At 38.2% G+C, this 121,896-nt stretch overlaps 1 protein-coding gene and 2 pseudogenes across 2 annotated transcripts; all 3 read right to left on the reverse strand.

Annotated features, from left to right (window-relative positions):
* Positions 1-31,726: 31,726 nt before the first annotated feature.
* CEP120 (centrosomal protein 120) lies at positions 31,727-96,516 on the reverse strand. Of its 2 annotated transcripts, none has more exons than XM_070412535.1 (21): positions 96,425-96,516; positions 96,094-96,171; positions 91,897-92,053; positions 88,364-88,478; positions 84,828-84,969; positions 78,087-78,235; positions 72,032-72,229; positions 70,132-70,359; positions 68,976-69,057; positions 67,231-67,408; positions 65,529-65,678; positions 64,430-64,612; positions 59,167-59,263; positions 58,908-59,060; positions 58,072-58,161; positions 57,857-57,949; positions 56,532-56,693; positions 53,764-53,886; positions 48,674-48,772; positions 37,362-37,507; positions 31,727-33,572 (listed from the first exon to the last, which is right to left on the reverse strand). In XM_070412535.1, exons 2-21 carry the CDS (start codon positions 96,140-96,142, stop codon positions 33,338-33,340), a joined length of 2,829 nt encoding a protein of 942 aa, XP_070268636.1. In that variant the 5' UTR covers positions 96,143-96,171; positions 96,425-96,516; the 3' UTR covers positions 31,727-33,337. The 2 variants fall into 2 exon arrangements, with proteins under 2 accessions (XP_070268636.1, XP_070268635.1); XM_070412534.1 differs by having other exon boundaries at positions 68,976-69,189.
* Positions 89,982-91,784, reverse strand: LOC139008158 (26S proteasome regulatory subunit 4-like; annotated as a pseudogene).
* A 9,246-nt stretch (positions 96,517-105,762) lies between the features above and the next one.
* LOC139009448 (small ribosomal subunit protein eS1-like) lies at positions 105,763-120,288 on the reverse strand (annotated as a pseudogene).
* Between the last annotated feature and the right edge of the window lie 1,608 nt (positions 120,289-121,896).

The raw sequence follows: 121,896 nt of genomic DNA on the forward strand, positions 1-121,896 counted from the left end.
ACCCAAGCATGTGCCCTGACCAGGAATGGAACTGTGACATCCTAGTTCATAGGTCAACACTCAACCACTGAGCAACACCAGCCAGCTAGAGAAGTATTTTTAATTATTTTTTATTTTTTTAAAAAAATTTCAATTATAATTGGCAAGCAATACTATTTGTTTCAGGAGTACAACATAGTGATTAGACATTTATGTAACTTATGAAGTGATCAACCCATTAAGTCTAGTACCATACATAGTTATAATATTACTGACTACATTCCTTATGCTGTACTTTATAGCCCCGTGAGTGCTTTAACTGGCAATTTATACATGGTAACTTCTCCCCTTTTCCACCCAGTTTCCCAACCTTCCCTCTCCCCCCAATCTGGCAACCATCAAAATGTTCTCTGTATTTATGAGTTTGTTTCTGTTTTATTTATTCATTTATTTTGTTTTTTTTTAGATTCCACATATAAGTGAGATCATAAGGCATTGGTCTTTTCTTTGAACTTATTTCACTTAGCATTAATACCTGCTACATCCATTCATGTCACAAATGGTAAGATTTTACTCTTTTTATGGCTGAGTAATATTCCATTGTATGTGTGTACCAGATTTTCTCTATCTAGTCATCTGTTGATGGTCACATTCATCTATTGATGACGTTGCTTCCATATCTTGGCTATCTATACTAGTATATATAAAAGCCAAGCAACCAGAATGACCGGTCACTATGACACGCACTGCGGCCGGCCAACCTCCCATGGCCCCTCCCCCTGGCTGGCCAGCCCCAATCGGTTGATCTCTCCTCCTAACCTCCACCTCCCCTACCTTCCCTCTGAGGATTGATAGTCTGATCAATGCTTCTCTGTCTCTAGATATGTTTTTGTTCATTAGTTTATGTTGTTCATTATGTTCCACAAATGAGTGAGACCATGTGATATTTATCTTTCTCTGACTGACTTATTTAGCTTAGCATAATGTTCTCCAGGTCCATCCATGCTGTTGCAAATGGTAGGAGTTCCTTCTTTTTTACAGCAGGGTAGTATTTCATTGTGTAGATGTACCACAGTTTTATAGCCACTCATCTGCTGATGGGCACTTAGGCTGTTTCCAAATCTTAGCTATTGTAAATTGTGCTTCTATGAACATAGGGGTGCATATATCCTTTCTGATTGGTGTTTCTAGTTTCTTGGAATATATTCCTAGAAGTGGGATTACTAGGTCAAATGGGAGTTCCCTTTCTAGTTTTTTGAGGAAACTCCATACTTTTCTCCACAGTGGCTGCACCAGTCTGCATTCCCACCAGCAGTGCACGAGGGTTCCTTTTTCTCTGCATCCTCTCCAGCACTTGTCGTTTGTTGATTTGTTGATGATAGCCATTCTGACAGGTGTGAGATGGTACCTCATTGTCGTTTTGATCTGCATCTCTCGAATGATTAGTGATTTTGAGCATGTTTTCATATCTCTTGGCCTTCCTTATGTTCTCTTTTGAAAAGTATTTAGGTCTGTTGCCCATTTCTCTTCAATAAATTATGTTGGGAAAATTGGACAGATACATGCAAAAAAATGAAACTAGACTACCAAATTCTACCATATACAAAAATGAACTCAAAATGGATAAAGGACTTAAATGTAAGATGGGAAACCATAAAAATCTTAGAGGAATCCACAGGCAGCAAAATCTCAGACATATGCCAAAGCAATATCTTCATCAATACAGTTCCTAGGGCAATGGAAACTAAAGAGAAAATAAAGAAATGGGACTACATCAAAATAAAAAGCTTCTGCACAGCAAAAGAAACCATCAACAAAACAACAAGAAAGCCCACTGCATGGGAGAGCATATTTGCCAATGTTATCTCCAATAAGGGTTTAATCTCCAACATTTACAGAGAACTCATACAACTTAACAAAAGGAAGGTAAACAACCCAATCAAAAAAATGGGCAAAGGACCTAAATAGAGGAATATTTTAAATGAAGAAAATGCCTTTTTATGGGAAGGAGCAAAGGGAGATCCAAGAAACTACTTGCTCCCCGCCCCCCCCCCCCCCCCCAAAGAAGTGTAACAGAGTCTTTATATTTCTGATTCCTGTTTGCAAAGCATTCTCATATTTGCTCTTTTGTTTAATTCTTACAACCTAAAGTGGGTTTCAAGACTTAATTTAACCAAGGCCAACGAAAGAAGGCAGTAAGTCTTCTTTCAGTTCCCATATCACCAAACTTCAGTGACTTAAGATCCCAGAGTAGGGAGAAACCACCCGTGAAGGACAGCAGGAAGCACGGGGCACACAGCAATGGGGCAGGTAAATCAGAAGTGACTGGTAACACTGGTGTCTGAAGGGCGATGCTTTATCTGGATGTAAAAATGAGGTACTGGTACCGTCAAAATCGGAACCAAGACACAGTTAGTATGAGAACCACCAGAACTCAAACATTGCTCATCATGCTGATGTTAGGACAGGGCCACACAGCTTCAGGAAGGTGTGAAGAACCAGCAAATAGGAGGTAAAAATCAAAGAAAGTCAGGTTCTTTTGAAGAAAACTATCAGTGCTCATTATCAAAAACATTCTGTGACAGACAATACGCTTCTAACTTTTTACCGTCACGCAGAAAGCAGGAAGGTTTTATTTTACACCGGCCTTGCAAACAGCTCTCTGCTTCCTAGGGAGGAAGAGGAATACCCTGGGACCTCAAACAACAAAACTGTAAATCATGGAGGCTTGGCTCTAGAATCCTAATGTGCTTCTCTTTCCGATTCCACATTTACATGTTTATCTTTCCCCTAATCCACTCTTAAAGTTATTTTGAAATCTTCCAAACATGTGTCATAATTGGGCTCAGGAAAAGCTAGTCAAGGATTAAAATGAGACAAAAAGACACCATCACCCTGGCTGGGTAGCTCAGTTGGTTGGAGCGTTGTCCTGATGTGCCAAGGCTGTGGGTTCAGTCCCAGTCAGGACACATACAAGAACCAAACAATGAATGCATAAATAAGTGGAACAACAACAATCTCCTCTCTCTCTCTCTCTCTCTCTCTCTCTCTCTCCCTCCCTCCCTTCCTCCCTCCCTCCCTCCCTCTCTCCCTCTCTCTCTCCCTCTCTCCCTCTCTCCCTCTCACCAATAAGAAATTTTTTTTAAAAACAACACTATTCAATAAAATAAAGCTGCAGATAATGTATGCAGGGGGATAGTCCATAGAAGGATAATTGAAAGTAGTCGGACATCTTTTCAATATCCAAATGGTGTAATTACATTTAGCTGTCTGGCATGCATCCCCAGTAGCTACTAATAAACAGGATGCCTATCGTGAATGCCTGCTGGCATTATGAGAGGACATAGGTGTGAACATTAGACCGGGAGCTCCCCTGCTGTGCTATGAACTCCTCCAGGCAGGGGCTCTGCTACAGTCACCTTTAAGCAAACTGTCGCACTCAGCATCCTGCGTTAGCACATAAAGAGGGCCACTTGTCTTGTTGTTTCCTCTCCCCTCTCTCTCTCCTTACCTTTTTTTTCGGTGTCATTATCCCGTCACTGTAAAAAATGTCTCTCTCCTGTTTTTTTCTTGGCTTCAACACATGCCTTACTGCCTGACAGTGAATCCACGGGCACCATTTAACCTTAGCAGTGGCAAGCAGACTGAGCCAAAGAGAAATATTTCTTCACTCTGAATCCTGATGCAGGTTGATGAGAAAGATTGTAAAATCATTTCCCCAGGAGGTCTTTGAAAACATAGAATGTCTGAAATGATTCAGGGGTAAAGATCTACCTCAAATATTCTTTTTAACATATACGTTTGTACACACACATGTTTTCTGTATTATAAAAGTTATCCATATTCATTGCAGAAAACTTTTACAATCTAGGGCAGTATCAAGAAGAAAATAATAATCACCATCCATAATCAGACCATCTAAAAGTAGCTACAGTTTGTGCTTTGGTGTATTTTCTTCTATTTTTTAATGTATCTATCCATATACGATCATTCTTTCATACAGCAAATCCTCATTAGGTTTCTACCAACATTCTATGGAGAAACAGATAATAAATAATCATCATAAAAGGGAAATTATGCAGCCCTGGTTGGTGTGGCTCAATTGGTTGGGCATTGTCCCATCCGAAAGGTCGCTGGTTCCATTCCCAGTCAGGGCTCATGCTCCGGTTGTGGGCTCCATCCCTGGTAGGAGACATGCAGAAAACAGCCGATTGATGCTTCTCTCTCTCCCCCTCTCCCTTCCTTGCTCTAAAAATCAATCTTTTAAAAGTCTAACAAAAATACGTGTTTTTAAAGAAAAGAAAACTACACAGTATGGTAGAAGGCATTAAGTGTATGGAAAAAGTTGTGCTGTTTGAGTAAGGTAGTTGATGATAAGGCAGAGTAGAGGGTATTGCAATTTTTAAAAATAGGGTAGAGAAATAGCTTTATTTTGTCAATGAGATCCTTTATTTTATCCTTTAAAATTTTTTTATTGACATTAAACATATTCAGGTGCACAGTGTAGTATTTGATATTTGCATATATTGTGAAATGATCATAAGTCTAGTTCACATGCATCACTATACTCAATTGCAAGCTTTTTTCTTGTAATGAAAACTTTTAGGAGTTACTCTTTTAGCAACTTTAAAATATGCAAGACAGTATTATGAACTACTAGAGGCCCAGTGCACGGGATTCGTGCACTGGTGGGGGACGTGGCCTGCAGGGATTGGTCCGCTGTGGGAGCACCACTCATCCTGGTCGCCCCAGCGGCTGTGGACCCACCTTCTGAGTGGCTGCTCCCTGGTCTGGCATCTTCCATGGAGCCAGACCAGGGGGCCTGGTTGAGGCCGGGCCCAGGGACAGTAGCACTGAGAGGCGGCAGAGTAGGCCTCAGTCCTGAGGTGGCCACATACCCGCCTCCCAGCCTCTGGGGTCAGTTCTGCAAGCTTGGTGGTGGCGCTGCATGGCCTGTGGGCGTCCAGAGGAGGCGGCAGGGAGTGAGGAGGAGGAGCCTGGGGTGAGGAGGCAATGATCACAGCCTGGATTCCTGCCTGCTGGTCCAGGGTTCACAGCGGGAGCAGCTGCTCATCCTGGTCAGCTGAGCAGCACTCCCACTGTGGTAGTGCACTGACCACCAGGGGGCAGCTCCTGCATTGAGTGTCTGCCCCCTGGTGGTCAGTACACGTCACAGCGACTGGTCGACCAGTCGTTCTGGTTGTTCTGCCATTCGGTCACTGGACTTTTATTATATAGGATAGTCACCATGTTGTATATTATATCCCCATGACTTATTTATTTTATAATTTTATTATTTATTTTATAATTGGCAATTTGTACCTTTTGCCTCTTTTCACTTATTTTGCCCACCCCCAAACCCAGGCTTTTGCAAACACCAATCTGCTCTCTGTATGATTTTGGGTTTTTGTTTTGTTTTGTTTTTTATTCCATGTGTAAATGAGATCATATGGTATTTGTCCGTCTCTGACTTATTTTACTTAGCATAATGCCCTCAAGGACTATCCATGTTGTTGCAAATGGCAGCATTTCATTTTAAAAAAATATATTTCTAATGATTTTTAGAGAGAGCAGAAAGGAGAAGAAAGAGAAACATCCATCTGCTGCCTCCTGCATGCCCCCCTGCAGGGGACTGAGCCTGCAATCTGGGCATGTGCCCTGACCAGGAATCAAACCAGCACCCTTTTGGTGCACAGGATGATATCCAACCAACTGAGCCACATTGGCCAGGGCTAGATTTCATTTCTTATGGCTGAATAATATTTCATTATATATATATATATATATATATATATATATATATATATGCCAAATTTTTCATTATTTCATTATTATATATCAACTAGAGGCCTGGTGCACAAAAATTTGTGCACTCGGGCTGGTCCCTCAGCCCAGCCTGTGCCCTCTCGCAGTCTGGGACCCCTCAGGAGATGTCCACCTGCTGGCTTAGACCCGCTCCTGGGGGATCGGGCCTAACCTGGCAGTCAGACATCCCTCTGGCAGCCCAGGAGCCCTCAGGGGATGTCCATTTGCCAGCAGGGAGCAGGCCTAAGCTGCAGTCGGACATCCTTAGTGCTGCTGAGGAGGCAGGAGAGGCTCCTGCCACCACCTCTATGCTGGAAGCCATCAACCTGGCTCGTGGCTGAGCAGAGCTCCCTCTGTGGGAGCCCACTGACCACCAGGGGGCAGCTCCTGCATTGAGTGTCTGCCCCCTGGTGGTCAGTGTGTGTCATAGTGACCAGTCATTCCCAGGCGTGCTGCTGTTAGGGTCAATTTGCATATTACCCTTTTATTATATAGGGTAATATTTCATTATATATATGCCAAATTTTCTTTATCCATTTATCCATTGGTAGACACTTAGGTTGTTTGCATATCTTGGCTGTTATAAATAATGCTGCAGTGAACTGAGGTGCATATGCTTTTTGAGTTAATGTTTGCATTTTCTTAAGGTAAACACTTGGAAGCAGGATTGCTGGGTCATATGGTAGTTCTATTTTTATCTTTTTTGTGAAACCTCCATACTGTTTTCTGCAGTGGTTGCACCAATTTATATTGTCACCAGTGGGATGCAAGGATTCCCCTTTCTCTACATTCTCACCAACACTTGTTCTTTCTTGTCTTTTTGAAAATAGCCATTCTAATAGGTGTGAAGTGATATCTCATTGTGGTTTTGATTTGCATTTCCCTGATGACTAGTGATGTTGAGCGTCTTTTCAAGTACCTGTTGGCCATCTGTATGTCTTTTTTGGAAAAATATCTATTCAGATCCTCTGCCCATTGTTAAAATCAGATTATTGTTGTTTTTCTGCTATCAAGTTGTGTGAGTTTTTTATATATCCTGGATATTAGCCCATTTTCAGATAGGATTTGAAAATATTTTCTCTCAGTAGGTGCCTTTTTATTTCACTGATGGTTTTCTTTGCTGTGCAGAAGTTTTTAGTTTGATGAAGTAACTCTTGTTTAGTTTGACTTTTGTTGCCTTTGCTTTTGGAGTTAAATTTTTTAAAAAACTATCTCTAAGACCACTGTTAAGGAGCTTACCCCTATATTTTCTTCTGGTTTTATAGTTGCAGATCTTTACACCCAGTTCTTTAAATCATTTTTGAGTTAATTTTTGTGTATGGTGTAAAAAAGTGGTCCAGTTTGATTTTTTTTTCTTGCATATGGCTGTCCAGTTTTCCCAAACACCATTTATTAAAGAGAGTGTCTTTACACCATTGTGTATTATTGACTTTTTGTTATAAATTAATTAACTATATATGCATAGGTATATTTCTGAGCTCTCTATTCTGTTCCACTGATCTGTGTGTCTGTTTTATGCCAATACCCTACTGTTTTGATTACCAGAGCTTTTAATATAGTTTGAAATCAGGGAGCAAGATGCCTCCATTTTTGTTCTTCTTTCTCAAGATTGCTTTGGCTATTTGGGGTTGTTTGTGGTTTCATACAAATTTTAGGATTGGTTTTTCTCTTTCTATAGGAAAAGCCATTGGAATTTTGATGGGTATTGCATTAAATCTGTAGATTACTTTGGGTAGTATGGACATTTTAACAATATCAATTCTTCCAATCCACAAGCATGGGATATCTTTTCATTTATTTTTATCTTCTTCCATTTCTTTCATTAATGTCTTATAGTTTTCAATGTACCGGTCTTTCATCTCCTTGGTTAAATTTATTCCTCGGTATTTTGTTCTTTTATTTTCCTTCCTTCCTCCCTCCCTCCCTCCCTCCCTCCCTCCCTCCCTCCCTTCCTTCCTTCCTTTCTTCCGTTCTTTCCTTATTTATTTATTTTTATTTCTTATTTTTTTAAATCCTCACCCAAGGATATTTTTCCATTGATTTTTAGGGAAAGTGAAAGAGAGAAAGACAGAGAGAAACATTGATGTGAAAGAAACACATCAATTGGTTGCCTCCTGCATGTTCCCTGACCAGGGCCTGGGTCAGGAGAGGAGCCTGCAACCGAGATACATGCCCTTGACTGGAATCGAACCTGGGACCCTTTGGGCAGGCCAACGCTCTATCCACTGAGCCAAACCAGCTAGAGCGGTATTTTATTCTTTTAGATGCAACCGCAAATAGAATTGTTTTCTTATTTTCTATTTCTGATTGTTTAGTATTAGTGTATAGAAACACTACAACTTTTTGTATATTGATTTTGTATCTAGCACCTTTACTGAATTTGTTTATTGGTTTTAAAAGTTTTTTTCTTGAGGTCTTTAGGGTTTGCTCTATATAGTATATCATCTGCAAATAGTGACAGTTTTATTCATTCCTTTCTAATTTAAATGCTTCTTATTTCTTTTCTTGCCTAATAGCTTCGGCTAGGACTTTCAATACTATATTGAATAAAAGGGGTGAGAGTGGACATCTTTTTTTGATTCCTGATCTTAGAGAAAAGGCTTTCAGCTTTTTGCCATTAAGTATGAAGCTGGCTGTGGGTTTGTCATATCTAGTTTTATTATCTTGAGGTATGTTTCCTCTATACCCACTTTGTTGAGAGTTTTTATTATGAAATAAGGTTGAATTTTATCAAATGTTTTCTCTGTATCCGAGAAGATTGTATGATGGTTATCCTTCATTTTTGTTAAGGTGGTGTATCACATTGATCCTCGCATCCCCGGAATAAAACCCACTTGCTTGTGGTATATGATCCTTTGAAAATATTGTTAAATTTGTTTTGCTAATATTTTGTTGAAGATTTTTACATCTATGTTCATTTATATCTATGGGGATATTGAACTATAACTTTCTTTTCTTGGGGCATCTGGTCTGGTTTTGGTAGCAGGGTAATGCTGACCTTATAAAATGAGTATGGAAGTGTTTTCCCCTTTATTTATTTATTTTTTTTTTGGAGAAGTTTCAGAAGTGTTGATATGAATTCTTTGAATGCTTGCCAGGATTCACCAGTGATGCTGTCTTGTCCTGGAAATTGGTTTATTGGGAGGTTTTTGATTATCAGTTGAATCTTCTTACAAGTAATTGATCCATTCAGATTTTCTTTTTCTTCGTGATTTAGTCTTGGAAAGTTATATGTTTCTAAGAATTTACCCATTTCTTCTATGCTGTCAAATTTTTGGTGTTTACTAGTTCATCGTAATCTCTTATGATCCTTTGTGTTTCTGTGACATCTCTTCTTTCATTTCTGAATTTATTTGAATCCTTTCTCTTTTTTTTCTTGGCAAGTATAGCTAAAGGTTTGTTAATTTTGATTACTTTTTCAAAAACAACTCTTAGTTTCATTGATCTTTACCATTGACTTTCTAGTCTCAATTTCATTTATTTCTGTTCTGATCTTTATTCCCTTCCTTCTGCTAACTTTGGGCTTCATTTGTTTTTTATCTCGGTGTAAAGTTAGGCTGTTCATTTGAGATATTTCTTGTTTCTTGAAGGAAGCTATGAACTTCCTTCTTAGAACTGTTTTTGCTGCATTCTGTAAGTTTCCCTTCTTTGTATTTCAGTTTTGATTTGTCTTAAGGTATTTTAAATTTCTTTTAGTTTTTTCTTTCACCCATGTTTAGTAGGTAGCATTGTTTGATGGCCACATTATTTTCCAGTTTGCTTCGTGTAACTGATTTCTAGTATCATAACTTTGTAATCAGAAAAGATGCTTGTTAATGATTTTAACCTACTTGAGCTTATTAAGACTTGTTTTGTGAGCCGAACCAGTTTGGCTCAGTGGATAGAGCGTTGGCCTGCGGACTCAGGGGTCCCAGGTTCGATTCCGGTCAAGGGCATGTACCTTGGTTGCGGGCACATCCCCACTGCGGGGCATGCAGGAGGCAGCTGATCGATCTCTCTCATCAATGTTTCTGGCTCTCTATCCCTCTCCCTTCTTCTCTGTAAAAAATTAATAAAATATATTTTTTTAAAAAAAGACTTGTTTTGTGGCCTAGCAGGTGAGCTACCTGCAGAATGTTTCATGTGTGCTTGAGAAGAATGTGGGTAATGTTGCACTGGATGGAATGTTCTGTATACGTTTGTTAAATCAATCTCTTCTGATGTGTAGTTTAAAGCCAATGTTTCCTCATTGATTATTCAGGGGTGGGGAACATTTTTTTCTGCCAGGGGCCATTTGGATATTTATAACATCATACACAGGCCATACAAAATTATCAGCTTAAAAATTAGCCTGCTGTGTATGGTCAAACATTTAATTAAGTCACCCCTAATGCCCTGGCAGGGCCAGAGCAAATGATTTTGAGGGCTATAGATGGCCCATGGGCTGGACGCTCCCCACCTCTGATTCTAGATGATCTGTCCATTGATGTAAGTGGGTACTAAAGTCCCCTACAATTATTGTACTGCTATCTGCTTTTTTCTTTAGGTCTGTTAATACTGGCATTACATATTCAGGTGCTCCTATGTTAGGTGCATAAATATTTACAACAAGTTATAATATGTTATAAAATTCACATATACCCTTGCACAACTCTTATCATCTTCTTGTTGGATTGACCTCTTGATCATTATGCAGAGCCCTTCTCTCTCCTATTACAGTGCTTCTTTTAAAGTCTGTTTCTTTCTGATCATCATATAGCTGCCCCAGCTTTCTTTTGATTCTCATTTGCGTGAAATATCTTTTTCCATCCCTTCACTTTCAGTCTCTGTGTGTCCTTACATAGATGGATCAGGATTGCAATTTTAAATAGAGTGGGCAGGGGAGGACTTATTGAAAAAGTGATATTTGAACAAAGATGTAATTGGGATAATTTCAGACTGATAACATAATTTGCTTTGATATTAATATTATTAAACATGCTTACTTAACAGGTACACATCATTCTTATGAATGAGTATAATTTTATTTAATCCTATGGTTGGGCATTTATATCAACTCCACTTATTTATTCTATAGTAGAAATTCTTACATATAATTTTTGTGGCAAGTATTGCAAATAAGAAGGTAAAGGTAAGATTTAGCTCAGAAAAGATGAGGCAATACCAAGACAAGAATGTTAACTTTCTGTTAAATATGTTGCAATAGTTTTCCCGATCCTCATTTAGTTTTAATCAGTTTTTATGTGTTTTTAAAAGAGCATTTGTTAAGATTTGGGTTAAAATCTATATATTAATTTAAAAAATTTTAAAACATAGGAAAGCAAAAGGAAAATTTAAATACCTGTAATTACATCTTTCAGAGTTAATTTATTTTGTCAAAATATACACTTAAAGTTTGTTATAATTTTCATTGAATTAGAAGTGGATGTTTTCTAAGTATTTAAGTATTTAATTTATAAGTATATTTTGAGTATGCTATTTTTAAAGTATTAATTCACAACCTAATTTTGTAATAAGTGTATGCTATTCGTTTTTGGTCATTCCATAAACTTTCCCCGTTTTATAAACTGAATTGTCTAACATCACTATTATAAAATTCACATTCACCCTGGCACACAACTCTTATTTCTTTTTATAATAAAGACATAAATCTGTCATTTGTGTTGCAAATATTTTCCCTAATTTGTTGCTTTCATTTTAATATTACTTATGTTGTTTTTTGACATAAATTAAATCTATCAATCCTTTTCTTAAGGGATTCTTCCTTCACCTTTATGTTTTAGAAGACCGTTAGCACCCTGAGTTACTGTTTTTAAACTCTTTTCCCCGCTGGGAATTCTTTTGGCCTAAGGTATGACATTTACTGAACCAACTTTATTTCTTTTGGAATAGTTAGGGTTTAGCTAACCTTTTCTAGGCCTTTTTTTCTTTATTATTCTGTCAGTCAGGACTGATTTTAATACTACTTCAAACCATGTGTAAAAGCATAAGTGGTGCTTCTATTGACATTCCAAGTGTTGACATATTGAGCATAGGAAATGGATGGGTTGGAAAAGGCCAAGGCACTGTAACAGGCTCTTCACATGTGGTATGTTATTTACTCCTCACAAGGCTCTAGAAGGGAGGTGCCATTAGGATCCCTCCTTTACAGATGAGGAAATGGAGGCCTAGCGGAGCAGAAGAAACATCCATGGTTGTGTAAGAGGACTTCTCAACATTTTTCCAGCAAAATTCAGTCAATGCAATAGAAAAATAAGGATAAGGCCCTAGCTGGGTTGGCTCAGTGGATAGAACATTGGCCTGTGAAATGAAGGGTTCTGGGTTCAATTCTGGTCAAAGGCACATACTTCCGTTGCAGGCTTGATCCCCAGCCCCAGTTGGGGCCGTGCAGGAGGCAACCAATCAACGTGTCTCTCTCACATGGATGTTTCTCTCTGTCTCTCCCCCTCCCTTCCACTCTCTAAAAATCAATGAAAAAGTATCTTCATGTGAGGATTAACCAATAAGAAGGAGAAGGAGAAGGAGAAGGAGAAGGAGAAGAATAATACTTATCGGATACATCATATGGCATCTTTAACTTCTCTTCTCCAAGCTAGTTTAAGTCACAGCTGACTAATAACAACCACATTTTATGATGATACTAGTGACCCAGGGCACGGATTCGTGCACATTGAAAGGAAATTAATTAGAAGATGGCTGGTGGGGCAGGACTGGACGAGACAGGCTGGACATGCCTTGGAGCCAACCTCCTGCAGTCCCTCCCCAGCATCTATGGAGTGAGCAAGGTCCCTCTGGCAGGTGGGGTCCCTCGGCCGGGCCTGTGGGGATTGGGCCCAAACTGGCTCTCCGACATCCCCTGAGGGGTCCCGGAGTGCAAGAGGGCACTCTACAAAGTTTCTGTCATACAGGGTATGGGACACAAACACAAGTGTGCAGTAAACTAGATTCGGGGCCGACAGTGCCCTAGAAACAACATAACCCATGGCCGAAGGTGGAATTGCACAGCTCTGTGAGGAATAAGGCTCCCTCCTCTCTGGTTTTGGGGTATGTCACCAGAGAACTGCTGCTGCCAAGTCACTGCAGCTCAGCAGCTCCTGCATTGAGCATCTGCCCCCTGGTGGTCAGTGCGCATCATAGCGACCGGTTGGATGGGCAAAGGGACACTTAGCATATTAGCCTTTTATATATATAGACTAGAGGCCCGGTGCACAAAAATTTGTGCACTGGCGGGAAGGGGAGGGGTCCCTCAGCCCCAATTGTGCCCTCTCACAGTCTGGGACCCCTCGGGAGATAACGACCTGCTGGCTTAGGCCCGCTCCCAGGTGGCAGAGGGCAGGCCCAATCCCTAGGTACAGCCCCTGGTCGGGCTCAGAGCAGGGCCGATTGGGGGGTTGGGGCGCCGCCCCCTGTCACACTCAAGGCAGGGTCGATGGGGAGGATGCGGCACCACCCCCTGTCACGCACAGAGCAGGGCCAATCGGGGTTGGGCCGCTGCCCCCTGTCACTCACAGAGCAGGGCCCATCACGGGGGTTAGAGCTCTGTACCCTGTCACGCACAGAGCAGGGCCGATCAGGGGGTTGGGGAGCTCCCCCATGTCATGCACAGAGTAGGGCCGATAGGGGAGTTGGTGCAACTCCCCCTGTCACACACAGAGCAGGGCGGATCAGGGGGTTGGGGTGCCGCCCCCTGTCGCGCTGCTCCAGAGGCCAGAAGGCCTCGCAGCTCCGCTGATACCAGTGCTGGGAGGCCTCTCTGCTCCACTGATCCCGGTGCTGGGAGGCTCCGCTGATCCCGGTGACAGGAGGCCTCATGGCTCCGCTGATTCCAGTGCCGGGAGGCCTCGCGGCTCCGCTGATCCCGGTGCTGGGAGGCATATTACCCTTTTACTATATAGGATAGAGGCCTGGTGCATGGGTGGGGGCTGGCTGGTTTGCCCTGAAGGGTGTCCTGGATCAGGGTGGGGGTCCCCACTGGGGTGCCAGGCCAGTCTGGGTGAGGGGCTGAGGGCCATTTCAGGCTGGCGGGTGACTGAAGCTCCCAACCTCTCCTTTTTTTCTTTTTTTTTTATTCTGGGATTTATTTACCTTCTATGGCTGTCACTGGAGCTGAGAGCCGGCTTTAGCTCTGAGGCTCTGCTCCAGCTCTGAGACCTTGGCTGCTGAAAGCAGGTATCTGGGTTTGTTTGGGTTCTATAATTGAAACACTGTTGCAACTCTAGCTCGGCCAGCTGGCTGAAAGCATGGGGTTAGTTTAGCTTCTATAATTGCAACATTGTTTCTTAGAGTGCAAGTTCAGAGCCCAGCAGCGGCAGGCGAGGAACCTTGGCTTCTTCCTTCACTGGAGCAAGCAAGCCTCCTGTTCACTTCAGCTGCCTGGCTGCTGGCCACCATCTTGGTTGGCAGTTAATTTGCATATCGCCCTGATTAGCCAATGGGAAGCATGTCGGAGGTACGGTTAATTACCATGTTTGTCTATTATTAGATAGGATGTATTGTATAAATCACATTCACCCAACAACTGATGCTTGCTTACAGCATAATCCTTTGAAAGAGGCACCGTCCAGGTCATTACCATTGGAACAGCTGAGAAAGCAGAGGTGCTGAGGTTAAGTGGCAGAACTGGGATTTAAAACCATAACTTCTACCTCTGCCATCAGTGCCTCCCCTGAGCTACACGTTGCAAGTTTGGTGTTTCTCTTTGGGATTGTATTTTATTCAAACCTCAAAGTATGATGACGTTGTTATTACTGCTGCTATCTGACCATCTCTGACCTTTTCAGCAATGAATATGCTGCATTTTAAATTCTCATTACTGTAATGATCTGGGCCATCTGATACTTTATTACACATATTGAACATGAAATATGATAGGTGTTCTTTCATCTGGTAGTCCATCTTTTAGTGAGTGAGTTATATAGTTTGGACTCTTCCATTTAATGTGTCCCTTGAGAAGACATAAAATTATATGATGGCAATAAATGTATCATTACAGATATGATTCTTTAACACTTCATTAAAACTACCTTAATCTTTTAGTAGTGCATATAATTACCCCAAAATGGCTTCTCTTTATGTAGAAAAATAGAATAATTTCAACAACGGCATTAAAAACAACTCCTGAGCATTTCCCAGAAAAGAGCAGTAATTTTAAGGGGAATAATTAATATAAGGGCAGTTTTACATTTTTCATCTTTCATGTCCTATTCAAATGCTGCCTCTCCTTTGACCTTCCACTCTGAAATAGTTTTCTCCTCTGAGCACCATGGTAAGAGTCTTTAATATTCTGTTAGAGCACTAATCCCACAATGTACCTCATATAGCAGCTATTTGTGCACACGTCTATTTAGATTACAACCCCCTTCAGGGGGGATCCATATCTTAGTCTTCTTTCTCCCGTCATATTTAGTCAGTTGCCTGGTACACAATGTTGAATTGAATACATCAAAGTTAAAATAGTGAATAAACGTTAATTTAAGGGCTTTGGGTGGATACAGGCAGTCCTCGGGTTACGTCGGACTCTAGTATGTCATTTCATGGTTACGTCGCCACCTCCCATTTATTTATTTTTAAAAAATGTTCTGTCATTTCAACGGATGTACCTATGTGCTTTATGTTTTTTATTATTTATTTGCCACAAGTAAAGGTCAGGAATTGTTATCTTTCTTTTAAATTTTTTTTACTGTTTCACTTCATTACTGCTGTGTATGTGCTCCATGTGAGTGACGTAGGTGCTTATGTAGGTGGGTTCCGACTTATGGCGAAAATCGCGTTACATCGCACCGTAGGAACGGATCTCCCACGTAACCCAAGGACCTACTGTATATAGTTAATGTACGGAGCATGCCAAGTCAGATGCAAGCTAACCTGAAAGCTAGTTCTGAAATAGAAAGGATACTTTAAGTATTTTTAAATAAACAAAATATTAAAAACAGAATATTAAATATGTTATGGTAGAAACAGGATATGTGTAATAACATGAAATATCTGTAAGTAAATTAATACACATTTTCCACTATTTTAAGATTTCTGTGATACCAAAGTATCTACAGAATCCAATGCAATGGCAACAAAATGCGTTTTTTTTCATATTCAGTAACTTTAAAATTGACTGTTAATACAGGCATAATGCTGGTTAAAGGGTCAAGGTGATATTTATGCTTCTCCCTTCAGGTAATTTTAATAAAATGTTACAAGTGAAAATATGTGTGATGCAAAATTGTGTCTTCAAACCTTAGAAGAAAGTCCTTTCGGGAAGCTCTATCCTATGATAGCATACCAAACCTGTGAATACCTTAGAGATCACATCATCTAAGTGATTCATTTAATTATATTATTAATAAATAACACTGAAAGGAAATATTTATTACCAAAGGTTAGACAGTGAAGTTAGGTTCTTTCCTATTCTAGAGGCAATGATGAATAACAGTTTCTTGAGTGTTCTAAAATTTTTCTATTCACAAACACCCAGTTAAGCTATTTAATAACACCAAAGCAAACAAGCTATAAAATTATGATGGCTTGCAGTAAGTCTTTGAGATAATTTTCTGTTAATATATAAAGACCTATATCACTTTGCTTTCTAATATGAAATATTTTAGACAATGGTAACAGCATAAACATATAATAAACACTCTTAAATAAAAGTAAATCAACCCCATAGATTTAACAAGTATTAACATTTAAAAAAATATTTGTCTTTTAAAAAAAAATAAAGTTGAAGACCTTTGTTATTCCCCTTAATCCCATTGGCCACCCCCCTCCTTTCCTTTCCCTTTCTGACCATTCTCCTAAATGTTTACTACATTTTTCACATTCCTGTTTTTTTTTTTTAAAAAAAAAAACTTTTATTACATATGTATGTTCAATAAGCAACTTACAGTACCATTTGATGTGTAACTGAATGGCACATAATGAAATTGTAACTGGTTGGTTGATCTGTCTCTATTCCAGAAGATAAAAGCACAACATTTCATTTTTCTTCACTCACTCCTTTTACTCTGTTAAATCATTCCTAGACTTAATTATATTCTGGACAGATGTCAGAACTTTTCAGTCATTTCAGCTTATTAAAAATTCTTTTAAAAATCTTAATTTTATCATTTTTAAATCATAGCTCTTATATTTTATGGTACTTTATTAAGATATAATTTATATATAGTAAAATCCACAAGTATTAAGAATAATACTAAGAATATTAAGAATTCCACGGCAATGGAATACACAGTACAGTGTGTAAATTGTAAAAGTATATTTCTACATATGTATCCATCTATGTGATCACCACTCAGGTCAAGACAAAAAACATTCTGACCACTCCCAGAAAGGTTGCTTGTGTATCTTTTGAGGTACTATCCGCTGTCCTCCCCATAAACAAAAAGTAAACACTATTCTGACTTTTGTCATCATAGCGTAGTTTTTGCCCATTCTTATATTTCAGATAAATGGACTCCAGTCCATATAAGGTCTGACTTCTTTCACTCACATAATGTTTTTGAAATTCATCCATGTTGTTATATATGTCAGCAGTTCTTTTTCTTTTTAGTATTATTTCATGGTACTTTGTTGTGTAAATTTCAAGTATAGAATAGAGTATTAAATATAGATCCCCAGAAATTATTCATCTTATAACTAAAATTTTGTACACATTGACCAACATCTCCCTGTGTCCCCATCCCTTAGCAATCACTATTTTACTCTCTGAGTTCAGTTGGGTTTTTTTTAAGATCTTACATATAAGTGATGCCATACAGTGTTGTGCTTCCTATGGCTGAATAATATTCTGTTATATTCATACTAGTGCCCCAGTGCATGGATTTGTGCACATTGAAAGGAAATTAATTAGAAGGTGGCTGGTGGGGTGGGACTGAGCAAGATGGGCCAGACACACCCTGGAGCCAACCTCCCACAATCCCTCTTTGCCGGCTACACCTGGGGGGTGCCACAGCTCGAAGGGTGTTTGCAGAGTGAGTGGGGTCCCTCTGGCAGGTAGGGTCCCTCAGCCTGGCCTGTGGGGATTGGACCGAAACTGGCTCTTTGACATCCCCCGAGGGGTCCTAGATTGCGAGAGGGTGGTTCTCAGGTGACGCACCCCGGAATTGGGCTCCCTCCTCTCTGGTTCCGGGCTGTATCACCCAAGAACCACCACTGCCAAGTCACCACAGATCAGCAGCTCCTGCATTGAGCATCTTCCCCTGGTGGTCAGTGCACGTCATAGCTATCAGTCAGATGGTCGGATGGTCGCTTAGCCTTTTATATATATAGATATCCCATTTACTTTATCCATTCATCTGTTGACAGACACTTAGGTTGTCTTGGCTAATGTGAAGAATGATGCAATGCACACGGGAATGCAGATCTCTCTTCAGGATACTGATTTTGTTCCCTTTGGTTATATACTCAGAAGTGGGATTGCTAGATCATATGGTAGTTCTATTTTTAAAGACTATTGTGATGATCATATGATTTTTACCCTTCATTCTGGTAATGTAGTATATCACATTTCTTGACTTGCATGTGTTGAACCATCCTTGCATTCAGGGGATAAATCCCACTTGATATTGGTATATGATCCTTTTAATGTGCTCTTAATTTGGTTTGCCAGTGTTTTGTTGAGGATTTTTGCATCTATGTTCATCAGGGATATTGGCCCGAAGTTTCTTGTAGTGCCTTATTTGACTTTGGTATCAGGGTACATGCTGGACTCATAAAATGAGTTTAGAAGTGTTCCATTATTAATTTTTTGGAAGAATTTAAAAAGAATTAGTGTTGATTCTTTTTTCAATGTTTGGTAGCATTCACTAGTGAAGTCATCTGGCCTTGGACTTTGTTTTTTTGGGAGGCTTTCAGTTACTAATTTAGTCTCCCTTGGTAGGAACCAGTCTGCTCAGATTTTCTATTTCCTCCTGATTCAATATTAGGTTATATTCTTCCTAGAAATTTATCAGTTTTTTCAAGGTTGTCCTATTTGTTGGCATATATTTGTTCATAGCAGTCTTTTATGTTCCTTTGCATCTGTTTAGTATCAGTTGTAATGTCTTCTTTTTCATTTCTGATTTTATTTGTGTTTTTTGTTTTTCTTATTCTAGCTAAGGCTTGGTCAGTTTCTTCTTTTAAAAACCAGCTCTTAGTTTCACTGATTGTTTCTTTTGTTCTTTTAGCCTCTATTACACTTATTTCTACTCTGGTCTTTATTTCCTTCCTTCTGCTAACTTTGGGCTAGTTTGTTCTTATCTTTTTAGTTTCTTCAGATGTAAGTTAGGTTGTTTACTTTAGATGTCCTTTTTTTTTTCTTAATGTACATATTTATCACTATAAATTTTCCTCTTAGAAATACATTTGCTGGTACCATAAGTTTTGATATGTTGTATTTCCATTTTTGTGTGTCTCATAATATTTTTTATTTCCCTTTTTATTTTTTATTTCTTCTTTGACCCATTGGTTGTTCAAAAGCGTGTTGTTTAATTTCTATATACTTGTGAATTTTCCAGCTTTCTTCATGATACTTGATTTATAGTTTCATATTATTGAGGTCAGAAAAGATACTTGATATGATTTCAGGCTTCATAAATTCATTACGACTTATTTTGTGACCTAACATATGACATCCTAGAGAATGTTCCACATATACTTGAGAAGAATGTACATTCAGCTGTTGTTGATGGAATGTCTATAATATCTGTTAGATACGTTTGCTCTAAGGTGCAGTTCAAGTGCAATGTTTCCTTATTCATTTTCTGTCTGGGTGATTCATCCATTGCTGAAAGTGGAATATTGAAGTCCCCTACAATTATTCTGTTGCTGTCTATTTCTGCCTTTAGATCTGTTAATATTTGCTTAGTATATTTAGCTGAACTAATGATGGTGCCTATACGTACTACTGTTATATCCTCTTGATTAATTAACCCCTGTATCATTATTATACAGTGACCTTCTTTGTACCTTGTTGCAGTATTTAACTTACAGTCTGGGTTTTTTTGTTTTTTGTTTTTTTCTGATATAAGTTTAGCTACCCCTCTTCTCTTTTGGTTTACATTTGAATGGAATATCTTCTTCTATCCCTTCATTTTCAGCCTCTGTGTATCCTTAAAACTGCTGAGCCTTTTGACAGCAGCATATAATTGGGTCTTGTTTCTTTTTTCTTTTTTTTCATTTAGTTATGTCTTTTGATCAGAAAATTTAATCCATTTACCTTTAAAGTAATTATTGATAGGTAAGAACTTACTATCGCCATCTTGTTAGTTTTTTCTGACTCTTTTATAGTTCCCTTGTTCCTTTGTTGCCCTTTTGTTGTCTTCCTTTGTAATTTGATGGTTTTCTGTAGTGATATCCCTCCAGTCCTTTCTCTGTATCTTTTATGTATCACCTGAAGGTTTGTGCTTGGTGGTTATGATGAGGCCTACATAAAATATCTTATAAGTCTATAATCAGTTGATAACAACTTTAATTACATACAAATACTCTGCCCTTCTACTCCCCCATTTTGTTTTTGATGTTATGATTTATATCTTTTAATATTGTATATACATTAACCAATTATTGTAGCTACAATTATTTTTAACACTTTTGTCTAGTGTTCAGTGATTTATACACCACTATTATATTATTAGAATATTTTGAGTTTGATTGTGTATTTACCTGTACCAGTGAGTTTTATACTTTAATATGTTCTCATGTTACTAGTGTCCTCTTGTTTCAGTGTGAAAACTCGCTGTAGATTTCTTGTAAGACAGGAATCCTTACAAGATTCCTTGTTAAAATGAATCCTCAGCTTTTGTTTCCTTGGGAAAATATCTCTTTCTCTTTCATTTCTGAAGGATAACTTTGTTAAATATTCTTGGTTGGCAGTTTTGTTTTGTTTTTTTCTTTCAGCACTTTGAATATCTTATCCAACTTTCTCTTGAGCAGTCTGCTTATAGCCTTATGGGGCGGGAATTGGAGGGGGGGCAGAGGGGGGACCACGACATTTCCACTGTATGAAATGACTTTTTTTTTTCTATTTTCAAAATTCTCTCTGATTTTTGAGAGTTCTATTATAATATGTTTTGGTGAAATCCTCTTTGGATTGAATCTGTGTGGGAACCTGTGAGCATCATGTACCTGGATGTCCATTTATCTTCCCCGATTTGGGAACTTTACAACCATTATTCCTATAAATAAACTTCCTGCCTTTCTCTCTTCTTTCTCTGGATTCCTGTAATGCAAATATTGTTTCACTTGATGGTGTCCCTTAATTCACTTAAGCTTTATCCATTCTTTTTCATTCTTTTTTTCTCCATTGACTGGATAATTTCCAATAGCCTATCTTATAGTTCACAGATTCCTTTTTCTCTATGGTCAAATTTATTGATACTCTCTATTGCATTCTTTAAATTTCTATTATTATGATCTTAAACTCCAGAATATGTTTCCTTTTTTTAAATGCTTTATATATCTCTGTTGAACTTCTCATTTTGTTCATGTACTGTTTTTCTGATTTTGTGTTATCTATGTTCTCTTGTAACTCATTAGGTTGCCTTAAAAACAATTATTTTGAATTCTCTGTCATTTAATAGTTCTTTATTTCTTTGATGTCAATTACTGGAAAATTATTGCATTTCTTTGACAGAGTCATGTTTGTTTTTTAATTTTTCATGTTACTTGTAGCTTTGTGTTGATGTGGAGCAGTCACCTCTTCCAGATCATAGACTGGTTTGGGGAAAAACAGTTATTGTGGGTGGGTGCCAGGGTGCTGGCTGAGTGGGGTGTGGCGGTTCCAGGGAAGTCCCAGTGGCATAGTCTCCGTGCAGCTCTGTCAGCTCAGATCCTCAGAGGCCAAGACTGTGGTTGTCAAGACTATTGGTGAGGTCTGTGGGGTCTTTGGAGATAAAAGCCCCTGAGGACCTCCTGACCTTTTTGTCTCCCACTGGCGATGTCATGGCTGAGGGGATCCTCTTGGCTTCAGGTCTGCTCACAGGTGCCCTTGTGGTGGAGATGGCATTGTGTCTGGTGCACAGGTGCCCATGAACTGGCCATGGAGTCGAGCTCTAGAGCATGGGTGCTTGCAGAGCAACAGTAGCTCTGGGGTCTGTGGCACTGGCTGGCTCACAGCAGTGGTTGCTCTGGTGTCTGAGATGCAGGGTCATGCCAAGCAGCCCTGAAGCTGGAGGCTAAAATGAGGCACATTTATAGAGAGCAGTTCTGAAGTCTGGGGCCCTGCCTCGCTCTTAGTGGCATTGGCTCTGGTGTCTGATACGTGGATGCATGCAAAGCAGCTATAGTCAGGTCTGAGGTTTGGGTGCATGTGGAGCAGCTGTGGCTCTGGAGTCTGGAGCATGTGTGGGCTCTGGTCCCAGCGTGTGAAACAACAGTTCCTTCTGGAAGGAAGCATACCCTGTCTGAAGGGTCCTTGTGATGATGACTGTTGGCTACCTCAGTGGAGAAAGCTACCCATGTCTTCTGTGGAGGCCTCTGGGGATCCTACCCATGAACACTGCAGTGGGGTCTGTGGCTGTCATGGGGGCTTGTCAAGGTCCTCAGTGGTTGCCAGGCTCCACAGAGCAGGCCATGGCGGATGTGGTGGCCTTCACCTTATGGCTGATACTTTTGTTCCCAGCTGTCTCTAGTTGCCTCAGCTTTGCTGGTTTCCCTGGAGATCTTTTCTGTGTGGTTAGAGTCCACTTTTTTTGCTACACAGTGTTGCTCTAGGTTCTTAATTGCTCTTCACTCTTTCCAGGGCTGTTTTCACTCATGGATAGCTGTCTACTTGTTGTTTTTTGTTGGGGGAGAAAGATATCTCCGACCCACTATCTTGTTCTTTTCTGCTTTATTTCACTGGCTATGCACCTCCCATGCAGTGTTGAGTAGAGACAGTATTGTGTTGTTCTTGATCTCCAGGGAAAGTCCTGGCTCTTTTACCATGAGGTATGTTAGCTGCAGGGTTTGTATAGATGTCCTTTATCAGGCTGAACACGTTGCCTCCTATTCTCAATTTGCTGGGAGTGTTCATCTAGAATGGAAATGTTTTCTTCTCATTTGTCCACTATTATTACTTTTAACCAAAATTGGTTATTGCCACATTATATAGAATGCTTTGGATCCTATGGATTTTCAGGCCATTCCAGATGAGTTTACCTACACACACAATCACATCCAACCTTTGTTAGCCAACTTTTTGGAGCACAGACTTATAAACAGATTGATTTCTTCACTTTCCTCATATGTTTACCTCTGAAGTTTCAATGGGACTGGCAGCTCATCTCATGTAGTTTATGGCATAAATTGTTCCTCTGGTTCAAACAGGTTTTAATACTTTCAGTAACAAATTTAGTATCCAAACATTCTTACTGAATCTGAGAGAAGTCTATTTTAACATAACTAACATGTATTATCAGAGCTTTTATTCACAATGCTGTGATTGGAAACTTTTTTACTTATTCTGTATCATAGCATCTGAGGCTATCATAGGCAAGATAGAACAATGAGCGTAAAGGATGACAAGAAGGAAATGTAAAAATGCTGTTTTGTTTATTCTTTGCTGTTGACTACATGAATAGATTGGGGGTCCAATTCACCTGCACCATTCACTAATACCCAAAAAGGGTATAATCTCTCTCCAATATATCATAATAGGAAGATTATTAACTTTATAAATAACTATGTACAATTTTATACTGAATAAAGTACTGCCACATAGTTGATGTGTGTGTGTGTGTGTGTGGTGTAGTGTGTATACAGCTATGTGCTGCTTACTGATGGAGATCTGTTCTAAGAGATGCGTTGCTAGGCGATGTCATCATTGTGTGAGCATCGTGGAGTGCACTTACACAAATCTAGACGGTACAGCCTATTGCTCCTAGGCTGCAAGCCTGCACAGCATGTTACTATACAAAACAATACAAGGTACGTCCAGTACAAAAGAAAGCGATACAGTTAAGAGACGCAATAAACAAAGATGGATGAGGCTGTTGCCAACACGGCATACTGTTTCACCCCAAACTTGTTTTTTAGGTAGAAAGAGTACACTCTACAATTATAAAAAATATAGTATAATAAATACATAAACCAGTAACATAGACATTTATTATCATTATCAAGCATTGTGTACTGTACATAACTGTATGTGCTATACTTTTATCCAGCTGGCAGCATGATGAGTTTGTTCACACCAACATCACCACAAATGTATATGTGCTGTGCTGACATCACTTGGTGATAGGATTTTCAGTTCATTATAGTATACATAGGGTGTCCCCAAAAATGTATAAACAACTTTGAATGATTATAAAGTCAGTATTTATTAACATACAGGTTCATTCTCAAAATTTAAAAGAATCTACAGAAATGCATAATCATTTTTGTCAACACCTGTTTTCAAACTGATGACCATCGAGTCCAGGCACTGCTGATAATGCGAAGCCATGGAATTGCAAACATCAAGAATCATTTTGTTCTGTATTTGTGCATCCTCAATTCTTCAACTATTGCCAGTTTTGTACCGTAAACTTTATCTTATGTATCCCTATACAATTCTAGTGGATACATTTTCTTTGTTCAAAGCTTAGTTTGGTTTCACCCATTATTTCAAATAAATTAAACCTGAAAAGGATGAAAACTAAGCTAGTTATCAGCTGTTAAAGTGTGTATATATTTTGGGGGGAACAGGTCTTCCCCCCAAAATGTACACACACTTTGAATAACTATAAAGGTAGCATTTGTATTTCAACTGCATTTTCAAAATTCCAGTAACACTTTAAGGTAAATTTCCTTTGTTCAAAGCTTAGTCTGGCTAAAAAGAAACATCAGCCCTAACCGGTTTGGCTCAGTGGATAGAGTGTCGGCCTGCGGGTGCAAGGGTCCCAGGTTCGATTCCAGTCAAGGGCATGTACCTTGGTTGCGGACACATCCCCAATGGGGCGTGTGCAAGAGGCAGCTGATCGATGTTTCTCTCTCATCAATGTTTCTAGCTCTCTATCCCTCTCCCTTCCTCTCTGTAAAAAATCAAAATATATTTAAAAAAAAAAAAACATCAATTGAGCTATAAGCTGTTAAAGTGTGTATACATGTTTTTTGGGACACCCTGTATGTATGTATGTATGTATGTGTGTATGTGTGTGTGTATATATATGATTAATTCCTTAATTTAAACTCCTTCATTTAGTAGAAGGGCACACCATTGGGAATTGCAACATATGTACATTTAAAGTTTGGATTTGTGTCAAACATACCAGATTGACATTGCTTCTCCTGTGTATGTACACTGCTGCAATCATAGACATGTTCAGATCCACACAGTAACACTGAAGTTCAAGTGGTAATATAAGAGGCAAAGGGGAAGAAATGAAGGGAGAAACCAAGATGGCGGCATAGGTTAACGCTGGAGTTTGCTGCCTTGAACAACCACTTCAAAAATACAACTAAAAGACGGAACGGACATCATCCAGAACCACAGGAAGGCTGGCTGAATGGAAGTTCTACAACTAGGAAGAACCGAGAATCAGAGGAGGCTCAGTGCTGAAGTAAAATACTAAGGTGCGGAGTGCGCGCGGCTCGGGCTGGTGGTTGAGGGCGCGGTTGTCTGTTTCAATCCAGAGGGAGCCTCAGACTCAGAGCTCCAGATCCGGGTGAGTCTCTAGGGACCCAGACTCAAACGGGAGAAGCAGGACTATCTGGCTACGGTCCCTCCGAGGTTTGCAGCTGTTGCTGGGACAGAGAGGCAGAGCCCCTGGGGACGGACTGAGAGCAGCCATAACTGCTCCCTCGTCTGCCCTGTTGATCCCGTGGGACCCGCCTCGCCCAAGCCCTGCACAGAGGCATTTGCTGGATAGCCTCAGGCAAAGGCTAGATTAGCACCTCCCTAGAGGACACAAGTTCTTCCACTGCAAACACAGCTGATTATCACAGCCAGTCGGCCTGGTGGTCAAATCCCTCTAGTATTAACTATAACAATCAAGGCTTAACTACAACAAGACTGCGCACAAAGACCACTAGGTGGTGTACCAAGAAAGCGTAAAAAATGCGGAGACAAAGAAACAGGACAAAACTATCAAGGGAGGATATTGAGTTCAGAACCACACTTTTGAGGTCTCTCAAGAGGCTTCTAGAGTCTGTCGATAAACTTGATGAGATGTACAGGAAATCTAATGAGACCCTCGATGGTGTGATAAAGGACCATCTAGAAAGTAAGCATACACTGACTGAAATAAAGAATATTATACAGACTCCCAACAGCAAACCAGAGGAGCGCAAGAATCAAGTCAAAGATTTGAAATGCGAAGAAGCGAGAAACACCCAACCGGAAAAGCAAAATGAAAAAAGAACCCAAAAATACGAAGATAGTGTAAGGAGCCTCTGGGACAGCTTCAAACGTACCAACATCAGAATTATAGGGGTACCAGAAGATGAGAGAGAGCAAGATATTGAAAACCTATTTGAAGAAATAATGACAGAAAACTTCCCCCACCTGGTGAAAGAAATGGACTTCCAAGTCCAGGAAGCACAGAGAACCCCAAACAAAAGGAATCCAAAGAGGATCACACCAAGACACATCATAATTAAAATGCCAAGAGCAAAAGACAAAGAGAGAATCTTAAAAACAGCGAGAGAAAGAAACTCAGTTACTTACAAGGGAATGCCCATACGACTGTCAGCTGATTTCTCAACAGAAACTTTGCAGGCCAGAAGGGAGTGGCAAGAAATATTCAAAGTGATGAATAGCAAGAACCTACAACCAAGATTACTTTATCCAGCAAAGCTATCATTCAGAATTAAAGGTCAGATAAAGAGCTTCACAGATAAGGAAAAGCTAAAGGAGTTCATTGCCACCAAACCAGTATTATACGAAATACTGAAAGGTATCCTTTAAGAAGAGGAAGAAGAAGAAAAAGGTAAAGATACAAACTATGAACAACAAATATGCATCTATCAACAAATGAATCTAAGAATCAAGTGAATAAATTACCTGATGTACAGAATGAACTGGTGATTATAATGAATCAGGGACATAGAAAGGGAATGGACTGACTATTCTTGGGGGGAAAAGGGGTGTGGGAGATGCGGGAAGAGACTGGACAAAAATCGTGCACCTATGGATGAACATAGTGGGTGGGGAGTGAGGGCGGAGGGTGGGGGGGGAGCTGGAAGGAGGGGAGTTATGGGGGGGGAAAAAGAGGAACAAATGTAATAATCTGAACAATAAAGATTTAATTTAAAAAAAAGAAGAAAAAAAAAAAGAGGCAAAGGGTAATAGCAGAGCCAGTGAAACCACCTGGCAACTCTATAGACCTTAGTAAATAAACTGTAGCCCTAGCCGATTTTTCTCAGTGGTGAGAGCATCGGCTCTCGGACTGAAGGGTTGTAGGTTCGATTCTGGTCAGGGTGCATACAGGAAGCAACCAATTGACGTGTCTCTCTCACATTGATGTTTCTCTCTGTCTCTCCCTCTCCCTAAAAATCAATGGGGAAAAATGCCATCAAGTGAGGATTAACAGAGAGAGAGAGAGAGAGAGAGAGAGAGAGAGAGAGAGAGAGAGAGAGAGAGAGAGAGAGAAGAAAAAGGTAGACCAAAGGAAAATTGGGGTATGAGCTCTTCTCTCCACACTTTTCCTTTCTTTATCTTTTTTTTGAGGTTTTTCTAAAGAATCTTTCAAAGACAAATTGTAGATGTCATTTGTTCCAGGCAAACATCCATTCACAGGGAGGTGAGCGAAAGGGGTGTGCATTGATAATAGAGGAAGGGATGGTAGGTCAAATGTGGACGGGCAAATACAACTTCCATTGGTGAAAAAAAGACTGTGGGCTAAAGTATTTCTGAAGACTATGTATTTGTAAAATTAATATCCTTTATGCAAATTTATCAAATTTCAGTTAGTTACCTAAAAACCTTGTTAGTAACCAAGGCAAGACCATTAACCTCATCTGCCAACAATGAAGCTAACTCGGGAATTGAAATTTCCTTCTTCAAGGCAATGATCAAATGAATACACAATCAGCTATACCATCTCATTCAGTCTAAACAGGATGACAGTGATATATGCTGGACAGTGCCTCTAATTCACTAATTGACATACCACCTCAGGGCATCACTTTCAAACTGCACTCATACATTCTGAACTGAATTCAAGTAATGCAAATATAGTCCTGCTTGAAATTCAGAATTTCTCAAAAACAAAACAAAAAACCCTGAAATGTTTAGTAAGCAAATCTTTCTCCATTTTTCAGATTACAGAAAGAAGGTGTAGAAATGAAACCAGTTCTTTAATGCCTAATCCTGCTCAATCTATTCACTAATCTGGTAATTTGCTAAAGAATTGAGTAACACATTGCAAACCTATAAGGCACAGACCAGTGATGGCGAACCTATGACACGCGTGTCAGAGGTGACACGCGAACTCATTTTTTTGTTGATTTTTCTTTGTTAAATGGCATTTAAATATATAAAATAAATTATCAAAAATATACATCTTTGTTTTACTATGGTTGCAAATATCAAAAAATTTCTATATGTGACACGGCACCAGAGTTAAGTTAGGGTTTTTCAAAATGCTGACACGCCGAGCTCAAAAGGTTCGCCATCACTGGCATAGACTCTCTCACTATTAGGCTGGCATTCACTAAAATTTACAATAATGTGAAAGTAGGATTTTGCAGTAATACTTCATTTGCTCTAGCCAAGTTTTACTCTAAAATATTGAGGAAAATTCAGCACTTGTCTAACATGTCTGTATGCTTTCGACTGGTTAACATGTTAATCAAGAAAAGGGCTGTGCTGTCCAACTATTAGATAAGCTATTTGGAAAAGAAAAAATATTTGTCTATGAATTTGTGGATGAAATGTTTCCAAGAAGAAATTACAAATGGACCCTATTTTAGTTCTTTCCTATTTTGAATGACAGACCTAACATTTTCAGGAACCTTAAGAATATAATGACTATATCTTTCAAAGCCTCCAGGGATTATTGTACATTAACGTATCAGAGTCAGCAAATTATTTATCTATAAATTAATCTAATTTCCACCCCCTTCCATTTGAAAGCTAAACTTCTGAGTCTCCACTTCAGCAACTTTATATCTGAAGTGCCTACATCTGTAAAAACATGTCTAATGAAAACACAAAGACAACCCCCCGAGAAGCAAATAAAATGAGATTTAAGTATATAGCAGCCTTCCTACAATTACATTCCTAACAGTGGATTCTAATTGGATGCCAAATAGAGGTTATATAACAGAATCAGTGGGCACTCTAGTTCTTTTGGTTTCAGTGAAAAAATGTAGATGCTTACACAAATCTGCATTTCCCCATTCACACCAGGCTGGGTATGACATCTTTGAGTAATGGAAGCGGAGGGCCCACTGGATAGGAAGAAGTGTAATTTGACTGTGCTCTAGGGCAGGTGGCAGGAAAGTCCATGCTGAAAAGTCTGGGCTCCAAGGCCTATGTCACAGTTGCCAAAACACAAATATCAAAGACAGATTGAAATTTCAAGTCATAACATATTAAAATTATTCAACCAAACTTTATTCAGCATCCCCACACAAATCATTTTATCAGTTAATAAGACCATCAGACAACAATAAGATGATAGCCAACAAAAAGATACTAAGCCTGTTAGGGAACTAGTAATTCATTGTGAAAAAGTCTAACTTATATGCATGGTCTGGGCTATCTGCTATAGTAAACAATCAGTGGTTTTGTCCTTTTTTGAAAGGTTAACAAGACCTTGATTTTATAAACCTGAAAGCAGTACAGTTCCACACTTCAAGGTCCTCCAGTTTCCTTTAGAGGACAGGATGAAAATGTCGCCATTAATTTTCACTTATTTCATATTTTGTTCAAAAAGGTGCTACACACATATAATGAAGTATCTAAGCCATTCATTCCTGCATCAAGGACTGAGAAGACACTATCTTAAAAAATGGATTGACAGGCAACTCGTGTGCAGAAAACTTTTAGCATAAGAATAGTGGGTAGCAGATTTGAGGCAGAGTTTGAAGCAAACTTTTCTTTTTGTGGTAAAAGAATATATATGACATAAAGTGTTAACCATTTTGAGTGAATAATTTAGTGGCATTAAATATATTTACAATGCTGCAGAACTATTTCCACTATCCATAATCCGGACAATATACAAGCTTTTGTTCATTTAACTTTTCCATCACCATTTATCCCCTCTATGCCCTCTTCTACCTCCATCCACCCTCCACCTACCCTTCTCCTCCCCCTCACAATCCCCACACTGTTGTCCATGTCCATTTCTTTTTTTTTTTTCTCAATCCCTACACCCGCACCTCCACCCCCAGACCTGTCTGCCTGCTATCTATGAGTCTGTCTCTTATTTTCCTTGGCAGTTCAATTTGTTCATTAAATTCCACATATGAGTGAAATCATATGGTACTTGTTCTTTATGAATGCAGCAAATAATGAGTGCCTACACGAGGCAGGCACTATTTTATTTTAGTCTTGGCATACAGCAGAAAGTAAGAGAGACCTCATTTCTGTCCTCATGAACCTTCTGTTCTGGTCAACTATGCTTCTCAGTATCCCCAAACTCTATGAAACATGTGGGAAAGTGTACCATTTTTATAAGAAACCAATGGCACATACCTGGTGTCAGTAACCCATTTTCAACATTACAGGATTGCTCAGAGATGTTGCAGCAGAACATTATCTTCTTTCACTATTATTTTTGGTCACTGCTTTATTAGGTAGCAGATGGTAGAAGAGTTGGGCTATATTCTTACCTGATGGACAAACGTTATATCCTTATGTCGGCCTCCTGCATCTCTATTATTTAGTTCAACATCTGATAAAATGTTGTATACCACAGAAACTTGTTATAAAAATACTTTGTTTTCTAATATTTCCCATTTTAAATACCAATTTGAGATTTCATATATATGAAATGTCTGGAATAAGCAAATCCATGGAGTCATAAAGTGGATTAGTGGTTGTTAGGGGGTGAGAAGAGGGAGAATGGGGAGTGATTGCTAATGAGTATGGGGCTTATTTTGGGGATGATGACAATGTTCCCGAATTAGATAATAGTGATGGTTGTACAACTGTATGAATATACTAAAAACTACTGAACTGTGTATTTTAAAATGGTGAATTTTATTTTTGGTATGTGACTTTATTTTTTTAAAATCAAGTATTCAGTCAAGCTGGACATAATAGTAGTGAGAGGTCAAATTTCAAAAGTCCACACATCCTAGCAGAGGATCCTTCTTATAGAATGCAAGAACCAGAGCAGTCCATTCTGAGGTGGCCGAGGACATGCAGTATGTATTGGGATTATCTGAGAACTCGGATTCAGGCAGGGCAGTATCTGGACAGAGCGGTGAGTGAACAAGAAAGTCATCTGACCACACTAGATGATCTACTCTTAAGATGCTCTGGGCCCCATACATACTTAAGTCATCCTCAAACTCCCACATCTGCTAGAAGCAACAGGAATCGGCTGTCGATAGAAAGTCCTGGATATACCTAATAGGAACTCTTCAAGTTTATACAGACATGGCACCACGTCTACCTGGTAGACATGGTACACCCCTCCCATACAGTGTGTGCCAACCTTAGACGTGGAAACTAGACTTTCTCCATGAAAAGGCAATCATATTTTAAAGATGAATTTTATTCCACATTAAAATAGTTGATGAAAGATCTGCAGTTATATGTAGTAATGAGGAAATTTATACATTCACCACTCACTTGCTCAATTCATTCATCTACTGTGGTCATACTCGACTCCCAGGGATTGGCACTATTTTAAAGCAATCAGTATAAATATGTTAAATACCACATACAAATGAAATGGCTGTTGCTGAAGGTGTTAAAATTTCACACTTCCACTTTTAAAAAAGACACTTAAAAAAGCATATACAATGTAAGCACTTACAAACCAAAGATACAAAATGACTTGATAGGGGAAGTGTCAAGCACTGGCCCACTTGGTTTAGAACAAACGTAACAGACTGCTCAGGAACTCAAACGTGCATACAATTACCATTTTATTTGTTAAAATACATAGCCAAAAGACAGCTTTACAGCAGGCAAAATAAACCACACATCCATTTTAGGAAAGTCCTTTTTGTTTCTTTAAATCTAAGGCCCCCTCTAGTGTTTGAGAAGAGTCACACACAGTACACAACGCAATTGAAGGCAGTCACTATATTTTCTCCGAGGCTTTCCGAAACAAAAAGAATACTCTGTTCAATTCACGTGGCACGAAATTCGGTAAGAGATAATGCCTAACCATAATTAATGTTTCAGATTCTTGTTATGATTCATATATTCATTATTTTCTCATTCAGTAATTTCTTTCTCTGTTATTTACTGCTGGGTTGTTTTTAGATTAATACTTTGTTAATAAAGAAAAAAACCATATAATGCATGCAGGGACTTTAATTTCCCAAACAAGAAACATACCTCCTTGGAAAGCAACAGAAAATTAATTTAGTGTTACCAAATGGCCTATTCTGCTTTTACAGAAGTTATCAGTAAATAGTATGTATCCCACCTGAAGTACATACTTAAATTTATTATATTTGGGAATCAGAAATTTCCAACTATATATATTTAAAGACTCACCAAATTGGGAAATTTCTAATAAGCCTTTTCAGTACCTTTTAAAAGGACGTGGGAAGTGCTCTGAGGACAAATGTTGGCTCTGAAGAATATGATGTAAAGGAATTCTTAAGTTTATACAAACATGGCACTATGTAAATCCAATGATTTAATCTCATGTACTTTTTAAAAAGACTGATTAAAATTAGAGGGAGAAAAAAATTTTTTCATTCTATTTTCCCAGCTAAAGTCTTTTTTAAAAAAGTACCTATTTCTATATTACAGAGTTAACTAGTCATACTATTACTGAAAAATAAAAAGAAATCTCTATTTTCAACAAAAGAAAATGATGCAATCTTGAGTAAGAGGCTGACAAAGACCTTATTAAGCTGCTACTTCACATTCTTAAAAGTTAAGAGTACACTGAAAATTTGAAAATTCAATAGGGCTTGAAACAAGTTTAATCTATATAAACTTTAAATAAACGACTAACTTGTCTCTCAATATTACCATATGGCTTCTTTGCATTTATCCTGTTTTCTGTTTTCAAACGTGTCACTTGCTAATGTTAGAAGTAAAAAAGACAGGACATCTAAAACGAGTTAAATACAATTGTTTACATTTGCAATTTGTCTAAACAATTAAGATATCTATATTCAAAATGAATAGGACACATTTTTAAAGTGCAACATGTACTCTTTTGGCTCAACATGAAAATATATAACTGCAGTCATTTCTCCTAGGACAAATTTAATGAAAAGCTGTTTTGAAATCTCAGCCATGAAATTATAAATTACAAGGAACACTGAAAGGGCATTTAAAATGAGTATATAAAATGCAATTACAAATAAAACCAGAAAGGGAGAGGTAGCACAAAGTAAATAAGATCAAATAAATACTATACAATAGCATATAAAATTTTTGCTTATAAAAAAACTGAAAATTGCATCTTAAAACATCCATTTTGCCCTTCATTTAAGGGTTATACAATGAAATTAAAATTTAGACCTGAAGTCTGTAAAGATTTTCCAAATGTTATTAATTACTGGTATTGCTTTTTGCCAAAACCTCTCTGATCTGTCGGTCAAGTTCACTTATTATTCGATCCTCGTGATTATACACTCCCGTCCTCATCAAAGTATCCCTCTCTTCTATTAGGCGAGTCAAATAATCATCCAAACCTTCTTCCAGGGTATCGCCATGTGGACCATTCACTTTTCCACTTGCAATCTCTCTGGAATCCTGGCACTGTTTTTGTTCTTGTTGCCTTAACCTGAGAAGTCAAGAACAAACACTACTCTAGTAGGCAACAAATATTGTTTTGGTTTTCTTAACAATGCCATTTAAAACAAAATGATTTAATGGTAAAACACATTTTTAGTCATATTTTCAGGAAGAAAACGAAAACCATTGTTACACTTGGCAAGTCAGAGTTAGCACACTTATAAAAGACAGTTTTAAAAACAATACTTGTTTTTCTAATAAAAAAATACATTAAAACTGTAGGAATTTTGGAAATGTTAAAAAGAAAAGAAAATCATCATAATCTTATCCAGGGATAACCAATCTGAGCAATTTTTTTTCAATAAAAAAATGCATATATATTTTAAATACATATTTTTCTGAAAAAAATATTACATGCAGTGCTGTATACTATTTTTTTCTCACTTATTAATATAATGAATGTTTTTGCCAGGGCATCATTAAATGTTCTTCTAAATGGCTTCATAACATCCCATCATTTAGATGCCCCATTATTTAACCATCCTTTATTGTTGACCTTTAGCTTGTTAAACCTCTGATATTATTACTATTCTGACATAACATTTCCTTCTAAATTCACTCAAGAAAACTTTTATATGTACCAAACAGTGCTGGTTTTGGGGGACACTGCAATGAATCAAGAAGAAAAGACCTTACTGTTATAAAGTTTATTTCACTAATTACTATAGGAAGTGAAATTCTATAGATGTGAATGCCTGATTCAAAGGGATTGTACATTTTAAGACTTTTACAGTTATCTTCAAATAATGTTTGTGATGGCACAATTTGTAAAGGCCAGGATCATGTTCTAATTAATTTGTAACATCTTCCAAGTCTGCAACACAGCAAATAAATATTTGCTCAGTTAAAAAGCCTTATAGCATGGCCCTGTAGACCTTGACCTTTTCCAACTGATACTTATATATTAACTAGAGGCCCGGTGCACAAAAATTTGTGCACTCAGGGGGGAGAGGGGGTCCCTCAGCCCGGCCTGTGCCCTCTCGCAGTCTGGGACCCCTTGGGAGATAATGACCTGCTGGCTTAGGCCTGCTCCCGGGTGGCAGAGGGCAGGCCCAATCCCTAGGTGCAGCCCCTGGTCGGGCTCAGAGCAGGGCTGATTGGGGAGTTGGGGCACCGCCCCCTGTCATGCACAGAGCAGGACGGATCGGGAGGTTGCGATGCCACCCCTAGTGACGCTCAGGGTACGGCCCCGTCACACTCAAGGCAGGGTTGATAGGGAAGTTGCGGCGCCACCCCGTCACGCACAGAGCAGGGCCAATCAGGGGGTTGGGGCGCTGCCCCCTGTCACTCACAGAGCAGGGCCCATCGGGGGTTGGGGCTCCGTACCCTGTCACACACAGAGCAGGGCCGATCAGGGGGTGGGGGCGCTGCCCCCTGTCACTCACAGAGCAGGGCCCATCAGGGGGGTTGGGGCTCCGTACCCTGTCACACACAGAGCAGGGCCGATCAGGGGGTGGGGGCGCTGCCCCCTGTCACTCACAGAGCAGGGCCCATCGGGGGGGTTGGGGCTCCGTACCCTGTCACACACAGAGCAGGGCCGATCAGGGGGTTGAGGAGCTCCCCCCTGTCATGCACAGAGCAGGGCCCATCAGGGGGTTGGGGAGCTCCCCCCTGTCACTCAGAGTAGGGCCAATAGGGGAGTTGGGGCGCCGCACCCTGTCACACACAGCAGGGCCCATCAGGGGATTGGGGCACCACACCCTGTCACACACAGAGCCGCAGGGCGATCAGGGGGTTGGGGAGCTCCCCCCTATCAGGCACAGAGCAGGGCTGATCAGGGGGTTGGGGTGCCTTCCCCTGTCACGAACAGAGCAGGGCAGATAGGGAGGTTGTGGCCTCGCCCCCTGTCACACACAGAGCCGCAGGGCGATCAGGGGTTTGGTCGCTGCCCCCTGTCATGCTGATCCTGGTGCCAGGAGGCCTCGCTGCTCTGCTGATCCCGGTGCCGGGAGGCATATTACCCTTTTACTATATAGGATAGAGGCCTGGTGCATGGGTGGGGGCCGGCTGGTTTGCCCTGAAGGGTGTCCTGGATCAGGGTTGGGGTCCCCACTGGGGTGCCTGGCCAGCCTGGGTGAGGGGCTGAGGTCCGTTTTCAGGCTGGCGGGTGACTGAAGCTCCCAACCTGTCCTTTTTTTCTTTTTTTTTTTTTATTCTGGGCCAGCTTTAGCTCTGAGGCTCGGCTGCTGAAAGCAGGTTTCTGGCCTTTGTTTACCTTCTGAATTTGAAACAATGTTGCGGTCCTGCTGGCTGAAGCCTGGCTGACTAAAGCAGGTTTCTGGGGTTTGGTTTAGCTTCTATATTTGTTACAATGTTTCTTAGAGTTGCCGCTCAGATGCCAGCAAGGCAGGCGGGGAAGCTTGGCTTCCTCCGTCACTGAAGCGAGCAAGCCTCCCTGTTCGCGTCAGCCTCCTGGCTGCCGGCCGCCATCTTGGTTGGCAGTTAATTTGTATATCTCCCTGATTAGCCAATGGGAAGGGTAGCGGAGGTATGGCTAATTACCATGTTTCTCTTTTATTAGATAGCATATTCTAAATGTAGCTATTTAATTCAGCACTAAACCTACCTAATGTAGGACTGAGTTTTCCCCGCATCATGGAGATGTCAAGGGATATTTCATCAAATGAACTCAATTGTATTCCCCAAAATTAATATGCCGAGCCCTATTCCCCAATGTGATGGTCTCTGGCTTTGGAAGATGCTCAGAATGATCAGGTTTAGATGAGATGATGACGATGGGGACCTCATAATGGGATTAGTGCCACTGTGAAAAGAAGTGCCACTGTGAAAAGAAGCGCCACAGAGCTTGCTCACTCTCTTCCCACCAGGTGAGGACAGTGGGAAAGCAGTTGCTTACAAGGCAGGAAGAGTCCTCACCAGAAAACAACCATGCTGACCTTGAACTCTGTCCTCCAGAACTGTGAGACAATACATTACTGTTGTTTAAGCCACTCAATCTATGGTACTGTATGGCACCCCAAGATAAGACAGTATGCTTTCCTGAAACAAAAATGCTATCTCTTGAAAAACTAAGTTAAAAAGTCTTCCCCCAAACTCATCTCCAAAAAGATTATAATTTTGTTCTTATGCTGCTTCCTAAAGATGATTTTTCTAACATGAAATACTACTGAAATTCAAACTCAGATGAGCAGGCCTCAGAGAGAAGAGCAGTGTAACACAGTATTTAAAAATACAACCTCTGGAATCAGATTTGAATTCTGGCTCCAATGATTTACTAGCTGTGTGACCTTGGAAAGGGTACTTAACTTTCTTTAATTCTTGGGTGTCCTAATCTCTAGAATGGGGATAATATCTTTCTCAAAGAAAATGAGACAGGCATGTGAGGCATTTAAAATAGCTGCTGCCACATGGTTAGGGCTCAATAAATAAGAGCTATTACTTACATTAATACTATAAATCTGAAATGTCATATACCTTTTGTAATTAAAAAATCAGTATAATCAATTACCTTGAAATAGTAGCAATAATCCCGAACTAGTCACACAAAAATAAAATTTAAGACACCAATTCTATGAATGTAAATGAAAAAGCTCAATAGACTTAGTATAGCTTCATTCGTGACAAAAATTTTGAGTATAATAATGGTCTTTGGCATAAGTTTTCTATTGTACAAATCAGCTACATTTTATAGTATATGATCTACTTTATTCTTCAAAGACCTGACATAATTTCCCTAGACCAATGACCAATTAAAAGGTTGTCCTATTAGAACTTTCCTTTTGTATAAAAAAGCAATGTAATGTTCTAGTCACTATACCTGTTTAATTCATTTCTTATATCCAACAATTCTTGTCGCTCAGTTTTTACTGTATCTTTTTCCTCAGAAGCCAAGTAACGTAGTCTCATCTGTTCCAATTCTTCTTGCTGTTTTTTAAGACGAGCCATTTGACTTTCTTGCTCCCGCTGGAAAGAAACAAACAAGCCAGATCCCAAATATTAGGAATAAATATACTTCATATGACTTTAACTTGTGATTATAATCCTACTTGACAGTACCCATGATAATAGCCACACACTGCCAATTCTATGACACACATATTATCCAGAAATGACCAGTTTTCTTTTTCTTTAAAAAAAAAAACCACCTCTTTCCATTCCTTTTCTTTCTAAGCCATAATCTTTAAAGGCCCAATCAATGAAGTTAGCTGAATAGCATAAGATAAAAGAAGTTGAAGGCAAGAAAAGAGTCTGCTGACAACACAATAAATTGCTACAAGGATCAGTGGCAAGAGCAGCATCTAAGAAATGGTTAATTATACAAAGATGTACCAAGAAAAATTCAGTAACTGTCACTATTTCCATTGTCACTAATTCCACTCCTATCTTAGGTAACAATATGCCTTTTCACTCTTTTCTCCAGGCTCATACAAAAACCTATGCATTTGACATAATTTCTTTAAAATACATGTGTAACATTCCACAGAATGAATATTCCATGATTTTTTTCAACCACGCTCTCAGTAACAGACTTTTGGTACAATAAGTAATGCTGCAATAAAACACCCTATCATCTAGTATCACTCACAAATATTTCTCTCTATATATTTTTTTAAGGATGGGTGCTTTTCTTTCTTTAGGACACAACCCCAAAATGGGAGAGGTATGTGTCAAAGTAAACATTTATTTATTAAAACCAACCACTCAACTACCATCCAGATAAGAAACAAAAAATTATCAGAATCTCAGATGTCCCTGTTTCCATCCTTTCGCAAACATAACCACTACCCTACTTTCTAACACCACACATTTTGACTGCTTCAAACTTATATAAATGGAATTGGACAGTATGTACTACTTTATGTCTGGTTTCTATCACTTAACATTGTTTTTAAATTCATTACTATTACGTGTAGTTGATGATTCATATTACTATTTGGCATTCCACTGGATGAATATACAAATTATTCATTCGACTGCTGAGGAACATTTTGGTTAGTTTCTGGTTTTGTATTATAAAGCTGATAGGAACAATATTATACATGCCCTTTGGCACATATTTGTATGCAGTTCTATTGGGTATATAATCTAGGATTCAAACACAGGGCATGAAAATTTCAGTAGTAGTATATACTGTCAAACAGTTTCAAAGTAGTAGTACAAATTAATCTTCCATGTGAGCATTTCAGTGTTCAATGTTCTTGCCAACACTTGGTACTATCAACTTTTTTTTTCATTTAAGCCGTTCTTATAGATTATGTAGTAGTATCTCATTGTGATTTTATTTTGCATTTTTTCAAAGACAACTGAGGTCGAACATGTTTTAATATTTTTATTTTATTTTATATATTTCATTGATTTTTTTACAGAGGGAAGGGAGAAGGATAGAGAGTTAGAAACATCGTTCAGCTGCCTCCTGCACACTCTCTACTGGGGATGTGCCCGCAACCAAGGTACATGCCCTTGAACGGAATCGAATCTGGGACCCTTGAGTCCGCAGGCTGACACTTTATCCACTGAGCCAAACCGGTTAGGGCATGTTTTAATATTTTTAATTGTCATTTGGGTATCTTCTTTTACAAAGTTCCTGTTCAACCATTTGGCACTTTGTTCTACTTTGCTATCCATCTTTCTTTATTAATATGTTTGTAGTTCTTTATATACAGGGTAGGGGAAAAATAGGTTGTTTGTATGGGAAATACTACAATAACTAATAAATAATATAAGAATAAACTCTATGTCCAGTACTTACAACTGTAAACCTACTTTTGTCCCACCCTGTAAACTAGGTAAGTCCTTTGTCATTTATTTAAATTCCAGGTATTTGCCACTAGTGTTTGTCTTGCCTTTTCACTGCTGTAGTGGTATTTTTGACTTAATTTTAATACAGCCCAAATTTATCTGTCTATTTTATTTTGGCTAGTGCCTCTATGTCCAAGTTTTTGCCTGCCTCAGTCTTGAAAATACTCTTATGTTACCCTTTTAAGGCTTCATTTAGATCAGTAATTCATATGCAGTCGGTTTTGTGTGTGGTGTAAGATCAAGTTTCTTCTTCTACCCACATAGAGCTCAAAATGACCTAGCAATATTTACTAAAAGGCACCCCTTGCTTGGCAATATCACCTGCCATATGTCACCTCTGTCCATTATATGTATAGGTTTGTTTCTGGACCCTGTAACCTGATTTATTTCTCTATCCTTTCGTTAAAAGTACACTGTCTGTTACTATAACTCATATAATAATAAATCTTGATATCTGAAAAAGTCTTCTACCTTTGGCTATTCTTCAAAATTCTTAGTTATTCTTGACTCCTGCATTTTCATATAAATGTTTCTAGGCCTGGGGGGGGGGGGGGGGGAGTCCTGCTGGGATTTGATTATGCTGAATCTACAGATCAATTTGGCCAAAACCATTGATTCTTTAATCATTGAACATGGTTTATTACCTCTCCCATTATTTAGTTCTTCTTTAATTTTGTTTGTTTAATACTTTATCCTTTTCTATAAAGTAAGAGTAATTGTGTTTCAAGATGCTATGGAAGAGTTTTAAAAATTTCCTTCTCTAATTGTGTCTGTATAGAGAACTGAAATTGATCTTTTCATATGGACCTTGTTTCCGACAAACTTACTAATAAATTCATTAATTCTGGTAGGTCATATGTAGACCCTTGGTTTTCTGAGTATATAACAATGTCATCTGTAAATAGTGGCAGTTTTACTTTTTCCTTTGCAACTGATACATCTTTTCTTTCTCTTGTCTTATTATACTGGCTAGAACCTCTAGTACAGTGTTGCTAAGAAATGGTGATAGAGGGCATCTTTCTCTCATTCCTGATTTCAAGGGAAAACTTTCCTTAACCCTTTGCACTCCGAACCATTCTGGACATTGGCTACCAGCTACTCGACGCTACTCTGCGGCGGAAACGTGCATTTACAGACCCTCGTATTATTTAGTATAATTTTGGAGCCAAGTAACGTATTATAATGATATTGGACTTATATGAATTGGGTGACATCGAGGAATGTATATTTGCAAAAAAAACAATATTTTATTGTTTATAATTTTGTACAGTATGATAAGTTTTGTAACACTCCCCAATATGCATTGCAGGCTGATTAGTGCATGTTTGACAGTAATAAGTGGTTTGACGCCTGCCACCAGTTGTTTTCCTGTTAGAACACACAATGCAGTCCCGTTTTCTTTGTCCCACATCGGGAATATGTAGTTTATTGTTTAATCCGACACAATACCCGCTGACATTTCTTGTATATATCTTAGTAATTTTACGATATTTTGATTTAATTTCTTGTGCTATTTCAAGATAAAACTTCAGGGAAACATGCATGTCTCAAAAAGTTGCGTTGAAATAACTCAATTCCCCGTAATCACTAATAAACTGCAATGTCCCCTGAGAGGGGACATCCGAGTGATATGCTAGAATTCCGATGTCCCCTGAGAGGGGACAGCGGAGTGCAAAGGGTTAATTTAGTTGGAGAAAGATAAATATCACATGATCTCACTCATTTGTGGAATATAATGAACAACATAAACTGATGAACAAAAACAGATCCAGAGATAGAGACCCATCGATCAGATCATCAAACCTCAGAGGGAAGGCAGGGGAGGGTGGGGGGAAGGGAGAGAGATCAACCAAAGGACTTGTATGCATGCATATAAGCCTAACCAATGGACACAGACACTAGGGGGTGAGGGCATGAGTGGGGAGGTGGGGGGCAATGGGGGGGATAAAGACACATGTAATACCTTAATCGATAAAGAAAAAATTAAATTAAAAAGATAGGTTTTATGTAAATATCCTTTATTAGATTAAGAAATTTCCCTTACATTCTTAGTTTGCTAAGAATTGTTATTATGGACATTGACTTTTTCTACATTTTTATATGATTACTTAATTTTCCTCCCCTTTAAAGGTGGTAAATACCCAACTTTGCCTTTGTTTAATAAATAAAGTTGATTGTGATGTTTACAAGTTTTATATCTATGTTCTTGAGACTGGTCATTTTTTTGTTCTTATAATACCCTTATCAGGTTTTGGGATCAAAGTTATGCTGGTCTCATTAAAAAAAAAAAAAAAAAAGAGAAGTGTTCTCTCTTCCTAATTTCCAAAACAGTTTGTATAAGATTAGTGTTATTTATAAAATGTTTACTAAAATTCAAATGTGAAGCCATCTGGGTCTGAAGACTTCTTTGTGTGAAGGTTTTTTCACTACAGTTTTAATTTTTCTGATAACTATATAACTACTTATATTTTCTGTTTCTTCTTGTGTCAGTTTTGTAAGTTCTGTTTTTTCAAATTCACATAAAAATTTTTGTACCATCCTCTTATCTCTAATGTCTGAAGAATGTGTAGCCCAGTCCCCCTTTGTTATTCCTGTATTAGGGCCTAGTAATTATTCTCCTTTTGTCTTTGAACACTTTTTGCCAAGGGGGAGGTTCCTTTAAAAAAAACATTTTCCTCCTATTTCATTAAGTCCTACTTGTCTTGACTATTTTCTATCTTCTTATTTCCTTTACTGACTGTTTGAAAGGGATATTTAGAGAAAACTTTATGCTTTTCTTGTTTTCTAAGTGAACTTGAGGTTACAAATGTCCCCTAAGCAGAGCTTTCATTAAGTCTCGTGTCTTCTGTCTATTTCATTATGAAAAACATTTTCACTGGGTACAGAATTTTAGGTTGGTAGTTATTTTTTTTCAGTACTTTAGGGCAGTGGTCGGCAAACTGCGGCTCTCGAGCCACATGCGGCTCTTTGGCCCCTTGAGTGTGACCACGGAGTTTCAATCGCACTGTACGTGCACGCCCACACGTGGTATTTTGTGGAAGAGCCACACTAAAGGGGCTGCAGTTTGCTGACCACTGCTTTAGGGCTATTATTCCACTGTCTTATGAATTCCTTCACTTTTGTTGAAAAGTCATCTGTCAGTCTTATTGCTGCTCCTATGAAGGTAATGTCTCCCTCCACCCCCACAGCTTTTTGACAATTTTACTGTGATGCATCTAAGATATGATTTACTTTAAACTCTCCTGCTGAGAGTTAATTGATATTCTTAAGACAATATCTTTTTCACTTTTGCTAGTATAGACTTCTCAGCCAGTATCTCTTCAAATATTGCTTCCTTCCCCCATTTTCTATTTTCTCTTAAGTGTTACTATAGGCTGAATATTTGCATCTTCCCAAAATTCTTATGTTGAAACCTAATTCCCAACATGATGTTGTCAGGGGATGGGGCCTTTGGAAATTGCTTAGGTCATGAAGGCAAGCCCTTATGAATGAGATTAATGTCCTTATAAAACAGGTCTGACAAAGCTCCCTAGCTCCTTCCGCCATATGAAGACACAGTAAAAAGATGGCCATTTATGAACTGGGAAGCAGACCCTCACCAGACATAGAACCTGACAAGTTGTGTACCTGATCTTAGAGTTTCAGCCTTCAGAAGAGTAAGAAAGAAATTTTCGTTTATAAGCTAGGAGTCTGTGGTATTTTGTTATAGTAGCCCACACAGACTAAGACAGGGGTCTATAGTTAACAAAAGGTAGTCAGTCTCATATACTCTATCCCCGTGGTCGGCAAACTGAGGCTCGCGAGCCACATGCGGCTCTTTGGCCCCTTGAGTGTGGCTCTTCCTAAGCCTTAGGAGTACCCTAATTAAGTTAATAACAATGTACCTACGTATATAGTTTAAGTTTAAAAAATTTGGCTCTGAAAAGAAATTTCAATCGTCGTACTGTTGATATTTGGCTCTGTTGACTAATGAGTTTGCTGACCACTGCTCTATCCCATATGTTTTTTGATGTTTTCCTTTTTTTTTTTTTTTCATTTCTGCTTCAGCTTACACATCTTTGCTTCTGCTATGCCTAATCTCAATTCATCTACTGAATTCTTACATTTCACTCACAATACTTTTCAGTTCCAGAATTTCTATACGATTCAAAAGAATCCACTCCATTAATAGATTTCTCTATCATCATCTACTTTCTAGAACATAGTGATAGTAGATACAAACTTTGTATCTGGTGATGCCAAAATCCAGATTACTTGTTGATTTATTTCTTTTGAGCAAAAGCCATAAGAATGCACTCCACAATAAGGACATGTAAGTGGTTAATAAACATATGAAAAGATGCTCAAAGTTGGGGAAATGAAAATTTAAGCCACAACATACTATTTTCACACCAAATTGGAAAAAATTAATACATCTAAACAGCCATTGGACATGGTGTGAAGAATAACAATTATACACACTCTTGGGAACTGCAAATCTGCACAACCACTTTAGAAAGTAATTTGACAATATTTAGAGTAGGAGAAGAGATGAGCAAACCCTACTAACAAAAATTCTACTTTTAGATATAAACACTACAGAAATTCTTACATGTTTCTACATGTCCAAAATTTTAGTGTTGTTTACCAATACTTTAAATATATCTTATAAAATTATAAAGAAAATATGGTAAGGGACCCACATCCTACCCAAATGAATAATAAATACTAAATTCAGAAAAGTAATTACCTTAGGAAAGGATGTAGTTAAGAAAGGTACACGGGCTTCCAAAGCATCAATAATGCTCTGTTACTTAACCTATAACCTCCTAGGAGGTGGGTGTTATAGTGCATAAGAATCTTTTGTTCCTTTTTGGAATGTACAATATATTTTGTTAGTAAAAGTACACCAAATTTTTATATCTGGCTGAGGAGGGGTTAAGGTTTTTATTTTCTATGTTATATGGTGTTGTCAAATTTGCAAGCAGAAAAAAATAATAAAAGGTTGATTATTTTTAGGTTCCTTTATAAAATTTTAGCTTTATAAAACTTGAAACATTTTAGTTCTAAAACGCAAGAAAAACGTTGAATTTTAAATCAAGGATCCAGCATTTAAAATAATCACACATGCACACATAAAAATTAGAGGTTAGTGAAAGAAATCCTCTCTGCTGCCAGGTGCTCTGGGTTAAAGGCTCCTCAATCAAGTGAGTATAATCTTTATTTTGCCTTGGCTGCCTATAAATCCAGAGAGGAGATGTAAACATACATACACTAGACTAAACAGCGGCTAAAAAGTGGCCACTACATACTCTCCCACTCACACATACCATGTAAGTCTGTGGGAAAAAAGCTTACAACTAAACTAAGGAACTCAAGTAAAGTTTTCTGAAAATAACCCAGAGCTGACAAGTCAGGAGGAGGGCCTGGATGGTTTCAAGACACAGTTTTTAACCAAGACTTGGACCTCCAACTGTTTTCTTAAACAAAGATTTACATCCTATCCTTGGCTAAATTACTTATAAATTAATCAAATTAATTACTCTGAGTGGATAAGCAGGAGGCTGGACAAGATAGTGCTGATGTCAGCCAATGAAGTCTGTGTTGTTTTAACTAAATATATCAGCTTACTTTTAAACAGATCTACTGTGCACAAATATGGTAAGGGACCCACATCTTACCCAAAATCTTAGTTCTTAGTCCTGTACCCAAGGAGTAAAAGGTTAATCTTAATTTGAATATTTTTAGTACAATTTAAGTATTTGTTTTGGTTTAAAAATATTTCTGTACTATATCTTCATGGAGGTGGCAGAAAAAAGAAAACTAAGTTACCGCTTAAATATCTCACAACTAGAACTTCTTAGAGTCAGTGTTACACAGTATACCAGAGGTATCAAATCCAGAATGTATGGGTATCACTTTGTTTTCTAAGTTATGAACCATTTTATGTAACATTTACTTATATTTTACAGCTGTCACTTACCCATTTACTAAAAAAAATTTTTTTTACAACTTGGAAACACAGACTTTTAGGTTGTGAATCTGAAGGAAATATATTTTTTCTAAATAATTAGAAGATTATGATTTTTTAATTCACAGATTGACTACACTAGATCACCTCTGAGTAATGGAAATCTCTGTTTAAACATTTTTTTGGCAATAGGCACTAAGCATTAGATCTTATTTCCAAGCTTTACCAGCTGGGTTTTGTCATTAACATTTATTAACAATCTAAGATATGGCTTTTGCTGTCTAATCCGTTCTACACAAATGTTTTGTATGGCCCTCCAGAGGATTTTGCTGTGACAAATTACTGGCAGAGATTATAGTCCCGTGGCTATTCACCAGAGACAATGTAAAATTAACATGGTACTAATCCAATTTAAACAAAAAGTTGCACAAACAAGTCTCTGATCAAAAGCAGAGAATTCAATTTTTACATTCAAACACCATAATGTTTTTAATAAAACATTTTAGAAAAAATTGAAGTAATTTTCACATATATGAATTGTGCCTATTTGGTAAAGTTATTAATGTTAACCTTCCAAAAACAGTTTGTGGCAGAGCACAATTCACTATGGTAATCTCAAGGTCTATTACGTTTCTTCTTAAAGTATTGCATCTCAAATGTGGTCTGTAGAACATCTATGATTCCCAGTGAACCTGAAATCTGTTTACAGAGTTGTTTCTAAAGCAGAAAGTTAGTGGGACAAGGAATAGAATTGGTCTGTAATGAAGATCACTACACTCAAAGAATGAGACTATTTGCTTTCATAAAGTACAAGTTTAGAGTTGAACCACTAATTTAACATTGTTTTCTTCTTAATACTCTTACAATAACTCAAGAGAAAGGAGGCATCTGAAACTTTGTGATCCTATTAGAAAAAATAGCTAAATTACTTTGCCAATGGTTTTTAGGCAAGAGGGCAGAAAATACATAGAAAGAGTAAGTAGGAAATGATGAAGATTGTAAGTATATGGGGATGCATGTTAGTAAGGAGGGTTAATTAGGTGGACACATTTTATTCTGAATCTACTTTTAAAGGAGGCTATCTCAGTGTAACACTAATAAAAAGCCATGAACTTGAAAGATTCTATTCAGAACATTATTTGTTTACTTTATTTTAAAAACTACCTCAGTGAAAACAATGCCATTTGTCAATATACACCTATGAACGTAACTTACTCAGCTTACTCAAACTAAAAAGGTCTTGCATGGATATTTCTTAATAAGAAACATGACACTCTGATGAAATTATCTCATTTAATAATTATTGATTACTCATTTCTATAAAGGAGATCCCCTAATCAGCAACTGACACGTTTCAATCTTTTCATTACTAGCTTTGGTAATGCCTTACAATTATCATTACATTCGTTTCTTCTCCTTCACTCTGCAACTTCAATAAAAGGCACTATGTTCCATATCTTCTCCATCTACTCTCTATTTTACAGCTTTAAGTATTTCAAATTTGATACTTGAAGCATTATCTTTGAAACATTTCTCCTTTAGCCTTGAGTGACAAAATGGAATGAGTAGTTGTCTTCTTGTTTTTCTAATATTTTACCTTCATTTGCATTTCTCACCAACCTGCTATGTTCTTGTTAAATATCAGATGAACTTGAAGTTCCCAGGGGAGAAAACTGCTGTATCTAGAGCATCTACCAGTGTGCAAGGTACAGACTCGGCTCTCAATAAGTACTTGCTGAATGAATGAAATAACTATAGATGTTTCTTTAGACTCAATGCACTCTCTGCACTCTCATCTCTCTATACCCAAACTTTAGGGAGCATACCTACTGACTCTTGCATATCCGCACATTGAACCCTAACATGTGGGGGTGTTTTTTCCCCTTCTGTGCTATTTTCTACAGAACATCTATTAAAACTACCATCCAAATACAAAGTAGTTATTATTCAAACTATATCCTATCTGACTCCCTTACTATTCAAACTACCAGTATATCCTACCCAACTCGCTTACTGCTATCTATAATAATAAAAGGGTAATATACGAATTAGACCAGACATCATTCCAGATGTCCTTCCTGACAAAGCCGGGGCTGGAGGGAAGCCAGCCCGGGTCGCAGAGGGAAGTTGGTGCCGGCAACTGGGGGAAGGAAGGGCTACTCTTGCATGAATTTCTGTGCATCGGGCCTCTAGTTACTATATAATATCCTCCTGTTCTCTAAACTTATAAACTGTTGGTGCCCATCATTTCTTTGAACAGCTAGACAAAAATATCTCCATTATTTGTTCATCAATATCCAAAACTACCATCTAAATCAGTGATGGCGAACCTTTTGAGCTCGGTGTGTCAGCATTTTGAAAAACCCTAACTTAACTCTGGTGCCGTGTCACATATAGAAATTTTTTGATATTTCAACCATAGTAAAACAAAGACTTCTATTTTTGATATTTATTTTATATATTTAAATGCCATTTAACAAAGAAAAATCAACCGAAAAAATGAGTTTGCATGTCACCTCTGACACGCGTGTCATAGGTTCGCCATCACTGGTATAGACCAGTGGTTCTCAACCTTCCTAATTTTCTTTCTTTATTCTCATGCAATTTAGTACATACTCCTTTATGAAGGTTGTAAGCATTTAGTACAATATCACAAAGATATTTAATAGCATTTGATGTTTATGGAGATACATAAATCTGAAAGACCTTCTTTAGCTAAAGCTAACCATTATTGATCCTTATGAGTTTTAAGTCAAAGTAGATTAGATTAAAAAAATCTTGCTAATGATTTATTTGATCTTAATCACTTGAAGAAATTATACCTAACATTAAGATATATTTCTCATGAAGCTAATAGCATATGCTATCTAGCAACAGGAGGGGTAAAAATTCAATTAAGAATTCAGAAAATTATCACTTTTAAACTCATAAAATTATGCAAATATTCCCTGTGATTCCTTTCTTAATTAAATAAGTTACCTGTGTCTTCCTAGGAATAACATTTAAAGTATGTTCTTAAATTTGAGAACGTTAAATTTAAGTTATCCTGAAATTTCTCCCCTCAAACGTACTCACAATAGAAAAAAATTAATGCTGAAGAAAAGAATGGTAGTTGTATAAGTAAAATAAATTATCCAATTTCTTCTAGGAAAGAGGACAGTTGGCAATTAAAGAAAATAACCTAAAAGTTTCAATTTTTAATTAAAAAAAGGAGGATCTTATATATAACACACACAAAGCCCAATCTCAAAAATAGCACTGGAGATTCAAATGCAGACATTTATCTGACATAACAGGTATTGCCAAATATGCAAACTTGTAAAGAATCAAGGGAAAAAGACATAAAAAGAATAATCCATCATTAATTATAAACTACATACCTGTTTAAGTCTGGCAAGTTCTTTCAAAGCTCGTCCCCATTGCTGCTTGTAATGCAGTTTAGATTTAGTTGCAGATTCCAACTTTCTTTCAAGTTCAACCTAACAGTGATTAAAATCATATCAAGTGAAACACTATACCATTGTGTACAATCACTGAAAGATAATATATACAAAGAGTCTGGCTTAAGAAAAGAGTTTATGTAGTGTAACATACGACATCATCTAAAACTGTTATATAATTTACTATAAATATTATGGCACATGAACATTTTCTTGTTTAAAATATAGTCGTATTTTTACTGCCTAACAGCCCATACTAAAAGGAACTGAATTAGTCTTAACCTCCAGACAGTTACTATAAATGTATTTAAAACATGTATATTGCATAAAGATGATAGAATGAAAAATACTTTTTTTTTTTTTTTTTTTTTTAACAAAAAGCAGTTCTGTTAGCATTCCAATTTACTTGGTACTCTAAATCTTAGAAAACAAAGTATTCCTTTTGGAGGCCTTTCATTATGTGGAATTTTGTCTTATAACAAAGAAAGCTATTAGATTCTTTTATAACTATATTTTGGCAAAAATCATAGAATGCCGAAAACAGTGAAATGTTTAATCAGAAAGCAGTTTACTAAGAAAGAGGACAAAGTAAAAAAATATTTTAAGAATGATAAAATAAACCAAATGAAAGACAAATAATGCTCCTAGTAACACTTATCTAACATTTATTTTCTATTTTTCCTCAAATATATAAAGAAAAACATGAAAGTGATTCAATTAAAAAAATAAGGTTATTTATACTTGCAGCAGGCAATGTGTTGTGCATGAACTGAAGCCAACTTGGCTATGTTTTGGAATGTCCTCTCTCAGTGTTTCAACCCAAGTACCAAACAAATTGATGTTGCCAACAGACAGTTTTACTAGTTAAACGATAATGTAATAATGGGCCTGAATTAGAGTAAAATACTGTTACTCTATACTGGTCTAATTTTTTTATATGAAGTCGACTTTTTCCCATACTCACAATTTCTAATGTTTTGCAGAAAAATAAAACTAAAAACACTATCCAAAAATTCAAACTTCAAAAAACTCATGAAAATAAAATGAAACAAAGAGCAGATTGCCAAATTCCCTTCACAAGAGCCCAGAACATTCTCTGCAGTAATATACGACTTAATGGAGTCAAGGTCTTTACTGCTTTACAAATCCCTAGTGCTTGGATTTAAATGTGTTGACATTTCACAACTAGACTCATGCCTCTTAAGTTGAATAATACACTAAGATTGTCAAAGATGATCTCTTCCACTTACACCTAAAGATTTATACATATTAGCTGGTAATTTAACAAGGACATAGGACATAGGTCAGGAACAGGAAAAATCATTTTATAGCTGTGAGGTAAAAAAGAAGCCTTCAGCAATAAAAGTGATCATGTCCATAGGTCTTAGGTGGGCCCAAAGCTGAGGGTTAGGACAGGGATGAACCTAGAGGGAATACTTATACCCAATGGACTGACTTCATCAGAAAAAAGCTGTCTGGGTAGGTTACATTGGCTTTGCCATGATTATCAAAATAATTCACATTTGCATACCGGTAGTTATTCAAACTAATTTAAAACACATGTATAGTCAATATATATAATTTCTTTATTTTTCACAAATAAAAAGACTGAAGTTAGCAAATCCGAGACACACACCTCGCTTTTCTGATTTATTCCTATTACCAAATCAATGATTATGAACTTTTTAAGAACACAGATGCTTCTGTAATTCTAAATAGATGGACCCAAGTCCCAGAAAAATGCACACAATCAAAGACCTAGTTAAGGGCCCTTATTGTGAGTAGATTTGAGGCTTGGGTAAGCATTTGCACTGATATGTCATATATATTTCTCCCTTAAAATATTTCCAGCTTTATTATTTTTTGTTCCAACTGCCATTTCCTTAGCTCAGGCTCTTCTCTTTTCTCCTCGGCCTCAAATCTATTCACAAATCTTGCAAACCACTATTAGATCAATTCATTCTCCACTAAATAATCTACAATAGCTACTTCTTGCCCACAATATTGAGCCTAGACTCTTCTGCTAGGTTTCAAGGCACTCCAAAATATCATTTCCATCCTACTTGTTCAACCTACTTTCTTGGTATTCCTCAACAGGAAACCCTTTACTCCAACCACCAGGTTGGGGTCCCCTACACACCCCTTCTCTTTGCCCAAATTACTTCCTGAGCCTATCAAGTCTTTCTTTTTCTTCTCTGCTAACTTAAACTTCAGGTTCAGTTCAAATACTACCTTGACCCAGAGCTTTCTTAAAATTACTGTATTCTTAACACCAAATAATTTCTCTTTTCTGAACTGCAAAGTGTTTCTATTACATTCCTGGAGTTTTATTATACACGTTTGTTTAAGGCTCTCTGAGCCATTTCTCCAATTATATTACAAACTTTTTTCTTTTCTCTCATTTTCCCCTTTGTCCTAAGGGGTAAATACACAGCAGATACTCATCAAATACTCTTAAATTTTAGCTTCTGTCTTCAACTTATGTATCTCCTACTGAATTATAATGCTTTCCATATTTTATTTTTAAAAGTCCCAATTATGTGTAAGCAATCTAAAAGACATTTCCTAGCTAAAAACAAATCAAACTATTCACTTCTTATATAATAAAGGGAATCAAGAATTGAATGTAGTAAAACTGTACCTTAATTTCTTTTTAGGCCATTTCAGTCAAAATGGGAAAATCTGTGTTATACTGAAGAGCACGGGTAATCACAAAAGAAAAACTCTCAATCAGATATAATCACAAGATTATAGACTTAATCAGATACTTTTCACTGTGTCTTCCTTTTTGTACTTGTATGTCTTTGTTACTACTTAAGAAATAAGATTCTGCCCTCTTCTGGCTCCAATAAAATTTACAAAGAACTTTCAGAACAGCCGGGAGGCAGGGCGGGGGAGTAACCTTGTTTACTAGGCAATGAAATATGCTGAATGAAATCATTAGGTCTGATATAGAGGCAGTTCAATTATGCATTTTTCCCTCTCAAATTTATGGTGCTGTTTATATTTTTAATGTTTAGTGATCTTTACTTTTTTGGTAGAAGTGTAGTTGGAAGAAGGAATTTAAAAAATCACTTAAAATTTATTTCTATATTATCTAGTCTATATTCAGAAAAGATTAAAAGTTAATGCTTCTCCAATTTTGAGATATTTGGTCTCTGAATTTCCCAAATAAAATGGAAATATTCTTTGACATCTACTTAACAGCTCGAGAGAATTGATGAGATACTATCTGAGTGCTTCAAATATCTCTGTTAAGTACCACAGAATTCATATTTATAAACACAGAAATACTTTAATACTTGTTTTTTTCATAATAGGGGTGGGAAATGGCTAACTGGATTCAAGTTCATTGGTAGAGAAATGAGAAGGCCAAAAATGGGGAAATGAAGAAATTGCTCATCTATGTAAAAAGCAGAATCAACAACACTTTGCAATCAAGAAGAGCAAGGCAATTGATAGGCTGCAGAAACACTGGAAGAAACCAGTTACAAGGCTTCTTAACTCAAAAGATTTATTTTACCACAATTATTCCTAGCTCCACATCTTCTAGGCATTCATGCTTTTTGCTTCTTGGTGTTTCTTTTTCAAAGACTAACAACCATCAGTTTCTCCTTGCTATTAATTTCTTATCCATAAGCTTTTCTCAACATTGGCAGTCCCGTGGGCTCATTTTCTTTCAATGCCACATTTAACACTCTGTAATTGGGCTTATTACAAGGTAGTGACTTAAACTGTCAAACCCATGACCTTTCCTCAACCATTCCTGACTTTCCTTCCATTCATAAGAGATTACTGTTACTTCCTCATTTTTAAAACTCCTTTTTTTTGGGGGGTGCCACACTAGACTACATTTATTACTTCTCTAAATCATTTTAGCCATCTTCCCTGACTCTTGCTTTTTGTCTATGAAGCTGAACTTTCCCTTTAAAGTTATATGTTCAGTTTTCCTTACTAAACGCTCCTTGAACAATTTCATCTAATTCTAAGGATGTTACTTTATTCAAATGACTCCCAAGTCTGTATGTCTAACCCATTTCTCTTCCTACTATATTTTCTCATTTTTAGTGAACTTCTCCACTTAGTCGGCTAACATCTCAAATGTAATATGTCTAAAATCAGAATTCTCTATAACTTCCACCAAATGTTCATTAAAATTTATTTCTATTAATATTTATTAAGCCAATCTTACAAATTTGAGCATAATCTCTGACTTCTATTTACAGATAAAATACAAATTCTTTAACTTAGCATCTAAGGTCTTCCCATATTTTATCAGTCTTATTTTTATTTTGAAACCACTACTATATTGATTACTGATTAAACTCTAGGTTCTAGTCAAGCTATTTTACAAGTATGCAATAGACTTTTTAACCTAAGTACAATACCTCTCCTTGGGATACCCTTACCCACATATTTACCTATTTAAAATTTCACCTGTCCTTTGGGTTCCTTTTCATTTCTTTGTTATGCTTAAATTGCAGAGTTGACTTTGTTTTCCTTTTGCAGTCATAACATTTATTAAGAGAAAGTTAGATGATACTTGCTACCATTTGCCTTTCACTATAATTATTTGGGTAAGTTCCTTGTTTCCTTTTGTAACCTCCTTGACTCTATTCTGAACATTTTTGAATCATTCATAATAGCATTTAACATGGTGTCATAAATAGTACACATCTTTGCTGGTTAATGAAAAATCAATTATATCAATCAGTATCCTGCCAAGAAACCAGAACTCACTTCAGGCCATTTAATCTAGGCATCTGGTTATACTTTTAATGAAAGACACTAGAACCAGGGAAACAGAATCTAGCACCTTCAGTAGACTTTTGTGATAGAGCAGGCCTTGCCTTGCTCACCCTGGTTCCTGCCCATATTTTGAAACTGCTTCTTCAGCCTTGAATTCTCTGATGTGTTATCTGGTGTCAGAATACTTCAGTGAAATGTTACAGTGTATATGTAAGTGTCACTACTGACTTCATAAGTTGATCGTTAGGACTAGTTAAGTGGGTATAAATTGACATGGGTACCTTTTCCAAGGTGAGAAGGTTTATTTCAGACTGTAGGCGGAGTTCTGGTTTGTTGCTTTGCTGATCCTTGAACTGCTGGAACTCTTTTTCCAAAATCTTATACTTATTTTCAGCATCATTAACCTGTATTAAAAAAAAAAAGATGTAAAGTTTAATATTACAGAATTCAAAATCTCATTTTTTCTTATTCTAAACATGTTTACAGTACAAAGATCTCTAGTAATCCTAAAAATTTAGTAAATCAACTGACTGACAATATATAAAACTTTTTAAGAGTATGGAATTTCTTATAAAACCAGTATCATGAGACCATTTTTGTTAAAGTTACCTTATAAAAATACTGATACTTAAGATGTTACATGTAAGAAAAGATTACAGATATAGCAGATGAAGATGTTACATGTAAGAAAAGATTACAGATATAGCAGATTATTATCAATGAAAAGTTTAATTTTAATACAGTATTTATTGTTCTTAAAATTAGATACTATATAAATTTCATAATTCAAACATTCTTACAACTTAAGGTAATTTAAAGATTATAACAATGAAGGGGTTGGGTCAAATATTTTTTCCTACCATTCAGGGACATTATCATACACCATTACTGTGGTTACAATCAGGTTGTAAAGCAATAAGCTATTAGGCATAGTGGGCTTTTTTTCCTTTGCTAAGTGGTCCATAAACTACATTGATTTTTGGAGTTCTGGTAACTACTATCAGTCCTTCTACCTGTCTAGTTAGAATTATACTTATAATACATGTAAGCTGGTTCAGAGTAAGGGCCTAAAAATTTTGTTTTCATACAAAGAAAATATAACATATATTATAGTCATGAGCTTAGCAACATGGGCATCTCAGAAATTTCTGCAGTCCCCACAGTTTTTCCCCAGGTCTTCAGATTATGTTTTAAGAGTTCCCTGGGTAATTCTTCTAAAATACCAGTTCTTCCCATAAGCTCATTATAGCAGTCTGGGACAAGGTAGAGACCGATGTTTTTTCCAAGAACTCCGCTGGTGATTAACACGTTAGGAGCGATGGTTCTAGATGGCTGAATCTTCCTGACAAGTGGGAAAAGCATTTGGTAAATCCCATCATGATTGCCTACTTCTGCAACTTTATCTTAAATGAGATCTCCATAATAACAATCAAATTCATATTTACAACCACTAAATAATGTGACCTGAACTGCTATGGAAGCTATTCTTCATGTCAGAATTTACTGAAGACTTTGGAGGCATTCATCATATCTAATCTACAATGAAATTTTTCAAGAAAGATAAGCTTAATATTTAACATTTAACAGCTTCTTTTTTTTTTTTTTTTTTTTTTAGCAAATATTTATTAAGCCCCAATTATTCGATCAAGACTAGCTGGGCTCTAGGTATACAGATTGTTAACTCCATAAAACTGTTTTGATTTATAATTGACACTGATTGAATTATCACACTAATGAAAATAATAAAACTGCTCTAACATGTCATAAAGAAAAAGAATGAGAGAATAATATCCTATGAAAATATATAACAAAAACTTAGGGAAATTGTCCCTGATCCCTGCTCCCCGAGTAATTGATGCTTCAGCTGAAAACTGAAGGATAAGTGTAGCACACACAGAGATCCTATGGTGAAGCTCAGCATGCTTGAGAACCTGAAGGGAAACCAGTGTGGCTGGAGAGCACAGGACAAAGGTGAAAGGGATAGGCTGGTTCCAAGCTCTGCAGAGGCTTGTAGGGCAAGGTAATTATTCTGAGCAGTGAGATGACATTGAAAGGTTTTACAGGAGGGTGTCATGATTCCCAAATTTTAAAAATATCACTCTGGTTGCAATAGGAAAAACAGAAATAAAGAACACTTACAGCAAGCATGTCAAACTCAAAGGCTAACACGGGCCAAATAAACAAGGCATGCGGCCAGTGAGTCTGACATGCTTGACTTACAGAAAGCTCAGACATGGATGGGAGGATCATGTTGGGTTTTAAATGACTTTAGACATCCAATTAGAGATATCAAAAAAGCAGATTTATTGGTCTACAGTGTAGAAGAAAGGTCTGGGATATACATGTGAAAGTCCAAGAGGTACAGATTGTCTCCGTTCCATGGACATTAATAAGATTATTTAGTACAAAGTAAGTTTTGAACTTAAAGGAGGTCTAATATTTACTAAAGGAACATAAGCCTGCAAAGGAGCCTGAGGGGTGGCCAGAAAAGTAGAGGAAAGCAAGGAGAGTGGTGTTAGAGAAGTCGAGAGAAGATAATATACAAAAACAAGGACAACAGTGTTGATGTTGTCAATAAGTCTGAGTAAGATAAGAATGAAAAATGCCCATTGAATGTAGTGACTTCTTTGACAACTGGCTGGCTGGAGCAATGGGGATGGGTTGTGAGGTGAGTATAAGATGAGGAAATGAAGAGCAGAGACAATTCTCTCATGAAATTTGATTCTTAACTGAATTCAGTCCAGTGATATGAAGTTTATGCATGTTTGCTAAAAGGTGATTTATCAGAAAATAATTTTAAGCTGAGATTTATCTGAAATATAGTACAATTTCATGCAAATAATTGTAAGGGAAGAAAAATTATTCCAATATGGTCCTTAGCTTTGACTTAGAAAAAGAAGATCCAACTTAAAGTATATTTGAAGCTCTGCAATAAATATTAATCATCCAAATTACTGTGAGTTTTTATAACTTTTTAGTGAATTATGCCAAGTATTTCTAGATGCAAATAAACTCTAAGTGTAAAGAGATGACAGGTATTTCATCCAACCTGCTGCTGAAGTCGGTGTTTGTCCTCTTCTAGCTGCTTGATCTTTAACCTTTCCAGTTCTACTTGGTGAACACAATCTTCCTTGGCCCTACGGATAGAGTTCTGAAGTTCTTGCAGGTTCTGTTCACGTTCTGATTTCAGTTCCCTTCTTTCTTGTTGAAGCTTAAAACAAGTGCATCTTTAAGAGGTTGGCCTATTATGAGCTACATTATACTGTTCAATATTCTATTATTCATATATATAGTCAAATGTTCAGAATACTTACATTATTTTCAATCATTTAATTCTTATACAAAGTATATACAAAAATCCACATATGACCTCTATAAATTCAACTGAAAATGCCCTAATCACTAAAAATTCCTATTTAAATAAACCCATTTTAATATATAAGCAAAAGTTCCTTTTCTTCTTTTAGAAATGTTTTATTTTTATTTTCCACCCATTCACACAGAAGATAACAGATTCTAAGTATTAGGAACAAATATACAAGTTTAAACGTCTAACTCAAATCCCAGAAAATGAATAAAGATAAGGTTAGGGTGATATGCTGAGGAAACTTTAAGAAACAAATTTGGGTAGGGAAGGAGCATATAAATTTAATGTGGAAGAATATTAATTATTTTGAAACAACTTTTACAATAATTTAAAAAAGTATTTAGGTTAAAATTTAATAGGACCTAACAAAAATGTTAACTAAGCCTAGTACTCATTTATTTTTGGATCTAATCTTTAATGGGCAAGAATGTGGGATATTTCCTTCATACTGAAAACCAAATCAGGATATTAGACCCCTGAACCTATGCTACATTTTCTCTCTTCTCTAGGTAGGGTAACTATTCATATAAAGTTTACATAATGGGAAAGTTAACCAAATATCTCCACTATTGTAGGAGTTAACCAAACTGGGTGAATAATAGTTAACCATTTCAAACAATAAGCACTTTCTATTCCTCACCTTCTAAAACATAAAACATTCTTTACCCAGTTGTTCTCCATAATGTCTGAAAGACAACTTCTATGAAATACATTTTATATAAGCACAAAGAAAAAAGAAATGAAGCCCCGCCTATGTGGCTCAGTGGTTGAGCATTGACCCATGCACCAACAGGTAGCTGGAATGATTGCCAGTCAGCGCACATGCTTGAGTTGTGGGGGCATGCAGGAGGGAGCTGATTAGCGATTCTCTCTCATTGATATTTCTCTCTCTCTCTCTCCCTTCTTCTCTAAAATAAATTCAATAAAAAAAATATTTTTAAAAAGGAATGAATGGTATTAACCTAACATGGGTTCTATGAAATAAAGGTATTTGACAAATACAGTACCTCTGATTCTGTAATGGCCAGCTGGTGCTCTCTCTTCTCTAAATCAATTAGGGTTTTTTGAAGTTTTCCTTCCAGAAGAGTATATTCAGCCACCTAAAATAATAAAAGCTACCTTATCTTTTTCCCAAACTCAAAACACACACAATTTCAAAAATATATATACAAGACACTATAATTTTATTCCTTTCCCCTTCAATTTCTATACATGTTACTACCTTTTTCTTTACTAGTGATTCTCTCTCTCGATCCCTTTTCTTCCATTCCTCCGCAAGAGCTTGCATATGAGCTAGTTCTTTCTGCTTTAGCTACAAAAGGAAGAAAAATAAAGTCAGACAAAAATCCTAAATATTTCAAGTAAACAAATCAGTTATCAGTTAAAAATTAAATTATCACTGATATGTTTATTTCAGGTGTTCTAGTTTATTTTTTAAAAGATGCCTGAGACAAGTAGTACCCATATAATTCAGGGGAGCACATGGTAAGTTGTGTTTTCTAACTCTCTTGTTCAGAGACTGATAATTCCATGTTCCAGGAGGGTATACTAAATGAGGACCGGAATGAAAAGAAACCTTCAAGTCAATCTGATCTCTAACCTTTAGTTCTAATTTGCTTAAGATCAGAGACAAAGTTGAGGGAATCCTTCTGAGTGGCTTCTGTTTTTTGTTTTTTTATTCTCAATTTTTCTTTAGGAATAAGGTATTCTTGATATTCAAAGGGACTAGTAGGGGACCATGGAACATAGTAAAAGCCTAGTATGGAGAAGGAAAAACATACTAAGTAGTTAAAAATAGAGGCTTAAAGTAATGTTTAAAAAGTAACCTGGCCCTAACCGGTTTGGCTCAGTGGATAGAGTGTCGGCCTGTGGACTGAAAGGTCCCAGGTTCGATTCCGGTCAAGAGCATGTACCCTTGGTTGTGGGCACATCCCCAGTAGGAGGTGTGCAGGAGGCAGCTGATCGATGTTCCTCTCATTGATGTTTCTAACTCTCTATCCCTCTCCTTTCCTCTCTGTGAAAAATCAATAAAATATATTTAAAAAAAAAAAAAGTAACCTGATTTTCAAAAATGTCTTCTTGCCTCTCCTTCCACATTTCTAGCTCAAGTGCTGCTTTGTATTCTAAGGTTTCACGAGGCTCTGTCTGGACTTCTGAAGGACAAGGTGCGGGAGGAAGACAAGATGAGTTCTGTTGTACAGCAGTTAAACCCTAACATATGAATAAAAAAAAGCATATTGAAACAAATACACTCACACACATACACATTAGATCCATTTTTAAAGAGAGTAATTTGATAACATTCAATGATATTTACCTGAGATGAATCAGAGACAAAAATCTCACGTGTTTTTAATATTCCATAATCTTCTAGAGTCATGGTGTAAGAAAGATTTATTATCCTGTTATTTGACCTACAAATGAAATCAGAAATATATTGAAATTCATGGAAACATGTTATGTTATTCTTCCTCTTATGTCTCCAACACTATAGCATTGAGTAGAAAACATTTCCTGCATCTGACACTTGCTACTGAAACTGCAGCAGCTTTTAAGGGCTTCAAGACCTTCCATATACATGATTTCATTTGATCACTAACACCCTATTAAATACATACCTTTGTTTACTATAAAAGGACCTACAGATTACTTGAAAAAATTGAAAAGTACAAAATAAAGGAGAAATTTTAATCTCCCTGCCCATAGCTTATTACTCCTGAAATTTACTTACATTTCTTCCTCTGTTTTATGTATATGTAGATACACATGTAATCATGCACATTAAGACCATACCGTTTTGTCCTCTTTTCCTATTTTTTTAAAATATATTTTTATTGATTTCAGAGAGGAAGGGAGAGGGAGAGAGAGATAGAAACATCAATAATGAGAGAGAATCATTGATCGGCCGCCTCCTGCACACCCGCCACTGGGGATCGAGCCTGCAACCTGGACATATGCCCTCGGCCAGAATCGAACCTGGGACCCTTCAGTCTGCAGGCCGATGCTCTATCCACTGAGCCAAACCGGCCAGGGCCTCTTTTCTGATTTATATCAAAATCATTTTCTCTGTCATAAACATTAATTCAAAAACGTAACTTTTAATGCCTGTAAAATGTACTAAAGAATTTATGTAGTAAAATAAACTTAACCCTTTGCACTCCGAACCATTCTGGACATTGGCTACCAGCTACTCGACGCTACTTTGCGGCGGAAACGTGCATTTACAGACCCTCGTATTATTTAGTATGATTTTGGAACCAAGTAACGTATTATAATGATATTGGACTTATATGAATTGGGTGACATCGAGGAATGTATATTTGCAAAAAAAACAATATTTTATTGTTTATAATTTTGTACAGTATGATAAGTTTTGTAACACTCCCCAATATGCATTGCAGGCTGATTAGTGCATGTTTGACAGTAATAAGTGGTTTGAAGCCTGCCACCAGGTGTTTTCCTGTTAGAACACACAATGCAGTCCCGTTTTCTTTGTCCCACATCGGGAATATGTAGTTTATTGTTTAATCTATTGTCCGCAGAAGATGTGGATGGACGCGTTCTCGATACACGAAAATCGCCCTTTAAGTGGTCGAGTGTCTTGACAAACTTGTGGTGTCATTGGCGTTTCATTACTTGTTTGTTTTTCAATGCGATACATTATGTATGAGTTTATCACACACATTTCCAACCCCCCAAAAAATAACTTCCTCCACCATTTGAGCGATTTACGGAGGAAACAATACGTCGAAGCGTATTGATCCGCACGATCCACACCACCCATATTTGCCGTATATTCTAACACCATTTCAGGCTTACTGACTGTTACGATATGTCCACCGCGTAATGTTCTCTGGGTAGATTGTAGGTTTGTTATAATAATTGGTGAGCATGGTAATAATTCTTTTATCTTTCCACGCAAGAAGCGTAGTATTATTCTTTCTGTATGCAACTGTTTTATTGGTTGAAAATTTTGGTTTTTTTATTTGTGTCGGTACGCCTTTTCGATTTATCTTTATAGTGCCAGTAAGATGACAATTCATCTTTAGCAGTTCTTCCGCTAAAAGGATGCTGGTATAGTACCTGTCGGTGAACATGTGGTATCCTTTTGCATCAGGAACTCTTTCTAATAATTTCTTGAATAAATGTAGCGGAATCCTGGTACTTACTGGAAGATCCGGCCGGGATATATTATCAGAGGTTATGCTGCCATAGTATGGAAGTATTGTAAATAAGTATCCCGTTCTTGAGTCCGCCAGCGCATATATGCATATACCCCACTTTGTTGGCTTGTTGGGATTATACCTAATAAATGCTATTCTGCCTTTGAACTTTACAACAGATTCATCCACAGCGACTGCTTTATATGGTATGAAATACTGTCTAAATTTGCTATCTATATATTCTAAATAGTTGCTAACTTTCTGAATGCAAGTTCTTATCGTTGCATTTCCTTGCGTGGGTTTGTTCAAATGTAACATCCAAAATATCTGCATAAATCTGGACCTGGTAAATGTTTCCGAAAAAAAAGGGATTCTACTATTGGCAGCAGTAGACCAGTATTCTTGCATGTTGGGAAGTTGAATCAATCCCATATTCAGGATGACGGCGATAAATGCTAAAAATTCTTCTTTGGTAATATTGTACCACTTATGCCAAGTTGACTTTCGGGAAAGCTCTTTCTTTCCAATTTCTTCTTTGGCATAATTGTTTGTCTCTTTTATTATGCTGTCTACTAATTCTTCAGTAAAATATAATGTGAAATAGTCTATGGGCTCTTTTATGTTACTCGGGACTTGTGGTCCGGCTATTTCTTCGTGTAAATCAAAATTTATCGTGGCTGGAGGAACGTCCGATTCGGTAACATCTTCCCACTCTTCACTTGACAATACGTTGTCATGTTGCCATGTGTTTTCTTCCGTACTACTATTATCGCTTTCGCTATCTATGCGAACAATTCGTCGCCTTCTAGGTTGAACGATATCACTATCACTGCTGTCGTTTTGTTCTACAGTTAGTCTTTCTAACGTGTCTGTATAGAGGTCTATCTGGAGCTCATCTTCACTACTACTTGTGTCATGAGACTCATTCGTGGTTGGACGCTTTGCCATTGTTCTAATAAAAAATATGAATAAATGCATGGGTTGAAAATTTCTAATTGTTATTACTAACTGACAAGATGATATTTACCAAAATAGCTTTCACCAAACAATTTATTCACTAAGAAAAGAATCACTTTTCCAATTTTCTCCTCGTTAGATCTATGTGCACTGCTCGAAGCTTCAAACCAAAATGAGCTCAGGTTTGAAAATCTTTTCCTTTTTTTTTTTTTTATTTGTAATTATATATCTCACTATACAGTGCGCGCTATGTTTGAAAACCGACCTTTCTTCTACAAACTCCCCTTATCGCTCTTTTCAAGTGGCGTTGCGAAGTGCTCGGACCGTCGTGAGCACACATCTCACGTTCTCGTCCAACACAAAACCCGCTGACATTTCTTGTATATATCTTAGTAATTTTACGATATTTTGATTTAATTTCTTGTGCCATTTCAAGATAAAACTTCAGGGAAACATGCATGTCTCAAAAAGTTGCGTTGAAATAACTCAATTCCCCGTAATCACTAATAAACTGCAATGTCCCCTGAGAGGGGACAGCGGAGTGCAAAGGGTTAATTCCCCTATTCTTGACTATATACAGGTTATTCTCAGTTGTTTTTCTACTTTTGAACACACTTGTACATAAATCTTCTACTGGATATGAGCATTGTCTCAGGCTAATTTCTATAAGTAGGTTAACTATATTTTTATTGATATGAGTACCTCTGTAATATTAATTAAATAAAAACAAAACAAAATGTTAGAAAAAAATAAAACTTTGGCAATAAAAAACCCATGGCTTTGTCTAAGTCAAATATATTCTATAAACCCTTGGTCAGCCGAACCAGTTTGGCTCAGTGGATAGAGCGTCGGCCTGTGGACTCAGGGGTCCCAGGTTCGATTCCGGTCAAGGGCATGTACCTTGATTGCGGGCACATCCCCACTGGGGGGCGTGCAGGAGGCAGCTGATCGATCTCTCTCATCGATGTTTCTGGCTCTCTATCCCTCTCCCTTCTTCTCTGTGAAAAATCAATAAAATATATTAAAAAAAAACAAAAACCCATGGTCAAACAAAACTTTAAGAGTTTTAATTGTGTAGGATCCTTTCATTAATCAACTAATCTCACAGGTTTTAAAAGAAATTAAAGTGTAATGAAGCACTGCCACATCTGAAGTTTTCACTTAGGTATATCTAAAACTTCTCAGTCTACAGAGCAGGGCAATAAAAGTTAACATTCACAACAAACAATTAAAATAACTTCAAATAGTAAGAATTTGATTATTTTCATATTATTCTACTTATGACAGTGTTAATTTTTTTTTTTTTTTAATATATTTTATTGATTTTTTACAGAGAGGAAGGGAGAGAGATAGAGAGTTAGAAACATCGATGAGAGAGAAACATCGACCAGCTGCCTCCTGCACATCTCCCACTGGGGATGTGCCCGCAACCCAGGTACATGCCCTTGACCGGAATCGAACCCGGGACCCTTGAGTCCGCAGGCAGACGCTCTATCCACTGAGCCAAACCGGTTTTGGCCAGTGTTAATTTTTAAAAGAGATTTTCAATAACAGGAGTTGAAACACAAAGAATTTTCATTTACCCGGAATAGCTGGTTCTCTAAAACACCTGTTCCCAGATCTTCCAAGTAAATAAAAATTTTACTAAACCTTCATTCTCTGGAAGTGGCTATTGATGGGGAAGTGTAAGGGAAGAAATTTCAATACAACTTTTAGATTTCAGCTTTTTACTGAGCCTGTTTTCCTTCTACTTTCTTACTATGCTTTAAAAATAAAGGCATGTTGTATAAAATATCAAATTGAATTTAAATTTCTATTGTTAAATTTTTAAAAATCACGCAACAAATATATTATTTGTCTGAAATATGTGAACTCCATGTGACAATGAATTTCAGGACCAAAAAAAACAATTGTCTTTAAAAGTGCAAAGCATCCTCAGACTTCAGCAATAAGGTAAAAGTTAAAACATTTTTTAAGTAGAAAAATAGTCATTCCCAATGCAACATAATGTAAAAATACATTGTTATTTTGAGATTAAATTAGGAAAGGCAAGGGTGGGTGGGTAGGAAGAGATAACCCACTTGTTTGCATTTATGCATAACCCATGGACACAGACAACAGGGTGGTGGAGGGTGGGGCAGGCTAGGAGTCAAAGGGGTAAAAAAGGGGACATATGTAATACTTTCAACAATAAAGTTTAAAAAAAATTCTGAATTTAAAATTGTCAGGCTAAACAGAGGAGAGGGAAATATTCACCAGTCTGAGTAAATATTGCAATACTATAGCAGCATAGATTCTTAACTTTGTGAGGGTATAATGGGTATCAGAAAGCTAAAGAGCAAACTAGGATACAGTTCCCACAGGTCATGAAAGATCAGAGAAAAAATGATATGAAAAGATAAGGTTATAACTAATGAGAATAAAAAGCAAAGCTAAGATCAATTTTGCAAAATGCATTACCCTTGTGCTGCTATAAAAGGCACACTTTCACTGTAAGTTTGACGCCAACACTGTTCACCATTAGAACCTAAAAAGCGAGTTTTTTCTGAAGATAAGATGTTTGAAAGCTGGATTCTAGCGATTCCCAGAAGTAAATCTTTACTCATTTTATCCTTGTGCCATAATTCAATCAGCAATGGAATCCTGAGGAAGAGAGAGACACATGTATTCATACCTATCAACTCTGAACAAAGTCTTTTTTGGACTAAAATCTTTGAATTTCCTTAATGTAGTCAAAGAGTACAGTGTTTGTTACTGGAATGTAAATGCTCAGTACCATACATAACAAACAGAAAATTCGATTACATCTTCTACACCTCTTTCTATGCAATAACGAAACTCTTTAAAACAGTGGTTCTCAACCTTCCTAATGCCGCGACCCTTTAATACAGTTCCTCGTGTTGTGGTGACCCCCAATTTCATTGTTACAAATTGAACATAATTAAAGCATAGTGATTAATCACAAAAACAATATTTAATTATATATGTGTTTTCCGATGGTCTTAGGCGACCCCTGTGGAAGGATCATTCAACCCCCAAAGGGGTCGTGACCCACAGGTTGAGAACTGCTTTAAACACTATTATTCCCACAAACAAATTTTAATTATCCTTCATTCTTCCTTTTAAAATATACATCTTGAATTTTGATACTCTGAGCACGTAAAGTAACACTTCACAGATCTCACTTTCCTTCACAAGTCTATTTCAGATAGCTGAGCTAACACCTCCATTTCATATAAATAAAAAAATAGAAATAATATACTAGTCATTCAGTGAATCAGCAATAAAAACTAGTAAGACAGACTACTTTTCAAAGTTCCTTCATTACTTACATTGTTTTAACAAAGTTCTAATATCTAAGCTTAGGCAAGTAAGATAAAACTTTGTGGCGGAAGCACAAATGTCACAGACTTTATTAGTATATTTGTTTCTAGATTCTCAAATGCATAAACTGTTATGGATTTAAACCTATAGAAATTCCTCTTGTTTATAAGATACAAAATTTTAAGAGCTGACTTGAGAAGATAATATCATACACACAGTGTAGTGCATATATTACCTTAAGAAGGTATCTTGCAGTTGATGAGGCATAGTTGCGAAATCAAATGCACAGTAAGATTGGGGAAGAAAAACTTCCATGTTTTTCCGAACTTCAACAGGAGGATTAGTCATAATAGGAGCTGCACTTCCAAAGAATGGATATGAGTACCTAGAATTTCAGAAAAACAAAATCTTAGATAAAATTACAGATAAAATTTATAGTATGTTAAAATGAATGTTACTATGAATATTATGGGCAAACAGAATTTTTAAATAGATAAATGATACAAACACATTATGATTTTGCTCTTATCACCAACTTAAAAATTATACAAATGTTTTCAGTGTGGATATGAAAATTATAGAAATTATAGAGCAAATGCATTAATAGCATAGAACTATTTCCCAAGTTGCTTTACAGATAATTTCTTAATGAGGCTCTGGGGGAGAAAGAGAATGCTGGTATTTTGAAGGCAATGACAAAAATAAGAAAGAGTCATTTTGAAGCACTCCAAATAAGACTCCATTAAACAAAGACTGGGTTCCCATTTTAGATCGTCCCTGTTTCTCTTCTCCTGCCACAGTCCTCTGTAGGTATTCTGAGATCAGATTCCCTCTAGCGGCAGCAGAGAGATCTCAGTTAAAGGAATAAAGACAAAAAACAGAGGTAAAAAATAAGTAATAATTCTATTTCTAAAAATAATTTTAAGAGATGTTATAAAAACTCTGAGAAAAGCTATGGCCGTGAGAAAAAACCTTTTTCTTGCCTTCAATTATCAAATAAAAACAACACTTTAGCAATGACTCTCAGCCTCTAACATGGTAAAATGCACAACTTAAGCTGCGATGAAAGATTTCCATTCTATGAATTCACCATCACACTACACGCTGGGTCCCTTTAATTCTGTCCATTATTCACACCAAAGCTCAGAGGATTTTGGAAACAACTTCATGAGAAGTCAAAGAGTTGAAAAATTACATGCAAGTATGAGCTGATTTATGCATCTGAAAAGCAGGTCTGCTTCAAATTGCGGCAGGAAGCAATATGCATTTGCTGACTTCCTGGGAATGGCAATCCAAAGGGACAGAAAGACTTCCTCACTTTAATCACATAAAGACCAACACCTTTATTACAAATGCCACTGCTTGCTCCAAAAAAAAGTATGAGGAGAAATTACTCCAAACTAAAACACAGTATTGTATATTTAATTTATATCTTAGCCACAAGAATCTATGAAAATGTAGTATTACTAAAAACAAAATACTGTATAAAGCCATTTAACTGATTGAAATGTACATTTTCAATTTTTTATATTGAAAAGTGTGGACACATTCCACTTACAGTTCACAAAGTATGTTTTTTAGATTCACAGCTATAAAACGTAGTTTTGAGGAATATAACCTCACATTATGATAAAGTTTTTACAGAAAAATCAGATGCCTTCCATTATTTTGACTTGTGGCACTATTTCCAGGAACAACACACTTTAAGTTCAAGAGTCACCATATTTTAATAGAACCATTAATAAATTACTATAAGTTCTTTCAATTATTACACTGGTTTAACTCTGAAGTCACTGGGACACAGCCTTACCCCCTTCTAATACTCTGATTCAACAAATGTTATAACTTCTCTGGTGGCATTTCTTTCTCTGCAACTTCTCCAATAGAGAAAAGGCATTTCTCCTTGGAAAATACTTTGAAACCAAATCAAATCATACCTTAAAATACAGTTGATTGGAAAACCAACTTCCAAGTCATGGATACTCCGTAGGTCTATCGAAAAGCAAAAATGGTGTGATGTGGCTGGAACAGCAATCTTCTGTCCTGAAGCTGTTTCCGGAGCACTGGATGCTGTCACCGGCTGGGCCGGCAAAGCAGGTACAGAAGAACTGATGGCTAAAATAAAGGTAAAAATGTTTGGTTTGGTTTTAAATTCCATTTGCTAACACTTTCTCTTAAGTTATCTAAATAATTTAAAGATATCTCGACCTTCAAGCAAGGAACTTGACTATTTGGTTTTATAAACATAGGAATTGAGGCATAAATATCTTAAAGTGACTTGTCCCAAATCATGCAAGCTTTAATTCCCATTGTAGAACTGTATAGGAAAAAGAGCGTCCTCTTTATGTGCATCTATACTAATAAAAGGGTAATATGCTAATTAGACCAGGTCGACTGGACATTTTCCAGACGTCCAACTTCCTTCCAGAAAGTTAGGGGGCAACCAGGCTGGCAGGGGGGCAGTTAGGAGCCGACCAGGCAGACAGGTAGAGTGGTTAGGGGTGATCAGGCCTACAGGGGGGCAGTTAGGGGACAACCAGGTCGGCAGGGGTGTAGTTAGGGGGTGACCAGGCTGGCAGGGGACCAGTTAGGGGGCAATCAGGCTGTCAAGCAGAGGCAGTTAGGGGTTATCAGGCAGGCAGGTAGAGTGGTTAGGGGCAATCAGGCAGGCCAGCAGGGGAGCAGTTTAGGAGGCGGCCAGGCTGGCAGGGGGGCAGTTAATGGGCAACCAGGCCAGTAGGGGAGCAGTTAGGGAACAACCAGGCCAGCAGGGGACCAGTTAAGGGGCGATAAGGCTGGCAAGCAGAGGCAGTTAAGGGCGATCAGGCAGGCAGGTAGAGTGGTTAGGGGTGATCAGGCCAGGCCAGCAGGGAACCAGTTAGGGGGCAATCAGGCCGGCAAGCAGAGGCAGTTAGGGGCGATCAGGCAGGCAGAGAGGTGAGCAGTTAGGAGCCAGCAGTCCTGGATTGGGAGAGGGATGTCCGACTGCCAGTTTAGGCCCCATCCCTACTTTTTAAAGTAGTTTTAGTTAATTTAGGTACATACGACATAGTTTAACAAAGATCTAAAACTTGAAAAGACAGAGCTATCTAGTTTAATCCTGTTATAGGCCAGAGATGTATTAGTGAGTGGCCCAAGTTGTACAGTTGCTCAGTGACAGAGCTACAACTCACTCCCAAATTTCTAACTCATGATCCAGCACTACGTTACTTACTTACACTACTAAATATGATTGTGGATCTTTATGTAATGGGTGGAAAATTTTTATACAGCCAGATAAATATGCTTTCTCAGACTCTCTCTTAACTGTTAGAATAAAAAATTATTACTACAAGGTTACTTGAAGAAACAGTAACTCTTTCGTCTAAAATTCCAATGTATTCAAGATATTTGAGAATTTGCTAGTTAAAACTATCTGAAAGAACTATATTCTTTAATTTCTTTTGAACAGGCTACTATTTCTAGTGCAAAAGTAAAAGAAAAATTTTTCTTACCTTTTTGCAAGTTATATAGTGAAGTTAAATAAATTGCAATTACTTTAAATTGATTTTTTTTACATTGCCACACATTATTGGTTCTTTAAAAAACTAAATTTTTACTTAGATCCCATGAAAAGTCTCAAAGTCATTTATTAGATGGCTACAAAATCTATATTTAAAAGGTCTGTAAAAAAGAATCTTACCCTTTGGGTTTGGTTTTGTGTCCTTATCATACTGTAAACTTTCCACTTCACTTTCTGTTGCATCATCTTTTGTTGGAGGTGACTGGTTGTGAGGCATAACAGGGGACACACTTGGTGACTTTGGCTCAGTAAGTTTCTCCTTTATGGGAGTTAAAACTCTCTTCTTTGAATGCTGTGACTCATGTTCATTCTGGGTCTTTAATTGAATTAAAGACTAAAAACAATTTTTAAATAAAGTATAATTTGCAAAGAACTTTCCTTCATAATTAAGCAAAAAATGATGTTGTTTTTTAAAAATATAAGCTTCCTTTCCCAGTCTGGATATTCCTAGTCTATTTTTCTTCATAATTTGCAAATATCCTTATAGCATCTAGGACCAGAAAAAGGAAGATGAACAGGAAGGAAATATATCCAGAGCTAAGAACCAAAATGTATCCTAATGGGTAAGAGGAATACCAGATAAAAGAAGTCAGACATAGGTGTCCCTGAAAATGGTTATTTCTACTAAGGCCTAAATTCCTTTAAAAAACACACATCAAATGTCTACTAGGATTTTCTTCCTCTCCTTTGGTCTACTATCCTCTAAAATATATATATATTAAGCTCTCACTTCAGGTTTTCAATCTTTAATTCATAAACTATATAAAGATCAGTTCTTTAAAAGAACAGGATTCTAAACTTGGTTGGGGGATGTATACAATAAAAAACCATATATGTTCAAATAAATGCCCATCTCTGTTGCCTAAAGAAGAGTATAGGAACTATAAACCCCAATTCATCAAGAACATTATGTTAGCTCAGGTGAATCAACCCAAATAAATACCATTAATGCAAATTTCCAGAAAACGTTCTCTTTACTGGAGCTCCTTTTCTGCCGTAGTCATTGACTATGAGTTGGGGGCAGGAGAATGGTTTCCACTCCATGAGAAGACTATACCCAAAGGCTCTGGATACAGTCACTATACTACAGCAGTGGAAGCAACAGTGCTTTTCAGAAATGTCTTTTCCGAGAGGACCTATCATAAAATGTAGGCTACCGATTAAGAGTAATAAACACTTTCTTAATGCTGGGAAACTCTTCTGAAGTTCGACTTGTGTGAAGAATCATGAGTGAAACCGGAGAAGCTGCCGTAGGGGAAGGAGGGTCACTACTTGCCTGTGCATCTATGCCTTCTCTCTGCAGAGCCACAGACACTCCTACAGTTGGGGCCAGCTCCACAGGAATAGGTGCAAGCTTTTGTTTGGCTCGGTTTGGAGGGTCAAGGGTAAAAGCACCCTCAACTGTGACTGGGCGCTGATTGATTTCTGTACTACCCTTTTTCAGTAATCCTGCTAAAGGTATTTCTGTACTTCCAAGTGACTGGTCTCCACAGCAGAGATGGATCTAATATGAAAGGGAAAATCAACACAGGGTTTTACGTTTTCTTCTTTCTCCTAAAATACAAACTTAAAAAGTTATAAAACTTAACAAAAACTTACCTTCCATAGAAGGCAAGTATAACGCAGGTTATCTTACTAACCTGCAGCAACTAAGTAATAGATTCCCATGAGATTGTTAAAACTACTGATCAGGCACACAGTTTACCAAGAACTCAATAATAAAACTATTACTTCTTTTTCATTTTCTTTCTTTCAGTACTGTACACATCTGATACAACCTTTTTTTTTCTGTCTCTTTCGTGAGTTACGGTAACTTTAATATTTTACTATGCTATTTTACATATGCAAATGGTATCATGTGTACATGAATTTAAATAAAAAAACAATACCTCAACATTTTTTTCTGTTTCTATTCCAACATTAATTTAAACACAGCTCTAAAAAATAAGTTAGTAGATCCAGCCACATTTGGAAATTAAAGAACCTCAAATAATTTTGTTTCATTCACCCATAAAATACATGGAATGTTTCTTTCTCTTTTCTTGCTCTTCAGACTTTATTTATAAAGCAAGTGCTTAACAGTAACAGGTAAAAGAGAATACCCCTGGATGAAATGTACTGTTAATCACTAATAACCACTAATAGCAAATCAAAACTTCAACATTACCACCTTTTGCAACAGCAAAAAGGCAATTTCAGGTACATGTTACATAACTATATTCTTTTCCCTTACTATATTCAAAGCCTTGGCAAGCTTACCATTCATATTGAACAATAAGCAATCACAACATGAAAATATTTTTAGTTCTAATATCAGAAATTACCTATAACTTAGTCTTAATGTTGCTAGGTGTGATGATTTTAATGAGCTGAAAAGAATGAATTTTTATGACTTCAATGTCCATGAGAATCAAACTAACAAGTCAGTACTTTAGGTAAGGATTGATATGTTAGATACAGAATAAAATTAAATGTGCTTTTTCCTGCATTTTATCATTTCATAAAGCCTTCAGCTTTCTAAATATCTTGGATTTAGCAGAACGACCTCCAAAATTTAGTTCTACTAAAATTCCTTAATGTCTCTTTTCACCTCCCACCCAAAACACACACCTGATCACTTCACTATAAACAAATGACTATCTAACCCTATAGATGGCCACCCCATGTCAGTCTGATTTAAAGCAATTGTAATAAAAATAAAACAGTAGTTTTCACTAAGTAAGGTTCACTTTTAGAGTCTACTTTGAAATTCATTTTTAAAAAAAATACTCAATTCAGGGGCAGATTTTTAAAAATTGTATTATCTCTTTGCTTTTAATATCAATAGGAATATAAATTCTGAACTCTAAAGTGGGATCTGTGTGCCTATGGCTACTATTTCCATCAACAGTAACAAAACCTTCACTGTGCTCACAGCTTTAGGCTCCAGGTATAATTTTTTATTATAAAGGACTGATAATTGACACAATTCTTTTCACAATAACTAGGAAAGAGGTACATCTCTTAAAATTCTAAAGTAACTACTATGCTATGACTTTACAAGTCAGGATAATTACTAAAAAGTTTAAAGATGTAGCAGAAAAATGACCTTCACCACTGAAATAATATGATTGAAATACCTCTCTAATGCTTAAAAAACTCATCTCTAATAAAAAACAATTCTCTGCAGTACGTACCTGTAGTTTAGATTGAAAAGCCAAGTAAACACGAAGAATTTCTACACTGCTTCGTATTCGAACAGACGCTCTCTCTGGCTCAAAGTTTGGGTTGATCAAATCATTGAAGGGTTCATTTGTAACATCATTTCCCAGTAAAGAATAGTAAAAGAAAAACTCGGGCTGTCTTTCTGGAAGTTTCATGGTACATGGAATTAACTAAACATTTAAGAATAAAAAAAAAAAAAAAAAGGATTACTTCTTAAACCACCAAACATGCTCAGTATGTCTGATAAACTCCAAAAATATTTGCAAAAATGTTACTGCTTTTTTAAATTTCACCTCTTAAATTAATCACTCAAAGTATGTAAATCTCTGCCAAATTGCATCCAAATTATTAATTTACTTAATTTTGAGAAGTTTATCTGAGAAAAGAACAAAAAGACAAAAGTAATTTTATAGATTTATATTGTCTTACATTTCATTAAACTGATCTGTGAATACATCCAAGTTCTTTTAAAAGAAAATGATTAAGTGTCTTAAATTAAGCTTTCCTTATTTCCACATACCCTATTTCATCTTTTCCTTACTTTGTCATCCTCTTCATAAATGAGAGGAGGTTTTAAAAAAATTATTAACCCAGGCTATTCAATATAACACCTTGGTCCAGGCTTTTGATTAAAAACATAAAAGCTTTTTAGCTACTATATCAAAATTTGGAGACCTATAAATTAATAATTGCCAATGGATGCCTTCTGCACTAGGAGTGTTCTCAAAGTTGGTAGTTTCATGGACACATAGGATGAAGAAATAGGATTTTTGTCCCATAAAATATAAAATATCTCCTATCAGACCTTTAATTGTTCACTAGAACATTATTAAAACTAACAGTAAACTATGAACAATTGATATGTTCATTATTAGGAGATGGCTTAAATGTATTATAGCAATCATACAGAGTGTCTGCTAAATGATGATACAGTAACATGAAAAGTACCTGAGATATACCGTTAAGTATAAAAAAAGTTATAGGACAGTTTGGACATTTATATGAAAGTACTATAACCACTTAGATTAAAACAGATTAAAATGAATAATAGTAAATATTCAGTAGTTGTTTATTATTTTTAATTTCATACTAGAGGCCCAGTGCACAAAATTCGTGCATGAGTCGGGTGTCTAGGCCTGACTGGCAATCAGGGCTGATCGGGGCCTTCCGGCTGCCAGCCAGGGCCTTCCTTCCGGCTGCTGGCCAGGGCCTCCCTTCCCTGGCTGCCAGGTGCTGGCTGGGACCTTCCTTCGTTCTGCACCGCCCTCTGATGGCCAGCACATTTCATAGCAAGCGATCGGTCTCCTGGTCGAACTCCCGCAGGGACTATTTGCATATTAGGCTTTTATATATATAGATAAAGCATAAAGTAATAGAGGTGGTCAAGATGGCAGGATAGGTAAACTTATTGCTCACCTCCTCCCATGACGACATCAAAATTATAGAATAACCATTACTAAGAACCACCCAAAGAGTAGCTGAACAGAATTCCTGTAACTAAGGATATAAAGAAACCATGGCAAGACTAGTAGGAGGGGCAGAGATTATGAAGTAGGCAGGTCCCCAACCCACAGGGTGGCAATTCAGAATCAGGAGGCATATCTCAGCTGCAGAAGTCTCCACCAAGGAGCGAGAAGTCCCAGCCTTGCATCGGGTTCCCAAGCCCAGGACACCAGTGCTGGGAAGAGAAGTCCCCATAACATCTGGCTATGAAAACCAGAGGGAACTGTGTCTAACAAAGACAATGGGTTGCTTGAGACCTAGGAGCTTCAGGTCTTAAAGGGTCCAGGCCAGACTCCCTTTGAAACTCACTTGCTCTGAGCTCCAGCACAGGGGGAGCAGCTCACACATCATTAGGGGCATACAGGGAGGAACTAAATGACTGGCTTCAGGGCCAGGGCTACAGGCACAGATGAGGGCAGCTTTTTCCAAGGACATAAGTGTTGGTAGACATTACTGTTCCTTTGCTGAGTCTTCCCTCCACTCAGCCAGCAGACACCAAATCCAAGCTCTGCACTAACCGGGCTAACAGCCTTCGCCCCTCCCCGGTGATCCCCTGAGTTCCCACCCCACTCCCAGGCCTGGTCCAAAATACTTTCAGCAGCTTTTCCACACCAGTGGCTTGCCTCACTTCACACTGGACTTTCCTGAAACCTCTCAGAGGTCCACCAACTCCAAACAAGCAGCAGCTGGCCTTGGCAGGCCTTGTACCTCCACCTAAGTGGCCCCAAGCCCAGCACTAGTGGCAGCCTGCCTCGTTCATGGCATAACCCAGGGGTCCTCAAACTACGGCCCGCGGGCCACATGCAAATACAAATATTGTATTTGATCCCGTTTTGTTTTTTTACTTCAAAATAAGGTATGTGCAGTGTGCATAGGAATTTGTTCATAGTTTTTTTTTAAACTATAGTCCGGCCCTCCAATGGTCTGAGGGACAGTGAACTGGCCCCCTGTTTAAAAAGTTTGAGGACCCCTGGCATAACCTCTCCCAGGAGCCTCCAAGCCCAACAGAAGTGGCAATCAATTGCATATCAAGTTGTAGCTGCTAACAAGTGGCCCTGGGGTCAGGCATAGGTTAGTGTCTGACCTTGTCTTGCATCAGAGCCCCTCCCATGAAACCTCAGCACCAACACACCCAGTAACTGGCTTCAGAGCAAACCAGAGCACCACTGAACCAGCTCCACAAACAACAAACACAAAGGGCGGACTTGGTACACACCACAACCCCACTAAAGCAAATCCTGCTACATGGGGTCAACCCAAGCACAACAGCTCACTGGCTAAGTCATGGCCAGTCACGGCCAGTCCTCACAACCAGTATACGTAAGGGTCCATTGATGTGCCAACCACAATCAAGGCTCAAATACAACAGGAGGGCACACACAACCCACACAGAGATACCCCTGGAGCATCCAGCTCAGATGACCAGGGGGACTGTGCCACTGGGCCACATGGGACACCTACTATATAAAACCACCCTGCCAAGACTGGGAGACATAGCAGATCTACCTAATACATAGAAACAAACACAGGAAGCAAGCTAAAAATGATAAGACAGAAAAATGTACCAAATGAAGAAACAGGACAAAACTCTAGAAAAAGAACTAAACAAAATGAAGACAAGCCATCAACCAGATACAGAGTTTAAAACACTGGTGAAAAGATGTTCTCAGTGAGAACTTCAACAAAGAGATAAGAAACATAAAATGGATATAGAAAACAAATCAGAACCAGTGAGAATTAAAGAATACAATGAGTGAAATAAAGAATACGTTAGAGCAGCAGTTCTCAACCTGTGGGTCGCGACCCCTTTGGAGGTCAAATGACCCTTTCACAGGGGTCGCCTAAGACCATCCTGCATATCAGATACTTACATTATGATTCATAACAGTAGCAACATTACAGTTATGAAGTAGCAACGAAAATAATTTATGGTTGGGGGTCACCACATGAGGAACTGTATTTAAAGGGTTGAGAACCACTGCGTTAGAGGGAATCAACAGTAGATTAGATGAAACAGAGGACTGAATCAGTGAACTGGAAGACAAGGTAGCAGAAAACACCCGATTGGAAGAGCAAAAGAAAAAACAATTTAAAGTATGAGGGCAATTCCAAGGGACCCCTGAGACACTATCAAGCTTGCTAACACTTGCATCAAAGGGGCACAAAGATCTGGCCATGTTCTCAGTGGTTAGAGCACTGGCCCACACCAAAGTGTTATAGTCAAGGGCATGTAACTGAGTTGCAAGTTTGATCCCTGGCCCAGGTCAGGGTGCATGCAGGAGGCAACTACTAGATGTGCTTCTCTCACATCAATGTTTCTCTTTCTCTCTTCCCTCTCTCTTTCTTTCTCTTTCGCACTCTCTCTTCTCTCTCCACTTGCTTTCTCTCTCCTCTCTCCTCCCTCCCTCCTTCCCACTCTCTAAATATCAATGGAAAAAATATCCTTGGGTGAGGATTAACAACAATAAAGAAGGGGTAGTGTGCAAGAAGGAGAAGAGAGAGAGCAAGGGATTGAAAACCTATTTGAAGAAATTAATACAGAAAACTTCCCCTACCTGGTGAAAGACATAGAACTTACAAGTCCAGGAAGTGCAGCATCTCCCAAACAAGAGGAACCTAAAGATGCCCAAGCCAAGACACATCATAATTAAAATGCCAAGGGTTAAAGACAAAGAGAGAATCTTAAAGCAGCAAGAAAAAAAGGAGTTACCTACAAGGGAGTTCCTATATGACCGTCAGCTGATTTCTCAACGGAAACTTTGCAGGCCAGAGGGAGTGGCAAGAAATATTCAAAGTGATGAATAGCAAGGACCTACAACCAAGATTACTCTACCCAGCAAAGCTATCACTTAGAAGTGAAGGTCAGATAAAGAGCTTCACAGACAAGAAAAAGCTAAAGGGGTTCATCACCACCAAATCTGTATTATATGAAATGTTGAAGGGTATTTTTTAAGAGGAACAAGAGGAAAAAGAAAAAAAGAGATAAAAAAAAAATGAAAAAATAAAATGGCAATAAATACATATCTATCAACAATTAAATCTAAAAAATAAAAATAAAGGAACAAGGAATCTAATGAACAAAATAAACTGATAAATAAAATAGAATCAGAGGCATGGAAACATGGAACAGACTGAAGAAACTCAGAGGGAAGAGCAGGAAGAGATTAACCAAAGAACATATATGCATTACCTACGGACAGACAATAGGGTGGCCTGGGGTGGGGCGGGAACTGGGTGGAGGGGGGACAATGGGGGGGACATTTGTAATACTTGCAACAATAAAGATTTAAAAATATATATTAAAAATAAAGCGACTATTTAAAACGTTTCACAGATATTTATAACACAGTAAAAATACAGTAAACTTATTATCTAATGTGTGTTCTGATGTGGTTAATGAAACCAGAGTGGACTTGGCTTTCCCCCAACCAGAGTGGCATATTGTTCTCGGGTAATCCATAAGCATAGGAAAAAAAATGAACAAATTATTTTCAGGGGAAAAATTATTTTGGGGGAAAGGACAAAAGTACATATATAAAGTGTCAATGAGAAAAATGAAAGTACAAAATTAGGAGAAAAAGAGTAAAGTTCTTAAAATTAAAGTGCTTTTTGTAGTGGGCTTGAATTGTGTGACAAAGTTAAACATATTTCCTGAGAAAAATCTTTACCTGATAAATCTTACAAGTCAGATAAATATGTGGTCACTAACTCATTTCACTTGTGAATCTGAACTATGTGGGAATTTTACAGCTCTAAGAAAGTGAAGAATCTAATCAAAATTTCAGTCATAAGCCGTAATCTCTACTAGAGGCCCGGTGCATGAAATTCGTGCATGGGTAGGGTCCCTAGCCTGGCTGGCCATCAGGACCGATCAGGGCCTTCCAGCTGCTGGCCAGGGCCTTCCTTCGTTCCGCGCCACCCCGTTGGTCAGCGTACATCATAGCAAGCGATCAAACTCCCGGTCTCCCGGTCAAACTCCTGAGGGAACACTTTGCATATTAGCCTTTTATATATATAGAAGATTTTTGAAAATATTAATTTCTTTCAGCTGCTCTAGGTCACCATAATTTCATAAAACACTGGGCTTGATCCTGAGAAGGACAATAATGGAATAACATAGAATTTCATGTTGAGCCATTTGGGGACGAGGCAATCTGCCATGGGCCCCAAGCACCCCTGCACATTTTTTCTGACTGTGCCAAGACTGCAAGGCCCTGACCACCCTCGCCCATTTCCTAGGGCTGTTTATGCAGCTAGTAACCTTGAGCTGAGGTAACATGTCTTCCGGACAAAGACCAAGACTACAAACAATAAAAGTGGTGTATTCCCCAAGTTCTGTGTCCCTCAGCTGTGATGCAAACTGTGTTCACAGAGCAACCTGGGCCACTGTGTCACCTCCATGGGACTAAAGAAAGTATACAATATTCAGGTTGCTTGCTGTGCTGCATCCAAGAAACACTAACAGGCTAATTTGTAAATACCAGACCCAACAATTATTAAGCTATGACTAAGAAAAAGTGTCACCTGCTCCAACTGGGTGGCAAACGCTATAGTCACTGACATAAGGAAGAAATCAGTGCAAGACTCTGCTGGTCCGATCTGATGGTAGCCTCCTTCCTCATTCAGCACGGCCACAATGTCCTTGGGGTCAAATCCAGGCAGGCTAGCAGGTACTTTATGGAGAAAGACACAATTAAATTACATTGTAGTTTGCCATAAACCATTAAAAGATTCTGAAAGCTGACAATACTGTTTTATTTGCTTGCTAGTTTTCTGGATACAGTTCATATCTCAGTAAAGTTTCCATTGATTTTTATATATAACCACCATTTTCTTTCTGCACATAAAGTCATATTTTGAAATAAGGCAACATTTTTTTAAAATATACTTTTATTGATTTCAGAGAGGAAGGGAGAGGGAGAGAGAGAGATGGAAACATCAACGATGAGATAAAATCATTAATTGGCTGCCTCTTGCACGCCCCACACAGGGGATCGAGCCCACAACCCAGGCACGTGCCCCTGACTGGAATCGAACCTGGGACCCTTCAGTCTGCAGGCCGATGCTCCATCCACTGAACCAAACCAGCTAGGGCAAGGCAACCTTTTTAAAACTTCAATTTAATAATCCACACAGAAAAGGCATTGCAGGTTTTCTGACAGAAGTGAATCTAAAGTGGAACTGAAAAATAAGCAAAATTTGGCTAAAAAGAGACAGGTGACTGAATAGAGAATGAGGAAATGAAAAAGTGTTCTAGGCAGAAGGAGCAATATGTACACTCAGAAGCAAGAGAAAGCATGTGGTTACAGACTGATGTGCTGGAGGACTGACATGAAAGAAGTGAGGCTGGGGGGATACGTAGAGGCCATATCAGGGTCTTCTGCAATGCCATGTTTAAAAAAAATCTGGATAGTTTTCTAAGAATAAGAGAAAAACATGGAATAATTTTGAGAAGAAAACCGATATAATCAAATAGGTTTCAGTATGGAGAGGGCCACCTATATGCAGAGTCACACTCATGTTGTTCAAGGGTCAACTGTATTTTAGATCCACAACTGGGAATCCAACTATGCTGAAGACCAACTTAGGTAAAACAGATTTTCTATGGCATGGGGGTCAGTGCCCTATCCCCAACATCATTGATTTTCAACCAGAGTGCCACAAGAATTTTTATAACATGCAATACCTGACTACTTAGTCAGAGGCACTGATCTTTTCCCTTAGATTGTAAAAAAAAAAAAAAATATTGGTAACAGCCAACACAATAATAGCCGCCCAGTGTGAATGAATAAAAAATTTACCAATTTTTTTTGTCAGATCAACAAAAATACAGTTTTTGGTGTGCCACATAAGTTTAGTAATTAGTTTATGTGTGCCATGGGATGAAAAAGGTTGAAAATCGCTGCCCCAGATTGTTCAAGCATCAACTGGATACCAACTGTCTACAATCTTTTTCAAAAAATATAAGCAGAGGGAATACTTTCTAACATTGAAACCAGAAAAAGACATTACAAGAAAACAACAGACCAGTATCTCTCATAGACGCAAAAATCCTTAACAAAATATTAGCCAATCAAGTCCAGCAATGTATAAAAAGAAATATACACCACCACCACAAGGAATTTCAAAAATCTATTTATGTAATCCATCACATCAACATGCTAAAAAAGATAAACCACATGATCATATCTATAGATGCAGAAAAGCATTTGATAAAGTTCAACATTCATTCATGATAAAACACTCCCAGAAAACTACAAATAGTGACTTCTTCAACTTGACAGAGAACATCTATAAAACATCTACAGCTACCATACTCAATGGTGAGAAGCTTTCCCACTAAGATCAGGAAAAAGGAAAGGAAGTCCCCTTTCACTGCAACTTTTCAGTATTATACAAGAAGTCATAGCTAATGTGCACGCAAAAGAAATAAAAGGCATGCAGATTGGAAAGGGAGACATAAAACTGTCTTTATCTACAGATGATATGACTATGTAGATTATTCTTCTATGGAAAGACTCAACAAAAAACTCCTGGAACCAAAAATAATTAAAAAGGCTGCAAGATACAAGATTAACATATAAAAGCCTACTGCTTTCCTATAAACCAATAATGAACAAGTGGAATTTGAAAATAAAAAAAACATCATTTACTTCAACATCCAAAACAAATAAATCTAACAAAATATGTACATAATCTATATGAGGAAAACTACAAAACTCTAATGAACAAAATGAAAAAAGAACTAAATAAATGAAGCGATATTCCATGCTCATACACAAGACAACTCAACACTGTCAAGACGTCAGTTCTTCCCAACTTGATCTATAGATTCAATGCAATCCCAATACAAATCCCAGCAAGTTATTTTGTGGACATTGATAAATTGATCTCCAGCTTATATGACAAGCAAAAGACCCAGATAGCAAACTTAATACTGAAGGAGAACAACAAAAGCTGGAGGATTCATACATACTCAAATTCAAGACTTACTATAAAGCTACAGTAATCAAGACTGTGGTAGTCAGATGATATCTGACAAAGGAGCAAAGGCAATATGAGCAAAGACAATCTTTTTAACAAATGGTGCTGGAAAAACTGGACATCCACATGTAAAAAAAAAAATGAATCTAGACCCAGACCTTGCAGCCTTCACAAAGATTAATTCAAAATGGATCATAGTCCTAAATGTAAAACAAAATCCTGTAAGACTCCTCCTGAAAGAAAACACAGGAGAAAGCTAGATGACTTTGGATATTGTGATGACTTTTTAGATATAATACCAAAGGCACGATCCATGAAAGAAGTGATGAGCTGGACTTCATTAACATTTAAAAAAACTTCTGCTCTACTAAAGACAATATCAAGAGAATGAGAAAACAAGTCAGAGACTGGGAAAAATATTTGCAAAAGAGATATATGATGATGAACTATTAATTAAGAACTCTTAAATTACAACAATCACAAAATAAACTGATTAAAAGTGGGCAAAAGACCTGAAGAGACACCTCACCAAAAAAGATACACAGATGGCAAGTAATCATATGAAAAGATATTAACACCATATATCATTACAGAATTCCAAATTAAAACAATGAGATACCACTACCCATCTATGGCCAAAATTCAAAACACCAACAACACAAAATGCTGACATGATGTGTAGCAATAGAAACTCTTCTTATTCATTGCTAATGGGAATGTAAAATGGTACATCCACTTTGGAAGATAGTTTGGCAACTTCTTCTAAAACTACACATACTTGCCCTGGCTGGGTGGCTCAGTTGGTTGGAGCCTTGTCCCCTACACAAAAAGGTGGCTGGTTTTATTCTTGGTCAGGGCACATACCTAGGTTGCAGTTTGATCCCCAGTTGGGGTGCTTACAGGAGGCAACCAATCACTGTTTCTCCCTCACATCGATGTTTCTCTTTCCCTTCCTCCCTCTCTAAAAACCAATAAAAACATATCCTCGGGTGAGGATTTAAAAACCAACAACACATACTCTAATTATGATTCAGTAATCATACTCCTTGGTATTTACCCAAATTAAATGAAAACTTATATCCACACAAAAACCTTCACAGGGTTATTAATAACAACTTTATTTCTAATTGCCAAGGAGATTAAAAATGGAGGCAGAGTAGGTGAATGCTGCACGGACATGCTCTAGGAACAAGCTGGAATTACAACTGAAATACGGAAAGGCTTCCTGAATAACCAACGGAAAACTCACAGGAGAGAACCCTGATACCCAAGGACCGAAGGTGGAGGCTACATAGAGACTGGTAGGAGGGGCGGAGACTCGAAAGGCATGGCACCCACAGACGGCAACTGAAATCCCGGAGAGATATCTCAGCTCGGGGGGTGGGAGGGGTGCCACTGAGAACTCTGGGATCTAATTCTGAAGCTGGGCTTCCCAGCAGAGAGCACCAAACTGAGGAGGATACCCACATAACATCTAGCTGTGAAAAGCAGTGGGGTACTGCCAGGAAGTGGCAGCTGAAAGTTCGAGCACCCTCTTGAATAGTGATGGCAAACCTATGACACGCGTGTCAGAGGTGACACGCGAACTCATTTTTTTGGTTGGTTTTTCTTTGTTAAATGGCATTTAAATATATAAAATATCAAAAATATAAATCTTTGTTTTACTATGGTTGCAAATATCAAAAAATTTCTATATGTGACACAGCACCAGAGTTAAGTTAGCGTTTTTCAAAATGCTGATACGCTGAGCTCAAAAGGTTCGCCATCACTGCTCTTGAAGAACCAATGCACAAAAATTCCCTGTGGAGCCACCCACCTTGTGCTCTGGCAGAGGGAGGGTGAAGGGGACTGGAGCTGTGAGAGCAGACCCAGGACAGGACTCGGGGGATAGAGCTCAGAAAGCAGATGCCCCAAGTTTTCTGGGCTGAGTCATTCCCTCACTCAGAGGAGGGCATCTTTCCCACATAGACAGCTGCCTTGCCTGGCGGGAAGACAGTGGACACACCCTATTAGAAAACACCTTGTCCTGAGGCCACTTAAGAGATTAAAAGTAACAATTAGCCTCCAGGCAGAAGCAACTGCCCACCCTGTTGAAAAAATTCTCACCTAAGGACGACTGTGTGGGGGCAATTGAAGTCGGAATCCTATTAGTCTGTAGACAGAGGCGGTCTCTGGAGGCTTTGAGTCTTTGCCTGATCCAATTTGTCAGAAACAGCCTTTAACATTGTCCTGCACTAGAGATTGAGAGGTGTAGAGGATCTATCTAAAACATAGGCACAAACCCAGACAACCAAAATGACGAAACAAAAAAACAACCCTCAAATGAAAGAACTAGAGAATTCTCCAGAAGAAGAGATAAATGAAGCAGAGATAAAAGATTTAACTGAAACAGAGTTCAGAGTAATGATGGTAAGAATGCTCAACAGTATGAAAAAAGATATAGTAACTATGAAAAAAGAACAGTCTGAGATAAAGAATGACATAACACAAATAAGGAACACATTGGAAGGAATACACAGCAGATTAGGGGAAGCTGAGGACTAAATCAGTGAATTAGAAGACAGAGTAGAAAATATCACTCAATTAGAGAACCAAAAAGAAAAAAGTTAAAAAACAGGAAGACAGCTAGTTAAAAAATAGGAGGACAGCTTAAGGGAGCTGTGGGACAATGTGAAATGTAACAATATTAGATGCCAGATGAGGCAGAAGGGAGAAAGGAATAGAGAAGGGTGTTTGAAGAAATAATGGTAGAAAACTTCCCTAACCTAGTAAAGGAAAAAGTCACATAAGTTAAGGAGGCACAGAGAACCCCAAACAAGAAGAACCCAAACAGACCCACGCCCAGACACCTCATAATTAAAATGCCATAAATTAAAGACAAAGAGAGAATCTTAAAGGCAGCAAGAGAAAAGAAAACTGTTACCTACAAAGGAGTTCCTATAAGGCTGCCACCTGATTTCTCATCAGAAACTCTACAGGCCAGAAGGGAATGGCATGAAGTACTCAAGGTAATGGAAAGCAAGGATCTGAGACCAAGATTACTATATCCAGCAGGGCTATCACTCAAAATAGATGGTCAACTAAAGAGCTTCCCAGACAAAAAAAAAAGGCTAAAGGAGTTCATCACTACCAAGCCAGCATTACAAGAAATGCTAAAGGGATTGCTGTAAGGGATTGCTGAGAAGAAACAGAGAGAGAAACCTAGCCATACAGAATTAAAATGGCTATAAATAAGTACCTCTCAATAATAACCCTAAATGTAAATGGAGTAAATGCTCCGATCAAAAGGCATAGGGTAGCTGAATGGATATTCCTAATTGCCAAAACTTGGAAGCAACCAAGATGTTCTTCAGTGAGTGAACAAATAAACTGTGGTACATCCAGATAATGCAATATTATTCAGTGCTAAAAAGAAGTGAGCTATCAAGGCATGAATAGACATGGAAGAACCTTAAATGTATATTACTAAGTGAAAGAGTACAATCTGAAAAGGCTAATACAGTATAATTAACAATGTGACACTATGGAGATAAAAACATATCAGTGGTTGCCCAAGGTCAGAGGGTAGGAAGTGATGAACAAGCAGAGCACAGAGGGTTTTTAGAGCAGTGAAACTATTCTGTTAGATACTATAATCTAACAGAATAGTTATGTCATTACACATCTGTCAAAACATATAGAATGTACAACACCAAGAATGAACCCTAGCATAAACTATGAACTCTGGGTGATAATGATGTGTCAATGTAGAGTCATCAATTATAATGAACGTATCACTCTGGTGAGGGATGTTGATAATGTGGGAGGTGTTTTGTGTGAGGACAGAGTTATATGGGAACACTCTATACTTTGCAATTTTTCTGTGAACCTAAAACTGCTCTAAAAAATAAAATTTAGTAATTAAAAAAGAAACAAAAATGAAAGTTTTGTTAAACTATAGTTAATAGAGAAGAGCATAACTATTTTTGGCTTTCCTGCACTCATCCCAGGAAGAAAATTTCCCAAACAATTTTTAAAAACAATGCAAAATTCTACTTTGTTCTGTTATATATCAAATTTTAAAAAAGAAAATCTTTCCTAATTTCTAAGCTATGTAAACAAGAGCTAAAAGCAACAACAGCTGCTTCTGTAACAATGTCCCAACATTTGCCTGATAGACTAGAGTAAAATCAGTTTACACTCTTGCACATATCTTCCTTCACATACCCCCACCACCCTTCCTAAAGTTCTAATCCACAGATGTGACTTCTCGGAGCATGTCCTTAGAGATAATGCACAAACCTTTTCCATCTCGAGGGGGAGCTCCCTTTGCCTTAAAACTATCCACTGGTGCCTTTGAATCTGTTTCCAAAGCAATGCTTATTTGTATCTCAGACTTGAACCTGGTGTATTTATTGCTCAGCAACTGGTACCATTTTGGTGCCTGGAGAATAATAGCAAAACAAAACAATAAAAAAACATTAGTAGGGAATAAACAGTAGTGGGAAATTTTCTATAAGGTTGTAAATATATTTCCTGTCATTTCTCAGTACTTCCTCCTCTATTAAAATATTTTTTCCACATTTTCCTCAAAAGAAATTAATCCTGCTTATAAGCTAACAGAATTTCCTCTTGAAGTAAAGTTTAGGGTGTCTTTCTTGCTCCTATTCCTATGCTTCAACAGGTAATATATTGAAGATAACACAATATATTCCTTTCTATCTTTACTCTTATGTCCCCAATCTCCCATCCCTTAAACAATAAAAAAAAGACTACCAATTTTGCATTTCCCTAAACCATAATTTCTCACTTTTTGTATTACCTTTTCTGCCTGGCACATTTCTGCTTTGTTCTGTTTATATCAAACAAGGAAAAGAAAGTTTAATATTAACAATAACAAAAAATTAACGAAATACTAAAGGTCTAATAGTTGAGTTCTGAATTCTGAACCATGTATTTGACTGACATTAACACATTGCGCACCAGTAGTTTTATTGCTAGCTTTAGCCAGTGGCCAGATAAGTTTCTATTGAACGAGTACAAAAAATGTTTTACGAAGTATCATACTTTAAAAAGACATTAGCTTGTAAGAACATGTAATAACTTCAAAATGCAATGGGCATGTAATTTTAAGACGTGCCTTTCACATTTATGTAAAACACTGTGTAATATGAAAACATGAGAATGTTCGTGATCTGCCCGCAATGTGTTAACATATAGTCTTTCTCACAAGATGAGGTATCATAAATTACCTGAATACTCCCCCCGAGAGTAACCACAGAAATTCTAGTACTAAAACCAGCCTTCAAAATTTCATGTTCCAGGACCACGTGTACCATCAGTGCAGGAACCACTGGTCAGCAGGGCACCATCTCAATACCTAGAAACAGCATTCTTATTCTGACCACTGTTCTATCAAGGCATGGTCTGGTGCTTACACTGACCAAAACCAAAAACTGCTGTTTGGTTCAATAAGTTGTTTGTAAGCAAAATAGGATTAACTAGGCCACAGATTTTTAAAAATTCACAACCGAGTTTTGTTTTTTTTAAGACAAAAATTCCTAATTTGTTGAGTACTTTCAAAGAAAAAATTTGTTTGTTATTATCCTTATGACAAATATTTTCTAATTTTTAGTACAAGCCTGAAAAATAATATTTTTAACTACTTGTAGACTTTATGATCTATTTTTATTATATAACTCAGAAAAATAAATCTGAATTTTTCTGTTTACTAGAGGCCAGTGCATGAATTCATGCAAGGGTGGGGTTAGGCCAGCCCGCCCCAATGGGGGCCAATCAGGAGCGGGGCCGGTGGGGGGAAGGGCGCAGAAGGTTGGGAGGTTCAATCGGGGCCGGGATCAGCTGGTTGGCTGCCGCAGTGCACATCATAGTGACCGGTTGTTCTGGTCATTCCACCGTTCAGTCGCTGGGCTTTTATATATATGGATATTTATTTACAGAAAATAACATTCCTTTTAATTTCAAATATTTTACTGGCCAACTTCATATATTTCTGCTGGCAAACAAAAAAGTAAGCAAACAACAATTGGTTTTCCTAAAAATAATGTAATTTTAAAACACTTCTCCTTAACTTCCAATCACTAATATGATGACGAACTATCCTCAAGAATGAAATAAGGAGCCCTAGCTGGTTTGGCTCAGTGGATAGAGCATCGGCCTGCGGAATGAAGGGTCCTGGGTTTGATTTTGGTCAAGGGCACATGCCCAGGTTGTGGGCTCAATCCCCAGTAGAGGGTGTGCAGGAGGCAGCTGATCAATGATTCTCTCTCATCATTGATGTTTCTATCTCTCTCTACCTCTCCCTTCCTCTCTGAAATCAACAAAAATATTTTTTTTTTAAAAAAAGAACGAAATAAGGAGAAAAGAAATGCCAAGAGCATTCAGAGGTTCTTCTGAATGACCTCCTCTCAGATACCCTCCTCCTAAAAGGAATTACCTTCTCTGTAACCAAAGTGACTGAAGAAGTGTCTTCTGGACACTTGCAAGTTGTAGCAGAGAAGTTGGGTAAGAGAAACATTGGGGCACCAAGCATGGCCCCTGGTTCTGAGTTCAGGACTAAAGTAGGAAAACCTTTTTAGGACCGAAGAGCAGATTGGTGATGAGTAAGGATCGGGGATAAACAAGTCCTCTTTTAAAGCACTTTAAAAATTCAGTTTTTTTTTAATGATTCTGAATTTGGGCCAGGTTGACTGGCTCATTTGTAAATATCAATGCTATCAGCAGCAAAAATGTTAGTAACAGATAAATTTTTCTTCACAGAATCCTAATTTAAGATTCAAATCAAGAATAGAGAACTTTAAAATAAAAGATATTTTTACTTTACTTTCTTTAAAAAATTGTGACAAAGACATTAAGAAAAACTAAAAATAAACATATTTAAAGTCAACAATGTACAAAAAGGCTAAAAGATAAACAGACATAAGAAAAAATATTTTCAATAACAAAAAGCACTAACACAGAAATAAGGACCCAGAGTGCTCTTTATTTCTTTTTACTTTTTTTAGTAGGGTGAGAGGAGGCTGCTGTTTACATTGCATTAAGTGGGCTACAATAAGTTCACTCTATTATGTAGGGAAGGCAAGGAGCAAAAAGCAGGGAAACCAATTAGAAGGCTAGTATGACAGCCAATGTAAGAAACGATGGTGACTTAGGTTCAGCAGGGAAAATGCAGAACAGTAGGTGAATCAGGAGGGAAAAAACTAACTGGAAAGAGGCAGAAAACTGGGGTGACAAGGAAGACCTATATTTCTAGCTTGTAGAACTGAAAGGAGATGGTGACCATTCACTGAAGCAAGGGACAGTGGAAAAAGACCACTGTTGAAAGCAAAGCCCAGGAGTTGCAGATGTCAAGCTCAAGGTAACATAGGTTTGAGCTCAGAGACAAGTTTCTTTGAGAATGATAGCTCTAGGTCCGTGATCGGCAAACTGTGGCTTGCGAGCCACATGTGGCTCTTTGGCCCCTTGAGTGTGGCTCTTCCTAAGCCTTAGGAGTACCCTAATTAAGTTAATAACAATGTACCTACCTATATAGTTTAAGTTTAAAAAATTTGGCTCTCAAAAGAAATTTCAATCGTCGTACTGTTGATATTTGGCTCTGTTGACTAATGAGTTTGCCGACCACTGCTCTAGGTCAATGAAATTATTAGAAGATCAGGATTTTCTAAACCAAATTCACAAACTAGAACATAAGAACTGCCTTTCAAACCCATAATCCATCAGGCCCAGTATTCCTGCCCTTTTCATCAATCTTATTGATACATTTTGAAAAATAAACAACTGCCTAACATAATCAGTAATAAACATCAAAAGGGCAATACCTGCTTTGTTTCTTGAGCAGTTCTTAAGTCTAGAAGAATGTAACCTATAGTTTCCTTGGCTGAAGTCAAAGCATCCAAGGCAAAACACTGGAGTTTGATAGGAGTACGCTGTAGCCTGTAACATAACAATTCAGGTGATAAGTAAAACGGCTTTCAGTTAATATTGAACTGATTTTGTATTACCCTTGACAAAGCTGCCTACTACTATCAAGATTCCATAGTTTGTGAAAAACTCTTCAACTGGCAAGAACTATTAATTTTATCTACTTACCTGTATACCAACTATTTACAAAACATGTCAAAATCTTAGTGTCTCATCTAAGAGGCTGCCATCTAGGTCAATGTTTTTCACGCTTCTGTAACGTATAGAAATCTTTTAAAGTAAAAAATTACCACTATTCATTAAGATTGATTTTAAATTGTTTTTCTTATATTGTCACACACATACAACTACAAATATACATATAGGCTTACAGTTCTTTTGATAGCTAAAAACCAAAATAAAGTAAGAAATTAGATACCATAAAATCATAAGCTATTAAAATCAACAGTAACGTAATGTAATACATGACAATGTCCTGTAAGCATGGCCCTGACTGGTACAGCATGGGCTTTTTGCATCTGGAATCTCTATACTGGCTCTTGGGGTAAGCTGATTAAATTTTGTCATTTTTATCTAGTGAGATGACTGTGAAACCTGCACTTGGCACAAAAATCATCATTAATATATTCATTTTATCTGTATTATTTTCTTAGCCTATACATTCATTCAGAGTGGTACTGGTGAGCACTAACAAAAATGTATAAACAATCAACAATGTAGGCACAAATATCTTATATCAGGACTCTGTCTAGGTAAATATTCCAGAAGTCACTGAAAGCAAATACAAAATTTTGATATTCTCTAAGAATTTAATTCTCTTAAAAATAAACCCATGGTCTGATCTAGCAAAAAAAAGGGAATAAATTTCTTATTGCTCTAATTTTTAACTTTGAATTTTGTTCTGATTTAGTACTAAGTACTGAAGTGACTGTGTGTTTCCCAGAGGGAAATATATTTTAAATCCTTTTAAAAATAAAAGTATCAGTGTCCTTGCCTGCTTCTGGTCATCAGAGTTCATGAAATAAATAAGAGACTATTAACTTATAGTCTGCTTTATATACTAATAAAGTGTTCAAGTGTCTAAAATTAAGTATAAAATTAATTACAGAGTCCTTTATATAATTATACTATATACATACCTATTATGTCCTTGGCAAACCAGGTAAAATATACGATAATTGAATAGAAAATGCAATGAATTCCAAAGCATATTTAATATTGGGTAGGCATTATTATAACACTTCTAGAGTATCTATTCTCTCAGACATTAGCAAAAAAAAAAAAAAAAAGCCAGGTATAGTGGTTAAAAACTTAGGCTCTGGTGCTGGATTGCCTGGGCCTTACCACTATCCAGCTGACTCAGGACAAGTCACTTCACTGCTTAGGCCTCAGGTTTCTCATCTGTAATGCGGGGGATAAAATAATATCTACTTCATAGAGTTGTTCTCATTTTTATTTTATTTATTTATTTTTGAGAAAGAGCTCGCTTTATTGGGAATGGAGCGCTGCACGTTGGGCTCCTACACGTGGTGCTCAGAGAGGTGCACAGGGCACAGAATGTGTTGCTAATGAAGAACAACTGAACTGGCTCCTCTGGGCGACTTCCCACCACCTCTCCCCGGGGTTGGCGTTCCTGACCATTTCCTTGAAGGCAACTGAGGTTCCCTAGAGATAGAGCCCCTCAGGGGTACCTTCTTGTTTTTTTTACAGAACGTTTTCTTTCTATTTTTTGAAGTCTTCATTTGTGACTTTCATTCTACATTCTCTCAAGGCCATGAGAACAGCTTCTGTACAGACTGCCTTAATGTCAGCACCAGAGAGGTCATCCTTAGCCATGACCAAGTTGTCCAGGGTCACGTCATCAGCCAGCGTCATTCTGCCTGTGTGGATCTGAAAGATGCACTTCTTGGTCTTTTCATCAGGCAGGGGGAACTCGATCTTCCATCGACGCTGCCTGGTCTGATTAGTGCTGGATCCAGACTTCCTATTCAGTTTGTGGCCATGATAACTTTTACGCCTCCCCTTGAATCAAATCCACCCAACTAGTTCAACAGTTCCAACACTGTTTGCTGAATTTCTCTCTCACCACTGGAGATTGAGTCATATCTTTTTGTCCCAATGCCATCAATTTCATCAATAAACATGATGGATGGTGCATGTTCCTCGGCAACTCGAAACAATTCCCGAACGAGCTTGGGCCCATTGCCTAGGTCAGTGATGACAAACCTTTTGAGCTCGGTGTGTCAGCATTTTGAAAAACCCTAACCTAATTCTGGTGCCGTGTCACATATAGGAATTTTTTGATATTTGCAACCATAGTAAAACAAAGACTTATATTTTTGATACTTATTTTATATATTTAAATGCCATTTAACAAAGAGAAATCAACCAAAAAAATGAGTTCGCGAGTCACCTCTGACACACGTGTCATTAGGTTCGCCATCACTGGCCTAGGTACTTCTGAATAAGTTGAGCCAACCACTTTCAAGAAAGTGGCTGAGGTTTGGTTTGCTACTGCTTTAGCCAGTAAGGTTTTACCTGTGCCAGGTGGCCCATAGAGAATGACCCCCTTACGGGGCTTTATACCCATCTCTTCATAATACTCAGGATGAGTGAGAGGAAGTTCCACAGATTCCTTAATTTCCTGGATTTGGTGTCCAACCCCCCCAATGTTGGCATAGGTCTCCTGTGGGGCCTTTACCACCTTCATCACCATGACCAAGGGATCCGTGTCATCCATCAGTACCCCTATTACAGCATGCACCTGTGGTTGAGCAGGATGGAGCAGCCTGATTCCAGCAAGTCCTTGTCCACAAAGGAAAGAATGCTGACGTAGTGATCTGAGCCCACAGATGTAGACACGATGGTGTGATTGTCATCAATGATCTCTTCCAAGCTCCCCACTGACTCTGGGATTCCCCTCAGGTCATCCACCTTTGATCTTCCCTCCTCTGGCTTTTCTTCTAAAGGCTTCATTTGTTCCTGATTCCTAATGAATTCTTCCTCCATGAGAAGATAGTCTTTAATTCTAACTTCAATAATTTTAACTGACACTGAGTGTGAGGTGTCACCAGTGGCAGTCTGCTGGCAGCATCTGGTCCCTTTGTTTTCTTCTTCTTTTTCCCCACTCTAGTTGGTATGGGAGGTTCATACTTCTTCTTCTTGTCCTTGTCATCCTTCTTGCCACCTCCAGCACCATGACCACCACTCTGACTTTGACCCATCTTGCCTCGGCCACAGAAGCCGCCACTGCCGGAAGTGTGTTCTGATTTTTAAATGAATTACTGTTGCAAAGTACTTTCAAAATTTCCTGGCACATTAATAATAATATTTGAGGGGGTTTTTTATTACTATAATCTAATAAGATACGTATATAAATTTATTTACAACAGCCTGAAAAAGAACAGAACAAATTGAAAATAACAGCCACCTGTGCTGATGGAGTGCTTTCCTGTCAATTTCCCAGGCTAACTCTGTAGCAAATTCTGGCTGGTCAATGTGGTCCACGGGATCAGTAGCCAACTGTTCTCCATCAAACTTTGCTTCTACTACAAGCATATGCTTTGGACGTTTGGGGAAATGGCGACCTGAGAAAAAAAGAGTATATAGATTAATCAAAAGTACACAAAACTCAGCCCTGGCTGGTTGGCTGCTCAGTGGTTAGAGCAATGGCCTGCACCCCCGAAGGGTCCTGGGTTTGATTCCTGGGGGCGTGCAGGAGGCAACCAATTGACATGTCTCGCTCACACCCATATTTCTCTCTCTCTCTCTCTCTCTCTATATATATATATGTATATATATATATATATACACACACATCTCCCCCTCCCTCCCTCCCTTCCACTCTCTAAAAAAAAAAATATCCTCAGGTGAGGATTAACAAAACTAAAAGAGTATACAAAAATCAAATATTATTATTTAGCATGTACTTTAAAAAGTGATATATATATTAAGAGTAGTTGACTTTTCATATATTCAATAAACCACCTTGCTAACAGACATATTCACATATGCACTCAAAATCAGTGTTCATAAAAAACATTAATCAAGTTTAAAGCTATAATTTATAAACTAGTGCTTCTCAAACACTATGAATGTACCTACGAATTACCTGGGACCCTGTAAAACTGCAGACACAGGTTCAATAGGACTAGGGTGGGCCTGAGAGTCTGCATTCTAACAAGATCACAGTTAATGTCAATGCTGTTGTCCTTTGTTCACACCTTCAGCAGCAATAATCTCAACATTTAGAAATAAAGAATTAAAAAATGTCATTACACCAATTTCAGATAATACTATACCAGTACTTAATATAGAACAAATTCATCTGGAGCGTTAGGAAGTAATCAAATTAGCAAATAAAACAAATTTATCTGTATATTGATTTTTTTTGTTGTTAAGAAAATTTTGCAAATTAGCTGAAGGAAAATAAACACATGTATTCATTCATTTTGTTCCAAAGACAATGTTGTGTATTTTCAAGAAATATTAACTATTTTATCTACGCATCACATTTCATTTGTACTGCCTGACCCTGTTTCTTCACTGTTTACCAAAGGCATATTCAGAGACAGGTATTATGTCAGATGATGGGATGCAAAAAAAGTAAAACAGAGTACTATCCCTCAAGGAATGGAAGGTCTAGTGCAGTGGTCGGCAAACTCAGTCAACAGAGCCAAATATCAACAGTACAACGACTGAAATTTCTTTTGAGAGCCAAATTTTTTAAACTTAAACTATATAGGTAGGTACATTGTTATTAACTTAATTAGGGTACTCCTAAGGCTTAGGAAGAGCCACACTCAAGGGGCCAAAGAGCCGCATGTGGCTTGCGAGCCGCAGTTTGCCGACCACGGGTCTAGTTGAAAGAAATAAAACACTAAAAGCAGGAAGCTAAAGAACTAAGGAAGAAGGAGCAAGAATCTACAGTCAACCTGTTTGTAGGTCTGGTGAGGCAGATCTTGGTTAAGGGTCTTTTAGTCACTGTAAGGAAATTCATCCCTGCTGCTACTCACCCTGGTACAAGCTTAGTTAGCAATTAAGCTAAGAAAGACCTTGATTGAAAACCTGTGAATTTCACCTGCGGCCCTCACTGAAACTCCCCATTAGGAATCTTGCTACATACGGCCTGGCTCTCCCAATTAGCACTTACAGAAGTTTCTCTCTGGACCTCATTTTCAGTTGCTCTAAAATATCACTAGGTTCCCCAAATGAATTTCACATGTCAAAAAACCTATACTTTCAGACTATCGTGAGGATGACCTCCAATAAGCTTGAGAACAGAGGCTATGTAGTACAATAACTAGGTGCCTGCCTCGTCCCAAAGACAAGGAACACCTTGAGAACAGAAACCCTGTCTTTTTCATCCTTAAAATTCGGTACATGGCCCAAATTCTGCTCGTGGTAGAAACCCAATCATTTTCTTTTGAAGAAAGGGCATTTTCAGAAGTGTAGTCAAGAAATTGCAAGCAGTTCAATCCATATAGTTGAAGGGCTGGGAACGCATGAATAGGTGGCAGGAAGGGAGAAAGGCTGAAAGGCAGGCAAGTGGTCTCCCATAAAGGGTATGCTATTCTAAGAAATACAGACATTATCCTTTAGGACACCGGAGGATTTTAAGAAAATGGGATGTGCATTTCAGAAAGAGCATCCCCAGATAGTAACGTGGACGGGAGGTATTTTCTAGAAAGGAAGAAAATGCTTATGAATTATTGTTACAATAGATTAGGTAGATAATGAGGACCCCAAAGCAGGGCACTCACAATAGAAGCTCATTCATGTAAAGTTTCTCTGAACCATCTGCTATTATTTTAAAAATAAAAGCAACAACTCTTGGTGACAATTTGGAAGTTGGGGATAGAAAGGAAGAGGATGACTCCCAGGTCCCGGGCTTGAGGCAACGGCGTGGTTATGATGAATAGAAATACAAACACAAGAGGAGGAACAGTTTGGAGGGAGGACCAAATGCCAGCTTCAGGTTTGTTTGTGGCAACACCTAACTGACATCCCTGATTCCAGGTTCTCCACCCTGCACGCTGCTACTAAACTTGCAAAAAACTTTATCCTGCCTGGGAATGTATCACGCCTCTCTGTTATTTAGCACATTAAACTATTTGTCTTTCAAGAGCCTCCAAGGCCTGTTCACTCTAGTTACACAAGCTTATGTCTCACCACATTCCTAAATATTCACCTTCCCCTACCTACCCTGTTTGTCGGCTACCTCTTCACCGTCCCACCTACCGTGCTCCTGCCCACCTCGCCCTGCTTGTCCACCTATCTAAAGCTTACTTACCATTCAGAGCACTTCAGCCATCATTCCCACCATCCCCAAAACCTACGTTTATAGCTCATATCCTACACATTCCATATAGTCTACCCCAACATAGTGTGTGCTGCCCGCACACTGATTTGATACTCCCAAGGAGACAAGACCCCCACATCCTCGAATGGAAAGGGGGTGCCTCGTATTCCCATTTCCTCACAGCACTGGATACAGCGCCAGGTCCAAAAGCTTTCGTTAACAAAATGACAATGGGCTTTCAGTCCTGTGACTTCCAACAATTAGTGACCTGACAGTTAACGCTATCCCAACTCTTGCAGTGGTTCTCAACCTTCCTAATGCCGCGACCCTTTCACACAGTTCCTCATGTTGTGGTGACCCCCAACCGTAAAATTATTTTCGTGGCTACTTCCTAACTGTAATTTTGCTACTGTTATAAATCGTCATGAAAATATCTGATATGCAGGATGTATTTTCATTGTTCACGACCCACAGGTTGAGAACCGCTGCTTTATGGGTTCTTGTCATTCTACTGTTCCAAAACTCCAAAAATAGGGGTTCGCCGTGTTTACTTCCCTCTCACCCCACAAAAAAAATCACAGAACATGCCTTGCTTTTCGACACCTTACGTGCACTTGGCGCTTCCCTTTGCCCGGAAGGCCCCCTCCTCCCTTTTGTCACCTGACAAGTCCCTAACCAGCCTTTGGGACCCAAATAAACTTCACCTGCTCCAGGCAGCCTCCCCCGGCTCCCCACAAAGGGGGTCACCCCGCTGCCTGACCCCATGAACTGTTTGTGGACACATTCGCCATCCCCAGCTGTTAGAACCAGCACCAGTGTACCCCTCCATTCCCGGCACAGAGCCTGGCCCTCCAGGGCTCTCCCACAAACCCCAACGCCGGGGCGTGTGTAACAGGCCCCCCTCACAACCCCCCAGACCTCCGCCCAGCCTTGCAAAGGCCATGGCCTCCACGCTCCTCCGAAACGGCAGCAACACGTATTCGAGTGCAAGGAGAGTTCTTGAAAAAACGCCTTTGCCGGCAGGTGGCTGAACAGAACGTGCGGTGCAGGCACAGCCTCGGCTCCCAGCGAGTGTCAGCGACAGGCTGCGGCTGGAAATCGTTCCCCCCCACCCCCCCGGGGGCTGCGCGAAATGCCACCTCTCCTTCCCGGCGCCCCGACTCCCGGGAGACGTTCAAATCAATTGCCTAGCAGGCCTCTCCGCGCACGGCTCTGAGCCAGTCTTTGGGGACCACGGAGGCGGGATGACAAGGTCCTCGGGGCCCGCACAACCCCGGTGAACACTCAGGAAGCAGCACTTGCAAAAGGAAGTCCTGGGCCGCTCACCTTCCAGGATGGACACGACGATGAGCAGCTGGTCGGACTTGGAGACCATGGTCGCGGGCTGCGGCCCGCAGGCGGGGTCTGCTGGAGGGAAGGGGCCCGGGTGAGTTTCGGGGGACCCGCGACCCCCGGCGGGGCCCCCACCGCTCGCTCCCGACCCCGCCGCCCGGCCCCCGCTCCGCGGCCCGGCCCCGCCGCCGCCTGCAGCGCGCCCGGCTCCCCGACCCCGGGCCGCCAGCCCGGCTCCTCCTAACCCTGCCCGACTCAAGGCAAACGGCGGCTCTGCCACCCGCCGGGCCAGTCGGCAACCCGGGGCGACCCGCCGCCTGAGGACCTTTTGCCGCCTGCGTAGCCGCTTTTCAAACGCCCGGGCCGCCGCCGCGGCCGCCGCCGCGCCCCGCTTCCGCCTAGCAACCAGGCCCGCAGGCCCAGTGCCCCCGGGAGGCTGGAGGACAAAGGGCGATAGAGACCAGGGCTCTCGAGGATAGAACGCCCCTCAGCCCGCCTCGCCTCCCGCCCTTTTGCACTCGGTTCCAGAGCCCTAGGGAGAGGCCTGGTCCATTGCGTCACAGCGCCCCCTGCTAGCCGGACGGGGAATGGCGGGCGAGTTGGTGGGAACCAGCTGCGCAGGCGCACTGCGGCCGTAAACGCTGCCAGTGCTTCCCCTACCGGGGGTGTGAGTGTAGCGCGTGCTCTGCTTTATGCCCCGGACCTGGGAAATAGATCAACAGGGATCTAAAAAAAGAAATCCAGCTCTTCTCAGGGCTCCAGGGTCAACGCTGCCCGAAGATCAAATCACAGAAAAACAATGACTTAAGTCTGAACTCTGAAACTGTCCTGACGCGGCACCGCAACTTTGTAAGCTTTGAAAACAAGTAGCGTCAATACAGTAATTACTGTAACCCGGGGTGGTGACGTCAGCTCTCCGGGAATTTCCTGTACAGCAAAAAGGACCCTAAAAACAAAAACATTGTCACGTGAGCAGAAAAATTAAAGGTATACGTTCTTCTGCTCTGTGACCACAAAGTGATTAATTAGCAAAATCAAGACCAAAGATTAAACAATGCTGTCAACCGACATTTCTCCCTATACATCTACCCCCTCCCCCGCCCCCTAATTCAGGCTTTAGTTTAAGAAAGATTAGAAATCTTTTGTAGGTTATCCAGCTTGCAACTGGACCCTGGAAGGGGGAGGAGGAGAGAACAACCCCCCCACCCACCCCCACCCCATCACCACTCCCTCACCTCCAACTCTGTGCCCGAAAGTAAAGGAAGGGGACTTGGAGATTGGATAGATTACTTCTAGTCCCCTTCAGAGGCATTCCTGAAATGAGGCATTATACAATTTAAAATCAAAGGAATGTTCTACTCTGGGGTCATAGTTGAACAATACATTATTTTAAAAAAATATTTTATATGTTTTTATTGATTTCAGAGAGGAAAAGAGAGGGGGAGAGAGAGAGAAACATCAGTGATGAGAATCATTGATCGGCCGCCTCCTGCACGCCCCCTACTGGGGATGAGCCTGCAACCAGGCATGACCAGAATTAAACCCCTGACCAGAATTAAACCCCTGACCTGGGTCATGGGTCCACTGTCAACCACTGAACCACACCGGTGGGGCTACAATGCATTCTTTTGTGGAAGATGTGAAACAGACTCAAAAGTAGGCAGGATAATATAATGAACCCTCAGGTGCCCCAAGCACAGCTTTAACAATTACCAACTAAAGACCAATCATCTCCACCTGTTGCACTGTTTTGAAGGAACTCTCTAACAGCATATCAATTTATCTCTTTCAGTATGTACTTCTAATAAATAACGATTTTTAAAAATATCTTTACATATTAGATACTTAACCACACACAATACCAGCATTACATGTAAAAGTTACCAATTCCTTAATATCATTAAATACCCGTTGTTTAAATTTTCCTGATTGGTTAATAATGTTTTTTTTTTCAGTTGCTTTATTTGAATCAGGATTCAAACAAGTTTCAAAACACAAAGCATTTGGTTGGTCTGTCTCTTGTCTCTTTTAATCTATAGGTACTCACTCCCATTTAGTTTTCCTTAAAACCTTATTAAAGCAACTGGTCATGTAGAATTTATCACAGTCTAAATTTTGTTGATGCCGTACTAGTGTCGTTATTTAACATGTCCTTTGTTGAGAGGTCTGATAAATATGTCCACATTGACAACACTACAGATTAGCAATAAGCAGAATACAAGGATATCAGTGGGTGTAAAACATTAGTTGGCAGAGGCCAAAGCAATGAGACCAGTGTCTCCAATGGAAAGAATACTCCAGGAGATCAGGGTTTGGGACCAACCTCAGCCAGTTACATGCTGGGTGACGTTAGGCAAGTCATTTTACCTCTCTGAGCCTCAGTTTCCAGTATGCAATGGTAATATACATGAATCCTTAGTTCAGGACATTAATGTAGTAAATGCCATTTAGTTATTATCCTATATAATAAAAGGCTAATATGCAAATCGACTGAACGGAGGAACGACTGGTTGCTATGATGTGCACTGACCACCAGGGGGCAGATGCTCAATGCAGGAGCTGCCCCCTGGTGATCAGTGCACTCCCATAGGGGGAGTGCTGCTCAGCCACAAGCCAGGCGGACGGCTGCCAGCACAGCAGTGATGGCGGGAGCCTCTCCTGCCTCCACAGCAGCACTAAGGATGTCCGACTGCTGACTTAGGCCCACTCCCCATGGGCTTTCAGACATCCCCCGAGGGCTCCCAGACTGCGAGAGGGCACAGGCTGGGCTGAGGGACCCCCCGAGTGCACGAATTTTATGCACCAGGCCTCTAGTCTTTTTATATGAGCAATATTAGACCTTAAGTAGTAGTTGTAAAAGAACTAGGAACTGCCATCAATAGACCTTGTTGTTTAGCTTTAGGATATCTGGCAGGGTTTAAAATCTAGATTCACTGAATACCAGAGAATAACCTCAGTCAGAAAAAACAACAACTGACAAATCATTAACTGACAAATTAACTAAGGAACTGTTTCACATAGTAAAATTTCACAGTTTTTTTTTTTTTCTGGGTCCCCCAACCCCCAAAAGGAAACACTATTACTGTGCTTCTAAAATCAATCTAGTTGTCAGGGTGTTGTTAGGTTGTTGTTTTTTACAGACTGTACAAAATTAATTGCATGAAGTTTCCCATCTATCTTATCTAGAAATGGAATTATAATTCCATCAGCATCTATATAGCCTCCTTATCTGTTATTCAATAATCTAATTTTCTTTCATGTGTGATACTAAACAGTTGCACTGTTTTGAAGGAACTCCCTCACAGCATATCAATTTATCTCTTTCAATATGTACCTCTAAAAAAAAACAATTTAAAAAATATCTTAAAATATTACTTAACCACAACATAGATCATTATATTTTTAGCTTAAATTCATGAGAGAAAATTTCATTATAAGTTTATGAAGCATCAATTATTGTTTCAAAATATATAACTAAATGCTAATAAAATATAAATTTTTACTCTATTAGACAATGTGAAATTCATTACACTATAAATATACAAATTCAAACCTACAGGTTTGATTAAATGCTTGATTCTGAATTCATTAGTTTGTCAACCTTAAAGTTTATCATATTCGGTAGTATTCTACTTCTATGAATTTACACACACACCAAAAAACAAATTAAAAATCTCAAAGCTTTTTGTTGTTGTTAACTCTCACTCGATATTTTTTCCCATTTTTGATTTTTTAAAATATATTTTTATTGATATCAGAGAGGAAGGGAGAGGGAGAGAGAAATAGAAACATCAATGATGAGAGAGAATCATTTATCGGCTGCCTCCTGCACGCCCCCTACTGGAGATCGACCCTGCAACCCAGGCATATGCCCTTGACTAGAATCAACCTGGGACCCTTCAGTCCGGGGCTGATGCTCTATCTACTGAGCCAAACAATGGGCTAGAGCCCATCGATTTTTAGAGAGAGTGGAAGGGAGCGCGAGAGACAGAGAGTGAGAAACATCAATGTGAAAGAGACACCTCAGTTGGTTGCCTCCCACATGCCCCCGTGGGCTGGGATGGAGCCTGCAACAGAGGTAAGTGCCCTTGACCCAAATCAAATGCATGGCCAATGCTCTAACCACTGCGCAACTGGCTAAGGCAAAACCCAAAGCATTTGGACTCATTTTAAGGCTTTCTTTTTCTGTAGCTATTTTACATTTTGGAAAACACTTTACTTGTAGTATGTCTGTATTTTTCTTTTCAACAGCTCTGTGGCCCACCATAGGAAGGATCATGAGTGTTCTCCTTCCTCAGCCCCTCTCCTTGTCTCCTCCCTGCCACACAAATACTCTCTCACACACTTTAAAACTTAAGGCAGCCCTAGCTGGTTTGGCTTAGTGGATAGAGCATTGGCCTGCGGACTGAGGAGTCCTGGGTTCAATTCCGGTCAAGGGCACATGCCCAGGTTGCAGGCTTGATCCCCAGTAGGGGGCGTGCAGGAGACAGCCGATCAATGATTCTCTCATCATTGATGTTTCTATCTCTCTCTCCCTCTCCCTTCCTCTCTGAAATCAATAAAAATATATTTTAAATAATAAAATAAAATTGAAGGCAAGCACCCAGGGTTAATAAAATTAACATATCGCCCTAACCGGTTTGGCTCCGTGGATAGGGCGTCAGCCTGCAGACCGAAAGGTCCCAGGTTCGATTCCGGTCAAAGGCATGTACCTTGGTTGCGGGCACATCCCCAGTAGGAGGTGTGCAGGAGGCAGCTGATTGATGTTTCTCTCCCATCGATATTTCTAACTCTCTATCCCTCTCCCTTCCTCTCTGTAAAAAATCAATAAACTATATTTTAAAAATGAATAAATAAAAAATAAAATTAACACATCTATTGAATAACTGCTGCTCTTCAAGGGGTGTTTAGAAAATAGCCTCCTTCTGGAGGGAGCAGGAGTGGAGGAAGGCACTGGTTTTCACTTAGTGCCAAGGTGATTTCACTTCCAATTCAGGCTGATCTCATTAAACTTGGCAGTTAATTTCGGTGCCTTTAATCCCTTGAAGAAGGGCCACAGATGTCCATGGACCGAAAGGCCATATAACCCAGTAGCAGAGTCACATATACTTGCATTTCAAGGTCTACTATTTATTAGTTTTGTGACTTGGCCAAGTCATTTTTCTCAGAACCTGTCTTCCCATCCGTAAAATGGGATTAATAGTCCTTCTGTCACATGGCTTCTGCAAGGATTAAATGGCATTGCTTCTGGGAGGGGCCTAGGCTTCGATGCAATCCCTGAATGTGGTAGCTATTTTTATTGTTAATGTGGAGCAAAGATAACCAGATTTTACACTCCCTCATCTTGGCCTATACATACTAGTATGTTCTAGGGGCAATATCCTCCCAAACAGCCCCTCTCCCTGGCTTTTGTGAAAGACCACAGCCTAGCATCCCAAAGTCTATGCTCTTCAGGTCAGGCAGGTGCTGTTAACTAATTGGTGAAGTGGGCGGGGCTGGGCCTGAGCAGAGACCGAGCCTCTGGTGGGACAGCCCTTCTCTGCCCCAACTGGTAACGGCCATGCAGTAGAAGCCCGTTTTTGCCAAATTTCCACAGGAAATTAGAATTATAGATTTTTATGTGAACTCATCCAATTTTTAAATGCTGGTGACTAATTTCATTTCAACAAACAAAAAATACTGCATGAGTCAACCCAAAACTTCCGCCAGCCACAGGTTAGTGATCTCTGGCCTAAATTCATTAAAGTGGTTCTAACAGATGTCCTTGAAGGTAGAGAAATGAGTGTAGTGAGGAAAGAAGTAGAGAATGCCTAAATCTGGGAAGGAGAGGGATAAAGGAGAGGGATGAGGAACCACATTTCACTCCCTGGCAGAACATTTGGGAGGGGACAGAAATAGGTACTGGCGCCATGGGATCCCTAGGAAAGTGAGATTTTAGATAGGTTCTTATGCCCCTAATTTGACACAGAATTCACAGACTCACTAGACTTCAGGGGATCATGGTGGCTCGGATGATGGGCAGCTTATCAGTGACGAGCCTGGGCAGAAACTTGTAAGGCCTCCCCAAATATTTGCTCCACATTAGACCCCAGCACCTTGGAACAGCACTTTGTGTGTGGAGGAGGGAGCCCCACTGATGAGTGAGAAGCCTGGCATAAGAAGTTTGGAGTTGAATTTAAGAGTGAAAAGAAAACCAGCATTTATATATACTGAGTGGCCAGATTATTATGACCACCCCATCAGTACTTCGTTGGGCCACCTTTTGCCTTCAATACTGTGGCAATTCTTCTTGGCATCGACTCCATGAGATGTTTAAAGGTGATGTGAGGAATCTGACACCATGCCTGATGAATAGCACTGTCCAGTTCTGTGAGATTTGATGGTTGTGGAACCAGCTGCCTGATGGCTCTTTTAACTTTGTCCCACAAATGCTCCATTGGATTGAGATCTGGTGATTGTGGGGGCCACCTAAGCAAGGTAAAATCTCCCTCATGTTCTTGAAACCACTCCTGCACAATACGAGCACTCTGGCATGTCACATTGTCTTGTTGGAAGAAGTCATCTCCATTGGGATACGCCATCAACATGATAGGATGAACTTGATCGGCAACGATACTTAGGTATGTTGTGCTATTCAGATGTTGTTCCACACAAATTAAAGGGCCCAAATCATGCCAGGAAAACATGCCCCAAACCATAACACTGCCCCCACCAGCTTGAAGGGTTGTACTCATGCATGTGGGGTGCCTGCTTTCATGCTGTTTCCGCCAAATTCTCACTCTGCCATCTGCATGATGCAACTGGAAACGTGTTTCATCGGACCACATGACTTTTTTCCAATGCTCAACTGTCCAATCTTTGTGTTCCTGTGCGAATTGGAGACGTTTTATTTTGGTAACTGCAGACAGCAAAGGTGTTCGAACAGGCCTTCGGCTTCCATATCCCATACGATGCAGTGTACGGCTAATTTGCCCACAAACGTCAGGTGGTCATAATAATCTGGCCACTCAGTATGTGTGTGTGTGTGTGTGCGCGCGTGCACGTGTGTGTGTGTATATATATATGTGTGTATATATATATATATATATATATATATATATATATATATATTAGAGAAAGATAGGGAGAAGGAGAGATAGAAACATCAATGAGAGAGAAACATCAATTGGCTGCCTCCTGCACTCGGATAGAGCCAAAACCCAGGCCAGGAATTAAACTGTGACCTCCTGGTTCATAAGGTCAATGCTCAACCACTGAACTACACCAACCAGGCCAAAAAGCAGCATTTCTTGCACTCCCTCCTCTGTGGCCTAAGCTTCATGGGGTTACCTTAGACTGGGATGAGCTCTTAGCTGCCCTATCAGTGTGTCACAGTGGCTCTCCCTGAGGCCAAGTACAGAGTAGAGGGTGTGAGAATGCCTCCACTTCACAGAGAACAGACAGGGTTGGGGATAATTCTGGAACTGTGGCAAAGAGCTGCAGGCCATCAGAAAAGGCTGCTTTGCTGCTTTGGAAAGACTAGGCAGTGGGAACAGGACCTGCAAACTAGAGGCAGGGACTTTTGAGAGGGCTTCATTTTAGGGGTAGAAGATAGAACTGACAGCAGATGCTAAAACAGAAGACCTGCCACTGTGACATTGAGAAACACTGTGTGACATTGTGGGACTTTGATTCACCTATTATGTAATGTCTGAAGTGTGTCGATTTTTCCCGCCTTTAAAAAGCTTCCCTTTGAAATACTGAAACCAATGGTGGAGGAAGAGCTGGTGCCAGCCTACTCAGCTGTCTGCCGGGGAAATTCCCCAGCGTCTTTTAGTGCATGGAGGTCTGACCCCACAAAATGGAAACACAGAGTTCACTGTAAGACATGATACCTCTGGTTCTGTTTAATGCTGATATTCCAAGTACATCCAAAGGGCATAAAACGCTTTCCTACCTTTATGTCATAACAAGAAAAATTACAGCAACAGACAATAAATAAAGCAAACAACTTCCCTTGAATTCAAAGAAAGGCTCTAAATATATGGCCCAGACTCAGAGAAGATAGAGGGCTCTCTCAACTCTCACTCACTTCCCCTCAGTGATAGCACTAGCAGCTCCCCTGCCAGCAGCCAGCAAGCTTAGTTGCACATTTTGACGAGTGGTATAAGAAAGCCAAGCCGTTACACCTTGAGGGTGGCATACATCACAAAACTGTCTTTCCCAAATTATTGCATGTATTTGTGCTGCCTACATAATACTTTTTATTTACATAAATGTGTACACTTCCAAGCAGGTTTTAGCAAGTGTTAACAGGCAACAGGATGTTGAATGTGGACTTTGTTGCCTTGGAGTCATCACCCATGACCCAAAGGATGAAAAAGAGGTGTCATGTCTTCCTCATTAAGAAGAGCACCCACGACCACTAAGGCCCAGACACATCTCCCAGGATTTGTAAAAGATGACCACACTGGCTTTGCTACCTACAACCATCAGCCCAGTACCCACTTAACACTATATAAGATGATAAGCCTGAGGTTCTTCCTGTTCCTGTTACATGTGTAGAGGACAAAGGTAAAGACATAATTTGGTACAGATCAAGAAATGTAGCTTCAAGATTGGCTTGTTCAGACCCACCAGCCATTCTCTGATACATTAAGAAATACCTTGTAAACACCAATCAGAAAGGATATATGCACCCCGATGTTCATAGCAGCACAATTCACCATAGCTAAGATCTGGAAACAGCCTAAGTGCCCATCAGTAGATGAATGGATTAGAAAGCTGTGGTACATCTACACGATGGAATACTATGCTGCTGTAAAAAAGAAGGAATTCTTACCATTTGCAACAGCATGGATGGAACTGGAGAGCATTATGCTAAGTGAAATAAGCCAGTCAATGAAGGAAAAATACCACATGATCTCACTCATTCATGGATAATAAAGACCATTACAAACTTTTGAACAATAATAGATACAGAGGCAGAGCTGCCTCAAACTGATTGTCAAACTGCAGTGGGAAGGCCAGGGAGGGTTGGGGGGGAGGAGGGAGGGGATTAAGAGATCAACCGAAGGACTGGTATGCATCCATATAACCATAACTAATGGACATAAGACACTGGGGGGTAAGGGAGGGCAGGGGTCTGTCAAGGGCGGGGGGGAAAAAAGGACACTTATGTAATACACTTTGTAATACTTTTAGCGAAAAAAAAAAAAAAAAAAAGAAATACCTTGTAATCTATTTAACTTTAGAAACTTCTTAACAATAGAAAAATAAATGATTTATTGGATTAAAGGGGAAAAGGAAGGTTTATGGTGATGCTTTGGGAAAAGGCTCAAAGATTAGATGACTATAAACAAATGGTTTTGCATTGGATATCAGAGAAGAGAGTGAGTAGGTTAATCTTAAAAAAACATGATTACCCTACAAGAGTTAAAGGGAGAAAGAGGGAAAAATTAAAGAAAAGAAAAAAGAAGAGAGGTATAGTATTGTTTCTATGTTTCATTAGTGTTCTCATTGACTGTGCCACAAGTAGCCTGACAAAGAGGATTACTCCATAGGGAGTGAGAAGAAAAAAATAAATATTTAAAAATCTAGACATCTGAAGAATTTAAATCAATACTCATAGATACAATCGAGGTTTTTTAACAAATAGGATTTTTTATTTGTCACCATTAAAAGTCTGAATTTTAAACAGATTCTTGGACCAGAGGTGCATATCTTTCAGCTCATTTAACTTTTAGTACCTGTCTCATCCCCAGGAGCCTTCACCATGAAGCTCCATGAGTTTTCCCAGTTCAATGTTGGGCTTCTCCAACATTTTGACTTCTAACAAAGAAGAGTGGGGTAAATATATTGATTGGCAAACCTTTTCTATGCCTCTTCCAATGCAATCCGGAATCAGGTTATTGATCACTTCTTGCAAGTCATTTGTCTGCACCTCTTGGGTCATGATTTCCGTCATCTTCTGGATTGGTGGACCTGTTAATGTTGAGCATAAGACATCTTCCTAATCTGATTGTTGCATTTTTTTTAGTAAAACCAACACAAAATAGATGACACAAATAATCATCGATAATCGACATCAACATGAGCTTCAGTCATGGTCTGCCATTTTTTGACCATGGAGCACATTTTGTCAGGGGTAAGATGAGGCCATGGAAATTAGTCAATTTTTGCCCTGAACCTGCTCAGTAATGAGCTTGGATTTTCTAAATGCAACTTTATTATTCTGCAGTTAAGGTAGGCTCATTTCAAAAACATGGCTCTTGCCCGGCTGGCATGGCTCAGTGATTGAGCATTGACCTATGAACCAAGAGGTCTCAGTTTGATTCCTGGTCCACATGCCTGGGTTGCGGGCTCAATCCTTAGTGGGGGATTCTTTCTCATTATTGATGTTTCTATCTCTCTCTCTCTTTCCCTCTCCTTTCCTTTCTGAAATCAATAAGAATATAGTTTTTTTTAAAAACAACAACAACAAAAAAAACACCACCTTTGAGACCTTGAGTCCTCATGACTAATGTTTTTCCAATATTGCTTAGATTGAACATAGCTGGTGCTTTCACATTATACCAATCTTCCTTAGGAAATGGATTAACCACCCAGCCGGTATTTATTAACAAACTGGTTTTTGTTATCTCTAATGGGGAATATCAACACACCAAAATGAAGTCTACTCAGCAGGATGAAATTAAAAATACATTTTAATACTTGTTTGTTATTATTTTCTTATTGGAAATTTTAACATTGTTTTGATACAATGCATCCAAAATTCTTGTTTAAATTAACCAGTCATTATGTTAATAGCACAAATCCAATGCAGTACAATCTATTAATTAAGTTCCATGAGATAGGGACATTTTTGTTCAACTCTATCCCCCGGGTCTATAGTGCTTGGTACAATAGGCATTAAATAAATATTTGTCGAATAAATGGATGAAACTATAATGGATTTTAGCCAGTAGATGGACTCTAAACCTAACATGATTTGATATGTTTGACTAACATGCTCTATTATTGAGTAGATTTATCAAAATATTAAATAATTTCTTTGAATATTCATTTCTTTAAAATAAAATGCTATAATATTATTTTGTTATATTTGGCTAGTAGCTTTCTACTTTTGTCAAACTCTATACTTCAATTTGTTTTTTAAATGTAGAAATCAGAAGTTTTCAAGGACTTTCTCCTGTTTCTTACCTGGACCAAAATAGAACCATAAATTCCTAGGAGTTTCTTTAAATTTCAAATACCCAAATTAACCTTCCTATCTACCTTGGAAAATTTACCACCAAACTTAATGAGAGGAATTGAATAAATTTATCATATATCTATGTTCACTGGTGATTTTTCTTTTCTTTTTTAAATTAAAGTAAGCTTCAAAGTTTAGGACAACTGAGCAGACATTCCAGGACTTGAGTTTGCTTCCATTTAGAAAGTATTAAATGATATAACAAATGCATTGAACCCAAATATCATCCCATCTAAATAGGTAACTTGCCACTTCTAAGAGTAGAGCTTAGGGAGTGCTCATTTTTCATACACGGTCAGGTTTCTTTTCTTCTTGTCCTTTTCCCTAAAGTGTTTCTACCTAGATCAATTAGCTTTCTCCCTACCAAATCTGGTTCTCAAGAGTATGGGTGCCTAATGTTATCATTTTGATATGAAAAGGTAGAACCTCATAGCAGTTCCCTTGAATTCATTAACTTTAAATCCATTTAAATCAAAGAACATACTTCAATCTGGTACCCAGTAATCAAAGTTATTTCATGCTCCTTTTTCTCCCAGTCCCCTCAAACCAACCATGGCTATATTCAAAGATATGTCATTTATTTTGGTCAAAATTTCACTCATTAAGATATTTTATTTCTGAGTCCTCTTCCCCTCAAAACATTCATATTGGATTAAAATGTTTTAAATGTTTGAAAATAGAACCTACAAATTGTCTCATATTGTTTGTTTGGACCTTATCACATACTAGTACTCCTTTTCCATTCTAAAATCTCAAACATAAACATCCACACACACACAAAAAGAAGAGAGTTAATTTAATACATTTTCCCTTAGTTTAAGAGCTTTCAATTTTGGTATATCTATTTCTCTTTCCTATTTTCCTATGGAAGAGAAATAGAAATCAATTTAAATTTAAATGACCAATCATTTTCTCTGTGGCCACATGCTATTATAATGTGTAGGAATGTATGAAAATAGCAAATTAAATATAAGTAAATAATGGAGGATGGATAGCAAAGTGCCTATGGATCTGCAGTCTGCAAAATAAATACTGCTGAATTTAATGGAGAAAAAGTAGAAACCCCAAAATAAACATCTTTGAAGGGTAGCAGATTTTCTATCAAAATGTAACACAGGTTTTCCAAAAATTATTTTGGTACCTAAGTAATCTTCAGAAACATTCACTTCCAATGCAGTTACATTTCTCCTAGAAAATAATCATGTGGATTATCTTGCATCTGTTTTTATATCCAGCCCCTCTCCCTACGCCCTTAAATGTATTGATTTCCTAGACATACCAGCTACAAAACAAAATATGAAATGATTTCGCCAGAGAAGGAAGAAGATGAGTTTTTTTCAAAGTTGACCTGCTTTTATTTTTATAGTTTTAATGTTGTGATTTTAAAATATTTCAATTTACTTAAAAGAATGAATTGTCTGAAAAGGCACCACTTTTAAAAAGTATTGGGATTATTTTTATGATACTATAAATAGTTATTGAAATCTCTCTTCAATGTCATTCTTCAACCTGATGATATGATACATAAATTATTCACAAAGAAATGTATCTTGATTACTTTTTATCAGCATTGATATTTTAAGATTAGATCTCAAGGACATTACAGGTAAAACAGTTTAAGCACAAATTCTCTTATTGAAATTTGCTTTAAGGTCATTGGCATTTTGTGATTGCTGAAAGCCTTCAACTCTTGTAACCAACCATATTATTATGCTGTATTTAATGGAAACTTTAGAATTCATATTTAAGATGCTATTTGAGGCAATTCACTTAAATCAACAGTTACAGACTAAAGCAACTTTTCTTTCCCTATTCATTCCAACCTATGAAGTGAAACTCAGTTCACACTAAGATCATGAATTTGTATTTTGAGGAAATCTTTAATATAACACTTGTTGTGTCAGTATTAGTATGCTTTCAGCTGCAAAAAAATGGAAAACTTTACCCCAACTGATTTACTGAATAAGGAAATGTATGCACTTGGCCCTTTAGAAGTAGGAAGGGTTTCACGGTTGGTGTAGTCTCCGCAAATCCCCCATTTATATGCTATACTTGGAGTTGTTTCATTCTCAGGTCAGCTTCCCTCATTGGGGAGTGGCTGTGACAGTCCCAGGCTTCCCAACAGTACAAAGTGACTTACAGAGAAAAAGTGTGTCTCTTGGCGGGCGGGGGGGGGGGGGGGGGGGGGGGGGGGCATTTACCCAAGAAGCAAGGACTTCTCTTTCTAAGTAGCTGGCATCTCATTGGCTCCCATAGATGCTCCTGCTCATTTCTGAACAATCCTATGGCCAGCAGAATGCTAGGGCCGATTTGCCTGGGCCCTGTTCCAAAACCAGTCATTGCTGCAAGGGGTTGAGATAACCTGTACCTAGCTCCGAAGCTGAAGAAGAAATATCTTCCTCTGAAGCACATGGGTTTTAAAAACATAAAAGAAAGTTAGGGTATGTGTAGGAAGGGAGAAGGGAGAAGGGAGAAGGAAGTAGCTCTATCAATGTTTAGCAGAATATAGTAAAGCTGTTTTGTTTAAGTACATAATTGTCTATGATGTTGATCTAAATATTCAATAAAAAGCAACAAAATATTATAGAGCAGTAATTAGCAAAGTGTGTGTGGGAGGGTACTGGAAGCATTGAGGAGTATTTTTATCCAAGTAAAATTCCCTTCCCCCTTCTGATATGCACCTGCATGAGGCTAGCTTTCTTATCCCTTTGAAAATTAGTTCTCTTAGGAGCCATGCTGGATCTGATGGGTGATGGGGTTAAAAAGATTGAGAACCATTGCCATACAGAAAGCTTTATAATTGAGGAGCCAAAATAAATGTCTGTAAAGGAATAAAATAAAGTATCCAGCTATTGAAATTCCAACCTGGTGTCAGCCTCTTTTCACTTGCTGTTTTGGTTTCACAATCCTGTGAGAAGAACTATTGTTTTTCAATCTCTTCAAGGTGGGGGCAGGGGGGGGGGGTCACTACTCCAGAACTAAGGAAATCAGCCAAACTTGTTTTGTTGGCCCTGTATTTCACCTAGGACTGTGTCCCTTGGTAGAGAATGGTTCAGGAATAATGTAGCATTTCTATTCTTTTCTCAGCACCTCTGCTGAGGGCAAAAGGAATTTCTCTGAGTCTTGGGAAGCAGGGGTCACTATTTTATTTTTTATTTTTATTGATTTTTTTACAGAAAGGAAGGGAGAGGGATAGAGAGTTAGAAACGTCGAGGAGAGAGAAACATCGATCAGCTGCCTCTTGCACACCCCCCACCAGGGATGTGCCCGCAACTAAGGTACATGCCCTTGACTGGAATCGAACCTGGGACCCTTCAGTCCCCAGGCCAACGCTCTATCCACTGAGCCAAACTGGTCAGGGCAGGGGTCACTATTTTAGATGGCAGAGACTCATCTTGGAAACATTTGAAGAGAACTTTTTTTTTTTAAACATGAGCTCTATTTTAAATTTTAAACAAAATAAAAAGTAAATGTAGACAATTAAGAGCATATAGAAAAGTATAAAGCCTAAATTAAAAATGTTTATAATCTCTCCAGCTAAAGAACCATTGATAACATTATGGCATAACTTCCAATTATATATGAATCAATTGCAATACATATATATAATGCTTTTAAAAAGTAGTACTGTCTTGTAAACTGCTTTCTTTGTTTAATATTAATATGTATTAATAATTTTTCTAAAACCACCATGTAGTTATACAATAGATTATTTAACCGATTTTGATTGGGGATATATTTTACTCTTGGGGATAAAACATTTTACAAAGTTAGAATGTCCAACACAAATATAAGCCTAGCCTCTTATTTGAGCTACCTGAGTCCTAAAGTTAGCATTAAATCAGAAATTCAGTAGGGAAGCAAGGAATAAAACCTTAAATTATAAAACTGTGACAAAGATAGAGAACAAGACTGGGAAGTAACTATGAGTCAGATATGTGCTGGGATTTCCTGGAAGTTTTCAGATCCAAGTCAGAAATGTTGTTTTGTCTAGGAGTGCCTGGACTAAACTTCTGTTTAGCTGCTCCTTTATTAAGATGAAAGCTTTACTCATGTCAAGGTTGGAACTGAAATAAAAGGGAAAGGTCCCAAAGAGTGAGCACCTGCCCCGTGGATAGTAGATACTTTATATGGCAGTTTTCAGGAGAACGAAAGGGGAAGGCAGCTCTGCCCCACTCTTCTCCTCAAAGAGGAGAAGGCCTGCCACTCTGGGAGTGAACCAGGTTCCTGGAAGCAAGGTTGACCACAATAGTACTGAGAGCCTGGCCAGTGTGCTCAGTGGTTGAGCTTCAACCTATGAACCAAGAGGTCACGGTGTGATTCCCTGTCCAGGCACATGCCAGGTTGCAGGCTCAATCCCCAGTAGGGGGCGTGCAGGAATCAGCTAATCAATGATTCTCTCTCATCATTGATGTTTCTATCTCTCTCACCCTCTCCCTTCCTCTCTGAAATCAATAAAAATATATTTTAAAAAATAGTACTGAGAGTGAGGGCTCAGGGTAGACTTAGAAGTGTTATTGCTCTGAGGAGTGAACAGCTCAGAGTCAGTAAGACCAGTATTTCTGCTTATCTTACCCTCAAGAGCAGTATTTCCAAGACTTCAGATCCCTTGTAGACTACCTTCATGATTTTTCCATATCTGCCTACCACTCATGCTATCATTAATACTTTTCTTTCAACTTATTTTTTCTTAACCTAAATATTTCATTTTAAATTTTAAAAAAAACATATCACAATTTTAATTGACAAACAGAATCACCACAAATGGAAATGGTGGGTGACCTCGTGAATTCAATGATAACAAACATTCAACAAAAATAGTATTTAGTTGAGACTAGATGCTGTTGCTTACTAAAGGCTCTTGAGCATGGGGCTTGGTTGCTGTTTGTTTAGCAAAACAGTAGGGGAGTGGGTAGGGAGGAATTAGCAAGTGTTAAAAACATTACCAGCGAATCCAGACTGCCCAAGGACTTCCTCTGAAGAAGGCAAAGGAATTAAATCACTTTCACTATGCGACTCAATGTTATTTATACCACCTAGCTTCCTGTCCAGTGGTGTACACCCGCCGCTAGCAAACACTGTGCTAGAGGAAGCTGCCGTCTGTAAAGGGGTGGGGGGAAGAGCTCAGTTAGGCCAACCTTAGTAGTTATTAGGAGTTGAGACGTTACCATAAACCTTTATACTCTATAAATGAATGATAAACTGGACAGGAAAGGCTCTCATATATTGTAAACGCTCCTGTTATGGGGCATATTGTGCCCCCCCTCCCTCATTCCCAAATTCATATGTTGAAGTCTTAATTCCCAGTTCCTCGGAATGTGACTATTTTTGGAGATAGGGATTTTAAAGAGGTGATTAAGTGAAAGGGAAGTAACTAGGGTGGATCCAAATTCAATATGTGTCCTTATAAGAAGAGAAAAGTAGGACACACACACACACACACACACACACACACACACACACGGAGATGACAGTCAATCTACAAGCCAGGAAAGTTGCCTCGGAAGAAACCAATAGTGCCAACACCTTGCTCTTGGATTCCAGCTACCCAGTCTGTGGCACTTTGTTTGGCAGCCCTAGCAAACTAATGCATCTCCTAAGTGGGAGAAAATTCAAGAGACAGATTTTTGTGCGACTGTTTTGACTTGTTTCCTGGAATATTACAAAGGAACTAATGTCTAGAGCACATGTAGAAACCATTTAAATTTGGTTTCTCAATGGTAATGGTGATTTTAAAGCTACGAATGGAGACATTCTTATATACATATATGATCACCTGATCAAGTCAAGTGATTAAAAACAATCCCATGTATCAGATGTGTACTTCAAGGGAAGAAACAGCCTAACAGTTTTAGGTTAAAATGGAGCCATGAGTCTGATCGACAGTGTTCTGAGGGGTATGGGCCTGCCACAAAATGCAATTGGATCTTTTTCCAAAATGAGCCCCTCCACCCAAAAAGTCATAAAATAAGCAATAAATAATAAATTAATCAGGTTGTCCTCACCAACTGATAGCCATCTGTCCTGGTGTACAAATTTCAAACTCTGACCCTGTCTTCCAGGTGGGTCTGAGACCCAGTCTGGCCACTTGGAGGAGTAGCTTGATTCCTGAGGCTGACAGCAGGCTTCCCTTACAGAATGTGGATCATCCCTCCAGGCATGTCTTCCTCTGCCTTCTTTTAGGGTTGGAGGGATGATCCAGCTGATAGATTTGTTGGTAATACAAATAAAAAGCTTTTCTATGTTCTGTTACTTCAAACTCCTTGACACTGAGGCAGTGCTGGGCTGCGGAATATCAAACAGTTAGTACTGCATGAACTAGACGACCCAGTGGTGTGAGGGAGAACCCTCTGACTCAGCAATGCCCCATTCCCAGGAGGTATACTAGTATACCTGTGCTATGGTGCTTCACACAAATATAATGACGTTTGTCACTTGTCTTTTTAATTTTTTAGTCTCTCCTGCTAAGTCCCATGGAAAGCAGAAATTTGCTAGTTGACTACTTTATTCTTGGCATCTAGCAGGGTGGCTGACATATGGCATATGCCCAATAAGTATTTTTTTTTTCGCAGTGATGAGTAAGAACCACAGGCATAAGCTTTGAAGCTAAAGCAGCTAGAGCTGAATCTCAGCTATGCATTCACTAGCTCTGTGACCTTGGGCAAGTTACTCAACCTTCCTAAGTCTCAGTTTCTTCATCTGCAAAATGGCTGCAATCATACCTATGTCATATTATTGTAAAGATTCGATGAACTAACATAGCACCTGGCACATAAGTATTTAGCAAATAATGTAATTATCTTAAGAGAACTGAAAAACTGAATTTGTTTACTTAATTGACAGAGAATGGACTGTTTGGGCCAAATAGGACATGCAATTCATTGGTTTTATTACTACATATTTTTTCTGTATACCATGTAGATTGCCATTAAAAGAATTCTGACCACCAAAAATATGTTTGGAAATAATCATATTATACTATAGTAGTAATAAGAGTCACAGTCTATTTTTTTATTTTAGAATTTTTGTACTCAAATATGGTCAACCTATTTTACGCATAATTGACTCACAACTCATTTTGTAAATGAATGCAGTCATTTATTAAAAATAGTCTATTATAGAATAAAAATGTATTAAATGTATTTAACATTATTATGTATTTAACAGATCATTCCACATCTTCATCCATTATTAAATGTCCATAAAGGCTAATACATTAGTGCAAGTCATTATAAAAACTTCAGATTATGACTGATCTATATAAGCATCTGCATGAAACACTTCTGTAAAAAAAAAAATGCATACAGTTAATGTTTTTAATCACCTGATATCTAGAAGCTAGTATAGGTGTGTGGGTGTGTATTTCAGGAACACAGCTGCACCTGAGTCCTCTGAGTATAAAGAATTGTAGTTAAAAAGGGAGGATAACAAAACTTGAAATTCCAGTTTAGCCTTAAAGATATGTCTAATGACAGTCTGTTGTTGAAGAACAAAGAGCCAATGGCCAATTTTCCGTTTCAATTGTTATTTTTGCAGGAAAAATACAGGTTTCTAAAAATGTATTCTTATCTAGGAATCAGCCTTATAAAATGCTGTGTTTCTAGTTTTGATTGCTTATTATTTCTGGGACTAAAATTGATTTTCCATGGTAGGTAATTCACACACACAGTACATGCAGACTATGCATATAATGGTCTATTTTCAGTGGAGATTCTACACTCTGTGAAAACCCTGAGACATGTCTTTATTTAATTATTGTGAAGTAAACCCTGTCTAGCACAATTTTTTAATAGCGCTTATAAGGCCCTGTTTTATTATGAATCCATTGTGTGACACAATTGTAGATACGTTAAGCTCGTTTTCCCAAAGCCTTGCAAAGCAATCCATAAACAAACACTCATTGTATATGCTGTAAGGGAGTACAAAAATATGAGATGAAGTCCCTGCCCCAAAGGAGTTCAAAATCTAACTGGGAAACAAGATATCCTTGTAAAACCAGTAGTGAACATATGAACAAGACAGGATTTCTGACACACACGCAAATCACATTTTATTCTGTATTTTATACAAATGTTTGGTATGTCCCACCCTTCCTCTCAGAAATGACTACAGTTAGAGGAAGAAGAGATTTACAGTTTTATTTTCATCCTGCATTAAAATGGATAACTGATCCCATTCGTTTCCTGAGCAGAGTACTGTGTCACTGATATACACATTGAGTGCAGAGCTCATTCTTCCCCTGGAAGAAGTGAAGGGGGAGCCAGATTAAATACGATGCTTCCTCTCTCCCTGAGAGGCGTTCTTTCTGCAGTTAATAAAAGCGAAGAAATTCTGTTGTGGATCTGTTTCTTGATGACCTAGAATTTAAGCCGAAGTCTCTACTCATTGTTTCCATACATACAGAAAATCTGCACATGTTGTATTACATCCTTGATAGCTTAAAAAAATTTAACCAAAACAATCTATACAATGGCAACAAACCCACATGTGACATACTTTCGCTCTCGGATTTTTTACTCTTCTCTGCAAACCTGAGCAGGTGGCACCTACTTATTTTCTAGACTCAGAAAGAGTAAGAAAAGCTATCATCTGCCTGTACATCACATTCTTTAGAACCCATGGAATAATGCGAAACCTGGAAACTTAGTTGAAAGTCTGAAATTTGCCATGTTCCTAAGGAAACAATGGAAAAGCATTAATTTAGGGTGACTTGCTCTCCCCAGTGCGATGTGGAATACCTAATTAAAGCATAACGGGGACACAGGTGGCTACGTGATTTTCACAAAGGGAGCCTGCTATGTGCCAATTTACTTCCTGAGTTCCAGTTATTTTCTGTAAATGATACAGAGAGCGAACATTGTATACTACCATTTTAGAGTGCACAAGAAGAATTCACGAGAATTATAAACTAAAAGCAGCGTGTATGCGCTCATAAATTAGTTTTGTGTTCTTTGGTTTGCCCTGATTTTCACTGCTAGTGAATAACCAAATTTGTCAGATGACTATTAGAAGTTACTTTTTCAACTGTCATTTCTACTCTCTTTTAAGAGTAAAAAATAATCCCTTTGTATCATTTTGTCCGAGCAATATGTATTTTTTTTCTTAGCAGAATTCTAGGAATTTGCATGTACATTTAGGGATAAGACTTAAAATTTGAGGCTTCCAAACAGAAATGTGAAAAAAGCAGTTTCTTTAGAAATTCAGTAAACTCATCTTGCTTAGTCTAATATATAGTGACATCTTCATCTAGTAAGAAAAATATTATTTAGTAGAACTATGGGCAAAAGACAAATTTAATACAAATAGCCAATAAATACATGAAAATATTTTAGATGTAAAGAAATATAAGTGGATACAACATTGATATATATTTTCTCACCAAAAATACTTTTTAAAAAACCTATCAAATGCCCATGGTTGGTGAGTTGGTGAGAAAATGCCAACTCTTTTGTAATGTTGGTAGGAGTTAGGTTGATACAAACCTTTTGGAGGGCAATTTAGCAAAATATAGTAACCTCAAAAAAGTACATAGGCTTTAATTTTATAATTGTACTACTAATAATTTATATAAGAAGATAATAAAAATAAATCCTCAAGAATATTTTCTATAACCTTTACATATTAAACCAAGAAATTAGAATAACCTAATTGATAATCAATAAAATATTTGTAAAAAATATGATATAACTATACAATTGAATACTATGCAGCTATAAAAAATGATGGTGTTAATTAGTTCTGTATTTAACAATGACAGATATACAGAACATGATGCAGGTTTTAAAAAAAGAGTTTTTAAAAACAGTGCAACATACAGGGGCTGGCAAAAGTAGGTTTACAGTTGTGAGTACACAAAATATAGTTTATTCCTATATTATCACTTATTTATTAACTATTGTATTATTTATTATTGTTGTTAACCCACTTTTACCCACTTCTGTATATAGTATTATTTTAGTTTTATAAGCCTACATGTTGAGAAACACCTGAAAGTATATTACTCAAAATATCAATAGTAATTACCTTTGGGTGCTGAAATCTGGGGTGGTTTTAATCGTATCATTATATTGTCTTGTGTTCTTAAAATTATTACACTGACTATGCTTTACTTTTATAGTATGAACAAAAAGCAGTAGATCTTTCCTTGCTTATTTCCCCTAAGATATCATTTATTGGGTAAGTAACAGAGGTGGAAAAAGTAATTCCTAGAAGAAATGGGCCTAGGAAATGAGTTACAGAGGCAAAGGAAGGGCCCTTGGAGCTTGGGAGTGAAGAAGCCAATGTTAAGGTGCCTGGGGCAGGGAGGGGGAGGAGGAAGGTAAAGGGAAGGCGGGGCACACTCCAGGGAGGGAGAGTGCTTTCCTTTTTTTTGAAGTAAAATCTGCTTCTATTAATGGCAATGGTGCTTAAGGAAAGCTGGGAAACACTCAGTTCCTTTACTCTCTGGAGAGAGACATGCATATTATAATTACGCGGCATTTTAGTAAGTCAGGGTGAGTCTTGTGTGTCTGAAGCTTTGTCTGACAAACAGTAACCAGTAAAACAGGTGTGCTAGGCGGGGTAGACCATCTGTTTCTCTTTGCAGAACTTTTTTTAAAGAGGATGGAAAAGGATTTAAAATCTATCCTCATTGACTGAAAAGCTAGAAGAAAATTAATACCTTCTCTACAGTCAGCATTACCTCCTGTTGTTATTTTCAGTAAACATATATTTAGAAACTACCAACAATATTGTTCACAAAGTTTTGGAAATACAAGCGTTGACTCCAGCCAGAGTCTCAAAGTTCACTTATCAAAAGAATGTTAATTAATAGCTGAGGTTCAGGTGGAAACAGCCATAAACACTAAGTTATTTTCAGAAATTCCAACTTATGATTAAAGCTTTGTTTTGTACTAGAAAGGTTCCGGGATCTCCAGTGCTGAGTAGAGAAAATCTCTACCTGTCCTCCCGGCTTTATTATTTTCTTCTGTCTGAAGAGACAATCACCTTTGGCTCCCTCACAGGGGAGCTGATAAGATTTCATGAAGGTATTATTTTTGCCTTTTAAAGGGGCCAAAAAATAGCTGTCTTATAAAAAGAGTTATTAATGTGGTACAACTACTTCCTAAGGCATTTTGGCAGTTTCATACAAAACTAAACATTCTCTCAATGTGTAATCCAGCATTCACATTTCTTGGCATTTATTCAAGTTTGTGAAAATCTTAAAAATAAATGGTATTTACCCAAATGAGCTAAACAAAAGACTATTACATGAATGTTGATAGCAGCTTTATTCCTAATTCCTCAAACTCAGAAGCAACTAAGGTGAATGGGTAAGTTAACTGTGGTACATCCATACAATAAGACAGAGAAACGATCTTTCAATATATGAAGAACATTTAATGTATATTGAAAAGATATGGAGGAAACTTAAATGCATATTCCTAAGTGAAAGAAAGCAATTTGAAAAAGCTACTTACTGTTTGATTCCAACTATGTGATATTCCAGAAAAAGCAAAACTATCAAAATAGTTAAAAGACCAGTCGTAGCCAGGGGCTTGTGGGGAGGGAAGTAGTGGGGATGAACAGGTGGCACGCAGGGGATTTTTATGGCAGTAAAACTATTCTGTATGATATTGTAATGGTAGAGACATGTCTTTATACATTTGTGAAAACCCACAGAATGCACAACACAAAGAGAGGAACCAAAATATAGACTATGGGCTTTAATTCATGATACTAATGTATCAATACTGGCTCTTCAAATGTACTATACTAATGCCAGATATTAATAATAGGGGGAACTTGGAAGGGGTAGTTAGGGGAAGGGGGTATTTGTGAATTCTCTTTACATAAAGTCTATTAATTAAAAACAAACAAGAAAACACGTCATTAATGGCTGTGATGTGCACTTCTGGCTCCATCATAGAACGCTGAAAGGTATCTGTAGCTTTGCTCCTACAGGCACTACCATACCTGAGTTGTGGCTTTATGTCTGTCAGTGTATAGCATACCACGTGAATGATAGAATCATGAAAGAATTACAATGTATGCATGCAAGCTATTATATTAATTTTTATCACATGATACATTAGAACAGCAACTTTCAACTGGTGTGCCACAAGAATTTTTAAAACCTGCAATGCCTGACTATTTAATCAGGGGCACTTCCCTCCTTCCCCTAAGATTGTCCAATACAAAAATAACAACAGCCAACCCAACAATAGCCATCTGGTGTGAATGAATCAAAATTATACCTATTTTTTTTGTCAGACTGGCAAAAATTAGACTATATTTTTTGGTGTGGTGCAAAATTTTAATAATTAGGTTACGTGTGCCACGAGATGAAAAGGATTGAAAATTGTTGGGTTAGAATATTCTGGTCTCATATTTTCAAAAATTTCAACACTGAATTCCTTTAAACATCTTAGTTACCATTTGTTCTGTCATTTCAGAGATTTCCAAGTATGAGAAAGATAATTTGGAAGATCTAAAATATGACACCATTATGTCGTGATAGCGACATCGTTTGAACAGGCAGAGCATATACTGTTTTTGTAATTATGTGTTTTATGTTTTGAAATCACTTGGTTTAAAACTCCAGTAGCCATGAAAATGCACCCACGCAGATCTCCCACTGCAGGGGGCGTAGCTGGTTGGCAGCCCAGCCCTCTGCGTCCACCTGGGTGCTGAGCTGAGGCTGCACTTCCCCTGGGCTGCTCCCAGCCAGTGACTAAGTACAGAGGGACAGCTAATGCTGGTTTATTGCTGTCAATCATGGGACTAATCTATAAGGCAACTTTTCACTTAAGGACTTCCCCCTTGCAATGGACAAAACTTACTTAGACCCCTGCAGTCTAGGACTTCTTACTAATTCTCTTTGCTTCCCCCTCACCTTTCACAGGTATTAGACCTACACTGTGGTCTGACAGCTTTACTGCCGACTCATACTTCCTCCTCTTTACCTTCAGGAGCATCCCTGATAAATTTCTTGCATGTCTATTTTTATCTTGGCATCTGCTTCCCAGGGGACCTGAACTACCACAAAGACGTATCTCTAACACATGGTAATTTTTTTTATCCTTTGAAGCATAATTATATCAATGAAGATCTATAAAGCTTATACTTCTACTTTGATGAATTAAGCTCTGATATCCATGAACAACAAAATGCTTTTTGTTAATTCTGAGAACATATTCTGAGTAATTTTTTAATTTGAGGGATATCAACTTAACTGCTTATTGTGTTATGCTATTCCCAAATAGACGTTGTATCTTTGGAACTCATGTGTTTCTCTCTTTCTCTCCCATTGGTAAGAAGAACAAGAGTAAGAGAGAGATTTCAACATGAAACAGGTTGCTTAGTAAGGGTTGTTTCCTTATTTATGTGCCATGAAAACATCTTATCCTTTCCATATAAAAGTAAAATTCTCTTCACTATAAAAATCATACATTTTCAAGTTTTTAATAGAACTTTTTATTTTGAAATAACTATAGATGCACAGCAAGTTATAAAAATAGTAGAGAGGTACCCTGCACCCTTCACCCACTTTCCCCCAATCACAAAGATTAACATCAATTTTTGTACACACACACACAAAGCAGTTCAAGCTCTAGTCAATGGCTAACTTATTTTTAAGTAAGCAAATTGGATATTTTTCAATAATTTTAACAACCACCTGGAATTCACACTAATTATCCAATGGAATGTATCTTTTGTAGTGGCTGTCTGTGTGTATCAGAATCACCACGAGAGCATGTTAAAACATAGATTCCTGGGCTTGTCCTGAGAATTTTGGATTCCCTGGGTTTGGATCGAAGTCCCAGAAGTTTCAGTTCTACTAAGTTCCCGGGTGATGGAAGCCAATGATGCTGATCCAGGGACCTCTCTTTGAGAACCAAAGGATGAAAACCCCATTGACTACAGCTAATTTCACACACTCAGAATGTAAGGTGAAGCAACTCAGAACTATTTGAGAGTGAAAACACAACTCATGAAACTAATCTGAAAATGTGTGACAGAAGATTTGAAAACAATGAAGTTCAGTCAATGTGGAAAGATTGTATCTTCAAAAAAAACCTAATTGCTAGAAAGGGATTGTGACAGAAAATTGAAGCCTAATTAGTTGAATTGCAACCAAGAGAGAGGTCTGTATAGATTCTGGGAAAGGAAAGCCTTTAAAGTAAAATTTGCATTTATTCAGCATTACCCAGAAGAGAGAGCATCTTGACTAATTGATATGAATATTCAACCTCAAATATAACCTAAAGTGGTCATGAATGTATCAGGCCTGGTGACACTAACCACTGAGAACACTTAATTATCTCATAATAATTATATTTGACTTGCATATGAAAGAGAGATGGCACTTACCTTTATCTTCTGAAGAACTTCTGATCTGGTCAAAAATGATATTTTTTAATATAAATAAGATTATGGACTATCTATCAGTCTCATATGAGTTTTGTTAGTACCTCGAGCTGTATCAATGCTAAGGACCCAGGTAATACAGAATTTCTGGATTTGTAAGTACTGGTACCTGTAAGGGATTAGGGGGCTGGTCAAGTCAGATTCCATACACACAT

The sequence above is a fragment of the Myotis yumanensis genome, unplaced genomic scaffold (assembly GCF_028538775.1).
Source record: "Myotis yumanensis isolate MYYU_CA2020_CCGP unplaced genomic scaffold, mMyoYum1.0.hap1 SCAF_4, whole genome shotgun sequence".
NCBI lineage: Eukaryota > Metazoa > Chordata > Mammalia > Chiroptera > Vespertilionidae > Myotis > Myotis yumanensis.

Excerpts from the sequence above, each read along its gene's own strand:
- CEP120 (XM_070412534.1), bottom strand. The coding sequence starts at position 96,142 with ATGGTCTCCAAGTCCGACCAGCTGCTCATCGTCGTGTCCATCCTGGAA. Across the intron at positions 65,679-67,230 it reads CCAATCAACTGTATTTTAAG|GTACTCATATCCATTCTTTG; the intron begins GTATGATTTGAT and ends CTGAAATTCTAG. Across the intron at positions 64,613-65,528 it reads CTGCAAGATACCTTCTTAAG|GATTCCATTGCTGATTGAAT; the intron begins GTAATATATGCA and ends TCTCTTCCTCAG.